This window comes from Lissotriton vulgaris, chromosome 7 (assembly GCF_964263255.1).
Source record: "Lissotriton vulgaris chromosome 7, aLisVul1.2, whole genome shotgun sequence".
Taxonomy (NCBI): Eukaryota; Metazoa; Chordata; class Amphibia; order Caudata; family Salamandridae; genus Lissotriton; species Lissotriton vulgaris.
This window is the reverse complement of record NC_141695.1, coordinates 1,154,984,362-1,155,128,540: the sequence shown is the minus strand read 5'-3', so window position 1 is coordinate 1,155,128,540 and position 144,179 is coordinate 1,154,984,362. Positions and strand designations below refer to the sequence as shown.

Genomic DNA, 144,179 nt, shown 5'->3' with positions numbered 1-144,179 from the left:
CGGTTCCCATTTATGCTAAAAAAAAATCCAGGCCCGGAAGCGAAACCACGAGCAATATTAATATTCTTCGTCAATTTTTTGCTGAGGCAAGCCATTTTTTAAAAGGCCCGCCCTGACGCTAAAAGATCTGTAGAGGGACACTCATTTTTTGTGCGACCCGATTATTGCCACACTACAGTGGAACGGAGGTGGCGACTCTGTTCGCGGAATACTCCCTTCCAAAAGAAGGGATGTGAGGTTTACCTGATGAACCCGGCACTATTAAAAGTTATCTATCCAGGCAAGACACGGGTATTCACTTCTGAAATACAAGCTGGGGACTACCTGAATGAACTTCCGGATGGTTAATGGACCTCAAGACTAAGGGATTTTGAATCAACCCTTTAATGGCTTCTATTTCTGAGTGGTTGTATATATCTGTCCTTTTAAATTCTTTCTGTTGATCCTTCAAAACTTTCATTTTTTCGCTCTCCTGGATGGATGTGTTGTGGACAGGGAGTGACCATGGGCATTTGGGAAGCGGGAGGCATCACACGGGTCCGAGGACCCATTTTGCCTGTTTTGTGGGTGGGGGTGAGAGGGCGGGGAGATGGGGGTCGCCGGAGAGGGGGGGACTGCTGCAGGGGAAGGGAAAGGTGGGTTCTAAAGAAAGCGACATTTGGTTTTATGCGATACAGTGTACTGGCAGGTTCAATCTTAGAAATTTTTCTTAGTGGCATGGCTAATATCCGAGTAGCATCTATTAATATCTGTGGGCTGAATGACCCAAATAAACATCGCAGAATCACAGAAGATCTTCGTTTCTTGCGGGCAGATATTATCGGCCTTCAAGAAAAACATATCGAAGCCAGTCGGCATACATTTTTGGGGTTTGAGGGGTTCCAGCTAGTATCCTGGACTAAATTGGAGGCAAAGACCAAAGGAGTTGCCATTTTGGCAAGACGGGGTGGGGTTAATATAATTCGATCAGCAGCGGATTCATATGGCCGTTGGGTCATTGTGCATGGCACATTTCTGAATAAAGAGCTCAGTATACAGAACGTTAGCTATGGTGGATTTTAATGTGAGAATAACCAAGTTTTTAATTTCTTCCTGAAGCTGATAAGCGTAGGGGTCGTTTTGATGTGAAGGGGAAGTGCGTTCCAAAGTCTAGCTGTGGAGATCGTGAAGCATCTGTCACCCCAGTTGGCTTTTTTTGTTCGTTGAACTTTGAGCAGACAAGCTGAGGAGGATCGTAGCGTTCTAGGATTTTCAAGAGGGCAGAGGGCGTTTTTAACAAACTGTGGGCCTAAGTTGTTAATGGCTTTATAGGCAATGCACAATGCCTTAAACTTTGTGCGGCTCCTTACTGGGAGCCAGTGCAGTTGTTTGATATACGGAGAGATGGAAGTGAACTTAGGAATGCCCAATAAGATTCTAGCTGAGGCATTCTGAACTAACTGTAACCTGTTGAGGACTTTATCCTGGGCGTTCAAAAGGAGGGCGTTACAATAGTCAGTTTTGGCAAAAACCAAAGTGCTAATTAGGGTTTTGCCGGCTGAAGTGGGAAGGTAGGGCAAAAGTTTTTTGATTTTTTTCAAGGTGAAAAAGAATGAGGAGACCACGGAGTTGACATGGTGATGGAAGGTCATTTTATTGTCAAACGTAACTCCAAGATTACGAACCTTGGTGACTGGTGGAGGTCCCATCTCAGTAGGCCACCATTGGAGGGACCACGTAGGTTCCAGTTTCCCGAATGTCATCACCTCTGTCTTGTCAGAGTTTAATTTGAGACAGTTTGATGACATCCAGGAACTGATTGCCAGCCTTCCTTTTTGAAAGTTTGCGGCAACTGTCGCTCCGTCATTGTGTACGGAAAGCACCAATTGGGTGTCATCGGCGTAGGTCGTAAGAGCAATGCCATATGACTTTATCACCCTCGCTAAGTCCGAAACATAAATGTTAAACAGTGTCGGACTTAGCGAGGAGCCCTGTGGTAGTCCGCAAGGGAGGGTGAAAGTATGGGAGGTGAAAGGGCCCATTTTTACTGTCTGTGAACGGTTAGCTAAGAAGGAGGTGAGAAGTTCTTTAGCCTTATTCTGAATGCCTCTAGCTGAGACACGGTCTATCAAGGTGGCACAATCGACCGTGTCAAAGGCTGCGGAGAGATCTAGCAGTATTAATACTGCCGCTCCTCCTTTGTCCAATGTCATCCTTATTTCATCTGCCGCTTTTATTAATTTATTTATTATTTTCGGTTCCATGCCCCTGTCTAAACCCAAATTGGGTTTCGTCCAATAAGTTATTATCTATGAATTTGGAAAGTTGAATATTCATAGTTTTTTCAAATATTTTAGCTGGGAAGGGGAGACATGCGATAGGTCGATAGCTAGCTGGGAGAAGGGGATCAAGAGTGTTTTTTTTCAGGAGTGGCTTAATGATGGTCTCTTTCCAGACTGATGGATAGAGTCCTGTGGTGAACATAGCATTGCAAATGTTCGTCAATGCGGGGGATATGGCTTCTGGAATGAGATTGAGAATGGCGGGAGGGCATGGATCTAAGGGTGATCCTGATTTTGTGCCGGAAATTAGGCGTCGGACTTGTTCCTCAGTGGTCGCCTCGAAGACCGAGAGAATAGGGGAATAGGTAGGCAGAGGTTGATTGGTAATAGTGGTGGGGGAAGATTTAAGGGTGAAAGCTGAGAAAATAGAAGTGACTTTATCTTCAAAGAAATTAGCAAGGGAGTTACAGAGGGCTTGAGATACGTCTGGCGAGGGGCAGGGGGATTAGAAAGATGAGTAACTACTTGAAACAGTTCTCTTGCAGAATATTTTGCCTGATTGATTTGGGAGGTGTAATACCTCGTTTTTTCAGCGGTGATGAGAAATTTATATTTGGAGAGGGCGCATTTGTATGAGATTTTAGCAGGGGGGTTGTAATAGCTGCGCCAATGTGGTTCCAAATTTCTGCAGTGTTGTTTCTGAAGACATAGGGATTCCATAAACCAAGGGGCGGAAAGGATCTTTCTGCTGCGTTGGGAAGTTTTTAAAGGTGCTAGTTTGTGACAAGCCATTTCTAGGCTGTTGAGGTAATTACTAGAGGCTAACGACTGGTCCGGTTCAGTAGTGCTGATGTTGTCGGACAGCATAGAGGTGAGATGAGAAGTATGGATATTTTTCCAGTCTCTAGAGGAGATAGGAGAGGATGAAGCGATGGAAGATGGAGGGGACTTAAGCTTGATGGAGAAGCAGACTGATGAATGATCCGTCCAGATAAGAGGGATCACATCTAAGATCAAGATATGCGGATTACTGGTGAATATCCCATCTAGGATATGGCCGGCCTTGTGCGTAGGCTGATTAACAGTTTGCTGAAGGCCTGCTGCTAATAGATCGTTAGTTAGCGCGATGTTATCAGGGTCACCAGTGGATTCCAGATGGAAATTGAAGTCTCCCAGTATGGTAAAATGTGGAGCTCCAGCAGTGATCTCTATTAAGTTGTTAAGGTTGTTTAGGAATTTAGATCTGGATCCAGGCGGGCGATAGAGTAAGATGCCTACGAGTGAGTGGTTGCCGGAGAGGCTGATGGAAAAGGAAAAGGCTTCACAGTCATTATATTTAAGATCGGTGATTTTAACTTTGAAGCAATTCCCTCCACCCTTCCTTTTGATTCTGTCTAGTCTGTGCACACAGTAATCTTCGGGGTGGCCGCTTTGAAATCCGGGCCTGAGGCGTCATCACCCCAGGTCTTGGTAACGAACAGTAGATCAAGGTAATATGACTCAATAAATTCCAGGATCTCGGTTTTGTGTTTAGGAACGGAGCGTACATTAATAAGTGCGGCCCGGATCTGAGGGGGGGAGTTGGCCGAAGGAGTAGGAGTAGTGCATGTAGGACATTTATTAGGGCCTACCATAGGGTCAGTATGCAGCAGGTGCGGTATAGAATGTAGGAGATTTGCCGTAGGTTTAAGATTTTGAAGTTGAGTGGAGGAATATTTGAACAAAGTTGGAGTTTGAGCGGGGCACGGCACAACAGGGTCAGGGGAAGTGGCCCTGGGCCCGGTCTCGGCGCGGACGAGCGCAGACTAGCTTGCCTTAAGCGCGCCTTCGGTGCGCAGTCGTCGCGCCCGCAGCGCTCGTCCGCTGCGCTTCCAGTGGGTGTACATATTTTATGGAAGTGGAGAGGATGATTGAAGAGGGGTGTGGCCAGCCCAAGTGGGCGTGTCCGGAGGGACCAGGAATGGCGGCAGAAATACAAACACTCACCCGTAACAGCGCTAAATCCGCTGTGCGGGGATGTCTGTGGATGTCTGTGGCTACAGAGATGAGTGCCCAAGAAGTAGGTGAGTTTAAAAATACAGAGTAATCACGATATAACATTAAAATTCTAGCTGACGTTGCTCCCGGCTTTTCGCCTCAGGAGGATTCTGTAAACACAGCACTCGCACTCAGCGTGCGTTTAAATGGCTTGGTAATGGGGGCGTGGCCAGCTCAAGTGGGCGTGTCCGGAGGGACCAGGAATGGCGGCAGAAATACAAACACTCACCCGTAACAGCGCTAAATCCGCTGTGGGGGGATGTCTGTTGATGTCCGTGGCTACAGAGATGAGTGCCCAAGAAGTAGGTGAGTTAAAAAATACAGAGTAATCACGATATAACATTAAAATTCTAGCTGACGTTGCTCCCGGCTTTTCGCCTCAGGAGGATTCTGTAAACTCCTGCAGCTTCCTGCAACTGGCTTTTCGCCTGAGGAGGATTCTGTGAGCTGGCTTTATGTTCAATATACGGCCCTGTACTTGATGATCCAGAAATATACAAATGGCTGAATCTTGAGCTGGTAGGGTGGCCTACCCCATTGATAGTGTGCGGGGACCTCAATATAAATATTGACTGTGGCTTGATGAATCAACCAGGGGCAACATATGGGGGTCGAAAACCAAAGGTGTACAGGGCTTTACGGCATATGATGGATCTACATGGTTTGATAGATGCTTGGGCATTCTTTAGACCTAGGGATCCTGGATTTACTTATTTCTCTGCACCTCATAAAATATGCTCTAGACTAGATTACTTTCATATTTCCTTAGTTTTGGTTTCAAAATCCAATATTACAAAGTATCCTAGAGTCAGATCATAATCCGCTTTTACTTGAAATTAATGTGCAATCAAGGGGGGATAAACCGGCCTTATGGACGTTTAATCAGGGCTTTCTTAGGGATAGGTTGTATATAGAATCTACGGCAGGCTGGATCATGAGGTTCTTAGAAGAAAATATGGGCAGCACTGGGATACAAAATGTCAGGGACACACTTAAGGCCGGGATAAGAGGGGAGACTACCCGCTTTGGATGGGAAAGCCAGAAAAAACAAAAAACTAAACTATTGGCGTTATGTGGAGATCTAGAGAAGGCAGAGCTGAACTTAGCTCGGGCTCTGTCTCGGACTGAGGACAGTGATTCTGCTCAAACACAAATTATTTTGGCCAAATCAGCTATTACAGAGATTTCACAAGCTAAGGCGGCAAGCAAATATGTAGCTTGGAGGTCCAGGATGTTTGAAAATAGTGAAAGAGCAGGACATCTACTCGCATCTAGAACCAGAGAGAGAGAGTCTGTAATGCATATTAAAAATATCCTAGATCCACATGTAGGTTTAGTCTCGGAGGAAAGTGCAATTGCGTTAGCTTTCCAAAAATTTTATCAAAAACTCTATAAAGAGGATATCAGGGAAAATGAGGCAATACTGTTAGAAATTCAAGAATATCTTTGGGATACTGAGGTCGACGCATTATCCTCTGAGGAGAGCGATTTGCTAGATGCAGACATTAGAATGGAGGAAATCTTGTTTGCTATAGACTCCCTCCCTGCTGGTAAGGCTGTGGGTCTGGATTTCCTGCCGGGGGAATTCTATAAATGCTTCCAATCTCAGCTTGCACCGGTGATGATGGAAATGTTTGGTAAGATCCAGAATGGGGATATGACTCCTGGAGAAGAGCCAGAATAGTCACATTCTTGAAGAAGGGTAAGGAACCTTCTGATACAGGGTCTTACCGCCCAATTACCCTGATAAACAGTGATATAAAAATATATGCCAAGATTTTGGCGAATCAGCTGTCGGGGTGTGTTAAATTAGTTTCCCCCCCAACAACATGGGTTTGTTCCCAGGCGCGAAACGATTGATCACATACGTCGCACAATTGCGCTCTTTGATTTTCCCAAGGTTTCAGGGGACCCTATGGCTTTAGTTTTGCTGGATGAGGAGAAAGCATTTGATTGGGTCTCCTGGCCTTTTTTATGGGCTACTCTGAAGCATTATGTGTTGGGGGAAAGATTTATTCATGCTATTCAGAGTATGTACAAGCAACCTATAGCCCAAATTTCTGTCATGGGAATTCAGACTGGCACAATTAATATTATGAGAGGTACAAGTCAGGGCTGTCCCTGTTCCCCCTTATTATTTGCAATTCATATCGATCCCTTAATTAAAAAACTTTTTTTTGATAGTCTGATACGTCCAATTCAGTCCAAGGGGGGGGGGGGGTTACTAAAGTCCTCGGCTACGCAGAAGACCTGGCTGTTTTGACAGATTCCCCTCAGGTGGCCTTACAAGAAATCCATATTCTCACAATGCAGTTTGGTCTGATTTCAGGGTATCATTTGAATGAGGCCAAAACTGAAATCATACATAATGATAAAATTGTTTTAGCACATTCACAGGTGGTGCATCACGCAAAATATCTGGGGATAGAAATTTGTGCTAATCCAGATGAGATCATTTCGATTAACTTATCCCCTTTGAAAGACAAAATTGATGCTGATGCCCATCGGATTAACAATCTTCAATTAACACTAATGGGTCGATGTAATGTGGTTAAAATGATATTCTTGCCCAAAATTTTGTATTTTTTAAGAGCCATTCCTTTATTGTTTGATCAAAGTTGGTTTAGAAAACTGAATTGGATTATCTCCTGGCTCTTATGGGCATGGAAACGGCCCAGGCGGGCTATCAAATTTATGACACTCCCCAAAGGGAGGGGGGGATGGTCTGTGCCCAATTTTCAGATATATTATTGGGCAATAACGCTGAGGCATATTGCCGAATTGTTAGATGTTCAGGATCTAGAATGCTCGGAGATCTCAATTTATCATTTAATTTATGGAGAAGAGGCTAAGGGACTTTTATTTAGACATATAGATTTTGCTTATTTTAAACGGGTTACGTTCAAGGTCTTGTGGGCGGCCTTTAAAGTTTGGTCCATGGTTCGGAAATTGTGTAATATTGGGAGGATTCATATATATTCTCCTTTTGCAGGGAACGCTCTGTTACCGGGAATTTTTCATGATGGATATTTTAGAGATTGGACATCACAGGGGGTCACTGTAATTGGAGATATAGTGTCGGAATCCGGGTTATTGACTTTTGAAGTAATAAAACAGAAGTTTGGAATTAGTAATAGACACTTTTTTAAATACCTACAGATACGAGATTTCTTCTCTAGAAAAACTGCTAGTTGGAATCGAACTCCGTTAATAGATGCAATTAAGGGGGGACAATCAACTATTTCTAAGATTTATATATTATTAAATGATGGGCGGAGTGATGATCTAAACAAACACTTTAGTCACTGGCAGACTGGATTAGATGTGGGACAGGAGATATGTGAAGAAGCTCTGGTCTATAGTCAAACTGCCACTATCTCAGCAAATCTTCAGGTCCAGTGTTTCAAGACATGGTGCAACTTGTATATAACTCCACATCGTATACAACAATGGCGAGGTACGGCAGGGGTAAATTGCCCCCGGTGTAGAAAATATGCGGCTGACAGTATTCATATGTTTGCAACTTGCCCTAGCCTGACACCATTTCTAAATAAGATTGAGCATTATCTGGAACAAATGTTTAAACACAGGATATTATTGACATCTCAGGCTATAATGCTGGGTATAGCGGATCAGAATATGACTGAACCAGAGCACAAACTATTTTTCATTGCCATGGCTATCTTGCGGCTATCAATCAAAAAAGAACGGTGATGGATTAAACCCAGATCTTTTGACTGGGTGTGAGTGTTTGATTGATTCAGATGCTCTGTCCATCACCACCCCCTTTTGTACCGCTTTTGGCCGCCATAAGTGTGGCAGGGTATGCTAAGACGTGAGTCCCTTGCTCACTTTGCCACTGGATTCAAGCAAGCCGGGCTGAAGACAGCTGGAATCCCAGAAACCATCACCGTCCATTACCACCCCCTTTTTTACCAAGATGGTGGCATGCTTTTTATGTCATTCTGGGTGGCTCCAGGCACATCTGGGCATGCAGAGTCTCAAGACAGCAAAACACTGCAAACAAGAAGAAAGTCAGAGGGCTCCATGGAGACACAGGCTTGTGGGACGTCAGCAAGATGACAATCGGTGAGTGTGTGCTAAATGTTGCTCGTGCCTCTGTTTTTTTCACACTGCAATAACAGCGGTTTAACAAACATTGAAAGAAGGAGCCTCAAACTTCAAGTAAAATAATTAACCCAAAAAAATGTCTCACCCAAATTACATAAACCGTGCGCCAACATCAGAGTAGAACCAAAAACGGGTCTAAACAATGATCCTGAAATTGTTGGATTAGGTTGCAAGTAAACATAAAGACAAACGGTGCAGACTGTATGAACAACTATCTTTACTTCCCACAGAAAACTCCAAATTCCAACGCTCTAAGCCATGGAAATGTTGATCTGCTCCTCTGTTCATATACTCACATGAAGAATTAAACAAACATCGTGCAGACCCCTTAATGGTCAGATCTGTGCCAGCACTAGTGAATTTCACGAGTCGGTTTGTGTGGAAGATAACATCTCTGTTCATGTGCCATTATGCAAACACTGCGCAGACCACTAGATGAGCCTATCCCTCACTGCCCTTGTGGATTTCACGGGGTCATGTAATACTACTAGGATGTGAAAAGATCCACAGGCACATTACTTCCGCAGTGTTCACTGACAATGGTAGAACAATGGTAGAACTTTCTATGTACCAACAAAACACCAATCTCTGAAGGACCACACAGCTCCAGTGTGGCACCTGTGGATTTCCTTCACTGAGTTAGTACATAACTCACATCTATGCAGCCACAATTCCTTTTTGCAGTAGATACATCTATATGGCAGATATAAAAGGAAGTGGTAGGGTAAAACAAAGTACAGACATGTCCTAAGGTACGGACCATACCTGTGGTCAAATCCATGGAGAAATATCAGGCTGGACATACACGGTTGTTGGGGTGGTCCGATGACATCGACACAGGTGGGACTGGCTTGCCTGTAACTCCATAATGCTTCATGTAGTTGCTTCCTTTTCTTGTACTTTCGCTGGTTACTGTGGTTTCTTTGTAGTCTCTTGGTTTCTTTACCATCCATAAGTACCCTTGAGTCCAGGTCTGCTCGTCACCAAATAAAATGTTGTGCCCTGCGTATTGAGACACTGGAAGCCTTGTAGTATTATTTAAAGTTTCTTTATTCGTTCCAGTTCAGGGTAGTATCAATCACAGCTCAGCCTTGTACCAGCTCCTACATCTCCTACACCAGCCCCACCAGGAGCAGCCTGCCTAGCTGCTCAGCCCATCACCAACTGTCACCACTCATCCACACAGGCACCCAGGCATTCCACGCGTCACAGTTACACCAACATTCCGTTACCATCTCTCACTCCGGCTGAGCAGCTAGAAGGACCTAGGCTGATTACATATAAATGTAAACCCTAGGATATAACATTTCTGTGGAGGGAAAAGCTCTTTGAGAGACTGAGGGTAAGATGAGGATAAGAAAATTGTTTTTGCGCACCTCACCACCTCAGTTTGGACCCATCCATATACAAATCAGTTGTAGCCCTGTTCCTCATGGGTACAGCCCAGCCTGGTTTCATGGGTGACATCTTGAAACCAGGAGATGAAATCTCAAAAAAGTCAGCAAAAATTTGAAAAACAGCAGTCAAAAAGTGCCTGAGGGGTAGCTCAATCTGGATCAGCGCTATCTGACACAGAAAAGGAAAGAGAGGTGGCAGCCATATAGGTACCGTGCATGCCACTTTGGCATGAACAATGCTGACAAGGGTGCTGAACGCCGACACCTAACGGCGCGCACAGGCACTGCTCAAAAATCGTCCAGATCCAGTCTGCCAACTGGGGATATTGAAAGGTAAAGAATCTGTGTCTAGAAGTCTCCATCAGATACAAAGTGTGGAGATGGTGGCTATATAGGAATCCATTATCATATCCTGGGCGGAACAGACAAAATGTGGAGCAGCACAACACCACCTTCCGTCAGGTGAGGGAATTGCTGAAGAAAATTCTCCAGTTTCACTGTGGTATCAGGAGATATTCACAAATGGAGTAATATGCAGTTAAAAGTATGCATCAGAAGCCCCCTTACTTTGCATGTAATTCAAGCAGCTTGGCAAGAATCTTATATCAATGGTGACACAGGGCAGAGGAAAGCACCTGATGACTGTTCCTCACACAGGATTTGTAGAGGTTATGTGGTAATTGTCAGTAAAACACTGTGCATGGCTTCAAGCTGGAGCAATGTGAGAGGCTACCAGAGCTGAAGAGGCAACCAGGTTCAATCAACACATTAGGCTGGAAAAAAGGAACTCGAGCAGGCACACATAAATGTTGGACAGTGGCATGCTTTTTATGATGCACAAGTCTGTAATTTAATGCACAAAATCTCTGAACTAATTGATTTTATTAGCAGTTTTTGATCTTCCACATTTGGTGTCAGAGTACCCAGAAAGCTAGAAGTGGTATAGAGCCATGATGAGAGAATGTTAGATTGTAGATTGTTCTGATTTAGCAAGTTACTGCCGAACATTGACCACTGAAGAACAGGTATGATTTTACTACTTCTCACAGATACTGACAAACAGTGGTGGTTAGATTTAAGTAGAGGTAGCAGCTGCCGGTCATGGCTACACTTTGGTGTTCACATCAGTGCTCTTGACCCCCACTCACCTGGTGTAAATGGTTATGGCAACATTGGCAATAACAACAAAGCGTTTCCAAAAGCAATAGGTCTGGATTTAATGTGCTAACTAATGGATCAAAGATTGAGGCAGAGCACAGACTTATTTGTTGATCAGACAGGGTGTGAAAACCCAGAACTCGCATTGGTGCACAAGTGCAGCTGCAGAGGGTATGTGTGTATGGAGTTAAGAAATTTAGTAGGATAAATACATTTCCAAATGGTGTCATCTTTGGAAAAGAAGTACAGGGGGAGGGGTCATGGGCCAGACGTTAACCATTTACTGTTCATTAAATACTAATCGCAATTTGTGACTAGTATTTATACAACCAGCAAATATTTACCAACCTAAGTAGTACCATTATGCCAGTTCTTCAAAAGCAGAATCTGACTGAATTGCTAATTAATATTTATTATTCATGTTGCAAACAGCAACAAAGGAGGGTCAGCAGGCCATCATTCCAGTAAGTGTTTTTAAATAACATAAAGGTTTCTTTTAACCCCAGCCATTTTCATTAAATGTGTTAGACCTGGCATCATTGGCGTGAGTCTCCCTTCCATTTTGTCGGATTGCCTACTCTGTTTTTCATCTGTTTTGCTGGCTAGATGCTTTGGGCACTGTGTCACTGCTATTCAGTGCCACAGTGCAAGTGCTCCCTATGTTAAATAGTTGTATTAATTAGTGACTCCATAATTGGATTATTTGATTTACTTGTCAGACCGTCAGACCCTAGTACAGTGCATCATTTGTGCCCTGGCTCGAAAATCAAACGCTGCTGGTGGGCTTGCAGCACTGGTTGTGCCTGTAGCCTTCATCAGTAGGAGGTTACTTCCACTAGAACAAAGCTGGAGTGCAATTGAGCATGAGGCATTTGCTGTGGTTTGGGCACTGAAGAAGTTGAGACCATACTTGTTGGGACTCTCTTCCTGGTTCAGACCGACCACAGGCCCCTCAGATGGTTAATGCCGATGAGGGGTAAGAACCCAAAGTTGTTGAGGTGGTCCATTTCCCTACAGGTTATGGATTTTACGGTGGAACACTGCCCTGGTACAGAACACGCTAATGCTGATGGTTTGTCCAGATTTTTCCGCCTTAGTGAAGAAAACTCCCAAGGAAAGGGTAGTTCTCCCCACATTTCAGCTGGAGGGGACACGTGTTAGACCTGGCATCATTGGCATGAGTCTCCCTACCATTTTGTCGGGTTGCCTCCTCTGTTTTTGAATTGTTTTGCTGGTTAGATGCTTGGGGCACTGTGTCACTGCTATTCAGTGCCACAGTGCAAGTGCTCCATATGTTAAATAGTTGTATTAATTAGTGACTCCATAATTGGATTATTTGATTTACTTGTTAGACCCTAGTACAGTGCACCATGTGTGCCCAGGGATTGTAAATCAAACGCTGCTGGTGGGCTTGCAGCAATGGTTGTGCAACCCAGAAAAGCAGCTTGTAAAGTGTGTCTCAGGCCTGCCATTGCAGAGCCTGTGTGCAGTCTGTGACTGCCATGTCGACTTGGCAAGTGCACCCACTTGCCAGTCCCTAAATGAATGAATGAATGAAGGGAGACTTATACCGCGCAACATAGCCCAAGGGCATCAAGGCGCCAATAAAGTCAAACAGTCTAAAATTCTCCTAGTGCGCGATTATGGGTAAGCCCCTACAACAAAACACGTTTTTAAAGCTTTACGGAAAAGCGCAAGGGAGGGTTGTCCTGCCAATTCAGGGGGAAGAGAATTCCAGAGCCTGGACACCAGGGTAGAGAAGGCTCTACCTCCCCACCTTCCCTTTCCTTCATATCAGACACCCCTATGGAAGGCCCAAGGGCAAGGTGCATTGTAAGGATATGGTAGGACATGCCCTGGTGTGTGTGTGTGGCATGTCCTAATAGTGAATTACAGCCATTTTCGTTTTTCACTATTGCAAGGCTACCTATTCTCTGTAGGCTAGAATGGGCAGTTTGATTATTACATCTTATAATCCTAACTGACTCAGGGAACATGGTAGAAATTCAAATTTAGTATGTCTGAACTCAGAATGATAAAACGTTGGTTTTAACATTCTGTGTTTGAAAATACCACTTTTAGAAAGTGGGTATTTTCTTGCCTAACTACCCAAGCCTGCCTCTGCTAGGTTGTGTATCTCTTGTCTGGTGTTTGAGTGTCAGGGGCTTGGGGATTCCAAGAGATAGGGTGAGTCACCACAGTGCTGAATAGAACGATCTGCATGCAGATGGGAAGGAGGAGTTGCACCTGGGACCTGAATAGGGCTGTGTCTTCCCTCCACAATGCTGGCTCCACCTCCTGTGGTGTGTCTGATGTCCCTGGCCTAAACTGTGAAAGGAAAGAATGAGTCTTGTCAACAAAGTGCTCCAGGACTGACCAGAACTGGTTTGGACTAGGCAGAGGCCTCTCTGCCTTCAGAGAACAAAGAGAAAAGTAGTATAAATATTGGGACCCAGACCCAAGAACTTTAGATCACTTCTGGATACGTCTTATAATCATAACTGACTCAGGGAACATGGTAGAAATTCGAATTTAGTATGCCTGAACTCAGAATGATACAATACATCTTTTAGTGAAGTTGGTTTTAACATTCTGTGTTTTGTTTGGAAATACCACTTTTAGAAAGTCGGTATTTTCTTGCCTAACTATCCAAGCTTGCCTCGGCTAGGTTGTGTATTCCTTGTCTGGAGTTTGAGTGACAGGGGCTGGGGGATTCCAGGAGACAGGGTGAGTCACCACAGTGCTGAATAGAAAGATCTGCATGCAGACGGGAAGGAGTTGCACCTGGGACCTGAATAGGGCTGTGCCTTCCCTCCACAATGCTGGCTCAACCTCCTGTGGTCTGTCTGATGTCCCCGGCCTACACTGTGAAAGGAAAGAATGAGTCTTGTCAACAAAGTGCTCCAGGACTGACCAGAACTGGTTTAGAATAGGCAGAGGTGTCTCTGCCTTCAGAGAACAAAGATAAAAGTAGTATAAATTTTGGGAGCCAGACACAAGAACTTTAGATCACTTCTGGATACAAGATGAACCTTTAGCCAAGGATAAGAACCAAGGAATCTGCAGGAGTTTGGACTGCCCCTCTGCCAGTGTGCTGTTTGCTTGGTTGGCCTGCAGTGGTCTCTTCATTTCCAAGGAAAGGAGAAGGAAGTTTTTAAGAAACTTTCATAATCTTGCAGAATATTACTCCAAGGGCTTGATTTGAGCTTGCCTCCTGACCGAAGTCTCAAGGATACCAGACTTCACCCCCTTCTGTTTGCCTGCATCTGGAACTTGCTGTTCTAATGCTACAGAGGGAATCTTCAACATAGACGCCGGCAAGCGATGCAGGAATCTGCAACGAAGTCATGAGCGCTGCTCCGACTTGCGACGTGGAGCTGCCGCCGGCCGCCGTGCCACATTGATGCCAGCGACGACTTTGTAAGCCTGTCATAGCCGTGAGCGCTGCTCTGACTTGCGACGCCAGCCCGACGCCTGCTGCTGCGCCGCCTCGAGTCTGAAGATGACATCATCGCGGAGCCGATCGTCGACGTGGGTAGTCAAGAATCCATCGACATCGTGACATCGTACAGAACCGTGGTTTCGACGTCATTGTGACATCACCTCCTCTCTGGTTGGGAACTGAGGCATCCCCTGCCTGCCCATGCATCCAGGGCCCGACGTCTCATCTACCCCGAAGCAAGGAACTAATGTCGCAACGCGCCAACGACGCCGCATCTCCCCGACGCCGTGAGCTGTCTTGGTTTTCGCTATTCCAAGGTACTGTTCTTGTGGGTCTGTTTTGACTCCGGGCCCGACATTGCACACCTCGTGGTTGGCGCCGTACTTTGGAATTTCTTTGATCTTGACATCGTGTTAACTCTAGTTGGGGTTATTTGTTGCTAAAGACTATTTTTAAGTGCATAACCTATTTTTGAACTATTTCTACCATCTTGAAGAATTCTTATTGATTACGCTATTGTGGATTTTTGTTGTTTGTGGTCTTGTGATAAGTCTATATAAAGAATACTTATTTTTATAAAACCTGGGTTTTGTCCATTTGTAGTGTTTTCACTGTATTACTGTATGTATTCACAAATGCTTAACATGCGGCCTCTGAGATAAGCCTGTCTGCTTGTGCTAAGCTACCAAGGGGGTGAGCAGGAGCTATCTAGGAGTGTAATCCCCTTATCCTGACTTAGAAGCAAGGGTCCTTATTTAGACAAAGGCGCAAGTAATTTCCAACTAGAGACCCCCAGTTCTAACATTCGTGGTCAGCGGTAGTATGTGCACCTCCATTTGTGACTCATACATTGATTGGTGTAGACTACTAGTGAGTGCAGACCAAACGCGACCACATACTTATTTTGGTAGATTTATTTTTTTCTTTAGACTTATCTTTCCTGAAAACCCCCAAATTCTTACTACCATGAGTAGACCAGCATCTGTTGCATCTATGGATTTTGAGGAAGAGAGGTTGGAAACCTACACTTTGAAACACCTCAAGCATCTCTGCAAGAAATGGAAAGTTCATACACCAGGCATTTCTAAAAAAGATGACTACCAAAAGGTGCTGAGGGCCTGGGTAGAAGCAAGAAATGCCCCCGAGTTGATGGTGGAGCCAGCTGGGGATGCAGATGGGCAACTGGATAGGCCAGTGTTTCCAGCCAGGGGAGGGGTACCATCCCACCAGGCAGTAGTATCTCTTCCAAAGACCTGTCCCCCAGAGAGTTGGAAGACAGGGAGAGAAATAGGGCACACAAGCTGGAGATGGATAAGCTTAAGATGGAGGGTCAGAGGGAAGTAGAGAATAACAGATTGTCCTTGGAGAGAGAGAATGAGAATGGAACATGAGAGGATGTTGAGGGAGTTAGAGATCAAGGCAAAGGGCTTAGAGATCAATCCCTCTGGTGGCAGCGCAACATCTGTGCCTTCAGAAGGCAGGGTTTATATCCCCAAGGATGTCATCAAAGATTTCCATAAGCATGAAGATATTAGGCAGTGGTTTGCAGCCTGTAAAATTGCAAATTTAGCCCACCGGGTCCCTGTGAAGGATTGGGGAGCGGGGTTGTGGGGCCGCTTTGTGAGTGAGGGGAGGGATACTTTGTTAGACCTACCCAGTGAGAATAGGATGTCTTATGCCCACATGAAGGAAGCACTGATGACAAGATATGGTTTGACCCTAGAACTCTATAGACAGAGGTTCAGGAAATGTAAGAAGGTAGAGGGAACCACTTGGGTAGAATATGTATCTTTCTTTTGCAGAGCTATGAATGGTTGGGTGAAGGGTTGCAAAGCGGATTCTTTTGAAGCGCTCTAGGACTTGATTGCAAGGGAGCACTTGTCTGCTGATTGTTTTCCAGAGCTACATCAGCACCTTATTGATAGCAAGCAGACTAACCCTAGGAAACTTGCTGAGGAGGTGGACCGCTGGGTCAGTACCAGGGTCCAAAATGGTCATGTGAGAGACTCGGCCAAAGGTGGGGAAGGGTCCCCAGCCAAAGAGTGGGGGGAACAAGGTTAAACAGAGGGAGTTCCAGAAAGGGCCCAAAGTAATTCCCAAGGGAATCGTTCCCAGCCTCCCCCTGAAAAGAAGTCAGAGCCCCAGACAGGTAAACCTTTTCACAGGGGGCCTGTTACCTGCTTTCAGTGTAAGCAGTTGGGACACAGTCGGTATGGTCCCCAGTGTCCCCAAAAGGGTCAATATGTGCCACCCCGTGCACCACCCCATCAGATGGCCAGTGTAGCCCTTGGTGGGGAGGAGATGGGTGCCCAAGGTGGGTGGGGTCCCGCAGAAATGTCCCTTGTCTCATTAGGAGACTTTGAGATGGTCCCTAAAACTCAGCTGCCTGATAACACTAAAAAGTACAGGCAGTGGGTGACCATCAATGGCCATAGAGTGGAGGCTCTTAGAGACACCTGAGCCAGTGTGACAGTTGTCAAGTGTCACTTGGTGTCTGAAGAGCAGGTTGTCCCCAATGCATTCTTCCCAGTGGTTGCCGCTGACAATAGAGAGCCATTGCAAGGTGGCTCAGGTCCCCTTTGAGTGGGGGGTGTCTCTGGTAATCTTCAAGTAGCTGTGAGGCCAGCCATGTCTGTTGATTGTCTATTAGGCAATGATGTGGAAAGCACCCCTTGGGATAAGGTGAAGAAGAAGGCTCCTTTAGAGATGCTGGGTCTGCCTGAGTGGGCTTGTGTGATCACTTGGTCTATGGCAGTCAAGGGTGTTCACGAGATCCTGGAACCTGAAAGTATGGCCAAGGAACCTGCCTTAAAGTGAAGAGGTAGGGGGCGGGAATCCAGCCCCCATTGTTCCCACGGTCCAGGAGGAGGGAGAACTTGAGGGGGATGCCCTGGAACCTACAGGGGAGGAGATTGCTGAACTGGGGGGCCTGCCTGAGCTGACCCATTGCCAGCAAGGAGGCCCCTCCAGGGAGGAATTTTGTGCAGAGCAGAGGAAGTTCCCTTCTCTTGAGGGTTTGTGGCAACAGGCCACAAACCAAGCAGCAGGTGATCAGCCTGAATCACATTGGATCTACTGGGAGAACAACCTCCTGTATAGTGAGCCTAAGGTTGATGAGCTTGGGTCAGCCTGTGTGCTGGTGGTACCCCAGCGCTTCAGAGCCTTCCTACTGGGTTTGGCTCATGATGTACCTTTAGCTGGACATCTGGGGCAGGACAAGACCTTTGAAAACCTTGTCACCCACTTTTATATGGCCCCGGATGCGGAAGAGTTCAGATACTCATTGTAGGACTTGTCAAACTTGCCAGGCAAGTGGGAAAAGTAGAAGGAAGCACAAGGCTTCTCTCCAACCTTTCCCTGTAGTCAGTACCCCCTTTGAATGGGTAGGCATTGACATTGTGGGGCCACTGGACCCCGAGACAGCCATGGGCAACAGGTTTATTCTGGTCTTGGTGGACCATGCTACCCGGTACCCGGAAGCCATCCCGCTCAGGACAGTGACAGCCCCCGTGGTGGGACGTGCACTGATGGGGATCTTCTCCCATGTGGGGTTCCCCAGAGAGGTGGTGTCTGACCGAGATACAAAGTTCATTTCCAGTTATATGAAGTCTCTGTGGAAGGAGTGTGGTGTTACCTATAAGTTCACCACTCCTTACCACCCACAAGGTAATGGGTTGGTTGAGAGATTCAACCAGACCCTTAAGGGCATGAATAGGGGTCTCGAGGAAACTATGAGGCATAAGTGGGACATCCTCTTGCCATGCCTTCTTTTTGCTTCCCCTAAGGTGCCACAAAAGTCCCTAGGGTTCAGCCCCTTTGAACTGTTGTATGGACACCCGATAAGAGGACCTTTGAGTCTGGTCAAAGAAGGCTAGGAGCAATCTCCCAGGAAACCTCCCCAGGATGTATACAGTTACATGCTGGCCTTCAGGAACCAGACTCAGCGATTCAGACAACTTGCTCAGGCGAATCTGGAAGCCAGCCAGGAGGCCATGAAGCGGTGGAACAATCAGAATGCCACTCTAATTGAGCTTCAACCTGGACAGAAAGTTTGGGTCATGGACATGGACCCTGTAGAGCCTTGTGCGCTCCATTACAGGTGGACCCGACCATTTTGTTGTATATGAATTTAGGACCCTAGTGTAATTTTCCTGATTCATGCCCATATATAGGTATAAATCACCCTATCCTTATATAGGCAGAGAAATCATAACCATAATTAGACTTAGCCCATGTCGTCCAAATACGGCATGGCTACTTCCACTAGTTCCAAAAATCCACAACGATTTCTTGTAAAAACCCGCCTTCAGCAGTCAGGGACTTCCCCTTGCTTGAATATTAATTTATCCAAGAAATCATGGAGTTTTCAAAGAACTGAGTCTTTGATGACGTTATTATGTCCAACCTTACGTCAATCTTGGTACCTTCATGGTATAAATATGCCCACACTTGCCCAGGCAAACACACAGTGGTTTGGAGCAGTTCGACTATCTACCTACACGACACAGCTCGCCAAAGCAAGTGCCGAAGGAAGCCAACCCCTCCAGCAGACGCACTGAGAGACGCTGTCTTTTCTCCTGCCGAGAAATCCAGCTCCAGTGTTTCCAGGCTGCCCTTGCGAGTTGCTGGGAAATCGAGTTCTGAGAGATACAAGACCGCCTTCATTCTAAAACCAAGGTACGGAGCTGATTAGACCCTTAGAGAATTTTTGGAGAGATTCTTGGCAAAGAATACTAAACTTAAGCTACATCTCACTTACTTCTTGCCTCGTACTAGACCTAGGTTAGGTACACCGGGGTAGGAATATTTTAGAAGCACCAGTTGAGTACTTTTAGTCATTATTTATTAATGTATGTATTCTATGTTATATTTTATGGCTTAGAAACCATATCATGCTTTTACATTATTATTTTATAATACTCTTCGTACTGTACGCATTGTACTTTGCAACCAGTATTACGATTGTAGCAGTTCATTTCTCCTGCAGGAGACAGAAGACTGTTCAATAAATACTTTTATTGAAAACGCCCGTCTCTCTATTTCTTTGCACCTCTGGTGAAACGAAGCATGCACGATTGACTGAGTGAAATATCTATATATTGTTTCCGCGACTCTAGAGATATGTTTCTTATTCTTGGGAAACAAAGTTGTCATGTTTATGCGGTTGTCAGAAACTAATTCCTTCTTGTGAATTCGAGAAAGTTTCTAGTGAAAACTAAGCTAGCTAGCACTCGCAATTAAGTCTAATATATTTGATAGAGACCTAGTCGACCTCAGTCCTACGTCTAAACTATAGTATATATTATTCCAATGCGCAGAGCCTATTGGAAATATAGGAACTACACTACAATTTGAGGTGGTGGACCGCAAGAGTGATGTCACCTATTTGGTGAATTTGGGGTCTCCTAGGAACCCTTTGTGCGTCCTGCATGTTAACCGCCTAAAGCACCACTTAGAAAGGTACGAAGTGGGCATGCTCCTAGGGACGGATGATGGAATGGAGGAGGAGACCGAGCCTCTTCCTGACCTCTTGTCTGCAACAGAGCAAGATGGGTCAGTGGATGGTGTAAGCCTCTCTGCCACACTGACCCCTGATCAGCAGCAACATTGTCGCTAACTGTTGGGAAAATTTTCTGATTTCTTTTCCTTGGTTCCTGGTGTCACAGAGTGGTGCGTCCATGATGTGGACACTGGGGACAGTCCTCCTGTGAAGCACAAGGCTTACAGAGTGACTGACAAGGTCGGAGCTTACAGTAAGGAGGAAGTCTCCAAGATGTTTGCCTTAGGGGTGATTGAGTCCTCTAGCAGTCCTTGGGCCAGCCCAGTAGTCTTGGTCCCAAAGGCTGCAGCGCCTGGTGCCACGCCCGAACTACGGTTCTGTGTGGCTACCGAGGACTCAATTCAGTCACCAGGACTGACGCGCACCCCATCCCCAGAGCTGATGAGCTCATTGATCGGTTAGGCACTGTATAGTACCTCAGCATGTTTGATTTGATGTCTGGGTACTGGCAGATCGCCTTGACTGATGGGGCCAAGAGAGCTCCGCATTCTCCACACCAGATGGGCACTACCAATTCTGGGTTATTCCCTTTGGGTTGAAGAATGCACCTGCCACCTTTCAGAGGTTGGTCAACCAGGTGTTGGCTGCACTGGAAGATTTCAGTGCCACCTACCTGGATGACATTGCAGTGTCAGCGCCAGTGGGAAAAACACCTGCGCCACCTCTGGGAAGTGTTGATGGCACTCCGAAAGGCAGGCCTCACGATCAAGGCGTGTAAGTGCTAGATCAGGCAGGGTTCCGTGGTGTACTTGGGACACCAGGTAGAGAGCGGCCAGGTGGCGCCCCTGCAACCCAAGATTTATACCATCCTGGCATGGGAACCCCCAAAGACTCAGGCACAGGTGAGAGCCTTTTTAAGACTCACAAGGTACTACAGGAGGTTTGTCAAGGGGTATGGCAACATTGTTGCACCCTTGACTGAGTTGACTTCCAGAAAGCAGCCCAAGAAAGTTAACTGGACTGACACCTGTTAGAAGGCTTTTGACGCCCTGAAGACTCCCACGTGCACAGCACCCATGCTTCAGGCGCCCACCTTCTCAAAGGAATTCATTGTTCAAACAGACGCTTCAGAGCATGGTGTGGGGGCTGTTCTATCACAGATTAGTGAAGAGGGCCTAGACCAACCTGTAGCCTTCATCAGTAGGAGGTTACCTCCACGGGAACAGAGGTGGAGTGCAATTGAGCGGGAGGCATTTGCTGTGGTTTGGGCACTGAAGAAGTTGAGACCATACTTGTTTGGGATTCACTTCCTGGTTCAGACCGACCACAGGCCCCTCAGATGGTTAATGCAGATGAGGGGTAAGAACCCAAAGTTGTTGAGGTGGTCCATTTCCCTACAGGGTATGGACTTTACGGTAGAACACTGCCCTGATACAGAACACGCCAACGCTCATGGTCTGTCCAGATTTTTCAGCCTTAGTGAAGAGAACTCCCAAGGAAAGGTTAGTTCTCCCCACATTTCAGCTGGAGGGGACACGTGTTAGACCTGGCATCATTGGCGTGAGTCTCCCTTCCATTTTGTCGGATTACCGCCTCTGTTTTTGATCTGTTTTGAAGGTTAGATGCTTTGGGCACTGTGCCACTGCTATTCAGTGCCCCAGTGCAAGTGCTCCCTATGTTAAATTTGTTGTATTAATTAGTGACTCCATAATTGGATTATTTGATTTACTTGTCGGACCCTAGTACAGTGCACCATGTGTGCCCAGGGCTTGTAAATCAAACGCTGCTGGTGGGCTTGCAGCACTGGTTGTGCCACCCACAAAAGCAGCTTGTAAAGTGTTTCTCAGGCCTGCCATTGCAGAGCCTGTGTGCAGTCTGTGACTGCCATGTCGACTGGGCAAGTGCACCCACTTGCCAGTCCCTAAACCTTCCCTTTCCTTCATATCAGACAACCCTATGGTAGGCCCAGGGGCAAGGTGCATTGTAAGGATAATGTAGGACATGCCCTGGTGTGTGTGGCATGACCTAATAGTGAATTACAGCCATTTTCGTTTTTCACTATTGCAAGTCTACCTGTTCTCCATAGGCCAGAATGGGCAGTTTGATAATTACGTCTTATAATCATAACTGACTCAGGGAACATGGTAGAAATTCGAATTTAGTATGCCTGAACTCAGAATGATAAAATACATCTTTTAGTAAAGTTGGTTATAACATTCTGTGTTTTGTTTGGAAATACCACTTTCAGAAAGTGGGTATTTTCTTGCCTAACTATCCAAGCCTGCCTCTGCTAGATTGTGTATTTCTTGTCTGAAGTTTGAGTGACAGGGGCTGGGGGAGTCCAGGAGACAGGGTGACTCACCGCAGGGCTGAATAGAAAGATCTGCATGCAGATGGGAAGGAGGAGTTGCACCTGGGACCTGAATAGGGCTGTGCCTTCCCTCCACAATGCTGGCTCCACCTCCTGTGGTGTGTCTGATGTCCCCGGCCTACACTGTGAAAGGAAAGAATGAGTCTCGTCAACAAAGTGCTCCAGGACTGACCAGAAAACAAAGAGAAAAGTAGTAAAAATATTGGGACCCAGAACCAAGAACTTTAGATCACTTCTGGATACAAGACAAACCTTTTGCCAAGGAGAAGAACCAAGGAAGCTGCAGGAGTTTGGACTGCCCCTCTGCCAGTGTGCTGCTTGTTTGGTTGGCCTGCAGTGGTCTCTTCATTTCCAAGAAAAGAAGGAACTTTTAGAGAAACTTTCATCATCTTGCAGAACATTACTCTAAGGGCTTGATTTGAGCTTGTCTCCTGACCGAAGTCTCAGGGATACCAGACTTCACCCCCTTCTGTTTTCTGCATCTGGAACTTGCTGTTCTAGTGATACAGAGGGAATCTGCAACATCGACGCCGACAAGCGACGCCGGAATCTGCAACGAAGTCGTGAGCGCTGCCCCGACTTGCGACGTAGACCCGACGTCGGCCACCGTGCCACATTAACGCCAGCAGCGACTTCGTAAGCCTGCCATAGCCATGAGTGCCGCTCTGACGTGCGACGCTGGTTCGACCCCTGCTGCTGTGCCGCCTCGACTCCAAAGACATCATCGCGGAGCCGATCGTCGACGTGGGTAGTCAAGAATCCATCGATATTGTATGGAACTGTGGTTTCGGCGACATCATGACATCACCTCCTCTCCAGTTCGGAACCGACGCATCCCCTGCCTGCGCAAGCATCCAGTACCCGACGCCTCATCTCCCCTGAAGCAAGGAACCAATGCCGCAACGCGCCAATGATGCCGCATCTCCCCGATGCTGTGAGCTATCTTTGTTTTCGCTATTCCAAGGTACTGTTCTTGTGAGTCTGTTTTGACTCCGGACCCGACGCCGCGCACCTCGTGGCGGCGCCGTACTTGGGGATTTGTTTGACCTTGACGTCCTGTTAACTCCAGTTGGGGTTATTTGTTGGTGAAGACAATTTTTAAGTGCATAACCTATTTTTTAACTATTTCTAACATCTTGAAGAATTCTTATTGATTACAGTATTGAAGATTTTTGTTGTTTGTGGTCTTGTGATAAGTCTATATAAAGAATACTTATGTTTATAAAACCTGTGCTGTGTCCATCTTTAGTGTTTTCACTGTATTACTGTATGTATTCACAAATGCTTAACACACTGCCTCTGAGATAAGCCTGTCTGCTCGTGCCAAACTACCAAGCAGGTGAGCAGGGGTTATCTAGGAGTGTAACCCCCTTATCCTGACTTAGAATAAAGGGTCCCTATTTGGACAAAGGCGCAAGCCATTGCCAACTAGAGACCCCCAGTTCTAATAAAATGAAACAAGTCTGCGTTTAAAAAGAAAACGCAACTTTTTTTTTTTATTTGAGAGTTGACACTAGTCTTGTGGTCCACAGCCTACTCCCCAACAACTGTATTTTTTTACATTCACTGCGGAGAAGGGTTCCCAAGGAGATCTCTTCCATTTTGCGAATGGGTTGCCACTCCCAAGTCAGGGGTCGGTACCTTATGAATGAGTGAATGAATGAAAGATTCATAGAGAGCAGAAACCACCCCCGGCGGGGATCTTCGCGCTTTTCTTCTAAAGGGTTACGACCTCTATTTTGGTCTTAAAAAGTAAACATATGCATAGGAATCCCTATTTGTAAGGGATGCCCACAACAATCCTTTTTCAAATAGATCCATCTCCAAACCATTTTAGAAGCCAGAAAATAGTTGCATGCTCCTAAAATGTGTTTAGTACATTTCAAAAAGCATTTTTACAGTCGCAAACTCCGAACTGAATCGTTTGTAACAAAACAATACACATGCTAGTGTATTGTATCCTCAATGAACCTTGTACAGTAAGTTCGCATTGGTGCAACAGAAAAAAAACACATTTGATCCCGGATGGGTAATTAAGGCGATTTGTTTCTGTCAGCTCAGGTGAAAACTGTTTAACTTCATTATTGTCCGGAGGGTCTAAAGGCTGTCAGAAGGGCTGCCATGTCCAAAACTGCCATGGTTCAAGGATTAACGAGGGCGGGGACAAACGAAAGAGACGTCATACAGTCGATCATGATGGTGAACTGCAGAAGGGGTGCGACGCTTCTGGCAATGCTAATGTTCTAACCTCAAAAATGTACCTAGAAGCCAGCAGGCTTGGCCCTGTGCAGGGGCGTAACACAGTCCCATGCGCTGCACTGTGCTGAGGGGGCCTCTGAGCTGCAGGGTGCTTCCTCAGCACAGTACTCAGGCCTGAGCGCTCCGTATTAAATCCAGAGCGGGGGCCCCTCCGAGTAACTTGCAGGGGGGCCCATTAACTTTCATTACGTCCCCCTGTGTTTATGGCAAATGTGTGCCCCCTCCCTTACTAAGTCACCTGGGAGTAAATAAGGCGAATCAATCTGCATTGCCTGTTTTTTTTTATGTGTAAATACTACCTGCCAGTGTTTTGTATTGCCTATTGTTGTACTCAGACAGACCTGCCTCCCAAATGAATGTATGATATCATTGTAAGACCACTTGGTAATATGTGGAACTGCCTGCTGCACAACTAGGACTGTCACTTTGACTGTATTTGTGGCTCCAAGCAAAGCACTGTGATGGAACAAGTACAAGATTCACACAGAAATCAAGAACTCAATACACCAAGAGTTTGTATTGTTTATTCCGACAGGTAATCTTATTACACCATAAGGCACTTCCCCCTATAAATATTCATCAGACAGTTACAAAAACACTCTAGCACCATAAAGAAGTATTTTTGAAATTAATCTGTTATTGCTTGGTCTCTGTAACCACAATTACTGCTGAAGAGCTGAATTTTGCAGCCAAGTCAACTTTATGTATGCCAAAGTGATCCAGGGATTTGGTTCCAGCTTATCTGCACTGAGGCATTAGAGTGTTTACAGTTTAGAACAATATGTTTAAACAAGACAAACATTATTAGAATGTTCCAGCATCAACAATGCAAAGGTGAGGCGTTCTGTTAGGTCAAGCATCTGGTCCGGAAAGATAATTATCCTGTATCCGGAAAGGCACCTGATCCAGTACGGCAATTTATTATGTACATGTCATAAAAGTGCATTTATAAAACAAACGAAAAAGCTCCTCGAAACTGTAAAAAAAATCTATGGCGAAACGAAGAATAAATTATCTCCAGTCACTGACCGAAGGCTTGTGCTAAGTAATTGGTGGAAGGCGTATGTTTGTGACACGCCAAACTCACATTCTCTAGATGGACAGTAGAAGGGCAAGGCTGAGCAGCACGTGGAAGGCGTGGATGGCACTCATTTGAAAGGAATATGGTGGGACGACCAAAACAACACACAGTAGCCCAAAAAGTCACAATCATTATTCCCCGGTAGACTGGGAGGTATCTATTTCCGTTGTTTCTAACATTAGAAGAATTCTTTAAGGCCCTGCATAGCAGGCATTTTTACTTAAAATATTAATAATACATGATAATGGAAAACAAATTCTGTAATGCTGACTCTGCCTAAAAGGGCTAAAGAAAACACATGGTATTTAATGGCACCCTAGACTGGAGGTCCAGGGGATGGTGCAGCCAACTGCTGGTCCAGAGTGAGACAGAGGGCTATTATAGAGATAATGTTATTTAAAAAAGCTGCCAAAGGGTGATAAAGCGTTAGTCAATAGGCTTTTACAGACCCGGATGTACTGCAGATACAAAGATAGATAGCTATACAAAGAAAGTGCCAAAAAAAGACGGTCCACTGGTTTTAGTTAAAGTATTTCTAAAAAAAACGTTATCAATAAAACTAGTCAATAAATCCTCCCCCCACAAATGAGTTTACATGCCATTGGCTCCTTCTTTAATATTTTTCACATTACAATGGGATCTGATGCATTTCCTGATCCATAAGTATATAAAAAAAATGTGTAAATATGGCCTACAGGAAATAAGTATTTCCTAGAGAACAATTGTTCCTTGGTGACATATTATCCCAAAAGTGCTATTTAGAAAGCTTGCTGCAAAGAATCAGTTACTTCAGGTCTCTAGGAATTTCTCATTTAGTAAGAGTACTAAACAAAGTAAGTGCTTTTCCGTGGAATCCTTCTGACTTATCAAGGCCCAATTCCTTCCCAGATTAGGGATGTGCACTTTTAAACAGGGTCAAACTGGCTGTAGTGAGCATTGGGTGTTTGCCCGGGGGGCTGGAAGGGCGAGGGCCAGTTTTGGAGCAGTAGGGACCGGTTTTGTTACTGGGGGCGGCTTTCCAGTGATGCTGCAATATCGGTTCCCAGTAACAAAAGCAGCAGCGCTGGGGGCTGGTTTTGCTAAGCAGTAGTGCTTCACGCTTGCCCAGACCCCCCCGCACCCCCCCAACATCCCACTCCCCTGAGGTGGGGGCCAGTCTGACAAAATTGCCAGGTCTGCTTTGGGTACCCAGTCTGGCCCTGCTTTTAAACTTCTACCGCTAAGTTAACAAAAGACAGGAATCTTTCCCTTCACTGAAGAAGGTGAAGTTTTGGGATTTCGTACAACTTCGCCCAAACTGAAGTTAAAGCTCCTTAGCTGCTAGAGGTGGTGCGTTCCTTCCGCATGACATCATGCAGAGGAGAATATACTGCCAAAGTCGGACAGGCATATAGGGCAATCTGGCAGTGTCAGAAGGGCTGGTCGGACAGGTCAGTGTGTGGGTCGTTTTCATTAGCTGTTTGTTGGCCTGTTTTATGGTCCGGTGGTAAGGTTTTTACTGTTGATTTCCCTGATATTACCACAAATATTGCCAGCAGCAAGCACAAATGCATGCAGTCTGTCATACTTTGCAAACCACCTAAACAGCGTGCCTTCAATAGGTAAAAATGGCCCCGATTTGTAGATGTGGAATACTTATAAGCTAACTGACTCGCTAATGAGACCACTTCTAGCTAAGCTAACTGACTCGCTAATGGGACCACTTCTAGTTTGGTGTCAGGGCCTATTTTCTGTTCCAGCCCGACACTGCCTCCTGCAGAAGGAAATTGTGGCTCACATGAGGTATGACGAGCCATGATGTGAGAGGCAGGGACTCTGACAGGGAGCATTGTGGGGAGTGGATACCACTGGGGCTCTTGGCAGGGTGCAGTGTAGGGGGGCAAGAACTTTGGTTGGGATATTGCATCAAAGGTGGAAGCTCAGAACACAGGAAAGAGAGCAACTACCAAGCGTTAGCTGCCCGCTTGCTTGCCAGAGCAGCAGACACAACAATTGCCCACTACTATATTAAAGCTAAATACTAAAAGAAACTTTTTTTGAATTACAATTTGTGCTACGGTATAATGAACCCTTACTGTCAATATGTAGAGTGCTTTAGGGTGCTGATCCAGACGTATGTATTTTAACGCATTACAGAAGAAGGAGACCTGCTGGCTTATCCAATCCTGCTACTACTTCTGGTATAAAACGATGAGTACGGACCAATGCTATACAGCTCATCTAGGCTCATACGCTACAGCATGCTAGGGTATATTACACTAGGCTACTGTCAGTGCTGCACCCAGACAGTACTGTCATTACCTGGTCTGTGCCTTAGTGCTGGCCTTGAGGGAAGGCAGAAGGACAGCTGCAGAGAGAGGGAAAAGGAAAGAAGTCAGAGTAGAGGGGCCTTCAATGCACACTGGCACTGTCATCCCTACTGAAAAGGCACAGGACAAGCATTCACTTTCCATCAATACTTATGGGACAAAAAGTAACCGTACCTAGCGAATGGACCAGAAGCACATGCTTCAGAGGGCCTGCGAGCACAACTCTAAAAAAGAAGCAATGACAAAGCCAACAGGTGTCATCTTTTATAACAAGGTACTCTGCCAACTCCTAATAGTAATTAAAAAACACGAAAGATGGATATCAGTGTGTAAGCATGTTATGCATGCATACACATGGGCACGCATTGGTGGGCATTGTGGAAATCTTTTTCATTAATACGGGGAACCATGCAAAGACGGACACCCATTGTGTGCACACTTGGCCTGCCATTGGTGATGGTTTTTAAGTGTTATGGTTTTTAAGTATATTAAGGTGTCACTCATGCACATGCATGAGAACTTATGCAACTGCATCCATTTAGGATTTTTTAAACTTCATCTAATTTGCCATTAAAAGATAGCTGTCAGCCATTTTGGAATGGTAAAGAATAAAGAATAAAATAAAGATTGTGTGGGAAGTCATATAAACTAAAAGAAGCAAGCAGCCTGGTAGCACTCTGCAGTGTGAAAAAATATGTTAAAATATATAGCAGGAGACATGAAAAGAAGGAGCGAGGGAACAACAGATGAGTGAGAAACTGAGTGGTCAGGTGGCAGTGTGCTGCTGCTGGGTGTTACAACAAATTCACTAAAAAAATTGAAGTGGGCCGGAAAAGGGGGGGAGGGGTCAATAGACTAGACTAAAAGTGGGGTCTTAAGATGTATCCTTTTAGGTTTCTGACCAAGTGCTATTTCATTCTAAATAAAAAATATATATTTTTCTACATATAAAAAATACAAAGTGCTGTGCTAACCAGAGTCAGTAAACATTGGATGGCAGCCATGCCCGGCTGTGTCATGGAGTTCATTGGGAACAGCCAAAAGTAGCAAATGTCAGTCATTTTTATACTTCAAAGCCCATGGCACCTCCCTCACTACAACTTTTCTGTAGGGTCAGGGTAACAGCAACAATCACTGGCAAAGCCCATAGGTCAGATTTTAATGTGCTAGTGTATGCATCGGATTCTTGTGGAATAAAAAACATGGCACGTGCATAAGAGGCACAGAAGGTCAAGTTGTGTGAATAAGTAAAAACAGTGCACAAATGTGAATCCCTTTCATTGCCTGCATTAGTAGATTAAAGTCAGACCTGCTGGGTTTGTTAATGCTTGGTAAAATCAACAGGTACCTAACATTAAGCATAGCCATGTTTTGCTTAACAACAAACATGAGACAAACCAATATTTAGCAGTCTCGTCAGGCCCTCTTCATGCTGAAATGGTAATGTGCAGTGCTATTTTTGGTGTCTGCTGCAATAACATGCACATCACTAAACAACAAAACAAGCAAATATTCACTAATCGCTGCAGCAATACAGCACATTGAACACAAAACGTATAAAAAAAGTGATGCACTGCTGAACCTTTACATAACAATAAATGTCTAGCAACTGTCATGTCACCTAAATATATGAAAGCAGTAAAGCGGACAGTGAGAGGCAATGTGATTAGGCTCCAAGGACACACAACAGCATTAGTCTCAGCCCAAACCCCAAACTGAGCAGTAAAACTCAAGATGGCCCTTCTTTGGATTCTAAGTGTGACAGCAACCTTAGAATGGTAAAACAATGATGAACTAAGCACAATACAGATCCAAGATGGCCACTGTGAATGGAATTAATTGGCAAGTGGTAAAGGAGCTGCATATTTGATGTGTTGACGAAAGCAAATCAAAATGGGTGCTATTGCTTTATGAATAAAATGCAAGTCTGACTTAACAAATTGAGTGTGGCAAAGAGTGTGCTGACTGAATGTATTTATCAGACAAAAATCAGTCCCTGAACATCCTAATGGAGGTGTACTGATACAATCAGTCAGTAGAAAGCCAAAAATGGCTTTGCTTACACTACACCTACAAAGTAATCAGGGCCGTTGGAATCATGTTTCATTCTGCAGTTTCCAATCCTTCACAATCCTTAACTCCTCCACAGGAAACAGGAGACTACTAAAGGGGGATGTTACAAAAGGTCAACTGTTGGTGATGTCACTTCCTTTACCACCGGGATTTTAGTTGGGGAGTATAAACACACGGATGCACTGACAAACTTCTATAATACAACAATAAAAAAGTGAGACAAACGCAATGACCTTTGCATTGACACCATAGTGTAAGAAATAAAAAGACATGTAACTTCATACTGCGTTGTTTTAGCAATAATTAAAAAATCTAAAAGAGTAAATATTTACGACTCAGTCTAAACTAAATATTCCCCTTCAGAAGTATTTTTCAGTTTGCCTGTTTCTAGTAGTGCGGAACAAGAACAGTTATTATATATTTTTGTTTCAATAATGAAGCTTTCTAAGAGACTTATGGACTTGCACAAACAAGCTCTGCCTTCAGTACGCTTCCTCTTGTGATGGCACCGCCAGCGCCCTCTTGGTGGCGCTCAACAACAGAGTTTTGCTGATGACAGCAGCCAGACCTGCAAAACTATTAGAAGGCGGCAGTGATGTTATTCTTACAGCTGCAAGGCACTAAATACAGGAGAAATATATATTAAAACCCATCATTAACATCAGTAACAAAGAACAAAAAGAAAGGTACACAATATGTTTAAAAGGAAACAATCAATGTTGCCACTGCAAAATAGGGAGATTGCAAAAACATAGGAGAGGGCATACTTTGTTTTGTGTAACTTGCATAAGAAATATGGGTTTTACGCGTATTGGGATAGATGTGCAACCGTTTTAAGGTCTCGCCTATGCAGCGCGCATGCGTTGCATAGTAGGAGACCTTTAGGAATCGATTTGCATTTTCTGCCAAAAATGTGCAGGCATTGCATTGCTTTCAATGGCAACGCATGCACATTTGGCGATTACCTTGCGGAAGCGAGCTTTGAAACCCTCTGTTTGTAATAAACTTTCAAACAGATGGTTCCCTCTGCTCGCTACCGCAAGGGAAACAGGCGCAGGCCCCCTCCATTCCCCCCTCCCCCCTTCCCCTCCTCCACTCCTCGTCTTGTTGGTTTCTGGCCGTCATGCTTATTTTGTTTACTTTTACTTAGTACTCGTTCATTTCAAACCGTTTGCCGAGCTTTACTACTGCTGAACATCTTTTATTATTCTCTATGGGGTAACACTGCCACATCCACAGCACTATTTCAAGTCTCTTGTTATTATGATTCATCGTATATTTACTCTTGCCTGACATTTCAAGTGCTTCATTTTGACTCTCATCAGAAGCTGCTTCTTCACTGGCAATAGACTGCTCAGCTCATTATATTATCACATTTGCTTTGCCTATAGTTTGGTTTTTACTGATCCACAGTCTGTCGCCTTTGTTCTGCATATATAGCGCGTTAATAGGCCTTCCGGCATTTGGCAGACCAAGCCCTCAAATTCACACGTAGCTGCTAATCCAGGAACCGCTGCCCCGGCCAGCTCCATAAACACCTGTACTCTGTGTCGTAAACAAAACGTGCACCTTTACAGTGCAGCATTTCTTCCTGGAACAATTTTACCCACTAAGTTTTAAACGGCATCTTGAAATGGGCCTAATGCTCGGTCTACGGGTGATAAATCCCAACAGATTAAACCTTCCTTGTCTCTGTCCTGTGCTGTCACCCGCCGTTCCCAGACCTATTGTCAAATGTGTGTTTCATTACAGCAATAAGATGATTCTTTTTTTTTTTTTAAATCATGCCTGTGGCTGTACGTGCGGGTCCAATGATGCTATTTCCGTACATTTCTCGGTGCCTGTGCCTCCTAATGCTCTGATAAGTGTCAGTGTGAACTCTTTTTTAGTACATAGATCTGCAATAATGTTACTCACAAGTATCAATTTGTAAATAAAATTAAATTAAAAACAATTAATATTTGTAACAATTGTAACAGGCGAAAGTTATTCTTGGAAGCCCACTGCTGACGAGGCCGAATACTTCAATTTAAACACCAAGGTTGTCTGGTCTTGCTTCCCGCTCATGCCTCGTTCTGAGAAAGAGACTTTCTCCCATTCCCTACGCTTCCTGTCTGTATTCCACTCTTACAGCTTTGTTTTTATTTCTGCTTTCTAATCCTTCTCTCAGTCTCTACTTTTCTCTTTCTTTCCCTTTCACTCGCTAGCTGTGAGTCAAAGTGTAATGTTGAAATATAAATTCTGATCTCTAACAGCGGTTGCCTGTGTCCACACTTGCAAACACAGGCACAAATTAAGTAGCAATAACTGCTACTTGGTAAAGCACTCCCTTCTTTCATTGCTGTTTCATTTATGTTTTATTTCCCGCTGAGTTCTGCCGTTCCACAACCTCCTTTTCTGTTCAACTTCACACAGAAACAAAGAGCTAGCCTAATTATTACGGTTTTTCTGTTGTCACCATACTATATAACTCTTTTGCCACCTGCCGTCATGGTGCTTCCTAAAAAAAAATAAGCATTAAAAATGCAATAGGTCTCGCCTCTGATTAAGTTAAAGCCATTTGCTTTGCTAATGGTATTGTATAGCAAAGCAAAAGGCTTTAACTTAATAAAAGGCGAGACCTATTGCATTTTTATTGCTTGTTTGCAGTTGCAAACGGGAAAGCGGCCGCAAAAAAGTGTGGTGGTATTTACAAACACTATATTGCAAGTCCGTGGCTCGCAAAATAGTGTTTGCAGGTCGCTATTAGGAAGGGGTGTGCCAAGGGTGTCCCTTCCTAATAGCGAATCAGACTGGATGGTACCATTGTTTTACCACCGCATTTGCAGACGCAAAACGTTTGCAGTTTACCACCTACTTCAAGTAAATGGTAAGCCACTCGCAAACAGGACCCCTTCCCCTTTGAGAATGGATGCAAAAATATTTTTTAAGAGCCTACTCTTAAAAATTGAAACAGAAACATTTAATTTTTCTTTTGAAATGCAGCCCATTTTCTTTTAAGGAAAATGGGCTTCATTTTTTTTCTTAAACCTGCTTTATTAAAAAATCAGTCACAGACATGGTGGTCTGCTGACCCGAGCAGGCCACCATCCCTGCAAATGCTGGCCATTCCTAATGGGTCGCAAATTACGACCTGCCTCTTGAATATTGATACGGTAGGTCATTTGCTCCCCCATTAGGAATTGCAAACCGTGTCAGAGACACTGCTGTACATTCCATTTTGTGAGTCACTAATTGTGAGTCACAATATGTCCTAATTTGCAGCTTGCAAAATGGAATGGTAATACATCTGGCCCATTACGCGTGAGCGGTTGTATGTGTGTCTGCTATTCTCTGTACATATTAATGGCTCTTAAAATACCAGCCCTAGTGCTATATCAATGAAGTTTCTACAGTCACAGTGTAAACGATGCAGGAACAATGCAAGCAAGATATATTCAGATCGAACCTAATCTCCCAAGAAAGAAAAATATGTGAAAAGCATACAAAACAGAGATTACGCATGGACAAAAAAATCAGGGTTTTTGCATAAATATGCTCCTCTTGTGGGCATTAAGCAAGGCCCTAAAAAAGCAATGGAGGCAAGTTAGTAAGTGAAGTAGAAATAGAAACGTGTAAAGGGCCAGGAAGTGGCTAAAAACGGAATTCATCATCCCCCCTGGCCAGCAGGGGGAGTCAAACTGTACATGTATAATACAAATAAGTGCTAGAAAGTACACAAAACATTAATACCCTCTAAATATTTGTATACACTTTTCTTCTTATGACAAACACATGAATTGCAATAACCGACCATCTGTGTTTCTGGAAATACCAAATCTGAGTTTGGTATTCATTGGCAGCCGGTGTATTTCAGTCCTGCCACTGGTGGACAGAGCTAGCATTCTTCTTGGTAAATGTGGTAATCACTCTTTTGATGCTCCTCAAGGGCAAAACTCACGGCCTGCCTTAAACTGTGGAAGGACCGATTGTCCTCCCCTTTGCTGAAATAATCTCCACGGCGTAGTGACTCCAAGACGGAAGCATTGCACTGAGCTAGAAGCACCCGGATGCCAATCTCCTTGTAGTCCTTGAACACTTCCTTCATCGTGTTGATGCCCCCAGTGTCTAAAAACTGAACAGCGCTGCAGTCAATGACTAGCGTGTGGAAGGACAGGGGTTCCTTGACCAGCTGCAGGGACACCTCAGCTTGCTTGCCGTTAAAGTGGGCGGAGCCTTCAACCTTCTCACGCTTCTGCCGTTGCTTTTCAGCCTTCTTTTCAGCAGCCTTCACTAAAACTGGGTTGACTCCGGTCAATTTGTAGAGGGTTGATTTAAAGGCCTGCTTGTTTACATAGTAGATGGGGGCTTCAAAACGGAACACATGTACCCCAGGTATGACATTCAAGTTCCTGTACACTGAGAGAGACTCAAAGATCTCAGACTGCTCCACGCGGCCGAGCAGCGAGGATGTGGGCAACTGGGAGCGCAAGATGACGCACAACATCGAAAAGCAGACCCCTATGAGAAGCCCCATTTCAGTGCTAACCAATGCAGATGCAGCCATGGTGACCAGCCAGATTGCTGTGTCCACTCTGCTTAGCCTCCACATCTTGGGTAGATCCAGGAACTTCCTGAGTGCCCCCCGCAGGTTGACAATGGTAATGACGCCCAAGACGCACTTCTGTAGGGAATAGAAGACAGGAGCAATGACAAGCAGGACCAGGAGGAGCACCAGCGCTGTTACGATAGCTGACACCTGTGTTTTGCAGCCAGTGGATTCCTTGACAAGGGTTTTGGCTAGAGCAGCACTGGTAGTGAAGCAATGGAAGAAGGATGGGATGATGTTGCAGAAGCCAATGGCGTACATTTCCTGGTTGGCACGTACCTCATAGCCATGCTTCTTAGCAAACATCTCTGAAAGGGAGACAGTGATAGCAAAACCAATTATTGCAATCGAGAAGGCACCCATGGCCACATTGGGAATCAAACTCCAGTCTGGAGCCCGAGGCATCAGAAACCCTGTTGGGATGCTCCCAGCCACACTAGAGCCAAATTTCTCATGAAGGTGACCAAAGTGAGAGACCAAGGTAGCCACAGCCACCACGAACAGCTCGATGGGAATAGGTGCTTTGAGTTTATTTTTGTAGTACTCATTGAGCTCTTTGGTTGGGACCAAGACAAGAAGGCACAGGATGCTTGTGACAAGGTCACAAATGTTGGTCAGGTGAATCCGCTGGAATATAGACACCCAGGTAAAGATTAGAGCACCGGCCCCATTGCTGCGTGGGATGCTGATGCCCAGGAGGTACTTTACTTGAGAAGTAAGGATGGTGAAGGAGGCCCCTGTGGCAAATCCACTCAGCAATGAATCAGAGAGGTACACGGAGATGAAGCCCACCTGGAGGAGACCCATAATGACCTGCAAGAATTTCACAGGGAAACAAAACAAATTGGTCAGTGCATATTCATCTTAAAACGTATGAGCAGAAAAGCAACCCTACATCGATCAAGAGCCAACAGCAAATTAACATTAGTCAGGACAAAAATTGCTTGCACAAAAGTATGAAGCAAGCGGAAAATACTACAATTTAACACAAAGCTATCCTAGGCCTGAACAGAAAGATCAAGAGCCACTAAAAGCTGTCAAAGACACAAAAGCATCATGAGCAACATAAAGGAATTAAGAGCTCACACAGAGTGGGAAAAGCCTGCACTAAAACCTCCACCAAAACTGAGAAGCATGCATAAAGGCTTACATATGCAACACAAAGCTACATGAAGAACATAAATGTGTCAGGGGAAAAACAAAGGAATCGAGAGTCAGCACTCAGGTTGTACAATCAGCACACAGCTATAAAGAGCAAAACGTGCTTAATTAGCAGCAAAACAGTTATCAAAAACCAGCATGATGACTAGCTTTTAGCAATGAAGAGAAGCACAAAACAATAGAAATTAGCAAAAAGCAGACGAAAAGAAGCACAAAGCGATTGAGAGCAGCAATAAAAGATGGACAGTGGCTCAATAACTTCAAAAGCATTACCGTGACCAAGAGCAGCACAAAGCTATCCCTATCAGCACATAGCTATCAGGAGCAAAACACTGGTGTTATCTTGAAAGACATTCATTCCGAGCTACTAATGTTAGAGTTTTAATACTGACCACATCATAGAAGATTATATTAGAAGCTCCCAAAAGCAAGATTATCAACAATGATCATCGCAGTGCATCAGGCACGGTTCCCCCCATTAACCCCTTCACTGCGGCGGCTATTCCGCCACAGTGCTAAGGGGGCGGCCGCGTGGCGGCCGCATGCTGGTGACGGAATCGCTCCGTCACCAGCCTCGGTTGAGCTGTGCTCATGACGGAGCGGTTCCGTCATGGCCCGCCCCGCTCAATGGAACGTCCAGCACAAACGCGGAGTTCGCGCCGTGCAGGCGTTCCGAGCGGGCCATGACGGAACCGCTCCGTCATCAGCACAGCGCACCCGCAGCTGATGACGGAGCGGTTCCGTCATCAGCATCCAAGGTGTTAATGTGAAAAATGCTTTGTCAATGTGGAATGCCTCTACATGGGCAATACATAAGAGCCAAAGCTGCAATGACCCTGGCACCAAGTAAATAATATTATTAGTCTCCCCAAACATCAGCTCCTGAGTTCTGAAAAGACACACAAATTTCCATCTCTAATAAAGTTTTCCATTTTATATACATATATTAATTCAAGTAAGCAAAGGCGTATAATTTATTAGACTGGGATGCACGCAGGAGAGCTACTGATGGGTAGCTGGAGAGCTACTAGCAGCTACCAGAAGCTCACAAGTTACTCGTTGGGGAAGCCTGGCTCGGGGTGTAGGTGCCACTACAAGAATGGGACATCTCCAAGGATACCAAATGTATCAATATCCACCTTGACGTTGCTTGCTCCTACATATTAAGGGATATAATTTAGGTTTGGTATTTTAGAGAAACACACACACAATATACATACATAGAGGGGCTTTTGGTCAGAAGATTTCTTCTGCCGGTCTTTTGAATTGTTATTCACATTTCTGCCCACTACAGCATAGAGCCGGAGCAGTGGGTAAGACCACTATGCCCATTGGTTCTCTTAACATCTAGGGACTGCACAAAGCTTGTGCGCATTGATCGTATCTGCTTAAAAGAAGTTCCCTTCTTTTTAGAGGAAAATGTTTATCAAATCATGCATTTTAAATGTTATTCTTGTATACTAGCATCAGAAAACGGCTATTGATTGTGGGTGAATTGCAGGTGCCCAGTTATGTGTTGATTTATTTCCTGTTTCTTTTTTAAAGTTGTTGTTATGAAGTGTTTAGGTGACACTGCTGCTGTCTGCAATTTGAGGTCTTCGTTGGATGGGGATTTCTTCTTGTCACCTTTATAAAAAAGTAATGGTAAAATGAATTGCACACAACTGAAATAGCATTACAAGTAAAACAGCCTAACATTTTTTAGATGTAAGTATATGGTGGGTACAATTATCCAGTTCCCTGTTTTCTTTTCTTTTTATTTTCTGTGTTAGATTTTTGCAATAAGAGATGCAAAAAAAAAACGTTATACTACTTTTAAATTGTAAGAAAGGTTGAGATGTTTAAATAATAAATATTTCAGTGCCCCATCCTCAAAGGAAAATTCAACCACGCGTCTACCTGTTATTAAGGTACATTTGACCGGCAAAGGCCCTAAGGTTTGGCTTTCAAACAATCTCATGGTCAAAGTTAGATGTTGAGTGGCCTACAGGACCTGGTCTGTCAAGTGCAAGGTGCGTCTCTAGCGCTGTGAGAGGGATCAGGCATGACGGGGTTAAAGGCGACCTACCAATCAGGGGTAGGTGCTGCGTAGATGAGGACCGAGATGCATCAGTACAGTTTTGTGGGGGTTTACGAAAGGAAATGAGTTTTCATTTGGAGGGTATGCATTACTGTTTATGATCTTACTGTAAATGTCACTAAGCTATTTCCTCTGGTACTGGTGGTGGCTAGTGGGCAGCGGGAAGGTGGTTGTGTGTCCTGCCCCCTTCTCCTTGGCTACTCAAGTTTTTATTTTATTTATTTATTTTATTTTATTTAATGCAATTTTATATAGCGCGAACATTACCCGAAGGTGTCAGAGCGCTTTACATAATGATCCCCAATGAAGTACTTACTTTCGAGCAGGCAGTACTAAAAGATCTGCACAGTACAACAACAACTGTCCCTTTCCACAACCTGTCTAAACAAGAAACAATTGCGATCAAATCGCTAGCAAATGATACCAGTATCACCATAAAACAGGCAGATAAAGGTGGCGCCACAGTGATCGTGTCCTCTTCGGACTACAACATGGAATGCCGGAGGCAACTTCGTGATAGGAAGTACTACACCCCTATTAAGGAAGACCCACCCCCAGACTGAAAAGGGTTATCTCCACCATGGTCTTTTTCGCTGAAGCGCGGGGTTGGATCACAAAGAAAGAGGCAGACTTTCTTGTGACTAAAGAACCTATCACTCCTTACTTCTACTGTCTCCCCAAAATTCACAAGAAGACCACATCAATACCAGGTCGACCGATCGTGTCTGGGATCGGATCCATTTTGGAACCACTGTCAAAATTTGTGGACCATTTCATTCAACCGTTAGTGAGGGCCACACCATCCTTTGTCAGAGACACCACTGATGTCACCCGCCTTCTTGAGGGTACTCAACATCCAGAAACAATAAACCTACTGGTCACTCTGGATGTTGAGGCCCTTTACACTAATATCCCTCAGAGAGCTACACTTGAGGTGATTGAAGACGCTTTATCCAGCAGTGAATGGACTTCTTCAACCCCGGTGGCCTTCGTACTGGAATACGCAACCATCGCACTAACTGAAAACTTCTTTCAATACGAAACCCAGCTCTACCACCAAACGCAGGGCACATCAATGGGCAGCACGTTCGCGCCGAGTCTGACGTGTATGTGTATGTCAACTTTTGAGGCAATAGAGATTCTCAACCCCAGAAATCCCTACATGGGAAATGTGATAATGTGGAAGAGATTTATTGATGATATTTTAATCCTGTGGAAAGGTGATCACGACAGATGCAATGAGTTTTGCACATGGATAAACACATTAAACCCGTTCCTGAAGTTTACTAACACAATTTCAGAGACAGAGATCCCCTTCCTTGATTTGCTAATCAGATTAGAGGATGAGAAAATCTCAACTACCCTCTACCGAAAAGCTACTGACAGGAACATCCTCCTACTCTTCAGTAGTCACCACCCCAGAGCCCTTGGACAGAATTTGCCCTTCGGCCAGTTCATTCGTATCAGAAGGAACTGCAGCACCATTGTGGATTACAAAAAAGAATCCAAGAAACTTAAGCAAGATCTTCTCCAGAGAGAATATCCAAGACAGGTGGTAGACACTGCGTGCAAGAGGGCTCAGAACAATAACCGTGAGAGTCTCCTGGAAGACAAAATCAACAATCCTGATCCTTCCATCACGTGTGTCACCACGTACACCCCAGATTCCAATCGGATAAGGAAAATAATCCACAAACACTGGCATATACTCAACACAGGAACCCTTAACTTACCAGTTCCAAGGTTCACATTCAAAAGAACGAATAACATCAAAGATATGCTGATCCATACGAAACCCAAGAAACAGCAAACTAAGGGGCAAACAACACTATGGGATCTTCCACCCTTTACAGGGCATTACCCCTGTGGATCATGCTCTGTCTGTCACCTGACAAAAGCAACAAAGGAACTCAGTTTCCAAAATGTAGTACATTGGAAAATGGCCACCCACACCAACTGTAACACCACTAACTGCATTTATCTTATGAAATGTAAATGTGGTCTACTTTACATTGGCATGACCACCAGACCGGTCAAAGTCCGCATAATGGAACATAGAAGTAACTTTAGATGCCAAAAAAGTAACACTAAAATGACCACCCATTTCAAAGATACACAACATACATCTGGCGCATTTGAGTGGGGTGTCCTGGAAGCACTGTTCCGCATGGAACAACGATGGGTTGTCAGGCTTGCAAATGACCGCACAGGATTGAATGAGAATATCCCCTGGAGTCTTCTGACGTAGCAATCCTCAATTCCCATAATCATAGTCCCCTGTCAAGTAATCTCCTCTGAGATACGTATTACATAATATAACCCGTGCCATACTGTCAACAATAGGCCCAGCCAACGGCACTCGTCACAGGTTTATGTTTTAATGTTTCTATGTTTGCACAACATTAGGGAACAATATTGAAACGTGTACATTCACAAAAAACATAGCTACAGCATCAAGTTTTTCTTTCCTGTTAACAAAATAGGGAGAGTCCCACCAATATTAATAGACTACTGACACTAGGCTGGGAAGGGAGAGGAACAGTTCCACTACAGTGTAAATTAGTTCCACTACAGCGGAAAAATAGGAATTGACAAAACCTCTGGTCTGTAGTCCACATCCAAAATACCTATGCGCACACTGACAGACAACCGCCAACTGAAGGATACTGGTTACTGTTCCCCTGTGACACCCGTATCGGATCCATGGTAGCTCCAACTAATGACCTGATTCCTGCACCAAACATACCCACTCCCTAATCGTGTTGCTAAAGATGCCGTGATATGACTATAACTTCCTCATCTGAGCAAGGTACACACGATATTATCAGAATGATTATTATTTGAGAGACCTTCAACATCGGATGGCCCCTCATTCGTAGCGGACTAAACCACAATAATACCGTCTGACAGTCCAGGCTTCTCAGCAGCTCCCCCGTGCTCCTTCATTGTCACACATTGGACAGCGGCATTTCCGGGTCCTCCAACATGGCGCCGGGACTGCTGTACGCGCACCAGTCTCCAACACCACGTAGCTCGGACCGGAAGGCCCGCCCCCCACGTCCAACCAACCAGAGGTACTTAGACAACCCACAGCACCTTTGCCAGTTCTACCTGGACCGGCGTTGTGGGGGTAGGATCACCGCGTTCCGACTTTGAAGCAACCGTGAATACTTTACCGCAGCGCCCTGTAGCACCATGTGTGCTCGGGTTTCTTACACTACGGACACCCTCCGATGGTAGCGGGGGAGTGTCGCATTGCTTGTGAGACGTTGTTCTCCTGACTTCCCACTCCGCATGTTCTGTAACCAAGGTGGACATAGCGGCCGTAGGGCTAGGCTTGGTTTTGACTGCTCACACCCAGTAACACACACCAAGCCCTACGAGTTGGTTAAGCTACCACTTTGCCTGGCCCCGGTATCTTCATTCCATGGGGGGATTTTAGAGAGCACGGATCATAACTCTACTGGTCCGTAGCGCTCTTAGATCACCCATGTGTTTGTCGGACTACTGGTCGGTTTAAGGGGGTGATCTTTACCTAATTGGTGTTTCTCTCTTCTTGAAGCTTGAGCGTGATCAAGGTAACACGCTATCATGGCAGCTTTCCTGGGGGCCTGTGATCTCCGTTCTGGCTCTGCGGTGCCGGTGAGAGATGCACACGGGTCCTGCTCTAATTTACCATTTTAAATACCTCACATTTATTTGTTTCCCTAACTACCAGGACACTACTTTTGAGTGTCTACAAGTGCCGGTACTGATGGCAGACAACCGTGACCCTAATAGGTGAGTTCACTGTGAAATATTGCTCTCAGTCTCCTATACACTATACCATTGAAAGTGACACGGTGTGCTCACGTCACGCATGCCACCAGTCACTTCACTTGATGTTACCATAGCATGTTTTAAGTGCATCTTCATTCATGATGTTTGGTGTGATGCACTTGGTCCCAGTTCTAGTCAGAACAGTGTGGAAAGTATATTTTAATGTAGTTGTTATTTCTCGTTTTATTGCAGGTTGTGTTTCTATGATCTATAAGGTACCACTTTTTAGGGTGCTATACTGGTGGTCACCCACACTCCTCTTTTCCTGGTTGACCACTACCAAAAAGTGTAGGTAGATCCTTATTGGTCCTGATGAATTGCCATCTAATAAGTTAAATAGGCAAGAAACATGTTGACCTTCATTTTCACGACAAGCGCATAGTCTCCATATCCTTGAATGTAGCTACGCGCCTTGTTCAATTTTTTACTTAGGGTAGGGGCCACGTTCATTAAAATTGTTTTAAGTGGACCTCCTTTTCTATTTTAGCCCACTTACTTACACTCATTCTTCACCTACACTGCTTTAGAGCCCTCACTCGCACCTCACCCACCGGCAAAAGCAAAAAAGATCTCCGCCAAGAAGGCCCCATCACGGGCGCCGATCAGGTATTGCACCGCCGACCCGATAAGGAGCAGACCCGATGATGAAGCAAGACAGCTAGCTGGCTGGGTGTGTGAGAGTCTTTTTCCGAATGGAGAGGTTCCCTCTCCACACTCTGATGGATTCATAGGATTTATGATGTGCACACATAGAACTCTGTAAATCCTGCATTTTTAAGATAGGAACTGCATACTTCTATTGCAACGCTTTACATAAGAATCAGTTGTGATACATAGGGGCTTAGGATTACATGCGTTACATAAAAGATACAAGCAGAAAAAAAATGCAAATGTACAAGTTATAAAGTCACACAGGGAAGAGATATAAACAGAAATAAATTGCAAATGTACAAGTAGTAAAGTCACTCAAGGAAGGGATACCAATGGATAAACTCTAAGAGTCACATAGGAATGGTAGAGAGTACTAAGGTCTACTGCATATGCTAGTGATTAGTTATCTCTATATACATATATACAAATAGTAGATTTTCTCAGGTCAAGACCCAAAAAAACAGGAGAGCAGAGTTCCATCAAGTGGGGTCGGAGGGAGGATGAAGTCACAGCACCAAGGGAGGGTGGGAGGGATACAAGGGTATGGAGAAAAGGCAAATCAGAAAAAGGAAGAAACACTTAAGGATCATAAAGGGGGAGCGAGGGAAAAGGGTAAAGGACGAGGGAATGGACAACTGGGGTGAAAATAATTGTTCAAATGAGGTCTGAAACGGAGGGGAAAGATGCAAGAATATCTTTGGTTCCGGGGCTCCAGAACAGACCATTGCAAAGCTTCAGAGGCTGACAACTCCCAACATCTCCATGAGTCTTCCACAGGGATAAGGAGTTCCGTTGAACCATCTGGTTCCTACACGCTGCCAACAGATGTCCTTAGCAATGGGAAGAATGAGACAGAAGGGAGCGCCATCTTGTTGTTCCACCCTCTCTGGTTGACAAACTGCAGCTAGCAGGAACTTATCCTGCTTATGAAAGAATACTTCACTGAGGGAGTTCAAATATAGTAGTGAGGTCCCCCCCACCCAAGTGAGATCCAAGAACCGTAATGGGTGGGAATTTAATCATGAAGACCAGCAATTCTGGTGAGCAACAAACTGACACCACGGACAACCTTCACACATTTTATGTTTGCTGTACTAATCTTTGCTTTATTATACAGCATGGGGGTACACATAATTGCAACTGCTCTTACAAGGCGACAAAGCTCGCTAATGCTTCTTCCCCCTCTTTAAACTGTAATATTTTGTGTGCTGTGTAAATAGCCCCTTGTTTGTTTTTTAACTAAAACAATAGTGTTCAACTTCATATAGGCGGAATTTGCTTTAATAGGTGTAGTCTAAGGCCTGGTAAATCATGGGTTGCATTGTGTTAAAAACACGATTACTATGGTTAGACAGATCTATATCTCTTTCCCCTGTACAAGTGAGGAGAACCAAATGCCTTGTTGAGCTGCCTACTGGAGGCTGTCAGTTAGAAGGCCTGCTATAGTCAAATTGAGAAGAGACTAAGATGATACTATTCGATTACAAGTCCAGATTGATGATGGCTCTGATTAGTGAATGCCTCGCTCCATACTCCAAAACCGCAGGGTCCCCTTGGCCTGCAGATTTTACATATTTAGCCTGCAGCACTTTGGTAATGTTCAAGTCTAGAACTTATGATCAAAAATCGTGCAATCAAGGGGTACAAGTTCCAATGTCTCAGACTAGGACTTGGAATCGCTGACCTTCATCTTTTATAAAACCTTCAGAAGCGCTCCTCGGGGAATGACCTCGAGTGATTGTTTAGTGGGTGTGACTGATGCGGAACAGTGTTGTTCGAAAAAAAGGGGATTCGATTGTTTTGGGCACTGCATGATGTTAATCGCAGCTCATTTCAAGACTGTAGTCCCTCACCCATGTTGCCTAACAACCTCATTTCCAATGTTATTAGGGTACATTAACAACGCAAATTAAATTATTCCTCATTGTGGAAGGTAAAATTCCACAAATTGAATAAAGCACTACTACAAAACACACAGTGTTATTCTTCAGCGTAGTACTTTGTGACTCCACCTTTTGGAATCCGCATCCTGGGTCTGCTTTCAGTGTTTCCCAAACTGTGGGTTCAGCAGGTTTTCGGTTGGTTGTGAAAGTCAGTGCAATAAATAAAGATGCCTTTAAATTCTGCTTAACTTATCACATTTGCCTGGTAATTCAAAGACAAAGGTCAATTTTCAGGATGGTTTAGTCTTTTGACATAGGGATTGGTGTTTATTTTTCTTTCTCTTACTGCAAAATGTGAGGAGTTTTCAAAGTGAATTATGTGACAGTGTAGCAATACACAACAAAATGTAAATACAAAAAAGTTAAGCACTTTTTTATGTTCGAAGTGTGCTGCAAACAGATTTTAATAGGATCAGAACAAATCAATGCACTTACTTCATGATGCAAAAATGATAATTATTCACATAAACCTGATTTGCACACACTATCATTTGTCTGCTGCATAGTTTTATCAGTAAAACTGTATGTCTGTGAAAATTTAGCGGCCATTTGGATGGAAAATGTGCTGTTTGTAAATGCGCGACCACACAATACTTTAGTAATATTTAAAAATCACCCGCCTCATGTCCATTAAAGGTGGGTGGGTTGCAAACGTTTGTTATACTAAAACGTTGGTTGGGTTCTAAAGGGTTTGGAAACCCCTGGCCTACATCTTTCTTTCTTTCACCCTATGAGGGGAGTGCCTGTGCTCAAGTTAGCTCCAGCTAATTTCTGGAATCAAATATAGTGTATCACTCATAATACTGAAATACAAATATGCACACCTTCTCTGGGGAAATATGCTCCTAAATGTACCTACATGATTAAGATTGGAAATTGGGTATTTTTGGAGTGCTCAGCAATATCTGAATTTATTTGAATGTTATCCCACTTTTAATCCATTATTTCACTAGTAAATGTAAATGTATAGGCATTTATATAGCGCACTACTTACCCGGAGGGTCCCAAGGCGCTTCGACTGCTGCGAAACCCTTCCTGGCTTCCCTGAGAGATGGTCCCTTAATGGGTATCTCCAGGGTGAGACCAGGCATCCCCGGCGGTCTGGTGGGGCCGTTAGTGAAGATGAGGCAAGCTAATGCCCAGAGTTGCCGAGTGTGATCGCTGATCAGAGTGGGCACCGAGGCGAGAGAATTATCGAGTCCGCTGACCCTGGTCCAGAAACCTGCCGCGCCGGGATTCGAACCCTGGTCCAGGGCCGTCCTCTGCTCTCGGGTCTGCTGCCTCTAACCAGTGAGCCACACTACTTCACTAGTGGCTTTCTTCTTATTTTACCCCATTCTGCAGCTCATTCAGTGGCACCAGATCACTTAATGTGAGGTCGCTTTAGAGCAGTGGTCTTCCAACTTTTTAATGCTATTAAACTGGCACTCTTTAAATATATAAACACATATTTCAACACTGCAGTTAAGTTCAGTTTCCCCTTTTAAAAATACTATACAAAACATGATTGCCTAACATATTATTCTGGTTAAAGCACTGTTATCAGCATAATGCTTCTCTTGGCCACAGGCTGGAGCACCCCCTGGGATCAAATAAAGAAACCCCAACTGGTTCGTGTCCCCCAGTTTGAAGAACTCTGCTTTAGAGAATATGCAAATGTTAATCTCTGTTTTAACCGCAGGGGACAAATATGACCCTAGCAGTCAAGATTTTCAGCTAAAACTGGTAACAGGAGAAATCAGCTGAAAAATATCAAAAGCGAATCTTTAAATTATTCCAAAACCTGTTACCAAACTTACTTGCACAATGATGACTTTCGTGTTGGAAATACACTACAACTGGCCGAGCCTAGACAGCGAAGCCCTTCTGATAATAGTTATCACTGTCTTCAGGTAATTTAGTTTACGAGACACACTAAACAAATATTAACTATTATCTTTAAGTGAACAGTAGCTACTGAGAGGCGACAGTAACCTGTGCTAACTGGAAGGGTGTTGTAACCTAATGCATCCTCCCCAGCGTTCCAAGTCGCAAACTTTTAAAGACTCATCTGTTCCCTGCTTAGTGCTCTGCTGTTTTGGTGTGTACTCTGGACGAGCGCTGGGATGCCCAAGGGTAACCACGCGCTATACAAGACTCAATAATAATAATAATAAGTCCCTGAAGCTCAGCCAGTGTGTGAGGTCATGTAGAACGTTGGGGGTGTTTGGGTTGGATTGAATTGAATGTCAGTTGAAGATATGGGCTGAGCAGCATGGATGCCACTCCTGGTGCGGCTATATGCTATATACTTACTAACTACTTACCTGCAACGTACCATTGTAAATAACTGTAGCTAAGTCTTAATAAACCTTATAATCTACATTACTGGGTATTGGACTTCCCATACAACACAATGATTCTGGTTGTCAGGTGAAAAAGTGCTGGCCAGTTCTAGAAGAATGTGTTCGAACTGGGAGGCACTTGATACAAATGTGTAATTGTGATGCCACATAGGATGGCGTTTGTGAGTGCAATACCCAATATGGAGGAAGCATACTTCAAATATCATGGTTCAAATGATGGTCAGTTCTTAAAAAAACAGTGTAGCTTTAATTTGATGAAAAGTGTCAATTGACAATCTAGCTCCCCCTGAACATACCAGAAGGGCATTCAATAACGTATTACACGGCTTGACCGTACCATCAGATGACACAATGTCCCCAGCTGTCCTTTGACGCCCCGCCGTAATCAGGAATTTTTGGTCAAATGCTTATGTTGAAGTAAGCAAAATTATAACTCCCAGAAGGGATTAGATTAGTAAATGGAAGTTTGTTAGTGCAAGTGGGATTCTTGTGATCTGGAACCACCTGATAAGCCTAATGTATTCCTGGTATCAATGCTTTATTGAGGAGAACTCCTCTTTCACGTAACATCTTTCACGTACCTGATAAACACCAGCCATAAAGGTGACAGTGGCACCAACAGTGATAGCATAGCAGCTTCTGTCACACACCGGTCCCACAGTCTCATTCTGCATCAGCGGACTATATGTGCTGTTCAGATCTCCTGCCTGGTGCAGAACAACATGTACCGTGTCCTGCAGGTCGTAACCAGCCTCCTGCAACTCTCGCTCCACCACTTCACCCACCATCAGGCACAGCACCCCAAAAATCCCAACCGAGATGTGCCTGGACGTTCCCATTAAGAAATAAATGAGGCAGGCAAAGAAGGAGGTGTAGAGGCCAAAGATGGGTTCTTGACCAGCCAGGAGAGAGTAGGCAATGGACTGAGGCACCAAAAGAATGCCCACAATTAGTCCTGACATGACATCTCCCAAAATGTAGTCCTTCAGCTTGTACTTTGGTAGCCATTCCAGCACAGGAAAAAGACCAAACACAAGGTCTTTGGCTTTGGCAGGTGAGCAGGCACAGTTTTTCTTCAGCTTCCGTGTAAGATATGCCTTAAAGTTGAAGCCAGCCTTCTCTCGTTCCTCCAGAAGGATCTTGTCTGAGTGATACGGGCATCGGCCATTGGGCAAACTACTGGTCCCTTCATGGGGTTCCGTGGTCATCCTGGTGGTGAAGTGAGACCCTGGTAGACACTGGTAAAACACAAACACAGCAAATCAGAAATTTTCAGCACAACACCCCTTGTCACAGAATGGTACCATTACTCTAATTGACAAGGCCAATACACATGCAGAACAAATAACTGTTAGCCAGTGCATATACAAAACTTGAAGAGTAATGCTGACAATCTCTCTCTGATATAGAGGTGTCATCGTTATTTTTTCCATGGAGCACACACAATTTAAAAAAACACCTTGAATAGAGACGCTTGTGGTTTACCTACACAAAAAAGTACATTGACTAAAAGGATCCGTAATCCATTAATATTCTTCGTACTTTATGCCTGATGTAGAGAATAGGCTACTTTACCCATTCCTCCAAACTCTGAAGAATTTCTTCCTTGAAAAACAATTGGCTCTGGGCTGCCACCAATGATGTGAAGAATTTAAAGGTCTACATTTTGACAGATATACACCGTCTTACAGTTAATACACTGCAGTAAAGACTAGGTGTAAACCGATAAAAGATGACATGGTAACAACTAATTTACACATTAGGAGATCAGTAATTCCGGCAAAGTGTAGGAACTGTGTTAAGACTTCGTTTAATGAAGTTACAAACAATATAGGGAGTTGATAATGGTTAAACAAATAACTCCTTTAAACAAAATGATAAATAAATAAATTATTAGCATTATTCACATCAATACAATTGTTCTCCACCGCTACTCTATGATAACATGTCTACCTGCATCGAACAAGGCTTTCTGAGTGTTCCAAAACTTTCTTTTGCCAAAATAAGTCACTTGAACAAAATATTGCATCTGTTAGGAAAAAAGAACTGCGTGAACACTGGGAAGGCTGGGACGGCTGTGCTAGTGGGGACTCTACCAGAGATTAACCTCGCCCTGTATCTATGGGCTTTGTCCCAAGGTGTTCTCCTCGCTGGCACAGCACCTTGTTGTCCTTTTGATCATCCAGAGACAGGCAGGGCCTGCGTTTCTTAGTGACAATCATGGCACTGCCTCTCCCAGTGGTGTGCACCACACAGCCCAGAGAGCAAAGAGGCCAGCGTCTTCACCACAACCTAGCTGAATGGTGAGCAAGTGGTTTCTGCGGTGCTGGCGCGGTGAATCATGGAAGGGGAGGCAGTGAAGTCACAGGGCTTGCGTCTCAGTGGATATTGCTGCTGGGGTTCTTCCTTGAGAAAATCACAAAACCCACTTTCCAAACAAACTAGATGCAAAACCCTAGCCGTAGCGGTGATTACACACTTCATGGTGCCAGCCTCTTCAGAGATGCAGCCTTTCTGCTGGCAATCCGAATCTTCTTCGGGGGTGGGGGACTGTGGATTGCATTTGGGCTACTAGCACTTTGGTACTCATTGGTATTTATCTTCACAAAATAATTGTGGTAGACTGAGCCGTAGCGATTCCTTTCCGCTTAAATATTTACATCCACCAGCCTAAAAAGTGGTGAGGCTAGTTATGAAGTGTGTTCAAGTGAATGACCCTGCAAAGGAATGGAAGTAGTTTTGTAAGTGCTTGAAGCCTCCTGAGGTAGACAATCTAGTGAAGAGAGAACAGGAGTGATATGGTGGAATTTTCTCCGGCCAGCAAGGAGTCAGGCAGCAGAGTGCAGTACGCCTTCAGGTGTGCAAGTCGCGATTTGGGTAGACAGGTTACCAGTTAGTTGTTAAATTCAGTTCTGGAGATGTCCAGGAGTTGTAGCAGGATTTTGAGGTCTAATTTTGAAAGAAATTCTCTGACCTTTCTCAAAGGTCTTTGTTGGTGGTTTGCACTTTTTACAGTTGTCTTGATGTGTGAGCCAACGTTGAGCTGACAGTCTGGTAAGACACCTAGGAAATTTGCCATGGTCATTGTTTTGGTGTTGATGCATTTGTCATCTAGGTTCTAATGCCAGTCTGTTTAAGTAGTTCATTGTTAGTTTTGGGTGGAGGGAAAGAACACGTTTGTTTGGCCTTTCAGTTTAAGATTTGTATTATTCATCCAACTCTGGATATCAGAGACAACTAATTTGTCTTGGGGGGCGTGGGATGTTGTAAGTACATATGTATTTTGAGGTGACTGGCATATTTACGGAAGAAGGCATCACATTTGTGTGGGAAGACCCGAGCGGCTCTACACAGATCAAAAAGGATGGGGGCGGGACAGAGCCTTGATGAACTCCAAATGTTGCTATGGTATGTTTTGAATTAGAGTTACCTATTCTGCTGGAATCGATTTGAAAGATAGGATTCAAACCAACTCAGTGCCATCAATGCCTATACGTTCTTGAAGAATGTTGACGAGAGTCTCATCGTCAATTGTATTAAATGCTGTAGAGGGGATCAACAAATGAGGAGACAATTTTTCCCTTGATTTTGAGAAGTGTAGCTTTAGCCTGACTGGTAGGTTCCTAGAAGCAGATTTTTGTTAAAGTGATCCTTTCGTTGTGAGTCTACATGTGTACTGCAAGAACAGCATTGCAGAGTCAGTGCATACAATTTACTGCATCAATCAGCAGTTAAGCAACACAGGGTGTGACTTAGTAAGCATGGAATAAACTCCTCCCCGCTAGCCCAAAACAAGAAGTGAAAGTTAAAGAGAAGGCGGGAGAGGGCAAACTATTGGAGCAGTAAACTGAGAGTTATGGAAAATTGCCACACTCCCAAACACAGAACACCAATAGCTGCAGTACAGAAGCGCTGAGGAAAGTGTTTTTGAAGCTGCTAAATGTAGGCCAAGTTATTGGTTATCTGATTTCAAGCCTCATCATCCAACTGTGTGGGTCAACACCTGATAGGAACATGCCGCTGTATTGATCACCTTTGCAACGCTTATCTGGTGGCGCAGGCCGAACACTATGCAAACAGTAGCTTTTTTAGTCAACAAAGCATAAAAGGTGGGTAAGGAGCTGATAAAATACCTGAAACAAAGCCAAGATCAGTCATCAACATCTTATGCAAAAGTCAGCATGATCCATCGCATGCTACAAACAGGAAACTTATAAGCATGCTTACTGCGTTCTGTGATCTGAGGGCAGACAACGCTTTCAGGGCTGTGGATGGATTTACTCACTATCATTTAGGTATTCGACTCAATACTCGTACACCCCACATTCATGTCACAGGAATAAGCTCCTGAGACACATCCTGTATTCTTATTGATCAGCTAACAACAGTCCAGATCACAGACCTCTAAAGTCAGAAAGTTTCCTTGTATGAAATTCCAATTATCTTTGAAAACAGGGTTGAGCTTCAATAGTCATAGCTTCACTTCTTTTGGATATACTGCTATCTACTGGCAGTCGAAAATGTCCTCTTAGTTTATATTGATGACCACAAACACTTGAGAGACATTAATCGTCCAAATAGGTGTTATTCATAATGTTAATAAAGATGTGCATATCCCAGAAAAGAACACAGTTGCAGCCTATTGGGGGGGATTCGACAGACGACCATGAGGGAAAATTAACCCATTCCGTGCTCCTGTTGGGAGCACTAACTCGCGGGTGCTGCCGTCAGCCAACGGAGCCCCGCCCAGTCAATAGAACGCCCGCACCGCGGCAGAAAAACCGCCGCGGTTAAGGCGTTAAAGAAATAATTAATTTCTTCACATCGTCTGTCGAATCCCCCCCGGCTGCCCGCCCCAAACCCGGCCCTACCGTTCGTACCTGCACAGGCCACAGCTGAAAGAACAGCACAAATGAAGGCATGTTAACAACAGCCTGCAAACCCTCACAAAGAGGTTTTTCGTATTTATAGTGAGAATGGGTTACTGTTATAATAAACCCTGTTCTCATTAGTAATTACTATGCACACTTGATCCTGGGTAAAGCCAGTGTATTGTACGCCCTTCCCACCAGTGATTTAAAACGGGCAGGTACTGTCTGGTACTGAGTATCTGCACTTTTGTAATCTGAAAGGTAGAGTACCTGCACTTCTCAGCACTGCTAGAATACATTTAATAGGGGAGTACCGGCACTTCTCAGAAGCAAACAGGTACCACCACGTCTACATTTTCATTTAAAGCACTTAAAAAAACATTTATTTGTCGGGTCAGTCAAGTCTTGTGTTTTTCTACTATTTGGCGGGCCTGAGACTGGCATGAGATTCCAGAACAGGCAAATGAGTTCTGTTGCAGGGAAGGAATGAATACAACTGTCCCCCGCTGAAGCCAATTGCGCTCACTTGCCAAAAATCTGGTTGCTGTGAGCGCAGAGAAGAAATCAGCTGTTGCGTTTGGTCCAACATTCACATCAGTAACAAAAGCCTATTAGTCTTATACTGGCAGGCATAACGCACTTTAAATTGAGCTCAGAACTACCTCCTTCCGTGCTTGACTGAACTGGATTACCTACCCAAGAGGGACTGATAATATCACTCTCCAGAACTCTCCCCGGAAAACACAAAATAACAATATCTGGGAGTCATTTGACAGCTGCTTTGCCACAAAAAAAACACATAACCCTCCAATGGGTTGTTGACTGTCCCCTTACTCGGGCTAGGGTTGGAGTTTGCACACAGACATGGACAGTAGGCCACACCCCAAATATGCGTTCCAATTCTGCGTGCCAAATATGTATGCTAAACTACGTTTGATTATGGATTCATCATGCTGCAGTGTCATCTGCAATTTGTGTTATACTGTCCCTGGCACAACAATCTCTCAGCTTGGCTGATATAGTAGCGTCCTGTTCTTGGACGGTAATGGGTCCCTTAGTGAACCACTCTTTAATTTCTTTCATTTTCTTTACTTTACCCTTTACAATGTCCTAGATGTTGTGTTCTGGGTATTGCTCTTTCATTCTTGTGAGTTATATTCTGTTTTTGTAGAGTCCACAGGTCATCACCTAATCCAGTGCATGGAACATGTTACTGTGTACCCTGCTATACTATCATATCATTGTCCCATTTCTTCAATTTTCTTAAACCCAATAAAACTCTTTGAAATCAAAAAGATCTGCGTCGAGAAGTGTACTCCCAGTCAAAGGCACCAATCGCAGACTGCTCTTAATACATTTTTTCACGGACTCACTGGGAAGAAGGCGCAGTTAATAGTGCACCATCAATTGTGATATGGTTATCCATCAAGTGCAATGGCTTCTCACCTTCATATGTTCTTTTTGCACTTCATAAACCACTAATATATATATTTTTTTAAATCAGTATCATGTCAAAAAAAAGGTTCATTCTTTCAGGCCTGACAAGGCAGTCCGACACCGGAACAGCATAATAATAATTACTACTGTGTGTGTCTAATGCAATCAATCGTTTTCCTACATAATAAAGTAACTATAATAAGCATTTACACACACCACCCCACAACATGATTTTTTCATGACGTTTGACAAACTGTGCCTTAAATTCACTGCAAAACATGAGAGAAAACTCGGCAACGTTCGCTTTTCAGTGACGTCGCGGAACATAAATACCTTCACACAGAGCATAATGCGAGAAGGAGGCGGGCACCCGCTAGCAGGCTCGGCGTGTGAAAATTCTGGAAACACGGCTCTTATGCCTAATCATAATGGGCCTTTGTGCACCTGTGGAAAAAACACCAAGGGGTGGTCGGGCCACAGCCGAGCCTCCATTGATCCAGCCAGGCGTGTAAACAAAGAACAGCCAAAGTACTTCTGAATCAGGTAATTTTACCAGCGGTGCTTGCAAAATCCTTTTTCCAAAAGTGAAAGAACTCTTCGTTCCTTGTAGAAAAAAAAACAACAGGCGAGGGAGATTAGACGCCCAGACCTTGGCTAACTGGCTGGTTCTGTGATTTCTCATAAAGCTGAGAAAGTCTAGCCAAAATATTAGGTTTCCATATAGTGCAGTCTGCCCATCAAAACGAGAAAAAACTTAAGAGGATGGTTGAAGATCACCATATTCATGAAAACATTTTAAAGGCATGATTTGATCTAGCCACTTCCATCAAGTTTACTCCAATATTTTTAAATCCTGTGTTTGCACTAGTGCAGCTCTTTCAGAGCACTTTCGTGTACATCAACAGCGCTTGGACTGAGTGGGGCCCTGGTGGATTAAGTATGTTATTAGCCCAGGACGAATTTGTATGGTTAAGAAACATAACTCATCAGATCACCGAGACTCGACAGCGCCCCGAAGCCTCCTGGGTGCAGGGGAGGCCGGGCTCCTGGCCCTTTGTGGTGCATCCTTTTTTGTGGGCTATCCTTAGACCCTCAGCCACCCCTTATCTTGGCCCTGAAAGTTTGTCTGGCTATGAGAGAGGGCCCTTCATGAGGGAAGGAGGGGGTTCAGCCTCAGGTTTTGGCTTTTGTTCTTCCCCACAAGCGGTAATGTGCTGATGTCCCTGACTGGACGGTAGTTTCACAATGATCCTAAAGCTCTGTAATGATGTCAGTGGGGGTGTGAATGATCTGACCAGAGAAGAGGACTGGGGTCCAACCTCATACTATACTGAAAAATCAATTTACTCTCCAAGGATCATCCAGCAATTTAGCCAATGCACTGAAAGCAAGCGAAGGTTGCGACCCTAGGCCCTCAGCGGATTCATCAGAAGACGGAAAATGGTGCAAAACCCACACAGACAGAGGAAGCAGGGGAATGCGTACACTGCAAAGGCACTGATCAAACTACACTGTCAGCCAGGATGGAGCTTCATGTGCTAACTGACTGCTGCATAAAACGAGACCACAGCTATGCTTCCAAAAGAGTGCCCTAGTCCATCTCCATACACTCACACACACACTGCCCAGATATACCAGACAATCAGCTGTCACTGTCCAAATAACACCTGTCACCAAGAACCACCGCTCTCTCTTTCTCGGTCTTTCAATGAACATGCCTACGTACAAACCAGATGACAATGCAATTGGCCAAGCCCTCCCACCACAAATCCAAGGACAAGGAACCATTGCATCCAGAGCATAATAAATAAGAAGTAGCAACCTAACCAGAATACCTGGGGTTGAGGAGTTTGACAGGATACTCACAGGCAATGTTTCCTTCTGTACTGCACATGACAATGTATTCCTTTTGATTCAAATGTTCACTAGCCTCAGCACCAAGACTGTTTGGTGTTAGCCGCCCCTTGAATTCCACTTCTCTCAAAGCAGGCTCGCACCATCATATGCACTGCCACAAATAGGGCAAAACACATCTGTAGTTGCTGATCTTTTTATAGAGGTTGGGCTACAGGGTTACAGCTAGTATGTTTACAATGGTTGTTTTTTGCTCATGAACTCCGAAAAAAGCCTGTAGAATTTGATCTGTAACCTCGCAGGCAAGTAAAGTTCAGGGATGGGTGAAATGACACACAGGCAAAGCCTTACAAAACGAGAGAGGGCACAAAAAACATGGTTCCCAGGAAACAAGAGGATCTGTGATAAACAACAAAAGGGCAATGTATTCAAGACTTTTTACAAGCTGACAGAGCAGCAAGACTTAGGAAATTGGAAAAAGACCAATGGTGCAGAATCCCAAGCAGACAGATTTATTGCCCTCTTCATGACAAAACAGAAAGCAATTGAAGCAGAAAGGGGCTGGTGCCTCATTGGGCGGGAGAAAATGACTATAACGTCCATGAGAGTAGTGACAAAGGAAATGCGGCAAATAGGCGCATCCTAGGAAATTGATATATACTTGGATGTTCTAATGTGCAGGAGAGCCAAGGCCCTCCTGATCAGCTGATCTATTCATGAAAGGATGACTGCCCCAGCTGTTGCGATTGGCTGCACACAGCCTATCAGAATGGCCAATAGAGGTCGGATTGAAGCCAATAAATTTATCTGAAAGAACCTGTTCTATTAGTTTACACAGTTCTGAACAACCTGACCTTACATGACTGTTCTGCAATCCACAGAGTTGTTGACAATTTGAACACATACGATTTTGCCCTGGAGCAGAATTTTACTACCCCAGGGGGAAAAAATACTACACAGGCGAGAACAAGACAGATGTTATTTTCGCATCTGGGCAGATGTTTTCAAAAATCTGTGTTAATATGGTTGATGTAACCTCAGTTGGAGAGAAAAAAGGGAGATGTCATGTAGAAAAGATGGAAGAGGGGGTACGCACTGGCCTGCACCTCAATATAAAGAGAGGTTCAAGGCAGCAGAGTGAACAACTCAGGGAAGAAATCAGAGGCTAAAAGGCAGTGCAGAAAGTGGTAAATCTAATAACGCTGCAGTGTGGCGCCTACTATTCACGTGACGCCTGTTACTTTTCATCACATAGTCAAACACTGCTCGGTTTTCGCATTTCACCCTGCTCTTACTCCCCACCGTGTTTTATCCCCTCCTTATGTTCACTCCGCATCTCGCTGTCCATCCCAGTCACTGGTGCCACCTACTGTAGCACTCTCATCACCTTCCACCTTCAATCCCACTTAATTATGGAATTGCCAAACATGGATATAATATTTAACATCTATTGCATAATTTGCATATTTCAGCCCAAAAAAATCCCAACTGAAACAGATCAAAGGTGCCTTAGAATGCTAAGGAGTCATGCAGGAGCCGACACTTTGAAAAAGTTGTGTCCGTCTATCACGTGTTGAATGATGCATTGAGTGATTAAGGAATGATTTTCTCAGATTGGGTAAAAATTCCCAAATGTAGTACTGAGGTAGCCCTAGCGTAGATTTTGTCCTCTGGAAAGTGGCATTTTGCGACTATTCTTTAGGTCACCTCTCACCTGTGGCACTACACCACCCTTTGTGACGGCGCTATTAGACTGACCTTAATAAATTACCTTACATGGGATATGGCTTTTGTATTCAGCAGGAAACAAGACTTTCCATATTTAACTGAATGAGTGTGGAAAGAACTATTCTTTCCTTGTCATATTAATGTGTTGCGACACTATTTATGCAAATCCGTATTTAAATAAAGGTTCTCAAAACAGAAGAAATTGCAAAAGGGTGGTTAGAATTTGAAAGAATCCAAAACATTGTACATCTCTTTTTAAAGTCTAATGTATTGCGTCTTAAATGCTTCCTAGTGATTTACACAATAAGAACGTAATACAAGCTACTGCTATAGAAGGCTCTGCCATGTCAGAAAATGTGGTTCTCTGTAATGTGAATAAAAAGTAAACCTGAATCCTAAGACAATTTTCAAACATAGTTGGAAAGAGCAAAATTAAAGAGGCACAAGTTTTATTGCAAATAGTGTGAACGTAGGCTTCTTTTTTCATTAAAAGTAACCAAAGATAAGAGCTTTCTTGAGGTTATCAGACCACCTGACCTCCAAGTGGCTAAAACTGTGACAGTGCTTGCATGTGACTGGCTTTTTTCTAGCACCGCAAGACTTTTGGGCAATCTGATGATTTCCATGTATGGCAGGGCACGAAAACACATCCTTGGACGTACTGTGCAGTGGAAAAAAATGAATTGAAATAAAGGACACTGGGCTGATTCAGCAGGGAAGGCCGGCTCCCGGCAATATTGCCTATTCATCACACAAGTGGCCAGAAATAGCATCACTGGCCCATTCATGAGCCATCAACTGGCATGTGTGTGCTGGGTGGAGAAGCACAAGCAGAGAGTTATTCCTCACCGGAAATCTGGAGTTACCTGCCCCCCCCCGTACTGGTGAACTAGCCACTGTAGGTTGTTAAACCTTTTAGTAATTTGTGAATTTGGCTACTTAATTTGCAATTCTCTAAATTCATAGTTCCTAAGATCCTTCTGTCAATTTCCAGTTGGCCATGCCATGGAACATCCTCCGTCTTTGAGAATCCCAGATCAGAGTGGTACTAACACAATTCATGATCACTGTGGACCTCGACGATGCATGCGCTGGACTTCCAAACCCATTGGCAGGTTAAAGAGAGCGCAAAATGAGGTTAGTCATCTCGGACTTAAATTAAGAAAAGACCTTGTGAGACCAGTTATGAAAGTATCCAATGGCGGAGACAAGAATTTGAGTTGAAATCTTGAGCACCATACTGGGGTGCTTAAAAACTGCGTCCTCAAAACAACTCAACCACAGCACTTCGATCATCCACTTCCAATCTGATTCAACAAAGAGCTGTCAAGTGGCACAAACATATAGGTGAGTCCTTGGGAGTTAAGGACTCAAGGTCAGTTAAGTTCCCTTCCAGGGGGCAGCCCTTGTGTCAGAAAACTACTATAAAACAGATCGTTTCAGGCAGGCATTTAAGAAAATTATTTAAAATGGGTAGTGTCTTAAGAACAGAGGCTATGAAAAACCCCAGTTCTACTAACTATGCTTTTCAAGGGCTTAGACGTCACCGCAATGTGTCCCTGTAGCACTTTACAAAAAGTCTGTACACAAAAACAAACCATCTGCCCTGCATCAATGAAGCACTACACCAAAAACTTGAGTGAGGCTTGACCAACAGGAAACACTTTAAACCAATTATCAGGTCTATGGTCCAGCCTCTTAAAAACAGACGCAAGACATTGAAACCTGCAAAGAACAATTGTTGAGAAGTGGGGCGCATTCTGAACAGAACTTTCAAAATTAAAATACAACAAAGCCCCAGACACACTTCACATCGAGGTGCAATTAATGATGGGAACAACCTCAGTAAGATGGTGCTGTAGCGCCAAGAGACGCTTTGTGATGACTGCGTGCTCTACATTTTTCTTTACGACATAAGCTACATCGGGGATCACCAGAGACACAATGTCGTCTCATTTGACAGTGTAGTCCGATTTGTTCATTTGTGTCAGGTGAGTTAAATGATATAACGCACATTCTCGAGGCGCTTTCGGTGTTCGGTGACTCTCCACGTCGTTTTACGGTTAACATCGCAAAACAAACTTTTGAGACATTCAGTTTCTTGCATTTGAAAGGCATCGACATTTCACTCCACAGACTCAAACATGGTAGCGGCAAGGTCAGAGCACCATGTCTGTTTTGTTCTGTGTGTTTGTTTTGATTATATCAACAAAGAAGGAGTGCCTCCTTGACATTGAGGAAAGAAGAGATTCGCTTTTCCCAAGGATATGTGTTAACAGAAGCACAATAGTGCTCCAACTCCGTTCGCAGGACAGTAATAGTCCTTTAAAAAGACCCCTCACTCACCAACCTAGTTGGTGACATGCTTCATCATCGGGGTCCCACCCCATAGGCCGAATGCCTACAGGGTGTGCTACGACACCTGATTACAGTGGAGCGGGATATTGTTTTTTTTATATGTGCTAACTATGCATGTGTGAGGGTATATTAAAAAGGGCCAGTACTACTCCGTTCAAGACTTTATTCTCGAGCGTCTGAACCCTACTAAAAACAAGTGTGGCACCTTTGCCCAACTAGGAGGGCTTTGGTGTCTAAAGAAGTGTTATGTTTAAAACCCGTTATAAAAATAGCCAAGTGTGCTATGTGACATGAAATAATAAAGTAAATAATAAAGTAAACTAGGTCTACATGTTTCAACCAATAAAAAAATTCTATGGTTTTCGTCAGGACCGTGTGTATTACAAGGGGCGGTACGCACACGCTAAGGTGCGGCCAACTCTCAAGTAATTTACAGACCGTAAATAATGGTCTGACTGTAAAAAGGTGTATTTAATCCTGAATTCAGGAAAAAACCTGTAGAAATGGAAAGAAAAGGAAACGGGGTTGGGATTACGTACTGGGGAGGATTACACAGGGGTACAAACAACATTAAAACGTTTGGTGATGTATCCCCATCAGAAGGGGTAGCTGACTATATTAGATATCATATAGGCAGTGAAAGTCTGGGTTAGACTTTGTTACATGGTTGCGCTATGTGCTAGTACTTGAATCTGCATGCAGCATATCAAGGTTACTAAACATGAGGAAATCGATAAGTCATATGGGTGATCATTGGTGGGGTGCTCGTACGTTCAGTGGCTACTACATAACATCTATACAGGGGTTGTCATTGCCCAGTTCTTAGTTGGTGGAGCTGTGCAAAATAGGTGAATTACTTATTTAAACAGGTGATATAAAATACCACATATTGCTCTACACATATTGCTTACACTCAAAGCGGTATATCTCGCTTCATTGCTTCGGTTGAACCAAGACGGCGATTCTCCGTCGTCTAAATGGTTAGAAAATGAAATTGCAAGTGAGTACACACGGGTCTTTTCAGACTGTGTGCGTGCGCGGCAAGGTTCAGAACCGCATTGCACCCTGAGGTCGCAGATCTCTACTTACTTCAGTGGAGCTTGTTCCAAGGCTGAAAACCTACTTGGTTCATGTACGCGAAGCCTCCGTGTGTGGTCGGCGTCTCCGTACTCTCGGTAAATGTAAAGTATTCCGTGCTTCCTGGTTAGGGCGGCGCTGCATACGTCATCCCCGCCTAAGCCAGTTAGAACAACGCGCGAGGGCGTGTGTTGTTAGTCACCAATAGGAACCCTGCTTCGGTAAGACTCTCCGCTATGGGTTGTTATGGTAACCTAAGCTTGCGTTCCAAGCGTGGCGTTACGTGTCGGCAAAGTGCCAGCTCACTCAATTAAAGCTTATTTTAACTGTGTGAAGTCGGGTCTCAGTCGCCATTGGCCCAAGTCAGTTTTAAAGTGACAATAGTAGTTTGATGCAATCACCACCCTGGGGCATAGAGCATTATATGGAAGCTCAGTGGACCTTATCTCATTTTGTATTTGTAACCCGGTCTAATGGTTCGTCTCAGGGTTAGGGTTGTTTTTACATTACCGTGTGCCATGGGATATTGTCATTCAGCCCAACCTTGTGGGTTGCCAATCTGTACACCCACCTCTGTTCCTTTTCAAAAAGGCGTTGATTAAGTTTTGCACCTGGTTTGACTTGTTCAATGATAGTCCATTGAATGTCATCTACCGTGTGTCCTTTTGACAGGTAGTGTTCAGTAAGTTTTGTGTTGGATTTTTTGCAACGGATGTTGCTCCTTGGTAAGCCCCAGGTATTGAGAACTGATTCTGGTTCCTTTACTGACACCTTGGGTCTTGTGTTGACTACAGCATCCTTGATACTTCGTGCTCTCCTATAAGAAAATAAGGGTTTTTCCCATTTTAGATTTCCTGTATTCAGTATGCCCCAATGATTATTTATTATCTTGCTAACATCGTTGGAAATCGGCTTACCAAGAGCCACAGGCCACTATAAATGTGGAAACTGTAGCGTTTGCCCTTTTACTAGCAACACTAAAACCCTACAACTGGAAGCCAACAAAACATGGACCATAAGAGGATTGACCAACTGCAACAGTGAAAATGTAGTGTATAGACTAACTTGCCCTTGCAACTTACACTACGTGGGTATGACAAGCAGAAAAGTCAAAATACGCATTGGTGAACACAGGAGCAACATCCGTTGCAAAAAATCCAACACAAAACTTACTGAACACTACCTGTCAAAAGGACACACGGTAGATGACATTCAATGGACTATCATTGAACAAGTCAAACCAGGTGCAAAACTTAATCAACGCCTTTTTGAAAAGGAACAGAGGTGGGTGTACAGATTGGCAACCCACAAGGTTGGGCTGAATGACAATATCCCATGGCACACGGTAATGTAAAAACAACCCTAACCCTGAGACGAACCATTAGACCGGGTTACAAATACAAAATGAGATAAGGTCCACTGAGCTTCCATATAATGCTCTATGCCCCAGGGTGGTGATTGCATCAAACTACTATTGTCACTTTAAAACTGACTTGGGCCAATGGCGACTGAGACCCGACTTCACACAGTTAAAATAAGCTTTAATTGAGTGAGCTGGCACTTTGCCGACACGTAACGCCACGCTTGGAACGCAAGCTTAGGTTACCATAACAACCCATAGCGGAGAGTCTTACCGAAGCAGGGTTCCTATTGGTGACTAACAACACACGCCCTCGCGCGTTGTTCTAACTGGCTTAGGCGGGGATGACGTATGCAGCGCCGCCCTAACCAGGAAGCACGGAATACTTTACATTTACCGAGAGTACGGAGACGCCGACCACACACGGAGGCTTCGCGTACATGAACCAAGTAGGTTTTCAGCCTTGGAACAAGCTCCACTGAAGTAAGTAGAGATCTGCGACCTCAGGGTGCAATGCGGTTCTGAACCTTGCCGCGCACGCACACAGTCTGAAAAGACCCGTGTGTACTCACTTGCAATTTCATTTTCTAACCATTTAGACGACGGAGAATCGCCGTCTTGGTTCAACCGAAGCAATGAAGCGAGATATACCGCTTTGAGTGTAAGCAATATGTGTAGAGCAATATGTGGTATTTTATATCACCTGTTTAAATAAGTAATTCACCTATTTTGCACAGCTCCACCAACTAAGAACTGGGCAATCACAACCCCTGTATAGATGTTATGTAGTAGCCACTGAACGTACGAGCACCCCACCAATGATCACCCATATGACTTATCGATTTCCTCATGTTTAGTAACCTTGATATGCTGCATGCAGATTCAAGTACTAGCACATAGCGCAACCATGTAACAAAGTCTAACCCAGACTTTCACTGCCTATATGATATCTAATATAGTCAGCTACCCCTTCTGATGGGGATACATCACCAAACGTTTTAATGTTGTTTGTACCCCTGTGTAATCCTCCCCAGTACGTAATCCCAACCCCGTTTCCTTTTCTTTCCATTTCTACAGGTTTTTTCCTGAATTCAGGATTAAATACACCTTTTTACAGTCAGACCATTATTTACGGTCTGTAAATTACTTGAGAGTTGGCCGCACCTTAGCGTGTGCGTACCGCCCCTTGTAATACACACGGTCCTGACGAAAACCATAGAATTTTTTTATTGGTTGAAACATGTAGACCTAGTTTACTTTATTATTTCATGTCACATAGCACACTTGGCTATTTTTATAACGGGTTTTAAACATAACACTTCTTTAGACACCAAAGCCCTCCTAGTTGGGCAAAGGTGCCACACTTGTTTTTAGTAGGGTTCAGACGCTCGAGAATAAAGTCTTGAACGGAGTAGTACTGGCCCTTTTTAATATACCCTCACACATGCATAGTTAGCACATATAAAAAAAACAATATCCCGCTCCACTGTAATCAGGTGTCGTAGCACACCCTGTAGGCATTCGGCCTATGGGGTGGGACCCCGATGATGAAGCATGTCACCAACTAGGTTGGTGAGTGAGGGGTCTTTTTAAAGGACTATTACTGTCCTGCGAACGGAGTTGGAGCACTATTGTGCTTCTGTTAACACATATCCTTGGGAAAAGCGAATCTCTTCTTTCCTCAATGTCAAGGAGGCACTCCTTCTTTGTTGATATAATTTAAGCACGGGGACCAGGAGTTCCTACCACACATAGTCTTATGTAAATTTCCCTCCCTCTCCCGTTGTTACAAACATGTTTGTTTTGATTGTCTGGTTATTGAAACCAAACTTACAAGACCCACCTAGTGCTTAATATTATTATTAGTAATATTGATGGTTTAACTAGAAAACACCAAACTGAATTGCTTTATAAATGTAAATGATTGTTTTTATTACCCAACTCAAAGGTGCTCCTTTCACCGACCTGGCGATGCAAGGAGAAGTCATTCCTGCTAGAATCCGAACTTGTTACCAGCAACTGATTCAAAGATCTCTACAGCTGCTTCTCACCTCACCTAAACAGTTTACCTAGATATGTCAATGCCACAACATACATGATATGCATGCATCAGTTGTAGAGTGCGAACCTAGACAATAGCAGCGGAACACTGTTCATGGTCAAACATTGAATGTGTTCATCTGTAACGAAACTGGTGCTCGTGTAAAGGGCTTTGATACCTGATATCTTCTGGTTTAGTTGGCGCTATATAAAACAAAACAAAAAATGTTTTTTTAAAAGCATAGTCAGCGAGTGATTGGACTGGTAGCTGGGTGTTGACAGCTGAAGTGGACGGTGATATGCCGTGCTGTAGTGTTCGTTAAAGAAGGGCGCCTTCAACTCTCCTACATTGGAGCAGAGTTGAGGCAGTTCTGATGGAGACAGGACGTTGTTCGAGAGCCTGGGGGCTGAGATGGAGAAGGCCTCTTGTTTGCCTCCAGTCTGATGGTGTCCTGGCTCTTGGTGTGGTTGGAGCCACAGGAGGTGGTGGGCTTCTCAGCCAGACATGCAAGGGTGCGGGTCGTGATAGCATTGTAAATGAGGCAGCTGCTTTGAAGATGGTAAGGGCCACTAAGAAGAGTCTCTCAAGCTCATTCATGATAGCAGTGATGTGATGATATTTATGATAACATTTACCATTTATCATATAATTAGACCAGGTGGACTCTGTTCCACAAATTGATTTCATTTGCTTGTTATAATTATGCTGGTTTCTTGTACAGTGGTTTATTTCATGCTACATCACCTCAAACCATAGGAGAGATGAACCGAAGAACAAGGAAAGAGGCATGAGGAATCAGTTTTGTGGACCAGATTACCATCCTCAAAACACTTCTATGTTAACAGGGGGATAGCTTGAAGAAGATCAGCTTCTACTACCTGCCTCCTCTTGTTCAACAGAGGCCATAGAACCCAGTCCTTCTCAAGATTGTTTTCCTAGAGCCACACCAAGTTCTTAGACAGCAAAACCAATACCTTTATGTTAGATGGCTGGTGGTGCAATTGTGGAAGAAACTAGTGCAAGCACGCATGATTGGGCACACACCCAGACACACACAACCCCCCTTCAACCTCTGGATGGGGAGCTCTGTAGCCACTTCCTCTTATCTATAAGCCTCCGTTCAGCTTGCAGCTCGTTGGAGGTCTAGTTCGTCAGGTCTTCTTCTTGACCCACTTTTAATTACTTGTGTCTTGATCTTTGAGCCATAATGAAACAAGTCTTGAGCCACCAAATGTTGGGACAGCACACATGTACAGACAGTTGGCTGAAGGGGAAACTTAAGTTTGGATCGACAGTTGGCTACCTTTATCCTGGCAAATTTATTTATCCTGGTAAATGGTAATCAAAACAGTTACAGGTAGGAATCATAATTGCTCACTTGCATTCTTTCTCAGGGGCATTGAAACTTGTTTTCTTGTACGAATTAAAATCAATTCTCCATTATCTGTCTACAATCTTACAACCCTTTACAAATAAGTACTATTACCTCCTTGGGTCTTAATCATCCGGTCATACAAAATTTACATAGGTATCCCTCATTTAAACACATCAAAACCTATTTGACTGAACTCATTTACCTCAATATTTACCTCGGACGCGACTTCCAGGAGGCTGACTACAAGCCCCAGTAAGCCCTGTGAGAGGAGGAGGAGGAGGAGGCGGGTGAGAAACGCAGCACAGAGAGAGCAGCATTTATACTCAAAACACAACATAAACATGGATAAATACCAATAAAATGGCCAAAAAATAAATATGGAGAAATAAAGATGGAAATGGGAAAAAAATACCATAAAAAGGGGAGCCCTAATCATTGTTGACTTAATGTCACCTAACTTGGTTGAATCATTGTTAAAGCATTTCTTTACCCAGCTTCGAAGTTCTGGCCCTATCCAGGTCTTACTATTGGGTTATTTCTTCAGAGTTGCTTCAATCCAGATTTGCACAAGAAAGCACTTTTCATCCTGGTGGTGTGAGCCAAATTTATAACATGGAAGTCCGGAAATCTTTTGAAGTCCTTACCTCCTTGGAGGACCTGGACTAAATTCACCCCAGTTCGGAGGAAGTTATTCAGCATGGATGTGAACAGGATATTAGAAGTTTGCAGGGCCTTGTGCCCGTGAGGGAGCAGGGGCCTGTGGAGATCAGTCTCTCAATGGCCTTCGAGGATACTGTGTGCAACCTTGGCAGCTCTGTGAAACTAGGAGAGGGTTAAGATTTTTGTCATGAACCACTGCTGGGCTTCAAAATAAGTTAAACCCTGACTGGCTCTCCATAAATGATAATACAGATATCATCCTACTGCAAGAAAATTGCATTTTAAAGGACTGTAGTGTAAATAGTTATCCTTCTTTTGCAGTGCAGTCACCCCATCTAGCTCAGAACAGGCTAACTGAGGTTTAGCCATTTTAAATTCTGTAAAATCAATAGGTCCCTCAACCAGAATAACCAGTTGTTCACCTTACTTTCAGATGATTTTAATGCAATTCCCTATTCATTTGATGCGATTTCGATTAATCTGTATAATAATGTATTTGACTCATGAGTGTTGGTTGTAATTGAGGGTCTGGAGAGCGATTTAGAAACCTTTATCTAGAGTTATAATAGGGAGAAACTAATAGTTTGAGCTGGGGATTTTAATATAAGGCAATGTGGTAATTAATAGTGGACCTCATACCCTGTGGAGTTAAGGATAACGACGGTGGGATGATTTTCGACACTTACAATACGCACCATTCATGGAGGCTTTGAATAGGATCATGGTCTCTAGACAATTGGCTTTTGCTAAAGAATTTTGAGCAGATGGGACTACTCTACCTCCTACCTAAACTGGGGCCACTAGGGGAAGTGAGATTGATTTTCTGTTGTATCTTTGGATCTAGAAGGTCAGTCCTTCCTGTATTAGTGAACATAATCCCCTGGTATTGGCCCTTGTTTTGCACCTAGTGCGTATTGCAGTCTTGAGACTATAGCACTAACCGGATTTCCGCCATAATGGCATAAGAATCAAATGGGAGAAGCTAAATAAGGGGCACTTCAAGTACAACCGGGTCTAGGAGAATTTTCATTCAATTTTAACATTTACATCGGTGGAGGAACCATCCCAGGTCTATTATAGATGCTTTTAGTGCCATCTGTTCCTTAGTAGATAAAGAACTTCAATTTGATAACGCACTAAAACTACCACTACCCCCATACCCCCCGCCCCCCAGGATAGTTCAATCAGGCATGCATTCAGGCACACAATAAGTTAAAATTGGCACTCTCTAATTTTCCCAGTTTTAGGGAAGAAATTTAGAGCCCAGGAGTTTCTGAAAAGATACTCTTGAGGCAAGTAGACCCGAGTTAAGAAAGGCTGTCTGGGAGGTTTTTGAAAAGGCTGCTAGATTAAAGGGCAGTGCAGCCTTTTGGAAGGCTGTAAGTCAACCATTCTTCACTCGATACGAAAAACCGACACCAGACACAGTTATACAAGTGGAGGTCTAAGTTGACGATTTACAAAATATTTATAATCACGGTAGCAAAGCTGACAACAGAGAAGCAGTAGTTCATAAGTCAGGGATTTATGATCCACTTAGTGCATCTATCGAAATAAAGGATGCTACTGCTGCTATTAATCGAAGAACTGGTGGAAAGGCACCTGGTCCAGATGGAGTTCCTCTGGATCTTTTTAAAGAATGTATTTTCCTCTACTCTTCCATTTTAACTAATCTTTTTAAGGCGTCTATAAAAGGGGATCTTATTCCTACATGGAGAAAAAGAATAGTTGTCCCTGTATTTAAAATGGGAACAGAAATTCACCACCCGGTTATCACCTTCTGGACAGCTCCCTCAAAATACTGGGAAGGATCCTCGCACTCAAACTGGAAGTATGGATACAGGAAAAACCAGTCGGTGACAAGAGTCCAGTAAGGGTTTTGCCCAGTGGTCCGAACTGTAGAGCAGTGACGAAACCTTCAGCTGATCATCTGTACATATGCAAAAGCGAAGAGAGGTACCATTCACATTGCTGTTTATGGACCTCTCTAGTGTCTTTGATTTGGTTAATAGAGTCAACCTATGGAACATTATGGCTAGGATGGGATTCGATCAGGGTTTAATAGGGCTAATACAAAGGATGCATTGGGATACTACAATAAGGTCAGATATGGTAAGGAGGGCGAACTGTACCCACATATTAATTCTCTGAGAGGGGTCAGACAAGGGTGTGTGTTGACACCGCTCTTGTTACTTACATATATTAATGATTTACATTCTCATCTTGCCAAAGTAGGAAAAGATCTGACTAAAATAAAGTTTAGAGTTCTCCCAGTCGTACTGTATGCAGATGACCGCCAGTGGATTGCAGCTTCTTTTAGATAAATTGTAATGTTTTAGGGGGGGTTTGGACCGTAAAACAAATCTTAAGAAATAATTTGCAATGGCACCAGATATTTGAAAACGAGGTCCCTGTAAGTTTTAAGAGTTAAGGCTTTTGCATATTTGGGTCTCTCTCTGGATCAAAATTTAACTTGGAAGAATGGCACAGTATTAGGGTTGCCCAATATCAAAGAGCTGTGGAGTCGATCATTGCCTTTCCTATGAAGTTTGGACACAAGCCGATTAGAGAAATGGTTAATATCTATAAGAGTAAATGTATCTCTGTGGTGTCTTATGGAGCAGGAGTGTGGGGATATAAGGGTGCTTGGCCTTTGCAGCAGGTGGAAAACAAGCGTTTGCGAAGATTGCTGGCTGTGCCTCAATCTAGCCCTGATTTTATGTGCTATTGAAAGACTGGACTGACTCCTTTGGGGCAATAAAATTAAGTGAGAACCACTTCCATTATGGCTTAGAATCTATAGGAATCTGGAAGCAGAATTACCAAGAGATGTACTGGAAGATTGGCTGGCTTTGGAAAATGTTTATGACATCCCTTGGCTTAGCTATATTAAGACGGGATTCTCAGAGTTAGGCTTGCCAGAATTGTTTGGGAATATTGCGGATATAAATACAATCAATGCTTCTCAGGTGAAGGAGGTTTTTCAGGTCAGGCAAGGCAGATATCACCAGGCGAATTTTGGTAAACTGTGAGCTAGCGCTAATTGCAACTTAATCAAATTATCACATGGGTGTGAGCCCTATCTCTCCTTGTTTTAAAATATGAATCCTAGGTTTCATTTAACAAGATTTCGGTTTACTTTGTTGCACTTTTAAGTTGCATTCCCCAGGAATGCAGCCTGGGGTTCACTGCTGCTGAGGTGTCCCTGAGACAATGTCGACCAACAAAGCACAATGCACTTTGTTTTATTCTGTCATTTATATTATTATGCAAGAAAGAGCTGTCTGTTTCCAATTTTATTCTGTACTAAGATTTGAACTCAAACGGAGGCTTACGCATTTTTGCAAAAGTTGGATAATATGGAGCTCTGTGTTGCTGTGATAAATTTTGTCCACCTTCCCTTGAGGATTAGAAACATTTATGGATCCGCGTAATGAACGCGAAGTTTGGAGCCATGGATACCCCCTATACTGAGGTCCTGAGGCTGAGATTGTAGATTTTCCACCATAGGATTTAAAGGATTGTTTTAAGGATTTTTAATGTTTATTGGGGCCATTTTTGGGTTGTTTTAGAAAGGTTGTATACTGCTGTTATATGTACAAACTTTGATGCAGGTTAGTTTTATGAATTGGTTTGCTGTTATATTTATGTATTGTTTCTAGTTGTGATACCAAAGTACATGGAGAAAATGAGATTAAAATGATTAAACAAACTGCTATCCCAGATTCAACTTTGATTTCATTATAATTAACAAGATCTGATGCAAAACCCAAAACTTGTCCTGGGGGTTAAATATCACAGCACTTAGTCATCCAAGTACTTGACAGATGAATACTGACCTTTTTAAAGGTGTATAAGAGATCTAACACATTAATTCAATATTGCCGAATAACAGCAAACGCTTGATTCGAACCTGAGCCTTTTTGGAACCAGGTATCTTGCTAACGTTTCTTTTTCCTTTTCGAAAAGAAGTTCAGAAGCATTGCTTTAATATCTGAAACCAACCTTTTTTACGCTACAGCTTGCTCAGTGGCTGAGGTCATGGTGTAGTCTATACAAAGCCCGTAATGACAAACAAAGCTGGAAAAAAAGCCGGCAATGGTAACCAGCCGTAACGATTGCACTGGCCCACTAAATGCAGCATTTTTTGTGGGGGGCAGACTACCCTATTTGTCTGCAGTTTGTGTCTGCATAAAGGTAGGCATACAGGCCTGGCATCAAAAACCTTTGAAAATACCTTTGCCTGTACACAGTATATTTTCCCACTTAAAGACCATGCCAGTTCCTAAAATGTCGGTGCACGAACATCTCGAGCCACTTAGAGCCTAAAGTGGCTACAGAATTTTTAATTGGAAGTCCAAACCACTAAAGGACTCAAAAACAATATACCTTTAGGATGAAACCACACTGCACATCCTAACCACTATGTTCTATTTTAAATAGGGTGGTCTGAAACCTCAAGTTGTGAGCTTAAAATGCTTCTGTTAGCATAGCCTACATCCCTGTCAGCCCTCCTTTCTGCTAGGTAGTTAATCCTATTTTATTATATGTAGGTGTTTGTTTATTTTTGTGCCGACAAGAACGTAAGCATTAGAGGGTGGACAATAAACAGAACATCTGCATCACCTCATAATCGTGAAGAACTGTACCACTTTTTCTTTCCAAGGTTTGTGCAAGTTCTTGTAATAATATTTCTCAGAATTATTGCATAACTACTATTGGCACAACTTTGCACAGAATGTTATGAAGCTGTGGGACATGGAATCACATCCATTTTCAGAGGGAATACATATGCATTTTTAACATTTTGTGCAAAAAATCTTTAGATTCCCCAGAGAACCTTCTTAGAACACTTGTTTCTTCATTTGTCTGCGAGTGATAGGAATTATATGCCAGAGAGGAACGCATCGCCAAGTTCTGCACTGAGTGGTGTGTGGTTTTTTGCCTGCCCTTGCACCAAATAAGACAATTTTAACTGGGTCAGAAAGAGCTCTGCAGCTTTTTGAGTTGGTTTTTCAAGATAGGCTTTCCTTTTTTTTCACTAGTTTTAACAGGCTATGCCACTCTGCCTTTTCCCGGACGGATTCTGTATTTAGTTGCACAACTGCCAATTTTGTCTGGGGACAGATGGCTGGCATGGGCTTTGGATAACTCGGGCAGAGGTGTGTTGGGCAATGCACATCTTATCAATGCTAGAGATTAGAATATGTGGTATTGACTTTTAAAGGTGTGTGAAGGTAGGTGATTCAAAGAAAGGGAACAGAAAGGCCAGGACGCAATGCTCATGTGCCGCGTCTTGTGCTCTTGGCATTGGATATTGACGCATGTACGTCAATCTGGGTTAAAAGTGCTAATACCAGCCTTGCCTTTTTGCCTCTACGTCACTGAACTTGCTAGCCATGGTCTAGGGGGCAAAGAACGCCGCTGTATGAAGAGAAGGTAAACAGGGATCTAACAGCCCTACATACTTTTGGTTGCTTCCAGTGGATAGCCTTTGCCTAGCCATTTACCAGCATGTAATAATAATAATACACATTTGTAAAGCGCACAATCACCCGTAAAGGTCTCTAGGCGCTGGGGGACATCGTGAAGATTAAGCAAGCAATTGCACAGAGTCACATGGTGCTGGGCTAATCTGCCGCCGGTGCTGGGAATCGAACGTGATCCCCAGATTCCGGAGTCAGTCACCCTAGCCGCGGCGCCACACCTCCCCCTTAAACGCCATTGGCTGGACAAGAGGTCAAGCGTATGCTGTCATCGGGTGTCAAAATGTGCATGACATCACTTCAAGTGCCACCGTCATTTTGTTAATTCAATGACTGTACCATTTTCACACATATAACCTTTGTGATCTGAGGATAAGTCACTCTTGTGTCTGAGTCACTGATACTGCACAAACATATTGAAGCAGTGTGTGTTCAAAGCTTGACGTACACACAAAATCATTTTTAAAAATGAACACGTGTAGGTTTAGAGTCCTTTTAAGTCAAGTCAAGTCAAGTCAAAAAGCTTTATTTCGAAAAAACAATTATCATAAAAGCAACACAATAAATCACATAGTACAATTAAGAGCAGATATAGGATTAAAAAAAAGAGTTTTTTGGTCTGTGTACGTAACAATAGAAAGGACAGTAGTTTCAGTATTAATTGTTTGCACAAATATAACTAGCCAATTAATTGATTGAGTTTTTACAGATTAGTGAATCAGGACAGAATGGCAATTCATTGAGTTAAGACATTTTTAAAATAGAATTAAACAGTTAATTTTAGCCTTTTGGCTCGAATGGACCAAGCCCATGATAAAAATTTAGCTAAGGCACAAGCATAGGGCACACGGCTATCGGATATAAGTATCCTAATTTCCGCCTCATGGCTCCTAGTACCCAACTGGCGACATAAGTTTTTAAGCCAGACCCTCCTTGGAGTTGCATACTCGCTGCACTCAAACATAAAATGTGCCAATGTCAATGTGCCATACTGGGCATAGCTCTGACATTTCCATATGAGATTTCCATCTTGCGGTGAAAGAGTTAAGAGGAAGGGTTCCTGCTCTAAATCTAAAATACAAGGCCCTATCAAAAGGTTTTCCAATAACATCAAGGTACAATTCCCGAACCTCAGGAAATCCTCCGTGAGCCTACCCAAGGTGGTACTAGTATTCCTTTGCAAGCGGATCCAGTCCCAGTAAAGCTTTTTAAGGACTAGCTTCGGGGGTGAAGTTCTGTTCAACCATGATTCAATTTGGCCCAGTTTTGTTAGCAAGATCTTCATGTCTCTCAGCCATTTGATTTTGTGCCAACTTGGCGATGACATGATTTCTGCTAGACCTTTGGCATATCCACTTAGTTCTTCCACCCGCCAGATGCGTGCCCATAACAATAATGGACGAAATTTTGCAACATCATCAATCTGGCAACAGCCTAGGTCCAGCATTAGAGGGAGTGTAGGGGTGCCCTGCGGGAGGGACATAATTGCTCTACAAAATTTGTTTTCAGATCTCGGCAAAGCATCAGCATTTTAAGCATTTTAAGTCTTCCTGGACTTGGCTATAAGCACTACGGTCAACAACAAAAAATAACCGTTCATAAACTCCCAGCGCAGCTCCCGTTTACAAACTTTTGGTCGGTGTTATTTCAAGATCAAATAGACCACGTCACAATGACCTCCAAATATCTCACGGCGATTCAGACAAAGCATTTGCAAAATGCTTACTATAATTGTTAAGGCGTTTTGTTGTGGCCATGAAGTGTACCAGTTTAGAACGTTACATTCCCGCTTTAAGTCTCTCCTGACTGGACAAAAACTTCTTCCGTAAGAAAACGCACTGAGAAATGTCCAAAGATGTATACTAATGGTGAGGCTACCAATAATTTGTTTTCTCTACTCTATGCATGATAGTTAACCCGTTTAGCGCGTCGAACATTCCGCCCCAGTGCGGACGTTCGATCGCGCTAACGGGATTCGGACGTCCAACGGTCGTGCGCAGCACTAGCGAGGTAGTGCACGCGACGACCGTTGGACGTTCGCAGCACTTAAAGGGTTATTGTATTCCATGTGCCAAAATGGTTCCCATAAATATTTTATACCACAAACCGTGATCTGCAACTCGAGTACACGAATACAGTAAGCAGGGACATCTTAAAGATTTGGGGGGCCATGTTCGGAACAGTTTCGAATTTATGACTCAGTTTCAGCTCTTTCATGTCTTCTTTGGTCAGGTCGCTGACAGTGCACAGGCACACTGGTCCAAAGTCTAAATGTGTTGACATATAATCAGGGATAGTGATGTGTGTATTCTTTTTTTTCATTGTTTTTTGTAGCGCGAACTAGACCCGAGACATTGGGTATCAGAGCGCTTTACATGAGCACCAGTTTCGTTATTCAATATTGTAACACTGCAGCGTCTCACTAATGTTACTGCAAATAATCTCTGTGAGTCCCTCCCATCTCTCATACGTGCAGCGCTGTTTTAGTCTAAAAGACTTTTTTATGGGTGTTGCATGAAACATAAACACGTTTGTCTGAAAAATGTCTACAACAGACACACATCACCAGTGTAAAAAATAAATTAAAGGAAAATGCAATTTAAAACAGTCTCTAAGATTGATTTAAGATCATCAGGGCAGGACTCTCTCCAGAACAGAGCTGGCTCTATCAGGGTGGGAGGGAGCGGGGCTAATAGGCTGGGGCCCAGGGCCAAAGGAAAGCCCACTTTGCACATGTCTTAAAATGTTTGACTGTAACTTCGTTTAGGTGAGGTTTATATCTCTCTACTATCCAAAGCCAATATTTTTTCTGCTCGCCCCGTTCACTCGCGCTGCCATCAGAGCAGACCCTAAAGGAAGAAACTGGCCATTATGGCGGTCGCACAGGCCCCCGGGGGCAGGAAGGAGGGGTCACGTGCCAGCTGATGACGCGACACTCCCACCTCCCCTGAATTACCAATGGGGAACGTCGTCGGAGCATGAACCGGAAGCACTTCAGTGCTTCCGGTTCACGCGCTCAGCCAACGTTGGGGCAGGCCAGTATAGACCAGCCTGCCCTGTGCCCCCCCTTTAAAAGGGGGTGTGGGGAGCAGAGCAGTCTCTTGTTCTTTTCGTCCCCCCCCCCCCCCCCCCCCCCCCACAGATAAGGCACCCGGGCCACCAGTGGCCCGTAACTTGTTTTTCCCCACCCACCATCCCCTAAGGCAGGTATTTTTTAATGTGTGTATCAGTAATGCATTTGTTTTCATTACATGTATCTCAAGAAATATGATTAATGCGAGATATGTGGTTGAAACTAACATGTAGTAAAAGTGTCAGTATTTAGTATTTTGTTGCACGTAATATTGTCGTATTTAGTTGTGTGTATCCGGTCAGGCGGTAAGGTCATGATTGGTAAGCATAGTCTTCGGTCTTTAGCGGTCAGCACCATGTAACTCCAGGGGCAGTGACAGCCAGTAAGTAGGCTGCTGTGGTGCGGGCCGGGGGAGTCATTCTTCCCAGTTGGCCTGTGGCCACCCTCCCACGTGCATGTGCATCAGGGCGCCAGTATGAATAATTCTGCAGCCTTCGTGATGGAGTTAACGGCTCAGGGTGTAGGGGGCGCCTGGGGAAAAGTATCCATCCAATTAGCTGTATCCTCTGCACAACCTCACTCCGGTGGAGTATTTGTAGTTTACTACAATCTGCCAGTCATTGACCGTGCCGTAGGCTCTTGACACGCAGAAAGTGAATATATGCATTGTTAGATGGTAGGAGTGTCTAGTGTATTAGAGTTTGTTAAAGTTAGCCATGTTACAGCATGTCTATCAATGTATCTGTACTCTCTGCGTAATTGTACATAAATGTTAATAACTAATCTTTTAAAAATGTTGTAATAAATATGGCCGGGGAGGTTACACCCCGCCAATCCAAAACTTAGTGTGGTCTTAATGCTTGACTAGAAGGGAGGGAGGTTGCATCCATCCCAAAGATTTGCTGTGTCAAAAAGAAAAGAGGACTTCGGTAGTACCAGGCCATATGGCCTGGGGTTGCGATGAGGGTCATGAAATGCTTAAAAAGCAATTATAACTCTAACTGCACCTGGACAGAGAAGAACGAGGGGCGCTATGTACCAAGCTCGGGGCACAAAGCGGTTACAGGTTTTTGGTTTGTTTAAACAGCAACTTCTTTGTAATTAGACCTTAATTTTGTTCTTCGATGTATAAATACGACATTGCGTACAATGGCCATTCAGAAGGGCTGCCAGAACTCTAATTGTAATAGTAATATTAATGAGGCCGAATTCAGTTTGCAAATCCTTCTGAATGGGCTGCAAATGCATGGATAAGAGCGGCCTTGATCACTGCATGCTTAATAACAAAATAGCTTTTATTTCCCAATGTAGAAGGTCTCTGGGCTGAGAGATTAAATGAAAAAAATAAATGAATGCAGAGGAAGGAACATGGAATTGTCCCCTCTACTGCTGTCAATGCCGACAGCCCACAAATACCAACAGTCAACATCCAGAAAGTAAATGTGTCACTTGGGGGAGGCTTCTATTTGCAAATGGATCTACCACACCCTTTAGAGAGTTAGTATCTGATCAATGGTTTGCACCAAAAGTAGTATTTGTTGCTTGTAACACATATCCGGAAACTCACCTATTAGATGTGCATTTGTATTTAGCAGAGCCACCTTTGTTTGTAATTTGTCACATTAATGGTTATTAATGGTTTGCTACTAATTGGGAACTCAAATGACACATAAAACCACTGATGTGTGGCACTCCACTTCGGAAGGGGGGTTGGTGTCTATTTCACAAACCCACCAACTTTTGATTCACAATGAGACGTAGAGTGTACGTTTCTGCTCCAGAAAGTACAGATGTTAATTTTCAACTTGCCATTTTGTAGTACCAAAGCTTGTGATTTAGCAATACGTACCCACTGCAAACATAAAACAATTAGCCCTGGATTATTGCATTGTGGCTGGATTGAGTTCAGGAATGAATGCCTGCAGAAAGGGCTGTGGAATGTAAGCAGCAGCCACAAATATTTAGCTTCACTTCTTATCGGCTAAAGAGACAAACAGCATAACTGTTCAAAAGTTTAATTTTCATAAAATAAATATATTAGAGTGGGTACAAACCATGCATTCAGTTGAAAGGAGATTAGGGTTAGCAAGTATATTATTTCATCGTGCCTGGAATATATAAATTTTTTTCTAATATCAGTGTTTCTAGCAGAATCTAATGTTTTTATTTATTTTAACAGGAGTTTAGCTTTGGGTGACTTTAGCTGGCCCAATAGCTCAGCATATTAAGTGCTGGGTGCTGACATCACGTATGATGAAGCGGGCGCTAACTTGAAACCCAGCAGGTGGACTTTACCTTTAATCCGTTAGAGGGTGATAAATGTAGGAACATTAAATGTAGTTAATGTTGTTATTTTCAATGTTTAGAAAGGGCAAAAACTGTGAAGCCCCATATAACCAAGCGATTAGTTGAAACTAGTTACTTGGCACTTTGCAGATCCCATTAGCTGTTAATTTAGCTGACTGGTTAAGCACCCACTGCAGACATCTGTTTGTATCTGGAAGGTCTCACGTTGAATCCTTATATGGACAATTCAGCCTATTATTTTCAGGAAAATAAAATAAGTACAGCAGAGCCTTGCAATAATATATGTTAATGTTCTAGCACCAAGAGCAAAATTGGTGTTGTGCTTGCTGATCAATATATATTTTTCGATATTAATTAACATTAGAAATTAACTATTTCAATGCGGTCACCTGTCCACGGACAGGTTTGTCCCCCTCCCTCTTGTAGACTGGGTAGAGAACAGAGCTAGACAACACCCCGAGAGATTCCATAAAGCGGTGCAAAATGCGACCCTTCCCCGACCTAACTAAGTTTAATAACGCAGGTGTCCTTTTGCTATTTCCTACATCACTATGTTGGCAGAACACGAACACCCTCAGCTGGCCTGGGGCTGGCAAAAAAAACTATGAGGAAGGCTTTTCCAGGGAAAGGGGATGTGATGAAGGGCTGGAAGACGTGACTGCTCTTAACCGGTCTACCTGCTGCCGCCGAGAAGCGGGCCTGTGACGCGTGATCACCATGACACCGCACGGACGGTAACAAGAGAGATTCCAGGGAGATTCGAAACTGGGTTAAATCGGTCGGTTGTAACCAGAGCTCACTCTTTATTTCGCTTGTATAATAGATCTGGTCGCAAACATGCCCCTGGCGAACTGGGGTTGATACTGCTGTCACAATGCAACACGTTTTATATGAGCACCACGACAGTTTACCTTACAAAGCATTTTCCAAAATAGAGTGTAGATCTTATAACCTTAAACATTTTACATTTCCCCCAAAATGTCAACAAGCTGCCGTTATTCACTACAGCATATATTCGTGTGGAGTGGGTTGGGGTACATTGGAGGGATGGGGTATACTTGAGTGGGGTATCGTGGGGTAAACTGGAGTGGAGTGCGGTAGATTGTAGTGGAGTGGGGTAGAATGAAGTACGGTAGATTGGAGTGGAGTAGATTGTGGTAGGCTGGATGGGGTAGCTTGGATGAGGTAGAGTAGGGTAGATTGGGATGGGGTGGAGTGGGTTAAATTGGAGTGGAGTGGGGCAGATTTGAATGGAGCGTGGTAAATAGGAGTGGGGTAGAGTGGAGTAGAGTAGATTCAGTAGGGTAGATTGTGTGGATTGGAGTAGGGTATAATGGGGTGGAGTGGTAGGATGCGGTGGAGTGCAGTAGGGTAGATTGTGGTTGATTGGAGTTGGGTAGATTGTGGTAGAGAGGAGCGGGTTGGGGTAGAGTGGAGTGGAATGGGGAAAGGAGTAGAAAGGGGTAGAATGAAGCTGAGTGGGGTAGACTGTGGTAGATTCGAGTGAAGCATAGTGGAATGGAGTGGGGTAGAGTGGAGTGGAATACATTAAGGTGGAGTGGGGTAGAGTTAGGTGGAGTCTGGTAGAATGGAGAGAGGTCGGGTACAATAAAGTGGAGTGGGGTAGTTAGGAGTGGAGCAAAGTGGGGTAGATTAGAGTGAGTTTTATTGGGGTGAACTGGAGTGGGGTAGATTGGGTGGGGTGGATTGTATTGGGGTGGAGTAGATTCGAGTGTGTTGGATTGGGATTGATTGGAATATGGTAGATTAAAGTGGAGTGGGGTAGGCTGGAGAGGAGTGGGGTAGATTTTAGTGGGGTAGATCGGAGTGGAGTGGGGTAGATTCGGGAGGAGGAGACTGGAGTGGATTTGGGTATATTGTAGTTGAGTGGGGAAGGCTGGAGTGGGGCTGGAGTGGAATAGAGTGGGTAAATTGTAGTGGAGGTGAGTGGGGTAGATTGGAGTGGGGTAGACTGGAGTGGGGTAGGTTAGAGGGGTGGGGTAGATTGGAGTGGGGTATAAAGGGGTAGATTGGAGTGCACTGTGGTAGATTGTAGTGGAGTGGGGTAGACTGGGTAATCGTGGAGTGGAGTGGGATGGACTGAGGTACACTGGAGTGGAGTGGTGTAGATTGGAGGGGTGGGGTAGATTGGAGTGGGGTAGAGTGGGTTAGATTGGAGTGGAGTAGGTTGGTGTAGACTGGGGTGGAGTAGGGTATACTGGGGTGGAGTGGGGGAATACTGGGGTAGATAGGAGTGGATTGTGGTAGATTCGGGTTGATTGGAGTGGGGTGGATTGGAGTGGGGTAGATTGAAGTGGGGAGGGGTAGGTTGGAGTGAGGGATTGGGGCAAATTGGGTTACATGGACTGGGTAGAATGTAGTGGAGTGTGGTAGACTGGAGTGGAGAGGGGTAGATTGTGGTAAATTTAAGTGAAGTGGACTGGGGTAGCGTGGAATGGAGGGGTAGAATAGGGTGGATAGAGGAAGACTGGATGAAGTGGGCTAGATGGGGTGGAATGGGGTAGACTGGAGTGGAGTATATTTGGGGTAGATTGTAGTGAAGTGGAGTGTGGAATGTGGAAGTGGAGTGGATTGGGGTAGAGTAGAGTGGGTAGATTTTAATGAAGTGGACTGGGGTAGATTGTTGTAGATTTGAGTGAAGTGGGTTGGAGTAGATTGGAGCTGAAATTGGAGTGGAGAGGGGTAGATTAGGATGAAGAGAGGATGACTTGAGTGAAGTGGGCTAGATTGGGGTAGGTGAGGTGGAGTGGGGTAGACTGGAGTGGAGTAGATTGGCGTAGACTGTTGTGAAGTGTAGTACATGAGAGTGGAGTGAATCAGGGTAGATTAGAGTGGAGTGGGGCAGATTTGAGTGAAGTTGAGTAGGGTAGATTGGGGTAGGCTGGAGTGCAGTAAGTGTTGAGGAGTGGAGGGGCAAAGAGTACAGTAGCGCAGAGTGGAGTGGCGGGGAGTGCCATAGAGTGGAATGCATGGCGTGTCATAGAGTGTCTTGGAGTTGAAGGGCGTAGAGTGGAGTGGCATGTTTAGAGTGGAGAGAAGTGTCTAAAAATGGAGTATTGTGGCATAGACTGGAAGGGCATAGAGTTGAGTTGAGTGTTCCAGAGTGGAGTGGTTTAAAGGGGGGTAGTGTAGGATGAATCATGCATGGTGTTGTAAGACACTGCCATTACATAAAACACATTTTCAATTTAAATGACTATTACATTTGCACAAACATACAGTTTTACTGTGCCCGAAGTAGAATGTGTGGAAATGTCACAAATATGTGTTTCCACCACACTTCAGAATTACAAAAAATGTGCTTCATTTGTTGTATTTCTATCTAGGACCCTAATTTGATATTTCAGAGTCATGCCCTTATGTGGTTATAACAAATAGTATCCTTATAAAGGCATAAGAATCATATCCATATTTAGTAATAGCCCATGCAGTCCAAAACACGGCAAGGCTACTCCCATAGACTCCTAGAAAGCACAACGCATTCTTTAAACAAACCAAGCCTCCAGCAGCCCGGGAATTCCCCCTGCTTTTGTTTTGATTTGCACAAGAACTCCAGGAGTCCAGAAAGAACGGTTAGTTTTTAGTGACATCTTAAGTCCAACCTTACGTCAAACCCGGCACCTTTCAGGTATAAATATACCAAACGTTGCCTTAAGCAAACACACAGTGGTGGGGAGCAGAGCGACGTTCTACTTGCCAGAGAGCCCAGCTGTTGCCAGAGCCAAAGGAAAACGCCCCTCCCTTCGACGCACGGAGAGAGACGCTGTCTTTTTCTCCAGCCGAGAAAATCCAGCTCCGGTGTTCCCAAGTCACTCTCGCGGGTTGCTGGGAATCGAGTCCTGAGAAGCGAGATAGAAGACCTCCTTCATTCTATAACCAAGGTACGGAGCTGAATAAAATCTTAGAGAGAATTTTTGATTCCGATACTTGGCAAAAACCTAACTTAACTTAAAACTGCAACTTACTTACTCCTTCCCACGTATTAGGCTTAGGTCAGGTACACCGGGGTAGGCGTATCTTAGACGCACCAGTTGAGTTTGTTAGTCAATGTTTTTATGTATGTATATATTTTATCCATTTTAAAGTATCATATGGCTAAGAAACCATATCAATGCTTTTACAGTATTATTTCATAATACCACTTTTACTGTACGCACTTTACTTTATGATAAGTATTGCAATTGTGGCAATTCATTTCTCTTGCATGAGAAAGAAGACTGCTCAATAAAATAACACCTTTTATTGAAAACGCCCGTCTCTCCATTTCTCTGCAATCTGGTGAAATTAAGTATGCACGATTGACTGAGTGAAATAGCTGTCTATTGTTTTCACACAACTCTAGAGATACACTCTTTATTCTGAGGGAGCAAAGTTGTCATGTTTATGCGGTTGTCAGAAACTAATCCCTTCTTGTCTAAATCAGGACGGTTTACCCTTTCCTGAACATTCGAGAAAGTTTCTAGTGACCTCTGAGCTAGCTGGCAAAACTAATTAAGTCTAACATAGTCAGTAGAGACCTAGATGACCTCAGTCCTACGTCTACACTGCTGTTTATGTTATTCCAATGCGCAGAGCCTACTGGGAATATAGGAACTACACTACACATTTGTACTTTTGATATATTCTGAAATATCAGCACAGTTAATTTTTGTTGTGTGCTAGAAAAATCACATCCTACGGCCTCTCCTCTCATAGGGTAATTAGCAGGATTGTCAAATAAATGTTCTCATTTTGAAATCAGAGAAAGAAACGTACACACCAACCTCCCAGAAGAAAGAGTCTGACATTTGATTGGGGTGGATTGGAGTTGGGTAGAATTGGTTGAGTAGTGTAAATCGCAGTGGTGTGAGGTAGACTGAGGTTGGCTGAAGTGCAGTAAGTGGTGCAGTAAGTGGTGAGGAGGGAAGGAGTTTAGAATTGAGGGGCAAAGACTAGAGTGGGGCAGAGTAGAGCTGAGTGGACTGGCATGGCGTGTCATAGAGTGTCTTAGTGTTGAGAGGCATAAAGTGGAGTAGCATGTTGTAGAGTGGAGTGAAGGGTTGTAGAATGTAGTGGCATAGGAAGGGCATAGAGTGGAGTAAAGTGCTCCAGAGTGGAGTGGTGTAAAGTTCTGTGGCGTAGGATGGCGTATGCATGGTGCAGTAGCACACGGCCAATACAAACCACACATTTTCAATTGAAATGACAATTCTATGGCAGGACCGGAGGCTTCGGATTATGCCTTCTTCCTTCACTTTATTTTTACAGCAGCAAGAAAACACAGACAAAACTACTTTTCCCATGAACACTTGGGAAACAGGAAACTTAAACATAAGACCTTTGTCAGTCTCTGCACTCCAGCAGCTCCCATCCTGCTCCTCTGCCTCTTCCTCTTCCTCTTTCTTCGCTGCTCAGCAGCAAGTTAAGTGTTTTTTTTTTCTCTCTCCTGGGTTTTGGAGGCTGTGGAGTTAGCGTTTTTGTATCTAAGGCTAGTGCTAACATATTTATTGATCTCAGAGTCCCCTGTCAATCGCGGGATGCTTTTCGCGCTCCTCACGCGATTTGGTGCCCAGTTGTAGCGCAGTGGGGTCCTCCCACCACTAGGGGCGATATTTTCACTCTGTGGCCAGCACGAAGGAAGGGCGCTTTTCAAAGCGTTTTTTTCTCGTGTTTGCCTCAGGTGCCTGTTTTTTTGCTCCCTGCCACCCGGATTGACATCCCTTTGGGGTCTAAAATTAGGTTTTAAATCTCTGTCACGCCCTGTGTGGGTTGTACTGTGATCTTTGACAGCCTGTGGGGTCGAAATTAGCACCAGCCAGTGTAAAATAGGTGCATTGGGACGCTTTTTTCAGGTGGTGCCCTATAAATATAAGGGCTGCAGCGTCCCCTGGGGCTGACCCCCCTTAAATTGTGTGCCTTTTGTGCCCCCACATTATCTGGGCTCCCTCCCAGTTGGAAAGTTGGTGACCGTTAGGGCCCTTGGTTAATTGCTGTGCCATACCCCTGGTACCTTGCAGAGCCTAATTTACCTCATCAGGCAAGGGGACCAAGGCCATTACCCTGAGGAAGACCCTCTGAACTACGCCCCCTGGGATGACGATTTTTACCAGTCAGTAGATGATAGCATTTACAGGGCAGTTGATCAAGCAATGATTCCCCTAGAACAGCGACTCACAGCGCGAATAGATGAGGCGTACGCAAAGCTTGCGGCCCTGATTCCCGCGCAGGCCCCAGCCCCGTCGCCCTCTCCCCCTCCTAATAAAAAACTATGTACTGAAGGGGTTTACTCTGAAGCTTTTGCCAGGGTTAAACGCGCCTTTACGGCGCATGAAGGGTCCCAGCCCATCCCTGTGCCCCCAGTTGAATTGCCTCCCCCTACCCCACGCACAATGTCCCCGGAGCCACAGGAGGATGTGATTCTCCGGACACTACCGAAGAGGCCTGTTCCTCTAGGTCGTGGCTTCCGTCACAAGCGACTTCATCTGCAGGTCCTTCAGACATGTTGGACCCGGACGATATTGTCCACCCCCGGTCTTCGGACTGGGTCCCTGGGGAGAAAGTGGCCCTGTATGTGGCAAACCGTTTGCGTAAGCCAGTGGATAAGGACGCCCGCAGTCGCCTTAGAGCAGAGTGTCCTCGCCCCACGTTAGAGGGTAAGGTGGCGATGACCCCGGATATAGACCCCAAGATGGAGACATTTTTGGCTAAATTTGTCAAGGACCCTAGGAAGGGTATAGACAGGTCCTGGCGTACCTGCCAAGACAAGCTGTTAGATGCGGTAGGTCCCATGACCAAGATTTTGGACATGTCCGAAGAAGCCAAGGTCTCAGGGGATCTTATATCGCCGGAGGTCCTTTCAAATTGGGCGCAGCGGGCCATTGTTTTTCTTGGCAATGCCAATTGCGCACTCTCTACTGTGAGACGGAGGTCACTTTTTATTAAGATTGACCCTAACCTGGGTGACCTCGCCTCTTCTGAGGATGGCGCTATGGCGCTAGGAGGTCTATTCGGGGACCCAATCAGAGCTTGGCAAATTTGTTGCCACGTTTACTTCTCTGGAGGGAGCACAGTCCAATATAAAGAAAGTTTTTGCCCCTCGGGCTTTTGAGAGGGCCTGACGTGGCAGGGGCCGCTCATTCGGTCGTGGCAACAGCTCCGATTGGGGGCAAGGCTCCGGCCGCGGTCAGTTTCAAACCAACGACCGTTTCAATAACTTCTATCCGACGAGGGGTCAGTGATTCCGTGGCCGAGGAGGCCAAAGAGGCCAGCAGCAGGGTGCTGGAAGAGGTGAGTGTGCTGCCCTCAGCGAGTTTGCGGGTAGGGGGGGCGCTAGGCGCAGTTTTTCCTAGTGTGGGTTGCCCTTACAAGCGATGCATGGGTGCTGCAGACGGTCCAGGGCTTTCAGATGGAGTTCTATGGTCATCCATGTCAGCTTCAGCGCCCCCCCCCATTACTTTCTCACAGCGAGATGCAGAATTAGTGCGCAAAGGAGTTTCCGAACTCCTCCTCAAATGGGTGATCTGTTGCACGCGAGAACATCCCTGGGGTTTCCTCAGCAACCTCTTTTTGGTCGACAAGGTCGATGGGGGCCGCCGTCCGGTCATCAATTTGAGGGACTTCAACAAGTGGCTGGTGTACCGCCATTTCAAATTGGAGGGGATTCACCTCTTGAGGGATGTTTTGCGTCCGTCCGATTGGATGGTCAGGCTCGACTTAAAAGACGACTATTTGGCAGTCCCGATATTTCTTCCCCACCGTCGTTTCCTTCAGTTTAATCAACTTCTTTTTGGTCGACAAGGTCGACGGGGGCCGCCGTCCGGTCATCAATTTGAGGGACTTCAACGAGTGGCTGGTGTACCGCCATTTCAAAATGGAGGGGATTCACCTCTTGAGGGATGTTTTGCGTCCGTCCGATTGGATGGTCAGGCTCGACTTAAAAGACGCCTATTTGGCAGTCCCGGTTTTTCTTCCCCACCGTCGTTTCCTCCAGTTCAAGTGGGAAGGTCAGGTCTACGAGTTCACCACACTGCCCTTTGGGCTCTCCTCTGCGCCCTGGTGCTTCACAAAGGCGCTGCGTCTGGCGGTGGAGGCCTTACGGGAGCGGGGTATCAGGATGATCGTTTACCTGGACGACATGCTGTTCATGGACCAGTGTCTGGAACGGTTGGTGTCCCAGCTGTAGATCGCAGTCAACCTCCTTCAGGGTCTGGGCTTTCTTATCAACGAGAAGAAGTCTCATCTGGTTCCCGTCCAGTGTGTCACCTTTTTGGGGTTCAACATAGACTCGGTGTCTGCCACTTTGAGTCTTCCCACCAGGAAAATGGCAAAGATCAGGCACGAGCTGCGACAGACCCTGGCGAGGCCGCTCATATCCCTGCGCCACTTGGCGCGTTTGGTGGGTCTCCTGTCATCCTCGACTCAGGTCATATTCCCGGGCCCCCTCCATTATCGAGCGATGCAGCGTCTGAAGACGTATCACCTTGGGAAAGGACTGACGTACTCTCAGCTAATTCCTCTATCGGAGGAAGTGAGAGGCGAGATGCAGTGGTGGCTGTCGCACATGGAGGCCTGGGTCGGCCGTGCGATTTTTGGATCAGCCCCGGATATAGTTATCGAGTCCGATGCCAGTCGGTCTGGTTGGGGGGCCAGGTGCGGAGATTTTTCCACGGGTGGCGCCTGGTCTGCCCACGAGCAGTCTTTACATATCAACTGTTTGGAGATGCTACTGGGGTCCTTTGCAGTCCAGTGTTGGACGAAGGACAGAGTGCAATCATGTGTCCTGCTACGGATAGACAACGTGTCGGCGGTCCGATATATCAATCATCTGGGGGGACCAGATCCAAGATGCTGGTGGACCTTGCACGAGACTTTTGGCACTTCTGCCTGGACCATCAGGTGTCGGCCACTGCGGAGTACCTGCCGGGCCGGCAAAACGAGGTGGCAGATTGGCACTCCCGACACCTGTTGGATGCCAGCGTGTGGGAGCTGGACCCTCAGGTCTTTGCTCTGTTGGCGGCCAAGTGGGACCCCTTCATGGTGGACCTGTTTGCATCTCGCCTGGATCATCAAGGGGTACGCGTTTCCCCCGCTCTCAATGATAACGAGAGTGGCGGCGATGCTGCGTCATCAGTTGGCGGAGGCGGTGCTGATCACGCCTTGGTGGAGATCTCAAGTTTGGTTTCCGGCTCTTCTGGAACTATCTTGGGATTTTCCAATCCTACTCCCCCTCTCTCCTCACATTCTGCTCAGTCCGGATGGGACTCCCCACCGGTTGGTCCAGGAGGGATCGCTGAGGCTGATGGCTTGGAGGATCTCCGGCGTCGCTTGACGCTCCCAGGCCTTTCGGGAAAAGCAGAGGATCTGCTCTCCACGGCATGGGCAGATAGCAAGACCAAGAGATACCGATCAGCATGGCATAGGTGGCGTCGCTGGTGTGTGCAACGGAGTTCCGATCCCGTGGGGGCAGATGTGGTGCATGTCCTTAACTTCCTTTCCGGCCTGGCGGAAGACGGTCTGGCCCACCGGTCAATCAATACTTTCCGTTCTGCAATCTCAGCTGGACATGACTTGGTGCAGGGTTCCCTGAGTGGGGAGCACCCTTTGGTGTGCAGGTTGTTGAGAGGGATCCGCCTCTCGCTGCCACCTGAACCGCGCTACTCCATCCTGTGGGACGTAAACAGAGTTCTGAATTTATTCCTTTTGTGGCAGCCGAATAGGTTTCTTTCTCGTAAAGAGCTTACGGCTAAATTAGCGATGTTGTTGTGCCTGATATCCTGCAGACGGGTCTCAGATGTACGAGCTCTCGACATCACGGCCAGAGTTTTTTCCCCGGAAGGGGTGTCTTTTACTGTGAGCAGGCGAACCAAGACCCTCACACTGGTTATTTCGTACCCGGCTTTTACAGATTCTCCTAAACTGTGTGTAGTGCAGTGCCTCCGTGCTTACGAAGATATGACCGATGACACTCGCTCTCCGGGCGAAAGACAACTTCTCATTGCCCTACGAAAACCGTACAAGGCTGTTTCTTCCCCAACAATCGCCAGGTGGATGCGTTGGGTGATGCAGGAGGTGGGGATTGATACCAAACAATTTGGAGCTCATTCGGCAAGAGGAGCTATGGCCTCCAAAGCTTTTGCCCTTGGGGCTCGACTAGAGGATCTGATGAGAGCGTTGATTGGTCCTCAGATTCCATGTTCAAGAGGTTCTATTTTAAGCCAGTGTTGGAAGTTGCTCGGCTGGTTGTCGACAAGCTCTGAACTGGTATAATCCGAAGCCTCCGGTCCTGCCATAGAATGAGAATTTGCCTAGCCTTAGTGCTGGTAAGTTCCAATTCTATTAAGGACTCGGAGGCGAGGATTATCCCCCCCAATGACTTTCATGAAGTGGACCCTCCCCGTATGGAATGTAAGTAAGTGATTCACGGAGTTTATGCTGTTATGACTGTTGTTGCTGCACTGTATACTGTGTCTATGTACCTTTTGATAGGATGAAGAGACGGTCAGTAACTGATTGTGCGATTTTTTACAGGGAATGATGGTCCTGATTTTTTACAGGGAATGATGGTCCCTAAACGGATGCGTGAGAATGCCGGATCATGGGCTTTGCGCGAAAAAAGAGGAAGAGGAAGCAGCAGAGGAGCATGATGGGAGCTGCTGGAGTGCAGAGACTGACAAAGGACTTATGTTTAAGTTTCCTGTTTCCCAAGTGTTCATGGGAAAAGTAGTTTTTTCTGTGTTTTCTTGCTGCTGTAAAAATAAAGTGAAGGAAGAAGGCATAATCCTCGCCTCCGAGTCCTTAATAGAATTGGAACTTACCAGCACTAAGGCTAGGCAAATTCTCATTACATTTGCATAGACATACAGTTTTACTGTGAACAAACTAGAATAGAATATCAGCACAGTTCATTTTTGTTGTGTGCTAGCAAAAAAAACCATATCAGAAAGAAAAGTAAACACCAACCTCTCAGAAGACAGAGCCTGACATTTGATTGGGGTAGATTGGAGTGTGATTGACTTGGGGTAGATTGGGGTGTGGTATTTTGGAGTAGACTGGAATGGAGTATGGTCAACTGAAGTGGATTGGGCTAGATTGGAGTAGATTAGGCAGACTGGAGTCGGGTAAATTCAGGTACGCTGGAGCGGAGTAGGGTAGATTGGGGTATATTGGAGTCTGTTGGATTGGATAGATTGGAGTGAGTGTGGTAGATTGTGGAGTAGATTGAGGACAAAGCCAGACATTTGTCCTCTGTCTTTGAATGCACAGCAAACGTGACGAGAACAAAATGTAAAGGCTGTTTAAAAAAAGAGAGTACTCGGAAGGATACAGTACACAAGGCATGCTCCACAGGAGGGACAAACTCAAGCTGAACAGCCAAAAGCAAATAAAGCCAGCAAATCGAAAGCAAGCAACTGTGAGTTACAAATCACAAAGCCAATAATAAGCAATGGGTGAAACGCATTTCTAAGCTTTCAGAATGCCAAGAAGAAGTCGTTAGCAAACTAGACCGGCTTCAACCTAAAAATGCCTGAATAATAGGCTGAATCAAAAACTTTAGAGATGTTACTGGAAGAGTTACTTACCTTCGGTAACAATATATTTGGTAGAGACACAGTCTAGCCGCAGATTCCTTAACTTAGAATATCTCCCCAGGCTGGATCCGGAAAATCTTTTTTTCCCAGCAATACCTCTACATGCAGGGAGGTGGCGCGGCTCGGCTCCGTCCTGACGTCGTCCACAGAAGTGATTCAATGGAGCCATATATGCCCCTCCCGGCGTGCTGACGTCAGTTTTCTACAGGAAACTTTTCCACGCCACAACACGGAGCCGTGCAAAAACCTGCGATAGCACAGGAACAGTATGTGTTAAAAAAGAATAAAATCTCTGCAAAAGCACCCAATCCATAGAGGGGCTGAAGGGAGCTCACAGAGTACTTGCTGCAAGCAAGGGCCCAACAGATTGCCAAGCCGTGCCCCACCTCTAGAGGGCAACAACAGCGCCACAAAAGATATGACAAGCGACGCACAGTTTGTCACCACAGAAGGGAAATGAAAAGAATCACAATATTGAAGCAACATGTTGCAAGACAAGGGGCTAGAAGTGAATGTCCACTAGAAGGTTCACCACACAAACACACTCCAGAGATAGAAGAACTGTATCAAGAGAACCCAACCCAACCAACTGCCAGAGAAAGGAAGAGGCATAGGTGTGGGCAGCGGGAGGGAATTAAAAACAGAATAACTCCACGTGTGAGTAGCACAAGAGGTAAAACACGAGAAGGTAGTAAAAAGTATAGACCTGAACCACCTTAAAACGTGGACGGAGTACAGAGCCAAAGGGCACAAAAGATGCCAAAGGAAAGTGCTAGAGCACGCCACCAATCAAATACTAGGACGGAAGGGAGTCCGGTGGGCCCCAAGTAGAACAACACACCCTACCCCAGAGTGAGGTGCAAGAGCACACCACTGGAAGACCAAGGCCAATAGAAAGAGGGAGGCTAGGTGAAAAGACACCATATGAAAAGGTCTTCGCAGAGTGGGGAGGATGGGCGGGCGTTAAGGAATCTGTGGCTAGACTGTGTCTCTACCAGATATATCCTTACCGAAGGTAAGTAACTCTTCCATCTGACAGAGACATCTAGACGCAGATTCCTTAACTTAGAATAGTTACCAAAGCCATACCCCATAGGAGGAGGGTCAGCGAAACAACCACCAAGGTCCAGGAGAACATATTCGTCATGAGGCTGATGGAAAAACGATGGAAACCGCAATGCCAGGACAACAGGCATCAGACCCACGAATTACCTTAAGGAGCATGAACAAGGGATGGTACAGACACCAAATCCGAAGAGGGATGGTGTGAGACCACTCTCGCCCAGACATAGACAAAAGGAAATCAGAACTAGAACGTTCTGTGCCAACGTAAGAAACAATGCAGCGAGACCTTCAGAGAAGGATCCAGGCATCGGTTCCTATAACCCAAGAGGAACGAAGTACCAAGGGTCAAAACAACATGACAACGGTAGAGCATACCGCCTGAACACACACCATAGTGGAAGCCACAAGAAACAGGACAGTCTGGAGACTGTCCGCCCAGAAACGGAGCCGCAGCAGGAGACCAGTGGGTGGACGAAAAAACACCTTAATGTGTACTGCCTAGGACAAGTGACAACAGTGGCAGGCCCGAGCCCAGAGCCTAGTGCCAATAGAGACAGAGGAACCAGCATTTGAGCAAAAGCTCGGGAGGTAGGCATGCATCTAAACGAATTCAAAGGTACCACCTGCAAGGCTCTTAACACACAGAGGACACTAGCCCGAAGGAAAGAGTAAGCAAGAATGTCTGGCACTAAGGTAAAAAATACTTAGTATGTGAGCACACCAGTGGCATGTAGAATCCATGATATACACACAAGATACAGGAATGTGGACACCATACGTGGAGTGACTAAATCCTAATAAGGGAGTAATGCAAGCAGCACAACGGCACCAGCATGCTGCATAACAGTTAAAAATTCAGAAAAAATAACAGGTCCCCGAGGGGGAAGAATCCTAGTCTCCCGTGAGACAGCGGAAACATAGACCACAAGACTGCCCATAAAGGATAGAAAGGAGGCACAGACAGAAGCCTGGACCAACACCACCTACCAAAATGGAGAACGTCGAGAAGAATACACACACAGTAATGCCACCTAAAGAAGCACCTGTGCCATAATAGGAGTAAGAACTCACACCCAGAAAAAACATCAGGGGTGGAGCACATATCAAGAGACAGAAAGGCAGAGACCAGAGCCACTCCTTAAGAACTAGGAATATGCACAGGGCAGGAAGGGACAAAGCAGCCCAGTGCCTTGCAAGAAGCAAGGAACTGGAGACCGTTCCAGGGAAGACCTGCCCCCCCACCCCCCGGGGCACATGCCCACCGATAGACAGGCAAGATGTGCACAGTGAGGTAGGAACACGCCAGGGTGACAAAACTCCCTACGGAGGTGGGGATGTATTACAGCCCAACCGTAGACAACCAATCGTACCCCTTGGAGAGAAACCAATCCTATGGAACTCACCAGAGGTTCGCCAAAGTTCCTGGGCAAAGAATAGTAGCAATATGATTGCCAACAAATACCCAACATAGGGTAAGGCACAACCCTACAAAAGAAGGGTCCCTCTTGAGACAAGCTCGTAGGCAGAGGCTCAAAGGAAAGGTAAACACAGCACAACCGGCTGTACCAGAATAAATAAACACCAAGGCTGAGCAGCTACATAACCCAGAGCATCTGCGGCCCATGACGGGTAACAGAAAAGAGATACATATACAGGAGGTACCTGACCGCCGAAGCAGCATGGGCTCAAAAAGAGTGAACCCATTGAATGGCCGCTCCTAAACATGCTCTGGGAAAACGTTCTCACGCAACCATGCATGGCGGCGTATGGCAACCTACCTGGCCAAAGTATGACACACAGGGTTCATGGTGTCCATGGCAGACCGAATTGAAAAGTGCGCCATATCATGGCTATCACTGAATAAGCAGCTCAGATCAACACGAGAGAACTCCAGGAAAGAGGTGAGGAGCCGGTCAACAGCGACCCAAAGGGCAAATGTAGCCCGAGCAAATACACATAATGTGCTGAGAGTCTGGAGTCTCAAGCTGGCGGATACAAACACATCGCGGCCTTATGACGCCAACCACCGAGACTCCAGAGTGGGAGGATGCAAAGGAACAGGAGGCACAGAGAGAGCTGCCTGAAGCACAAGTCCTCCAGCTCAAGGATGAAGGGTCAAACAGGCGGGGTCAGTGGGAACCAGCTGATGTGCCACAGCATGATCCACATTGTCCCCCAAGGAGAGCAGTGCCCACATTCAGAGAAGAATGTCAAACAATGACTCCGCAAAAGGTAACAATGGTGCCATGTTCCCGCGCCTTGGTGGAGAAAATAGAGCAAAGGCTCTGAAGGCCTAGAGACTGAGGGCGGCTCCATCCTTAAAATGTCTGCAGCCTAGTACAGCCCTGACGAACGTCCACTAGCCTCCCTGGCCCCGCAAGGCGGTGAAGGCAAGTCCTCAGTAAGTGATGGACGCAAGCTAAACCGGCCACTTAATAGAGGCTCAGCAGCAGGATGAGTAGGACAATGCTCCACTGGCGCCTGCTCCGGAGGGCAGTGAAATGACTCAGAGGGTGGCGAACCCACAGAGACCAAATCCTCCACCACAAAAGCTGGAGACATTATCGGCGTCGATTGGCGTCGAGGCGACGCCGAGCAGGCGTCGGAGACCTTTGAAAAGGCCCCGACTGGCGGAGTAGAGCAAGCGTCGGCGACCTCCGAAAAGGCCTCTACCGCCCGAGTCGAGCCGGCGATCTCCGAAAAGTCCTCGACCCCTCGAGTGGTGCCGGCCACGGCGACCTCCGAAGAGGCCTCGACTCCTCGAGTCGAGCCGGCCTCGACGACCTCCAAAGAGGCCCAGACTCCTTGAGTCGAGCCAGCGACCTCCGAAAAAGGCCTTGAGTCGTGCCGGCATCGGTGACCTCCGAAAAGGTCTGGACTCCTCGAGTCGAACCAGCGACCTCCGAAGAGGCCTCGATCCTTTGAGTGGAGATGGCGTGGCTCCAAAAAAGCCTCGCGTCGAGCCGGCGACCTCCGAAGGCCTCGACTCCCCGAGTCGAGCCGGCATCGGTGACATCCGAAAAAGGTCCCAAACGTCTGAGTCGAGCCGGTGTCGGCGACATCCGAAAAGGCCTCGACCTCTCGGAGTCGGACTGGCATAGACCCGCCGGCGGCGTCCAAACCTGTGTCCCTACCCCCCTATGGGGCCCGAAGGAGCGCCAGGGAGAGGGGGCAAATGCTTACCTGAGGCGACTCTAGTGTCAGAGTTAGGGCACTCAGTTGGAGCCGAGGGTAAACCCGCCGGCTGTGTCCTAACCCGAGTCCCTACCCCCCCGTGGGGCTCGGACGTGCTCCAGGGAGGCGGGGAAATGCTTACCAGAGGTAGGTGAATGATGGCGATGGCACCGGGACCGGCCCTTTCGCGTGGACGACTCCGCTGGAGAAGGAGACCTGCGTCGTGAAGGGTCCGTTTGGGACATCCTGGCAGACAGCAGCACCATCCGGCAAACGTCACACTCCACAGAGTTATGGTACTCTCCCAAGCACCATATACAGAGTTCCTGAGGGTATGTCGCTGGCATCTGTCGCGAGCAGGAGCGGCAGCTCACAAGGGCATCGAACATACTGTTCCTGGACGTGAAAGCGCCGAAAAGGCCTATAATAAATAATAACAAGCCTGAGGTATTACTTTCCCCGATCCGCGTTAGGATGCGGAAAAGAAGAAAACTGACGTCAGCACGCTGGTTGGGGCTTATACGGCTCCGTTGAAGTCACTTCCGTGGACAACGTCAGGATGGAGCCGGGACGCACCGCCTCCCGGTGTGCAGAGGTATTGCTGGGGAAAAAAGATTTTTCAGATCCAATCTGACGCCTGGGGAGATATTCTAAGTTAAGGAATCTGTGGCTAGATGTCTCTATCAGATACTGCCTTTGTTTTATTTACTGATTTGAGTGTTTTGTACACTTAAACACGTCACCATTGTCACTGTTGGGCGACAAAACATTTATAAATATCGAGTAACGAGGAGAATGATTCATTAGATTAGATTTTTTTTAAAGCACGATGTATGCCTGAAAGCGTCTTGGCGTTAGCCAAAATACATAATGGTTACCACGTGTAATATGGTCCCACATTGTCATCTTGGGGTTCTGATGAAATTAACAAGCCATTCAGTCTTTGGCCTCCTGGCTTACGATGTCACCACAACTTACAAACAACTGTGTAATATGGTCCAAAATTGCCATTGTGGTGTTGTGGTGACACTCAACTTCACTCTAGGGCACTAAACTCTACACTATGGTACTCTATCCTATTCCACCCTGCGCCACTTCAGTGTTTACCACTGCACTCTATGCTATTCCACTGAACACCACTCAATTGAACTGCAGTATACGCTACTCCATTCTACACAATCTACTGTATGCTATTACACTGTACAAGCCACTCCACGCTTCTACAGTCTACGCTATTCCATTGTTTGACACTGTACTTTACCTTTACCCTATTCCACTATTTACCATGCCACTGTACATCACTAGACTTAACGCCACTATACTCAACAATATTTCACTCAACACTACTTCACTATATGCTACTTCACTGTACACCACTCCACTCTACCACACTCCACTTTACGCTATTCAGCTGTACGCCACTCCACTGTACACCAGTCCACTCTGTGCTATTCAACTTTACACCACTACACTGTGCCTCACTCCACTCTATACAAGTCCACTCTATACCACTCCATTGTACACCACTTCATCCTATGCCACTCCACTCTACGCTATTCCACTGTACCCCACTCCACTGCACACCATTCCAGTATATGCTATTACACTATATGCAACTACACTGTACGACCGTCCAGTCTATGGCACTCCACTCTATTCTTTCCCACTCTATACCAATCCACTCTACGCCACTCTGATATACACTATACCTTTGCACGCCACTCCACTCTACTCTATGTCACTTCAGTCTACACCACTTCAGTAACTCTACCTTAATCCACTCTACTCCACTCCAAGATACTATACTGTACAACAGTACACTTTACATCACTATCCTCCACTGTACCACACTTGACTTAATGACACTCTACTCTACAACAGTAAATGGTAAAAATATTAAAAACATTTTATTCGAAATGTAAAAACCATTGTAATTCCATGAAAAAAAACAAAGGTTGGGATACGTTATAGTTAGGAAAACTTTATTTCTTCCTTGTATACAAACCCGACTTAAACTACAGAAATATTAGAAATTCTAAAATTATAGTTATAACTTAACCTATTATTGCGCACCACCTTCAAACTATTTCAAGTAGCGCACCTCCGTCTTGTCACCTCACTTGGCAAACTACATTAACCATAACTCGCCTCTTCTCCATGCACTAGTTATACCCTTGCATATAGGATAAGTTATAGCATTGATAACAACAATTATGACACCTGAAATCAAATGATTTCTCAGAACACAGTGCAGGGTAAAGAAATGTGTTTCCAGCTCAGTTGGTTCAAAAGTAACTAAAAAACGCAGCTATGCTTTTTGCTGGGGAGTGTAAGCTGTTTGCAAATTTGGCTGGTCACCTTTCTGTTGCTTATTCTTATATCTAGGTGTAAAACTAGTACAATCCAGAGAGTAAACATGTGTAGAAATTACAAAATAATTAAATAATACTGTCACTAAATGGGCTGCATTATGGCACATAATTTGCCCTTTCTTGACGCACAATTTAGTCAACCATGCCAGATAATTTGGCCCTCCTTTGCTGCATAATTTCAGTGGCACTGGATGCAGGTTACAAATTACCACCTACTGCAATTTTCTGCTATTGCATAGATGGGGACCTGATCGGTCCAGTAGACCCCCATGTTTGTCATCACTTTGCCAAGTTGCGCAGTGGGGAATGGCCTTCGGCAAGTCCCTGTGACAACCCTCTGTGGGGCAGTCAAGCCAAGCTGTGCGTGACCTTGGCCCAAACCCCTGCTGCGCACCGTCGAAGGCAGCTGCGCAAAACCTTTGACAGTGTGGGCAGCGGGGTTTGGAGCCCTGCCCTGAAGCCAAAACCCTGGGGGAGACTAGTCTATTCAGTGCATTGTCAAGTCAAGTCAAAATGTATATAGCGCACTACATACCCAGAGGGTCTCAAGGCGCTTGAGGAAGGGGGGGAGGTTTACTTATCGAATATCCAGGTTTTAAGCATTGTCAAACCCGGCCTGTGGCCAGGCCCTATGCCTGTCCTGCCACGGGGCGCTAAGCCGGGCTGTGTGTGATGCTTTGGCTCCCTCCCCTTTGCCATCCCTATTCTTTTATCTGGTTGCTTCATTATGCCAACTTTACCCCTTATCATTATGGCCTGTCTGCTAATAATGCAGGGGGGGCATCTTTGAACCATGATAAAGTAGAACAAAACCCATTCAAAGGGGCTTTCTTTGAATGGTTTTGCCTTAAGCGTTAGCAAAACCAGAAAAGCACTGGCAAGGTCAATAGCTCTACACCCAGGTATCACAGACAATACACCTACTGGGCTAGCCAATAATTGTTGTGCTTTGGTGTGAACCTGTTCAGTAGTTTTTTATATATTATTTTGTTTAATACTGGATCTTCAAAAATAAGTATACATCATTCAAACTTGAGAGCGGATTCCTTAACTTACATTTCAATCTCAAATAGAAATCTGATTGTTTAACATGCCACGCATTCCACAGTCCCACAGAGGGTCACTGCCCGATACTGAAAGAATCCGATCACCCAAGGCAGTGGCTTAAATATTCTGTATCGGCCTTTTCTAGTAAGTTCATGAATGAATGGCTAGCGTCAACAAATGCAGCCTGAAAAAATTGTAGGGGCAATTTGAACAGTCTGCGGATATGTGAGTCGCAGCAGGAATAAGGTCTCCCCTCCCAGAGCCGAAAAAGCCCTTCATGCCTCAAAAAAATATAGTCCTGGAAAGGTGCTTGTTCCACGAACTTGCCTTCAACAGGTTTATATACTGTGCAGGAAATATGGGAAAATAGCCAAATATCGTTAACATCACACTGGAACCATAGCACATCCTCGGTCACATTAGAACTAAGCATGACTGTGGCAAATTAGGGTGGAGTTGGTGATGATGGCCATAAATGGATGTCCAATTTCTGTTTTTTCTAAGATTGTATACCTCAACAAGAAAGTTTCTAAAATTGTGTGCCTTCGATACAAGAGTTATGCAAAATTGACAATTTCGATGTTCCAAAGCGCTGCTTTAAGAGATATTACTTTTACCCTACTCAGCGCTATCGTGTATTATTAACCTGGGAAAGATGAAAAATGATTAAAGCAAAGAAAATGTGAATCCGTGGCCTTCGGGTTACTCAAAGGAACCTTTATCAGGTGAATAAAACACTTAGCAACATAGCCTACCTGTTACAGGGTTTATACTGTGCTGAGAGTGGCGCGTCAGTGACCTTTTGACCAGCCATCCGAGCGTTTGAAGAGCGCAGCGTGGTTTTCCAATGGGACATAAAGGCCAGTATGCCTCAACAGATCTGTAATATCCGGTTGCTCCAATTAGGAAGCCAACATCTTTTAATTAAATATTCTCCAGGGTGCTACAGTGCCATCATTAAAGCTGATCTCTGCTGCTAAGCTTCAGGCTGAGTCGTTAGACACACCTATGTACAGCTACACACACCTGTGCAATACCTAGGGAGCACTTCTGGGCAATGATGTTTCAAATCGGTCTATGACGTTTCAGAACGTTCTCTGCTCATGTACCAGGCTTATAATAGTAGGGCAGTTTGTTGACTTACGCACCTGCTGTAAAGACATGCATCTACTAAGAACTTGCATGTCACAAAGTTGAGTGCTGGTGTAGTGTCAGGGTAGAGAACAGAAACTAGTGCCAGCTTTAGGGCGGTGCGACCGGTGCCGTCTCGCAGGGTGCCAAGCTTGAGAGGGCCCCTTTGCATAAGAGGTTGAGGCGCGATAAGAGAAGCCTGCAGAGATCTTTTTGGGCCCAGCATTTGTCTGGGTTAATAACAAGTGCACAGACATTTTGGTGGTTGATGCACTCAATGGAGAGATCCATGAGTTGTCTAGTCACAGTTGTGACTCATGATAAAGTAGCATGGAGGGTTAACAGTCCTGCTGCAAATCACAATGTGCAACATGCAGATCACAGATTTTTAGTTTACGTAGATAGTTGTTTATAAATTAAATCTTTCTAATCGAGCACACTGAGCAATAAACTGCCATCAAAGCGCTGCAAGCAATGTGCACAAAAATTCCTTTGCACACTCTATAACTGAATGAAAGTTATACCTGGCTGATGAGTCCTAACTAGGGCGACACTGGTCTTCGTTTGCTTGTGTTCTGGTTCTGGGAGGATCCGGTCTGACAGTTTAGGCTGGACTGTTCCATTAGAGCAAGGTCAAGACGGATTCGAAAATGACTGGGTCCAAACTGAGGTGACATGGTGTGCAAAATAACGATGGACATGTGTACAGCCCCGAGTAATCACCAGTGTCTGAGATTAATTCAAGCATTCAATCCATCACTTATTGTATAATTTAGCAAGCAAATTGCAAGCATAAGTTTTAGAACCTTAATGTTTTTTTCCTCCAACTTTTGTTATTTAAAGATTGCTAAAAAGGGTTCCTTTGGGTAGTACAATAATTTTATTAGTATGACACCTCCAGTGGCAGCTCTTCGTGGGAGTGCTGCGGGCGGTGAGCCGGGAGAGGGGCAGGGTGGGGGGTAGTAAACTCCGGCTGAACGGAGTTAAGTAAATAAGCTTATCCTCACAAATATAGGGGTTGGGCGTAAGTTATGCGAAAGAGGCGTTCCTTCTAGTTCTAAGATGCACTAAACCTCATTGTAGGTAATATGGGATCATAGAGTGTCTCTTCCCTGTTTCCCAATTTCTTTTCACTTTTCACTTCACCTCACGTCCTGACGAAGCGCACAGGGATCCATTAAGGACCCACATGATGTGCGAAACATGTTGACCTAGCTACACCCACTTCACTCACTTCCACGGCTTGAGAGCATCAGGAACATTTTTTTTCTCCGCAATATTTGCTTTATGGAGAGGCTCCCATCCTATAATGCTTTAACCTTACCTTCCGGGCCCCCGAATTCAAATTATTTCCGGGCACATTACATTAATTTCATTCACCACTTTTTTAGGTCCACACACCCACCGCACAACTGCTGCACCTCCTTAAAAAGATCTCTGACAAAGAGCCCTCTCGTGGGGCCCGTGGGGGACAGCAGCGCCACCCCCACAAGGAGCAAAGCCCAAAAGATGAAGCATGACACTTGCAAGGGTGTGTGAGGGCACTAATTTGAAAAGGAGGAATTCCCCCACCATCATTTAGACCTACCTATCATTACCTCAAGAGACCACAAATACTAAAATACTTGACTACCCAACAATAATAGGTTACCATATGGTACATGGTGTTACTATACACCCATCCATGGATTCGGCCACTAATCCTACTTACTTTGGTAGAAACAGATTTGCATCAAAAACAAATGCGTCCGAGGCAGATATTAAGTTCTAGAAAATATTTCTTTTCTCCGACCTTTTCTATCTTTGCATGTGTGCTGCACTGTACAGCCAGGCCACTGAAATTGTGCGATTATGCTGCCTTAGTATTTTTTGCATATTTATAGATTTGCCCCATTTGCCACATGATCCACCTTCTGACACATAATCTGCAGGTTTTAAGAGATAAAAATTGGTTTCTACCTCAAATGGTTCAAAAGATTCTAAAAATGTGTGTTACCCCACACTGTAAGGCCCTTTGCAAAGGTTGACAAGTCACCTGTCTGTTACTTATTGCTATATTTGGGTGTTAAACTTGTACTAATTATCTAATTAGGTGCACCCAGTAACTAGATAGCATTAGAGGTTTAAAAATGACCAGATAATGAAGTAATACTACGCTGCATAATTTGAATTTCTTGCTGCATATTTTACTCAACCCTGTCACATAATTCCAGTGGCACTACATACAGCACACATATAAAGTGGTGAAATGGTCAACTTTCTCATAGCATATAATTTTGTATCTGAACAGTTACAGATTACAGTATAAAACATATGCGTAAAATCTCACACACATTCTTGTTCTATGGTGCAAGGGTTTATGCATTGGCAAATGCAGCCAGAGGTATGCCAGCACTAGAAAAGAAGGTACTCTCTTCCTTTCACAAAACGCAGCACAGCAACCTTGATTACGACACTGCGAGAAAACTTAGATCTGCCCCGTCCTTGCTCCAGACCAAACTCTCTTAACATATAATGCTTATCAGTATGGATGGCGTGACTACTGCACCTCGTAGTTCTCATTGTCTTACCTAACATTTCCTATACATTGATTTACACACTTCAGGGGCGGCCTTAGGCATGTGCAAGCTGTGCACCTGCACAGGGCCACCACGCCAGGCGCGCAACACCCATTGAACTCACCGGGCTTCAGCCCCCCCGCCGTCGTGTGTGGCAGCCCGGGAAGAGACAGGTCCCGGGCACACACAGAGCCCCCGAACGTTACACAGGTCTTTAAAAGGCCATTTGAATGTTAATTAGGCCTTGCAGTTGTTTCCTCTTCTAAGAGCCCCTGCAGCTCCACTCTGCCTACTGATTGAAGGTTCAGCCCCCCCGAAATTTTTTCTTAGCCCCCCCCCCCCCGAAATTTGGCTCTAGTTGTGCCTCTGCACCACGCCAATATATATCCTTAATATAATAATCCTCTGAGGATGGATACATATTTGCGTGGCGGTCCCTGGCAGGGATTTGGCGGCCTCCGGCTCTGTTCCCCTTCCAAACACCCGCCCCTCTTCCAGGGCACCCTACCAAGCTCCCTGCCCAGGGCCGCCATGAGCCTAGTGCTGCCCCTGCACACTTGTATGACTCATTGTCTCTGTATAACGCGTTTGTGATGTGAGGCGTCTTGACGCTCTACATTGGGGTAAGTAGGGCTATAAAGAAGTAACTGTGAGAGCGGGAATAAGTAGTGAAGTGGGGCGCCGTTGGAGGGTGGTCATGAGGGAATCGGTGAAGGAGAAGGTAATTGGGGGAGGGAGGGGGGGAGACAAGCAAATTGTCGCACCGGGCGCCATTAACGCTAAAACTGGCCCTGACAAGAACTGGTTTGACTTCTGTAATATAACCATCTTTAAATTAAACACATAGCTCCGTCTGGGGATGGTCATTATTATATGCCCATAAATACTGCCCTTTGCCAGCAAATTCAGGGAGCAACTCATCTGAAAGTATCTCTAACCTGAAACAGTGTCGAAGCGGCCACCTTCTTTTAGAAGAAGCAAGCAAGCCCCTCCATGTCAGTGACGGCGCAGCCACGTTCAAGTACCAGCTCTAATGACTGAGCTTGGCTGACCTGCCCAGGGTCACACATGGCAGCAGCAGGGCTCCTCCCTCCCGACTCACGACGGGTGCACGCCGCGCTCACGTTCACGCCGTCAGCACCCTCGATAGCGAATATTGCAGATTACTGGGCACCATGGAAATAAATAATTCCCAGACTTTGGACCGCAGTGCTATCTAGTGGTTGTGTTAGCTCTTGTGACACGCAGAGTGTCGTGTTTGCGCAGCTGTCAGAACCTCACAGAACGTAAGATGCGAGGCCCGATAAGAACTGCCCCTTTGTGTGCCCAGCTCCGAGGCAGTAGGTGCATTTTGGTTTCCGTCTTATCCTGGGTTATTTTCCCCATTGCTCTTGTTGGTAAACTCAGTTTGTTAGCCAATAAAAGTTACTGCATTTTCAACAGAAAAGCAAAACTACATGTATCAAAGTGTAAATGTAGGCATGACAAAAGCCAGTCAGTCTGGCCCTGGCAAATGTGTAGGATTATTGCTTTCTTTTAAGAATAGAGCAACAAAAAAAAGAAAGAAACGCACAAAAAATAACCTTGCCCAAACTTCATAGCCATCTGCCTGCCTTACATTTTCATTAAAATAAGTACAAAAATAATAACCACTGTAAATGGTGTTGATGATACAGAAGTACACGTATGTTCTCCCAGCCATGTAAAACAGGTAATAGAAACCCTTTAATTTGAACGCACTTCACAGGAAAATATGATCCTTATTAGAACAATATTGGCGTTAAGTAACTGTAACTTGAAGACATATGCTAAACACATAAGGGGGACTCAAAATAGAGGTTAAAGAATAGAAATGAATATGGACTGGCAAAGTGTTGGGTCTACCGGCCTGCCACTGAGGCGCACTTCTTTTTTTAGGCGGAGGTGCACATGTGCTCAGTTCAAGTGCAATCCCTCACACTATGAGAGAGATAATGGCTAAGCGGGGGGACCCATTGCCCTATGCTGTATAACTGGGAGAAAGGAAACAAAGTGTTAAAGACAACCTAATAATCCATTGATTAGGATGGCTAATATTAATCACCTTTGTTTGTATGGGTGTATTTGTATGTATTTGCTTTGTATTACATGAAAATATGGAAACCACGAAAGCGGTCTCTAGGCCCAAACTAAAAAGTAAAGTCCAGGTGAAGGGGGAGCCACGAGGTCTCCTCTGTGGCGCGTGCCTGCTCACACTTGTAGAAGGTAGTACAGTGAGTAGGTCTCAAAGGCCGCCAGTGTGAATCGTTCATAGGAACAATTCACAGCCACTTACCCCGGCTGACAAGGCCCAACTCCCGCCCCTATATTAAAACCAATCGGTGCGGTCCGATCTCCAAAGTATACATATGAACACAGAAAATCACTTCAGTATATACACTGTGCGTCCCTCACAGGGGCTACCGAGAGGAGGGGCTCTCTTAAAGACATGCAGCAGAAGAATGGTGTGATGGGAGGCCGGGGCAGCAAGCGCGCGAGACCCGGCACTGTTAGGGAACAAGTACTGGAAACTTCACAGAACGAGCAACACCTGAAGCGCCCCTTAGCACAGAATTTGAAAAAAACGATGACTATTGAACAGGCCTAGTCTGGTGCAACATGCCATGCACCTTTAATGTTACCGGTTCCCCACTCTGGCAATGCCAATTCTTCTTAACGTCCACAAACATGGAGCGCCCCGCCATATCATGCAAGGTATTCAGCAATATCGATCTATTGGGAGGGCTAAAGATGGATAGGAACAGCGTGATTAATCGAATAACGACATGGCAGCCTGTAATAATACTCTCCAGGCCAGGCGAGGGTAGAAGAGGCGCTTATTGTCCAACTTACACCGGCTCCAAGTCACCTCACAGCGACGGAATATCTATCACCAACATTCTAAGGTGAGCTCCCGAACATTCCAAGAACATTGGAATGTAGGGGGTAGCGGTGAACCAAGGGAAGGAAAGAGGGAAATGCCAACAGGAGGTAAAAGGATGAAAGAAATACAAGGGATAATTATGTTATAGTAAAGCAGGTATAAAAGAAGTTACATTACAACACAACCTCAGCGGAGAGGCCAAGGAATGGAGGGGCAGCACTGACAGTGAACTCTCTTCTCGTTTTCTGCATTGATGGTTTGTGAGGAGATGGCAGTGGTGATCAGGAAGAAAAATATGCCTTGATGAGCACTGCGTAGGTGGTACACCTGACCCGCAACAGGGACAGCCGCTGGAGGGCCTAGAAAGAGTCTGGCATCGGAGGTCATAGTTAGCTGTCACTACAGCGAAGGGCTTCAGATACCACCTCTCTCAATTCAGTACCACTAACTACCAAGCGCCAGGAGCATCCTGTACATTCTCTCAACCACTTAGAGGTCACTCGGATACAGGCATGCGCTATAAGAACTCATGCCAAAAACCCAATATGTTTCCGAATAAATATATGGGAATATTATAAAACGCCATATTTAGTAAAACAAACATAAATTGGCTTTTTTTCATGCAGTCATTTAAAAGTAGAAAAGCTACTATGGCTAATGCGACCAACTTTTCTTTTCATTAAGAGTAATTTATAAGTGCATATCTTTTTACAGCCAAGTTACGTCCTTGCCTTGCGTCTGCGTCCTTGAGGCGTTATTAATAATAACTTTGTTTCTACAACTAAATTGCATTAACACTGTCAACCTCGAAAGGTCTTACTGCCTCAAGGGTTCACGAAAGTGCTTAGACACCTGCATCATGGTACGAAGCGCTATACAGATAAAGCTAATAAAGCGATAAATAGTGCAATACTGTAATTCTTTTGAGAACATGATATTCAAAGGACAGCGAAGTAGTGTGGCTCACTGGTTAGAGGCGGCAGACCCGAGAGCAGAGGACGGCCCGGGACCAGGGTTCGATTCCCGACGCGGCAGGTTTCTGGACCAGGGTCAGCGGACTCGATAATTCTCTCGCCTCGGTGCCCACTCTGATCAGCGATCACACTCGGCAACTCTGGGCATTAGCTTGCCTCATCTTCACTAACGGCCCCACCAGACCGCCGGGGATGCCTGGTCTCACCCTGGAGATACCCACTAAGGGACCATCTCTCAGGGAAGCCAGGAAGGGTTTCGCAGCGGTCGAAGCGCGGAGATACTCCTCCGGGAGTCGATCCTAGCGCTATATAAACCTGCAATTAATTAAACCTGCAATTAAAGGTGACACTAACTTTTCAGACACTCACCGTAGCGCTGGCGCTGAAGTGCCTTGACGCACACCCCGCCGCCGTTCCCCGCTGTCGCTTTCCAACCCCTGTGAAAGGCAGTGGCCTCGGCGGCCCGGCTAGGCCCTCCGAGGCTCGGTGGCCCCACCCACGGGCCTCCCCTTGAGGCAAAGACGCGGGGAGGGGACTGGCCTGTGAGAGACACGTGTACAGCACACTAGCTGCATTCATGTAAGTGTTCCAGGGTCCGGAATAAGCTCACCCCAGACTCAGCGTTTCCTCTTGCACTGGGACCCCAGCCTCAGAGTTGCCGGGGCAGGGAGGGTGGAGGGTGGTACCCGATATGTGTGCTCAGTGTCAAAATCAACATCCGTTTTAAAGCGACAGCGGACTTCGGAGTCACAGGCATCTCTTTCGACAGACTGCACGTCTTTGATAAGCAGGTACGGATGGAACAGAGTCAGGCTTCGTTCTGACACTTAATTAGCAGCGTAATTAACAGTCTCCCAGTCCTACCGGACTTTCAAGAAGCTCCCGTCTAAGACGCGCGTGCAACAGCAGGCCGACCTGATCTGGGACTATTTTTAAGCCCGTCCATAAGGCGGTCAGCCAGGCTGGGTAATCGGTTTCCCCGGAGTCCGGTTCTGTATTTGCTTTTGTGAATGAGGCTGGGTTCGGCCTGTTCGGCAGGGTTACCAGCGGGCACGGGCGGCCTGGCACGCGCCCGGTAGTTGTAATTGGTAACCTATTATGGGTACATTTGTTTTTTTACATTTCTTTTTTTACTTTATGTGCTTTGTTCCTCATTTGAAGCTCCGGAAACGAAATGGCAGAGAAAACATACTACATATGAAGGCCTCAAATAATCCACAATGTACTCCTGCCCCTCCCTCAATGCAACACAACACCTGTTAGGTATTCTATAGAAGAATGGCATAGTGGTGTTGCCCGACTCAAATATCGCAAAGCTGTGGCACTAAGATAACAACCAACCAATTATGCAGATTCTGGTCAGTAACAAAAAAATTCAAGAGAAATGGTCGAAATTCAGAGCAAAACTTCAGGACAAAAGGCCGTCTGAAGAGGTCACACAATTCTAAAATAGATAGCTGACACAAGTCAAAAAAGGTTTATGTTCTTTGGTTTGTATAATATATAGCAGTATTGATCACACAGTCATGTGTCCGCACTTACTTCAGGAATAAAGACTAGTACACCTACTCACTAAGCAGGATTTGATAGTTTACATCAGGCACAGTTCACAATACTGAGCTTATACCATGTGTGATAGTGTTAGAAGAAGCGGTCTTTCGCTGAATGTTGACTTAGAGCTCAGGACAAGCAGCATTACTAGTTTTCGATTTTTGAAGGTCTATTTTTAAATCAGAGATGGCAGAGTTAAGAAGTTCTTTATTCTCAAGACCCGATAAATAGAAGTTTCAGAAGGATAATTTCAAAGTAACTCATATCTTCTGTTCCACCTTAACAAGTGTGACATTACACCTGTTTCGTGTGTCAGTCCAGGTGAATTTCATTTAGAAAAACATCTCTAGGCTTTAGCATTGCTACCATTAATGGAAAGTATACCATAAATGAGGTTTATTTTGCATTGGTAACTAACCAGGCAGATATGAAAAAGCAGTTTGCTATTCCTGTGCTCTCCAAATGCGTACTAGGTCCCAGATGATACCACCACCACCAATACACCAACCAATACCACCACCACCAATATTACCACCACCACCAATACCAACACCACCAATACCACCACCACAATCACCAATAACAATACCATTACCATTAACACCACCACCAATGCCACCACCACCATTACCAATACCACCACCACCAATATCACCACCACTACCAATACCACCACCACCACCACCAATACCACCACCACTACTTCTTCCAATCCCAATACCACCACCACCAAAACCACCACGAATACCACCACCAATACCACCAATAAAACGGATTGAGAAATGATTAGCAAATTCTAGGTGGCACATAATCCTGTGCTAATAGGCTGAAGCTGACAACAGCACATCTGTGTTACATGTCATTTGCACTAAAGCCACCTGAGGGGTTGTTCTCAAAAGCCTGTTTTATTAACAACAACACCACCACCACCAATACCACCACCACCAATACCACCACCATCAATACCACCAAAACCACCACCACCAACACCACCACCACCACCAATACCACCACCAATACCACCAATACCACCACCTCCAGTACCATCGCCAATACCAATACCAATACCAATACCATCAATACCACCACCACCAATATCACCACCAATACCAGCACCACCAATACCACCAATATAAACAACACCATCGTCAATACCACCACCACCAATACCATCACCAATACCACCACCAATACCACAACCACCAATACCAATACCACCCCAATATCACCACCACCAATACCACTACCACCAATACCACAACCCATATCAACATCACTACCAATACCACCACCACCAATACCACCTCCAATCCAATACCACCACCACCACCAATACCACCAATCCAATACAACCACCACTGCCAAAACCACCATCAATACTACCACCAACTCCACCACCAATACCACCACAAATACCAACACCACCAATACCACCAATAAAATGGATTTAGAAATGATTACCAAATTAAGTCATGAGAATTCCAGGTAGCACATAATCCTGTGCTAATAGACTGAAGTTGACAACAGCACATCTGTCTTACATGTCATCGGCACTAAAGCCACCTGACTGGTTGTTTTCGAAAGCCTGTTTTATTAACAACAACACCACCACCAATACCACCACCACCACTACCAACACCGCCAATACCACCACCATCAATACCACCACCATCAAAACCACCACCACTAATACCACCACCACCAACAATACCACCAATACCACTACCACCAGTACCATCGCTAATACCAATACCACCACCAATACCATCAATACCACCACCAATACCACCACTAATACCACCACCAATGCCACCAATACCACCACCACTAATACCGCTACCAATACCACCATCATCTGCACTAAAGCCACCTGACTGGTTGTTTTCAAAAGCCTGTTTTATTAAAAACAACACCACCACCAATACCACCACCACCACCATCAATACTACCACCGCCAATACCACCACCACCACCAATACCACCACCACCAACAATACCACCACCTCAGTAGCATTGCCTATACCAATACCACCACCAATACCATCAATACCACCACCAATACCACCACCACCACCAATATCACCACCACCAATATCACCACCACCAATACCACCACCACCACCAATACCGCAACTAATACCACCATCGCTACCAATACCACCGCCAATAATAGCACCACCACCACTACCACCAAAACCACCACCAATACCAGTACCACCACACCACCAATACCACCACCACCACCACCAATACTGCCACCACCAATACCACCAATAGATCTCACTATGGGAAAGGTTGAGGACCCCTGCCTCACACCATCTAGCTACAGGCCAACTACTCTCTAGCATGCTGCCAGGAACATTTCTACAGAAGCACGTTTGATCATCTATGCCTATTCTTAGAAAATGGTTTAATTTTTGATGATACACAGACATGGATTCACCCTTGCCGTAGTACTGAACTGGATGAAGTTGCTGTCATTGATTATGTTTACATGGAAGCACATTTCAACTTGTCAATCCCGTTTTACTTGATTCATCAACAGCATTTGACACTGTTGATCTTAACCTTCTTATCCACCACAAGTGTGAAGTCACTATTGAAGGCCATGGTGCAGAGTGTGTTGCGTCCTTTCTAGTGTCCTAGAAGCAACCCCTTTCCTTGGACCACTTTACTTCTCTCTCTTAAACACCCCCTGCAGGAGTCCCTTAAATATCTGAATTGTCCACTTGAATGTTTCACATTCATGTTGAACTGCTGGCCCTTATCATCCGTCCTATGTGTGTGTGTGATACTCTGTATTTTTAAAACGATCTCCTTCATTTGCACTTTAGCAGTTTCACGAACAGCGAGCTCCTCGCTGCAACGCTTGTCACTTCCACCGCCATTCTCGAGGGCGAGGCGCGACTAGAGACACGCCCACCTCAGGCGGCCACGCCCCCTTGATTACTCCTCCCCTGACTATAAACCATGTGCCTCGCTAGGAAGCGCAGCGGACGAGCGCAGCGGGCGCGACGAATGCGCGCCGAAGGCGCGCCTAAGGTAAGCCCGGCTGCGCCCGTCCGCGCCAGACCGAGCCCAGAGCCTAGACCCCAGGCTAGTCACAACTGCCCTAGATTAATATATTCACTTGACACCCTGTACCAGCTCAGGGAATCAGTGACCACTAGATGTAAGGAAACTATCATGCCAGAAACCGACCCTTTGGGCTGCCCAAACTGCGAATACAGGTTATCCCCATCCCCCCAACCCGAACCGGCACATCTCGAAATGGCCCTGCTGAATTGTAGGTCACTCCCAAAGCACCAGACAGAAATCCACTTACTACTAGCAGAGCTTCGCTTAGACGCTCTGTTCTTAACAGAAACGTGGCTTTCCCCTAGCACAGATCCAGACATCACTCAAGCACTCCCCCCCGGATACCTTATCAAATCTCTAAATAGACCGAAGGGTATTGGTGGAGGGATTGCGATCATCTACCGGGATAATCTTTCATGCCAACTTAAAGATAGCCCCATTCTGGATAGTGAAAACGTTCTGTTTTCCCTTCACCTGCCACCATCTACGACACTCTCGGGTGCCCTAATCTACCGCCCTCCGGGACAGGTAGGGGGTTTCATAGACTCACTCACAGACGCCATCTCCTCTCGGGCTTGTGTAACCCCTAATTTTACAATCCTTGGAGACTTAAATCTCCACTTCAACGATCAAAGCAACAAACTTGCAACTGACCTAAAAGCCGATCTGGCTTCCCTTAATCTTCACCTCCTTAACAAAGAACCCACCCATACGAAAGGTCGACTACTGGACCCAATCTTTTCCAACCTCTCCACCCTTACTGTACAAACTCCTCTCCCCCTCCCCTGGTCAGACCACTTTCTGGTTCCTTTTAAACTGCTACTTCCAGGCAAATTGCCTGAAGTTCCCCTCCCCCGAGCCCCTTCTCGGCCCTGGAAAAAACTGGACACAACCTTGTGGGATCAAGCACTGACGGCTACGACCCCCTTAGTAGACCCTAACCCCTCGTCAGCTGAAATCCAACTTCATAACTGGATAAAAGACTCCCTCGACTCAGTCTTACCTCTTAAAACTCTCCCATCCAGTAGGAAATCGTCCAAACTGCCATGGTTCACAGAAGAACTTCGCGAATTAAGAAGAAAGGGAAAAAAGCTCGAACGCCGTTGGAGAAAAAACTGGAATACAAACGATAAAAGCGACTATAGAACCCATATTAGACTATACAAAAACGCATTAAAAACTGCACAGGCCAACTTCTTTGAGGAGAAAATAGCCTCAGCTGCTAACTCCGCGAGAGAGACCTATAGAATTGTGAAACTCCTCACCAAAATACAAGACCCTCCATCCCCCCCTGACGTGGACGGTGCAAATTGCAATAAAATGGCAGAGTTCTTCTCGGCAAAAATTACCAAAATCCTAACCTCCCTTCCAACCCCATTGACAATCCAAGCACTACCAGGCCCCTCCCCTCTCCAAGACACCCCGAGACTAACCTCTTTCTCCCAAATCTCCATCGAAACGTTCCTCAACGTTTTACAGAAAGTCAAAAGTGGCTCCCCATCAGACCCAGCCCCAATTAGTAAATTGAAGCTAGTTGCTGCTACTATTGCTCCCCTATTTACTAAACTGATCAATGCCTCCTTTGAAATCGGTATAGTCCCGGAGAACTGGAAAAAAGCCACGGTCAAGGCCCTCATAAAGAAACCACACTTGGATCCCTCAGACCCCTCCAATTTCAGACCAATCTCGTTGCTTCCAGCTATGAGTAAAATAGCCGAACGAGTAGCAAATCAGCAACTTTCGGATTTTTTAGAGACCAACCATCTTCTTCGCATGTCCCAGACAGGCTTTAGACCAGGACAGGGGACTGACACCGCTTTGTTAGCCGTTGTCGAGGAAGCCAGAGGCATACTGGACGCAGGAGGATCAGTGGCAGTGATCCTCCTCGACCTGAGTGCCGCCTTCGACACGGTGGACCATGCAACCCTTGTCCAGCGCCTTGGCCTGATGGGAGTGGCCGACTCCGCCCTGGCCTGGATATCATCTTTTCTCAAAAACAGGTCCTTCCAAGTAGCGGACGGGCTCTCCATCTCCTCTGCTCAGCCTCTTAGGTGTGGTGTGCCTCAGGGATCTTCCCTGAGCCCCACACTCTTTAACGCTTACATGGCTCCCCTTGAGGATGTTGTAAAGCCGTATGGCATTAAATCAATAATGTATGCTGATGACACCCAGCTGATCGTCTCCCTTAACCAGGCGGACAATGCCCTGTCCAACCTGAGCAGCTGTCTAGAGGGGGTGCATCAATGGATGTGCGAATCAAGGCTAAAATTAAACGGGGAAAAATCGGAAATTCTCCTTTTAGGGACCTCCAACAAAATTCCCACTTCCCTTCCTTGGCCTCCGTGCATGGGAACACCACCCATCCCCAAGTCCGAAGTCAAGAGCTTAGGGATTTGGCTTGATCAGGATCTAAGCTTCAAAACTCAGGCGAGAAAAACGGCGGGAACTTGCTTCGGCCTGATAAAGATGGCTCGGAAGATCTTACATTTACTGCCACTCCAGTCCAGGAAACTCTTGCTGCAGGGGCTTGTGAACTCTAGACTGGACTACGGAAACGTCCTGTATCTGGGAGCCCCTGCATCGGTGACCCATAGACTTCAATGCACTCAGAACGCAGCAGCGAGAATCCTCACAGGAACCTCAACGAGGAACTCAGCTAAACCAGCTCTCAGAAGTCTGCACTGGCTGCCAGTAAAGGAGAGGGTCAATTTTAAGACCCTGTGCATCACCCACAGAATTCTGCACAATGAGGGCCCTCCCATACTCAGGACACTGGTGACTCAACAACAGCCGAGTCGCCATCTGAGGTCCAACTCTCTTTCCCTCGCCAATGTCCCCAGAATCAGGAAGGCCAGATCAGGCGGTCGCCTGTTCTCCTACAATGCTCCTAGATTGTGGAACGCCCTCCCCCTTTCCCTGAGGCAAGAACACAACTACCTCAGGTTTAGGAAACGCCTAAAAACTTTACTGTTCCCCTGAGTTCACCTCCTGACCCTTCCTTCCCTCAGTTCCGTAGTCTTTTTTTCAGCGCCGGGATGCCCCAGGGTAGCTGCGCGCTCAAGAAAACATAAAATCAAATCAAATCAAATCAAATCAAATCCTATGGCATGCAATTCTATAGGTATGCTAACAGCACTAATCACACCTGTTATCTTAATGGCAGAGACTATAATGTCTCTTCCCTGAGGAAGCGTCTAGTACAGGTCAGGGTTTGGGTGGGGAGAATCAGCTTAATAGTAATCTGAATGTTACCTCAGTCTCAGCCACCAATGGTAGCTGTCATACATAGTCTACTCCATTACAGCCCACTGACCTCAACCATGCCTAGTCATTCAAGCCACGGCGAAGCGACTTCAGAGGATGAGAAACTTACGATGGACATTCAAGTCTTGCCTGGCAATTCATCCTGTGGGACATCCCATTTGCGCTTCCAGATGTAAGACAACACTCTCTGCAGTGACGTCTCATGTCTTGACTACTACAGTGCACTTTATTTAGTATTAGCAAAGGCCATTTACAGCACCTCCAATTCCCTACAAAATATGGAAGCTAGACTTGCCACTCTTTCTCCAGTTTTAGTTTACGATCCTTTGCATCATGTATAGATGTCTGCAAGGTACAGCTCAAGTCTCATCCCTGCCCAGACCTATAGGTATGCTGCAAACCAATTATATTCCTCTGCTTATGATTATCCTCTAACTAATCCTTGTTTACATCAATCCACGTATGGTGGGCACCTTTCTTCCCTGACTAGCTCTCTATCTCTCCTCTACCTATTTAGCTTAAAACCATCAGTTCCCATTGTGATTTTTGAAACCTCACCTCAGTCTTAGTTAAAAAGAATTTTAATTCCTAATCTTTTTCTTTTTCTGGTTTCTACAATTCCAGCGCCAAGAGATATTCGGATGAAAGAGCACTCTATAAAACTCCACTAATATTGACAATAACACAAATAGTGCCAACATTTTATTTATTATCTCTTTAAAACCTCTAATACTCACTTAGGCACGTTATTCCTCTAACCAACAATACCATTTGCTTGTAAGAATGCTGCCCACATCCAAAGCATCTAAATATGCCTGGTGGCAATAGTTTGTACACTGCAACTAATGGAAACCTAACATGATGCTCGGACCAGCTACTGAACTCGCACACCATTTACATCGAATATAAATTTACTCTGACTCAAAACATTACTAGCAGGAACTCACCTATGTTATGTTATGTTATGTTATCCGTATTTATAGAGCGCACAGATGCCCCAGCAAAGGGGCGTCCTGGCGCTTATAGAACAGAAAACCGGACAAAGCAATACCAAAGAAAAAAACACAACAGCATTAGAGATCCAGTGGAAAGAGGAAAGTTTTTACAGCTCTCCTAAAAGCCAAGAGACTGTCAATCGCACGGATATGAACAGGGAGAGAGTTCCACAGCCTGGCAGCAAGCACACGAAAGGAGCGGCCCCCGGATCTGGACCACTTGAAGCGTGGAACTATAGCCAAATGAAGGCTTGAGGACCTCAGAGAGCGAGTGGGGACATAAGAAGAGATAAGGTGCTCCAGGATCTGAGGAGAAGAATGTTTAAGGATTTTGAACGAGAGGCAGAGGCACTTAAACTTGATTCGCTGAGCCACAGGGAGCCAGTGGAGCTTCTGAATAGTTTTTTTGGCCGAGCAGAATCTGGGTAGACGTATCAGAGCCCTGGCAGCAGCGTTCTGAACGCGTTGGAGTCTTAAAAGTTCAGCCTGATTAGCTCCAAGCAAAAGAGAGCTTGCGTAGTCCAACCTGGACAAAATCGTAGCTTGTACAATAAGCTGTCTAGTGGGAGCATCAAAAAATCTAAAAGTAGATCTGAGGTTGCGGAGAGTACCAAAGCAGGTAGCGGCCACTTTTTTAGTGTGGGTGACAAAATTGAGTTGAGAATCAAGCAGACCCCTAGGTTTTTAACCTCGATGACAGGAGTAGGGGTCGGGCCGAGCTCAGATGGCCACCATTTATCACCCCAAAGATGACTCTGCTTTCCGACAATGAGCGCCTCGGTTTTTTTGGAGTTCAATTGAAGGTGGTTGTCTGTCATCCAGCGGGCTACTGAGAGAAATCCCTCACGGAACTTGGCAGCCTCAAGGTCAGAGGCCCCACTTATTGCAACCGCCAGCTGCGTGTCGTCAGCGTAGGATACCATGGTAAGGTTCCAACGCTTAGCGACAGCAGCCAGCGGCTGCACATCATGGTTGAATAAAGTGGGGCTGAGGGCAGAGCCCTGCGGAACTCCCTGGTCAATGGGATAAGGTCTATATTCATAAGGTGGAGTGGTAACCTTGAAGGTACGACCAGATAGAAAAGATCGAAACCATTCAAGTGCCACATTATCGACACCTGCCTCAACCAAACGCTGTAATAAAACAGCGTGGGAGACAGTGTCGAACGCGGCACTGAGATCAAGAAGCACCAGTGCCGCAGTGTGACCAGAGTCTACCAAAGCCCGGAGATGTTCGACCATAGAGAGCAGTGCAGTCTCGGTACTGTGGCCGGGCCGAAATCCATTCTGCGAAGGATCCAATATGTTCACAGAGTAGAGATGATTAGATAAGATGGTATTAACATGGGCCTCGGTCAGTTTAGCAGCCCAGGGAAGGAGGGAGATGGGGCGGTAGTTCTCCAATTTCAAAGGATCAAGGGCAGGTTTTTTTAAGATGGGAATTACCTGAGCCTGTTTCCAGATAGCCGGGACCATACCTGAAGATAATGATAGGTTAACAAGATCTCGTAGCGGAGGAAGACAGAAGGGAGCGGACTCTCTGAATTGAGTAGGTCGTAGGGGATCTGTGGGAGAGCCTGTTTTAACTTTCACTACAAATTTGTTAAATTCTTCCTTTGTACGTTCTGGAAAATGAGTCAGGAACGTTGTGGTTTTAGAAACAGATTCCTGATTCTCAGATGACATAGTAGTGCCAGAAAAGGAGCGATAGATGTCCTTCACCTTTTTTACAAAGAAAGCGGCCAGATCCTCACAGTGAGAAAGAGAACAGATCTCGGCAGCTGGGGCTCTACTAGCCGTAAGATCCTTGAGCACCTTGAATATAAGTTTAGTCGGGTTGGTACTGGTACTGAATTCAAGGGAAAAGTAGGCAGCGCGTGTCTTACAGATCGCTTTATGATAGTTCTTGATCCTAGTAAGATACAAAATTTTCTTTTCAAGCTGATAAGACTTGCGCCAAACTATTCACCTTTCCAAATGGATGTCAATGTGTCCATTCCCAGTATTCTTTCTTTTGGCGAGTTCCCGGGGTTTTGCAAACAAAATCTCTTTACATCACCTCACTATGTCACATAGGCAGGCGGTGCACTGTGACCTGTGATTGGTCAGGCATTTCCTTTCTCCTGGCTGCACTCATATTTCACTCTTTTCATGCTCCTCCATGGACAATAGGCCACAGTGGGCGACTACAGAGACAGCGCAATGTGCTTCTCTGCTCCTGCTTCCTGTGAATATACAAAGATTGCAGACATACTCATGCGGTCAGGCTCCTCTCCTGGCAGGTTGACTGACCAACTTCAGCGAACCATCAGATTATCAAATGCCCAAAGTATATTAAGCAGCCAGTCACACAGTCCGCGCACAGCAGTGGCTGGCTTTGGATTCACAATGTTCTCCCTATTACCAAAGCAGGGTCACTGTTCCACCAGTGTGCTTTCTTTGTTTGGCAGGCACCTTCCACTACATTTAAAACTAAACACACTTTCCCACTCAGTGCACTGAATAATTATAAAAAAAGGCCTTTGCAAGTGTATCTCAAAGGGCAATGAATTAAAGAAAAGTCAGGTGCAGCCAAGCGCCACATACTGGCAATTTAGTCTGGCTTGGGCTAAGCCCAGCTGCCGATATCAAACTGCTGTTCTCCACTCTTGGATCCTCTTGACGAACACTAAATGCTGAGGCCGCTTACCCGCAGATTTGAGGATGGGCACTCCATAGTCAGGGATCCCACCATTGCCTTTCCATGTCCATGCATATGACAGTCTCTTAGCTCCTTCAGATGCTTCACTCATGTTCAAATTTTTTTGAAGACCTAGGGGCCCATTAGGATCCCGTCGTGTAAATGGAACGCCCGCCATAAGGGCAGGGGTCCCGTGGGTGCTATTAGGATGCGCTCGCTACAGTGGTGGGCGCATCCTGCATCCCTAACATTGTTGCTGGCGGTGCACTCAGCACCGCCCGCCACAATGTTAGGGCGGCATGTTGTGCACTTCCATGCTCAACATGGCTGGCACCTCACAACAGTGCCTGCCATGTTGTGCATGGAACTGCTGGGGGTACACCCCATGTGCACCCCCCACCCCCGGAGTCGCTGGGGGCCCGCAACGGGCCCCCCTAGCAGATTCCACATGCCTTTCCGTGGCGAAAGGCATTCCTCAAAGCACATTGTAATATGGCTGGCGGTGTCAAAAAGACACCGCCACCATATTGCAGCCTTTTCTGCCCGGTCGCAAGTCGACCGGGGCGGAAATGCGGCGGACGGTCTTTCCATCCGCCGCGGACCCCCCAGCCATAATAATATGGTGGGGGGGGTCTTTCCTACAGGGATGGCGGGCGGATTGCCCCGCCGGGTCGCCGGTGACCACCGCCGGCCCGGCGGGGGCAATCGGCCCGCCATCCTAATGGGCCCCCTAGTGTCAAAAAGCTGTAGTGGACAGGAGGACTTCACAAGGATACGTAGGGAGACATTCTAGTTAGAAGCACTACCTTCTTTATTATATGTCCGGTACTTAAGTACAGTGTTATTTCCATTGCTCTAAGGACTTCATCAGGCTCCAACTCTGACTAACTTCCAGGCTACAAGCCAGCTAACTCTCCCCAACACTGCCTGCATCCCCATGTTCTCTCTGCCACCAATTACCATGCTACTGCATCTCAGAACAGTACATTCCACCAGTTTTGCATAAATATGTTACATATAGAAAAAATACTGGCTATAAAGGCAACAAAAATGACTTAAGTTGTTACACATGGCATGAGACCACTTGGCATCTAGGCCTTTTGCTGGCCTCCACCCTATGTTGGTAGGAAGTGTCTACTAAAGGTTCACAATACCGCTTATTCAGCATGGTCTTCTTCTTGGAGACTACTGGTGCACAATGCAACTCGTTGTTTGATAATACTCCATGTTGCTGAGCACTTGCTTGCTATGTGTTGCTAACCACTGCAAATATCCCAAGCAGCCATAAATAGAAGACCATATCAATAATATTGGGTCTAAACTAAAATGATGATTATTTTCAACTTTATTTTATCTGGCCTAAAGTAATCATCATTTCAATGCAAACAAATGTGCAACTCTCACAAGTAGCACTGTTATTAGTACTGCTCTGCCCCTTCCCATGCCCCCTCCATCTTGGTGCTCCCCTACTCCTCCCATATGGATTCTCCAACCCTCTCTTTGCACACCTCTCACCTCACCTCACCTGCATTTGGTTGGCATACTCTCAAATGAAGCTTTCTGCCTGAAATACATACAGAACCAACGATTCAAATAATCCTGAACTGAACAGGCCTGGGACAGTTAGGCAAAGATGGTCAGGAGAGCACAATCCTATAATGTAAGTATGTAGTAGACTAATGCAGTGTAAAGTCTAGGCTACAGTAAATCCAAGTAAGGTGGATTTACTGTAGCCTAGACTTTACACTGCATTAATCTAATACATACTTACATTATAGGATTGTGCTCTCCTGACCATCTTTGCCTATATGTTTATTTGTCAATCCTTTGGGTTGATAAGTTGTGTTCCTTCCTGGTAGTGGGGGATATTGGTCCATGTAGCCCTCCGTCTTTGACATTGGGAAAGATCCTATTGACTGTCCAGTACTGTTTCTTATCTTATTAATATTAGTGAATATGCGGTCTTCTCCAATCGTTTGGAAACACCACTACCAATCTGTGTATATAGGCCTGGGACAGTTACCTGCTACTCTACGGCTTTTGTGGGACAAGAAACCGCTAGACCCATCACCCTGAGGGATGCCAATTTAGCAGAAAGCCAGCGTGAGCAGTTTGTGCTCTTGTTCTTCCTTGCTCACAGAGGGATGTGGGATTTCTATCACTCGATGCCCAGGACATGCGGGTGAGAAGTTTAATGTCTTTTTTGAACGTCAGACAAGTAGGCATCAAATTAAGATAAGAATTTATTGCACCTTCACAACCTGGTACAGATAGCTAATCAGGATGGTTAAAATACATTCCATCAATATGGGAAACATGTGAAAGCCTCTGATTAGCCGGAAGAACCCCGAGTTCCCCCAAACCTAGAAAAACATTGCTTACTATTGGCGAACTCTGCCGGAGAATGGTCTCAGGGGCAGGGCCTTGTGCATAAAAAAGCTGTATGACTTTGCATTTCCCCAGAGCATGAAACACACAGGATCTCAAAGCCCTAGAGAAGCTGTACGGAATGGAGAAAGACAACATCTCTTCCCTGCAATGCACTTCCAGCATTCTTTTGTAAAATGCTGTTTTTTTGGGGGGGTGGAGGCTCCTCATTTTACACTGTGGAACCCTGTGTTTTACTCTCCCAGAGCCCCTTTTTCCACTCACTGGGGCCCTGTGCCCAGAACCTTCTGTTCCATCTGGCCCCCTGTGCAGACCTGTGCTGGTCATACAGGAAATGTTGCAAGCTCCTAGGTGGGCTAACGGCATGGAGGTCAGTTCAGTTTTTACAGGGTCTATTTACCCTGTCCCCGTCAGTGCTGCCAGCCAAATGGGGGCTGCAACATCCGGGCCGTGCTTTGTGTAGTTCCACAAACACTCCCAGTCTCTGAAGTACTAATATATCAGACACTGGGAAGAATATGGATAAATGCCAGGACAGAGGAACAATGGTTGTATTTATGTAGTGCTGTATGCCGAGTACTGACCTTTCAGCTCCATTAATTACTGATGCGTCATTTAAAACAAATGTGCAGTTTATTTATTTAGTTGATAGTTTTATAAAGCATGTATATGACCCGAGGGTACCAGAGCGCTGTACAGAATACACATGACAACCACTAATAGATATTGGTGGCTACTTAGTACATGGGGTTGCAGACAGTATTAATCATTGCAAATGTCCAGCAGCTTGCATGAGTTAAGACAGTAGTGAGAGGTAAGGAGATGACTTGCTCTGATGGGCTCTGCAGTTGTGCCTCCCTACTAGTCCTACAGTAAGACTATGTTAGATTGGAGCTTGAACTTCCACCTGGGGATCAGTGAAGAGAGAAAATGTATTTACTGGAAGAACATAGGTGTCTTTCGTGCAGTACTGATCTGACACGTCTCTTGAAGCTCGCTATAGATGGGTTCCTGCATATCAGCGGTGGAAGGGAGTTCCAGACTCTTGACGCGTTTTCAGTGACAGAGCGAGCGAATGATATTCCTTTCTTGAGCTGAGGACGTTCCAGTAGTAATGCATCATAACACGTTGGAGCTATGTGGCGTTCATTTACCCCCTGACCTGCTACGTTTTCGAGCCAGGTATCACGGAGTCTCAATGTTAAGCGCTTTGTGAGTAAAGCCGGCTAGCTTGAAATCACATTGTGCTTCATTCAGAAATTATTCGAGTCTAGTGAGTGTGGGGGTGATGTGATCGGATCATCAGTCGCACAAGAGAGTCTAGATGCTGCATTGAGCATGACCTTCATGGGAGCTTCGTGATTTTTCAAAGTTGTATTTCCATTGTCCAGTCTATACACGACTATGGTCTGAATCACATTTTTAGGTCCATCTCAGAGATAAAGGTTTTGGCCTTTTTGAGTAGCCTGAGGTTGTTCAAAGCATTTTTATGGAGTTGATGTGAGCAGCCATGCTCAGACTGTTATCTAGCATGACTCCAGAGATTTGGTGCCGGTAAAGATTGCAGGTTTGCAGTTAAGAGCATCAGGGTCAATGATTCAGTCTTGGAATGTTGGGGAGTTGCCTTGTGAAAAGTTTAGGAGGAATTCTGTCTCTTTCGAGTTGAGTTTTAGGTGACTGATTAGTAGCCAGTGTTGTACCTCTTTTAGGGTCTGGTTATAGTGGAGCATATTTCTGAGAGAGGAGATTTTTAGATAGAGTTGAGTGTTGTCTGCAGGTAGGTAATATGCAAAGTTAGTGTGTTACCGAATCACAGTCAAGGGCTCTAAGTAAAGGTTGAAAACAGTGGGTGCTAAAATTGAGCCTTATGCGAATCCTTGGATTTAATGGGGTTGTATTGGAGAGTGAATGTTTTTGTTTGATTAGTTGATAGCATTTGCTGAGGTATGAGGCGAACATGTTTGGTGCCACCAACACAAATGTGTCATTTTAGGGTGTTTAGAAGTATGTTGCGGTTGACCGTGCCGAACATAAAGGAGAGGTGTAGGTGTAGGAGTAGGCATGAGTCCCCTTTATCCAACATCCTAAAGATACCATCGGTGACATTCAGGATGGAGGTTTCTGTACTGATGTCCTCTCTGAAACCTGATTGAGAAATGCTGAGTATGTCATGGTGTTCGATAGGTTGATTGAGCTGGGACTGTACGTATTTTTTTAGGACCTTGGCCAGGAAGGACAGAAGTTGTTCAAATCTTCAGGATCTGATCCCGGTTTCTTAAGGAGCGGTGTGACCTGTCGTAGCCTCACACTGTCTGAGATTGCTCCTTGGAACAGTGGCGTGTTGATTATTTTGTCTCAAAGAGGTATGATGAGGTGTCTGAATTCCTTTATTAAGGACGAGGGGATGTGGTCAGCTATGTGGGTCATCGGATTCAGATTTTATAGGACTTTGATGAGTGTGTCTTCTGTGAGTACCTTGAATTATTGCCCTTCTGCAATGTTCTTTTGGGGTGGAGACGGAGGGGCAGGGCAGTTTCGCTGGGATTAGCCCTAGGTTTGAGTGAGTATGCAGTCACTGAAGAACCGTGTTATCGGGGGAGTTGCTCAGAGAGTGTTAAATCTTCACGCTCTTGTCAGTAAAGAAATCTGAAAATCCTCACAGTGCTCAACTGTGGCAGTTATGTTCAGGACGTGATGGGGGAAGTTTGTTGCCTGATTATGTTGACTGTACTCCTGTACAAGGACCATTCTGCCTGTTTCTACTTCACTTTGTCTTCCTTTCACCAGAAAGAACCAAAGCAAGCCGGACCTGTGCTGTGACCCTGGATCATTAAAACATTGGATTATTCTAGCCGAAAGGCTGGCCCGCAGTGGGATGGGAAGAGCCAATCGATGGTACATATAAGTGTGAGTAGAGCACATACCAATACGATAGTGCACCCTGTCACCGCACATGCAGAAGAAATCTCAAGCTATCTATTCATCCCGCCTGAGTCCTGCAGACGCATCTCTCAATGGAAAATTGTAGTACCTGGCACAACACATCTTTTATCCTGTTGTCCTTGTGTCTGTCTCATTGGACATCCACTACGATCCAATAATGTTGAACCTGAAGATCAAAGCGCCTACAGGAGTGGGAAAACAGAGCAAACGAGCAAGCAAAATAGCTCAGTGAATTCACCCACATGGTGAGCTCATAGCTGAAAGTACCTGGATCGCCCACACTCTAACATGGTGTCTTAACAATCCCAATGTATACTTTAAACCTATCTCAAGGTACATTTTGGTTGAAATTGGTCTTTAATTACAACCAAAGAACTCTGAAGATACACGGACCTACAGGGAGAGGCAATTAAAAGGCACAGGCTGCAAGTTATGAGGCAGCTTTGTGGGTGACTGTATAATAGGCATACATCTTTTGTAGAACTGTGGGGTCTTTACTCTGTGGCAAATATCTTCTCCTGGTGTAGAGCCTGCAGAGGCATCACTCGTATACTGGGAGTGAGAAACTGGTACATACTCGAACCCTATCGGCTTACCTCGTAGTGACCACCCGGTATCCCATTTCAACCAAACCACTCTAGCGACTTGAAATAATGTATTTCTGTTAAGCCGCTCTAGTGTCTTGAAATAATATATTTCCGTTAAAACACTCTAGTGTCTTCAAATAATATATTAGAGTTACAAAGACGCCTGTTCACCGTCACACCATATACCCTTAGGTTGGAATATTTTGTACAATGCTATTACACTTTATATAAAATGAACCCTTCTGATTGGAGGAGTTTATTCGCCCCTGGTTAAGAGTACAAAGGGTGGCGTGTGAGGGGAAGTGGGGTGCCTGGAGGAGGAGGAAGAGGGGTCATACTTCTCCAATCACTGGCACGAATTCCCTTGGAATCTGCACAACTGCTCAGTGGATAAAGGCGTTTACAGCAGCAATATCTGTCCAGCATGGTTATCAGAGTCAGCTGACTACGATCATCCTTCTTGGTCACTGTGGCAGCAGGACCTCTGAACCAGCCTCTTCCTTTGGCCAGAAATGGTTGTCATGTGCCCTGGTTGCGGAGGCTGCTGCAGCAGTGCGGCAAACGGCTCCCTCCCGCACTGCGCCTGGCAGCTCTTAATACTCAAATTACAATACATGTATCTGGTAACAAGCTACCCCCAAACCGCTAATGGCTAATGGCTGCACTGCTTGGCCTCGCATTTGCATGGCAATGAAGTGTGGGGCTTTTATTGAAGGGTCTTCATGGTTGGAACCATCGTTAGTAGGCGCTATATTGCTTGCTTCATGTTACCGTTGTGAATGGCAGTGTTTACTTTCTTTGTTGTCCGTGCACGGTAAGCATTTCAATTATATTTTAATAAAGTGGTAGGAAGGTTCGGGTTTGGAGGAGTTGTAGATGTATCTGTTTTAATTTCTAAAGCAAAAAATGCACTATACATTATAAGCCAGTGTGTATTTGAAGACCGTAAAACGGCCACCTCTTATGGCCGGGCAGGTGCATGACATGCGGTGTATACAGTTTATTGGTGCACACTCTACTTGCGAAGTTTATAGACAGCTTTCACTGCCGCCTCCTCCCCCCCCGCCCCCCTCCCAACACACATACACAGCCCCTCAAAGGAATAATCCTACAGGGGAGGCTGCAGCAGAGGGTAGATTCCAGTCCAAGATATAGAGGAAAACGAATAAAGGACCTGTGGGTACCTGTGCAGCTGCCCAGATAACACAGCATGTCTAATCCTGGTAACTGAAGCATACCCCTTCATTTGGCCTCTGATTATTCGAGAGCTTTGGAAAGTGTTGGAGCTCTCCAGCCAGTCATTCAGCTAGGTTGTCCGTGCTAGCTGTGACCCAAATAGGGAACGAAAATGAGCTACAGTTACTTTTTGCCCTCCATTGCACTACACCCAAGCTCTCCTCCCGGTATACACCCGTTACAACGCAACTTTTACTCCGCACTACCATTACAACGCAGGCATTACAACGCATGACATTACAACGCATTGCGCTGGGGGGCGCTCTAGGATAAGAGGTAAGTTTAATTTACTATCCAACACCTTCCCTAGGGTCCACGGGGACTGGAGTTAGAATAGTAAATTATACTTACCACTATCCAGCACCTCAAAGCGCTATGCGTTGTAATGGTATGCGTTGTAAAAACCGCGTTGTAATGGTATGCGGAGTAAAAGTATGCGTTGTAACGACATACATCCTCTCCTCCCCTGTGTTTGCTCTCTCTTCAACTTGACTTTCTTTCCTTGGTATGTACTATGCCTATTCTGTGTGAATGAAGCTTGCTGTATATGTGTGTCTGTGAGTGAGCGTTTCACTGCTCCTGCCTGTGCTACTAAAGTTTTATTCTGAGGCAAAGATGCATATCCACTGCATCTCTGTATGTCAGGGAAGCGGCCAGGGCTCGAGTCGGGGTACCACGGGGGTGGACGGCATCCCTCCACTTATTTTACCGGGGGACGCCGTCCTCCCTGCCAAACAGCTGGACTTCACTCGGACTTCACACTTAGGCCTCTGGGACGAGATCGGAGCGCACCTTCTGTGACGTCACTTCCTGTCGTGACATCACTTCTGGTGACAGCGTGCCCCCACGTCTCTTTTTAGGACTCGTGCCCTTAAGCCTACGCTGTTATAGTTACTATTTCTCTTCTCTGAGTGACAAAACCTTGTACTGCTGCTGCCTGTGCATGCATGTTCCCTGTGGGTGACAAGAATGTGTATATAGTGCAGCGGCAGCCGGTGCGGGTAAGCGCGGTGGGGCGCTGCGCTGGGGGGATGTTGACAGACGATGGAATAGGAGTTATTTATTTATTTAATGTTCCCTATTCCATCATCTGTCCACATCCCCCCAACCCCACCGCGCTTACCTGCACCGGCCGCTGCTATGTTGCCTTGTATACACCATAACAAAACCACGTCACACCTGTCCAGATGTGTAAAAGGGGAGAGCTTATGCGGATTCAAACTGGTTTCTTTGCTGAGACAGCAAAGTACTATCAGGGTTATTGATTTGAAAGTACAGCAGCCACACTAGGGGGTTCTGGAACTCTCCCTTTGAACTACACAAGATGTGGCTGCCACATTAAGGGTAGAGCAACTTGGTAAGACAAGCATTGGAAATGCAATGGGGCTCGCACTTGTTTGAGTTAGAGCTATTGCCATTGTAAATGGCAGTCTTTTACCTATGTGATACGGAGTGTTGTATGTGGTGTGTAGTGGAATTATGTGGATTGGGTTAGTTAGTTGTGTAATTCTGTGGTGTGGAATTCTGTGGTGTGGAGTAGATTTGTGCTGTGGAATTATGTGGCATGGTGTGTTGTAGAATTATGTGGATAGTAATTGTGTTATTTGGTGTACTGGAATTATGTGGAGAGGAACTGTGTGTTGTAGATTGGTATGTAGTGTAATTTAATTATGTGGTGTGCTATTGAATTGTGTAACACTGTGTGTAATTGTGTAGTGTGGACTGAATGTATTGGTGTGTTGTGTAATTGTGTTGTTGAGTTGTATTATGTGGTTTGGTGTCAAATTCCGGAGTCACACAAGCCAAACAATGACTTGCCCTTAACCACACATATGTGCGTGGTAAAGGCTAAGTCGGTCTAGTGTCCGGGATGGGTGGAGTTGAGCGTCGAGCATCAGACAGGGACAGGACAGGTAAGAGGGGTTCGAGGTAGGGGGGGGGGTTGTATTTGTTTTTTGGGGTGGGGGTTTGTGTTAGTTTTTAGGGGGTGGGGTTTATGTTAGTTTTTAGGGGAGGGGGCTTTTGTGTCCGTTTTTAGGGGGCGGGAGGGGTACATGTTAGTTTTTAGGGGGTGGAAGGGGTTTGTATAAGATGTTAGGGGATAGGAGGGGTTCATGTTCGTTTTTAGGGGGTGGGGGATCGTGTTAGTTTTTAGGGGGTTGGATGTTTGTGTTAGTTTTTAGGGAGTGTCGGGGGTTCAGGTTAGTTTTTAGGGTGTGGGAGGGGTTTGTGTTAGTTTTTAGGGGGTTGGGGGGGATTGGGGTAGTAGTAGGCATGCGTTTCTTTTTACCATGCATGCCTTTACCACAAAAATTTGCAGTAAAGGAATGCCTGGTAAAACAAATTGTGGTTAAGATGCGATCATTGCAGAGACCGAGTTTTTAGGGTAGTTGTTGTTGAGGAACTCGTTGTTCCAACATACAACCATTCTAGCCATGTGTTATGGAGTGGATTGGATTTATGTAGTGTGGATTCGACTTATGTTGGTTGGATTGGAATTGTTTGTTGTGTAATAGTGTGGTTTGGAACTGTGGGATGTTGAGGTAAGTGTAGTGGAATTATGTAGATAGAAATTATGATTCATCAAGTGTTTTGGAATTATATGAAGTGGGATTGTGTGTTATGGGGTGTAATTATGTGGAGTGGTATTGTGTGTCGTGGAGTGACATCTAGTGGAGTGGAATTTTGTGGTGTTTAATTTTTTTGCACGATGTGGAATTATGTGTTGTGAATTGGATATATGTGGTACGTAGTTTAATTATGTGGTTTGGTGCAGAATTATGTGGTGTGGAATGGAATTTTGTGGAGTTAAATTGTGTGGCATGGAGCTTTATGGTGTTAAGTGAAATTATGGTGAGTGTAATTATGAGGTATGGAGTGCTTTTATGTGGATTGTTATGTGGCGAGAGCCAGCAGCCTTTTCCGATGTCTGCCGCTCCATCAGAAGCACATGGGGGTCCGAGGATGGGGTCCAAGCCCGCTTTAACATAAATCCGCCCGGAGGCGCCTATTTCGCATACAAGATGGTGACAGTGTAACAAGCCCCACGACGGGGGGGTGTAAATGGTTTTTGAAGTGGTGCGTGGGAGGAGGGGAAAAGGGGTCGGGGTGGGGGAGCAACATGAGGGACGGGACACTGATCAGAACTCGAGAGTCCAAAGAACAAGTCCCCATGGAAGCAGTTTGATTTTCAAGTAAGATATGCCCTAAGAAACAGAGCTGCCGACTTTGAGCCTGGGGAACTGGATTTGAGTCTTGGGTCGGCTGGTAACACACAAAAAAGAAATGTAATCTCATAATGAATAGCATTAAGCAATATTTGAACAGTTACAGGATCTGGTGAACAAACAGAAGTAAAAGAAAACAAAGGGGAGGGAGGGGGCAGTGCATGGAACAGGCACCCTTCTAATGAGCAAGAAACATTGAAATGCATTCGCCGTGTTTGTTTGCTGGACAGCCAAAAGTCAACAAAAAAATAGTGCACAGGAGGAGAGTAGGAACACAAGTAATAAGGTCAGTACTAAAGCCCATATTCAGAATACAGCATGACTCGAAGAAACAGCGCAAGCGCTGCCTAGGCGGGACCTAAAAAATGGACACTGCCCCAGGCGGGACCTAAAAAATGGACACTGCCCCAGTTAAGCAAAGCACCTCAGCTAAGTGATTTTGCTGTTGATTAAGTGTTCAACAGCTCTGTGGAAAAGTGCAGTTACTGTCATCCAGTAATTTCTGCCAGAACATCAAATTGTAATCTTTTTTGCAGCAGCAAAGTTATGAGTTGTCCCTAGGATGGAGAACTCCCATTGGTGCAACATGGTATATAGGCTGCAACAGTCTGTGCAAAAGACACTGCATTAAAAAAACTGAGTATGAAGTCTGCCTCTAGGCACTATTTCTGAACATATACAAATCTGTCATTGGCAAACTGGCTGTTAAGCGAGTGCAGTGCAGAATGACACATCTGAAAATGTGCTGTATAAGTGGCCAGTACAACAGTTGCATGGAAGGCTGCATCAAAACGCAATGCATAATTGTGCTTGCATTTGGAGTAGAGTTCACAGTATGATGTACTGATTGGAGTACAGGTGTTCTCTGTGTTGACCTATCCAAGTGATTCGAGGAGTAGGTGAGGCAAGCAGAAATCGTTACAGGACAAATGGATTTCTATATCCTTTAGTAGCTCGGGCAAGTAGATATAGGATTGAGGAGAAGTTTATTGTGGATAGACCAAGCTATGAGAGACGAGAGAATGGACGTCAATAGTACTGTCTGAGGCCTACGGTAGAAAGATGGTGTCACAAGCAATTGGGGCTACGAAAGCTAAAGTGTAAAAGAAAAGAAATCAATATAGTCATACGGCTAGAATGTTAATGCAATTAAAAAATGTCAATGTCTCCATAGTCCTCTTTTACAAAAAAATTTAATTAAGTACTTTCGCAATATTGTAATATATATATATTACTGAAACAACACATTTGTACTGCCCTGCCCAAGGGGGAATCCATGTTTCATAAGGGTGCTGTCTAGCTTGAACCCACTACTTTTAACTAAGTATGAAGTCATAATCAATCAAAAAGACAGAACATTTTCATGTCAAATTGCCTCCAAACTGCAATATAAGGTGGCAAAGGCTTATTGTCACAGCCTTTTCTTCTCAATGGGCAGTAACTTTGCCTCCTGATTGACAATGTACAATGTTTCCGTTTACAAGGAAAGTTGGAAACTGGCATATGCGTTGGATCTATCAGCAACAACTATGTGCTATGAGGCAGGGCTGTTATTTATGCTTCTAGTTGTGCTTACAAACTTCTTGTAACTCTAAACATTTAGACTTTGAGATTACGTTTATTTTATTGTGCGTTTGTGGGAACATAGAAAGGAGGGCTGTTTCCAAATTTACGTGCAGTGCCACTGGAATTATAAGGCACGGGAGGACCACATTTTGTAGCAGGGTTGAGTAAATTATGCAGCTAGAAAAGGCAAGTTATGCAGCGTAAGTGGCACATTTTGTGATAGTATTACTTGATTATTTTGTCTTTTTTAAACTTGTAAACTGTGTCTGTGCACTGGTTGCACCTCATTAGTAACACTCAAATACTGCAATAAGCAACTGAAAGGTGGTCAGTCAGCATTTCCAAAGGGCCGTCCACTACGAGGCAACATGTCACTGCGTTTTGAGTAACTTTTGAATCGTATGAGCTGGAAACTTTATTTTTTGTTAAAATCTGCAGACTATGCGGTAGATGATGGATTGTGTGGCAAATCAATAAATATGAAAAACTCGCTGTGGCGCACAATTGCAAAACTCCAGTGGCCCTGCATATGTGACATTGTTTGTTTTCCTATTGTCAACATATTTGAAGCCAATATTCTACAAATATCAGACAAAAAAGCTGCTAGTCTATCAGGGTGCAACGAGCACAACACCTGCTATGGGATTTCCCTGAGTCAGGATTACAGATATTAAAAAATGTTATTCCGACTGGGGGTGTCTCATGCTTGGCACATACTCATTTAAAGTGTTACCATGTTCAGAAAGCACTTTCTGTGATAATGCATCTGTGCAGGTGGCTGTCATCAAAGGATTTCATATATTTTAATGGTACAATACACCAACTGCTTTTGCATATTAGAAGGGCTTTTTCAGGCACTAACTGGGTAAGAACGTCACATGCTTTATAGCTAGCTTGGGGCTTCTCAGCCCTAAAATTCACAAAATTCTCACACAATCCATTGGTGGTGTTCCCACTCCTGTTTCTTCACAAAATCCCCGTGTATTGGTCTTGACATCTTATCCTGTTCCATCCAATGTTACTGACCCATGTATCGAGGCCTGGGTGAAATCTTAATTACACCAGTGACATTTTGTCAATTTTGCTTAATGAAATTTACCCAAAATGACACCATTATGCCACATTGAGCATTTTCAGGGAGAAATTTTAACATAAAATGTTCCATTCTGATATTTTTATGTACACAAGTGGCATTTCAGGTATATTTTTTCCCCGTTCAGGTATTTTTTTATCTTTTGGCTACAAAGTCAAGCACGCATGGCAGTGTTTAGAAAGCAAGCAACCGGAAATATACTCAAAATTAAATTGTATTAACCCCCGGGCGTAGTGGGCGTAGCAGAGCTACGCGGAGGGCCACGGAGTTGAGATCAAACTCCCTGGAGCTCCTCTAAGCCACCCGCCTTCCAGCCCCCCCTATTAATAATTGCTTAAAACTGAAAAAAATTACTTTTAAAGTAAATAAAAAACACTTATCTTGGCTGCAGGGTCACCGGGCTGCTCTCCTCCTCTTCATTGCCGTCTCTAAGGAAACTGCGCATGCGCGCCTGAGCATGCGCATTTCTCATGAGAAATGCGCATATGCGCGTGCATGCGCAGTTTTCCCAGAGATGGCGATGAAGAGGAGGAGAGCAGCCCGGGATGCCGCAGCCAAGGTAAGGGGTTTTTATTTACTTTTAAAGTCGTTTTATTTCAGTTTTAAGCAATTGTTAATAGGGGGTTGGAAGTCGGGGGCTGGCCAACTCCGCTCCGCCGCGGAGTGTGTGAAGATATGCCTACTCCGCGTTCTTCGCGGAACGCGGAGTAGGCAAATCCCCACACAATCTGTGGGCGGAGCGGAGGTCTCCACACGGGGTTACATTTTATCCGAACGCCCAAGTAGATAATTTTTTGAGTGCAAGATGTATTTCACGTAATTGTGCATTAATTTTGTGTAATTCTGCTGTAATTTTGCTCAATTATGCTACAGAAAATTTAGATCGTTTCCCACATAATTGTACCTTACATTCATCATAACATTTCCAACAAAATCGCTGATGTAAATACAAAAGCTCTCTTACCAAACTCTGACTTTTGCGATTGGCACAATTCACAACAAAATGCACCAGATATCTCGATATATGCCATATTGTACTTGAGTGGCTCCCAGAGGCCTCCACAAAATAATTATTACACACTTTAAAAATGTTTTGACTAACGTTGCTGTCCCATGTACCTTCAGAGGCAACATTGATCAGAATCTTTAATAATAAAAAACTTTCAATATTAAACCCCTGCCCCATGTTATACAGGTTTTAAATTATATACACTTGAGTAAAACGCATTTGACTTTATGCTTCAGAATGTATGTACCACTGTTCAAAAACCACGGAATAATTATTATTCTACTTAAGGATCCACGAGCACAAATAGATCCTTCTCATTTTGCTCTTAAAAAGTTACCAGGTATTCGTCTGCGCTCACTGTCCAACGTTCATCTGCTTCTCTTTCACAGGCTAAACTTCTTCTTTCCCCGGGTGACAGCGGGACATTTGGGACCGGCGGCTGCTCGCCGGGGTAGGGGCGGAGCACCCGGAACAGTCCAGCCACGACAACAGCCACGCCCCCTAAGATTTTCACGATGAGACCACGCCCAACCGATTAGACCACGCCCCTTATCTGGATTTTTTTTCCCCCTCTAGTGAAAGAAACTACGTCATAGAGTCGTCACCTAGTCGCCATTCCTGGGCAAACTGACTCGACAACCGCTTTTGAAAGAAACGGATTTGTTTGGTACATCGTTGAGTGACATTTTAAAGTAATAGGTATCTTTTTAAATATATATTTTTATTTGGGTTCGCTTGTGTGAACGAAAGGCTTTCTTTTAATCTTTCCATACGCGTTTTCGTTATTTTTGCATCTTTTGTTTCACAACTTAAAGTTAGGTTTAATTAAGTTGCTTGATTAGGGTAAATCGCCCTTTAGTGTATAATGTAATACACCACACACACGGACAGATACTTTTCCAACATGGCAGTTTTTTTAACCCTATGGCCGTCATCCATTGGAACTAGGGTCTTCTCTGTCTACAGTCTATCGAATCTATTTGTCTGGCGGGAAAGAGATAATCTTCGAAGCTTTACCGTCTTGATCCCCCGTGGGCGATGTTGAGGAGGCGCACTTTTAGAATATTCAAGGAGAGCTGTTCGTAGAATACTGCTGGAGCGGCAGCATAGGTATTCTTGATTCGGACCTACAACTGTAGCAGCTACAGCCGTGATGGGGTTCTGTAAGGTCTCTTCTGTCCACAGCTGGCTAGACAAACCTTCATGAATAACACGATCAAGAAATACAGAAGAGCACGCAGAGGGGGGTTTAAACAAAAGATGTGTAACTAGGAAAGGCAATGAAGGAATGAATAGTGAATAGAAGGAGGGGTGGATGGATGAAAGAGTGGGTGAAAGGATGAGTGAATGGATAAGTGGGATGGCAGGTGAAAGTATGGCAGAATAAGTGGATGGATAGGTGGATGTTGAGGTGAAAGGGTGGGAGAGTAAATGGATGGATGGATATGTGGGGGACAGGTGAAAGGAGGACAGAGTAAAGGGATGAGTAGACAGGTGAAAGCTTTGCAGAGTAAAGATTGGATGAATAGGTGGAGGTGCAGGTGAAAGAATAGCAGAGTAAAGGAATGGCTAGCCAGGTGAAAGGGGGGAGCAGAATTTAGGGACACAATGGTAGGTGAAATTATGGCAGATAAAAGAGATGGATAGGTTGATGTGATAGAGCGCGCGGGTCACCCGGGTCACTAGATTACCAAATTTCCACGCACTGGGCCCTGGCGTGCATACGATGACAGTGTTTTGCATGAACCGGGTGAAACCTCTCCACGCTACTATGAGTAATCGAGTGGGTGACTCTTACACCACTTACTATTCATGTACCTGACTTACCACAGGCACATTACTCCTGACGGATCAGGAGCTAGCAGTGGACAGGAGATAAGGGTTTTCCTAACAGGGAGAAAATGCTTTACACATTTAGTACCTTTAATTCCACTTTAATGTATAATGACCACAGACACCTTGATAGTTTTAAGGATTTTATATAGTATAAGTTTAAAAAGAAAATCCCATTACAAGTAGGCAAATGCAAAGCAATACATCAATGATTAGAATCAGAACCAGGATGTAACTATGGATGAGTGTGAGTATCATAGAATAAAAGGGAACACTAAAGGGCATGAATCATATTAAACATATTAAGCTAATATAGTTTAATCTAGGGCAAGGACGTGAGGAGGACCTAATGTGAGGCCTAATATCTTAATACTAATTCCTAAACCTTATGCTATCTTTACTAACTTCACGGCAACCATACTAAGGGAAAAGGAATAAGTGGAACAATCTAGATAAACAGTTGGTTTAACAATGTCCTATAGGAAGGGTAAAAGTGGAACATTTACTAATAATCAATAGCATAAAATTACATTCAAAGGAGATATGGAGAGTATCATCGGCAAGATTGCTTTAATTGGAAAAAGGAAAAGTTAAGGATATAGTATAGACAGACACCTATGCCAATATTTACCTAGGTGAGAATGAGGACTAACCCTGGCCACGGGTCAGTTGGGAAAGAATGGGACAAGGACCCTCAAGGATTCAGGAATACCAGAAGGTGAGCAGGTACAGCTCATGGACAGTCAGGACAGGATACCCCTCAGGTCTGGGTCAGGACTGGGTTCACCAAGGCACGACCAACCCCTCACAGCTTCGGATGCAACGCCAGCGTTACCCCCTCTTCTGTACGGAATCCGGCAATAACCCCGATTGGGTTTTCGAATCTCCCAGCAAAGTGCTTTGCTTTAGCACTTAGGACTAATTTCCACCCCTTGGAGTTTGTGGAAAGTTTCAGGCAGAATGCTCCGCAGCACTCTGTATCAGGCACCTATAGAGTTCGTAGGGTCAGTGACAGGTCTGCTACTCGGACAAGTCGGACAATTTCTCTAAGCTTAGCTAGGCTATTTATACAGTTTTAAGTCCCCAAGACCACCCATAAATGTTGCAAAACGACAAAGCCCCATCTTCTGATTGGTCAAGGGAGGTGGTTTAAGACATTTGTCACCACCTATACTTCTATTACGTATTTCACGTGACATTACCCTCCCCCTAACATCTGGGTTCCCAGGCATATGTGTGGGAAAGTACAATAGTGAAGAAAAGGTTTGCAACATTGTTGCACATTCAGAGTAAAAATAGCATCTCTTCAAGGGCGAAGGTGCGTCTGGAAAGGATAGTCCCCTTTTCAATGGCCAACTGGCCAGGTTCCATTGCTGCACGTCCCAGATCTTAGGTCACGTGATGAGGGATACGTCAGCTTCAATATGGTTCTGGTCCCTAAGTCCAGGCCCTCATTTACGCGGTACATGAAAAGTAAGCGAAAACAAATTAATAACACAGAATAAAATGAATACACTGTACACCATGACCAACTACTCTTAATCCCTTATTTTATAATACTTATTGCATTAAGAGTTAGTGCAGAAAAGATGCATATACAAAAGCGGCTTAAGATAGCATGAAGCATGATTAGAGACAAGCGGCCATTTTAACACCACTGCGCATGAGCGAACTTTTCCCTCCAGATTGCGAGTGCGTCACATCACATGGGTATGACAGACGCATGCGCAGACTGGATTTCTGCAAAGCGGCCATTTTATTAATATGCAAGCGTGATTATGATGAAAAACACATAGGCAAGCCTCCTAGGGACACCCGTGTGTTGGGGAAATACAAATAAATGACAAACAATCGGAGTTAGTACAGTTATGATTCAGGCGAGGTTCATGAAAGAGAGCAAGTCGCGTTACGTGCGAATCCTTGCTCCATCAATCCCCTCTTTGATGATATTTACTATCATCACTACACATGAAAACAGATGCCAACTTCATTCATCCAATTCATCCTTCTCAATCTCAATAAACTTATTGTTGAGCTTTCTCTCCGCCTCTCTGTGTGTATGATTGCTCTTTATTTTCTTATATATCTGATTTCTTAATTCTTCTAATTCCAATTCTTCAGCCTTTCGTTTTCCTCTTTTATTCACTATATATTTTCTGCATTTCTGGCATTTGCAACAGATGAATATGATCAGAACAATCAAACCTATTCCAGCTATTGGCATCAGTATTTTCCATATAAGACTTTTACCTAAATTAGAGAACCAACTACCTACAGAGGAGAGACCATCAGTCAGTCTCTTCCAGGCACTGTCAACCTCTAATGGTTTGAGTTCTTTTTCCAAATTAGTAATGTTTCTTATATACTTCTTAATTTCGACGCTTTTATCAGGAATGTAAGTGCAACAATGTTGTGCCCTCAGCATCCTGCAGACTCCGCCCTCTTTTGCCAATAAGGTATCAAGAGCAAGGCGATTCTGTAAAACCATTGATCTGATCGCAACCATTTCGGTATTGATCATCAGAAATCCAGCAGCAGTGTCAGTTGATAACCGATCCACTACTGTAGATAATTTGCAGATTCTATGAGTATTCAGAACTACCCCCATTCCAGGTATCAGTGCACTAAAAATATCACCTATAATTTCTCCTACACTTTCACGTTTTCTACGCACTAAGCCATTAGTAATCTCATTGCTTCCAGCTGCATTGTTCACATGGTATATTTTCGGAAAGACAATGCCAAAGTAGCAGCTTCCATACCAGTGATCCGGCAATTTGAAATACGCCTTGTTTCCACATATATAATAAATTCCTGGAAACACAGGTTCTGACCCATTTTTGAAACCCCAACCTCCAATTATTTTGTAATTATGTTCACACTCGCTGGAACCAATGAATACATTGTTATAATAACTAGTCTTTTCTCTATGAAGACAGAGTTTCCCTTTCCGTTCAAAATCCAGCAACAGAGCAGGAGTAACTTCGCTTTGTGAGGTGTTATCCATGTTTTCTGCCCATCTAGGTGTTCTGTCCTTCTCGTCATTTGCCTTTTTCTGAAACTTTTCCCTTCTCTTCTCTGCCATCTTCAAGAACATTTTCTCTTGTGCATGTAAAGAACAAGTCAAGTTAGCCTTTCTAGCTTCATTTAAGTCTATGTCACCTATAGTCAGGAAATATTCTCCCATGTAGCGAGTTACTCCACCAAGGGTATGTACAAGGTTCAGATTCCCTCTAATAGGAAGTTCTGAAAAGATAACGTCAGTGTTCGAGTAATAATACTGTAAAGTGCTTCTATAGAATAAGCTTGCTAATATACTACAGGAAATTCCATAGGTCAGGGGTAAATGGTGGTATGTCACGCCTTCAGCTACAGAAGTAGGTAGCATCATGCAGACATAGCAATCTTCTATTTCCATAGCTTCTACATAGTGCACTAAAAGATTAGCGAAAACATTTAAGTGTGTCCTGTTCTTCATTTGGTGATAATGTAGTTCACCCTCATCTGATGCTTCTAAGTCAGGTCGTGTATGTCTCAGACTCATTGAATTGTCACGTCTTTCTACTCTTCATGGTGTTTCTTCGGTATGTACAACTTCTGCGTCTTGTGTCGTCAAGTCTGTAGGCTATATATTAGGGTTTTTGCTTATCATAAAAGGTATAAACACTGTTAATCCTATCCATATCATTACCACTAGTACTACACTACAGATGCATATTTTACAGCATGTTTTGCAACAGCTAAATCTGGACCTTCCAGTGACATTTGAATCAGACATTTTATCTTACAGGTGGCTTTTCAACCCCTCTTCGTTTCTTCTCAGCAGAGGTTTTATTTCGCTTCACCTCAAGGAGGGTCTTCGTCAGAACTCCGATTAGCAATTGACTCTTCGTCACTTTTGCCACTGGCTTCGGGCTCATCAATTTCTTCCAACACCAGATAGGTCCACTCAGGGCTCCGATACAGTCTGTTCTGTTTCTTTATTCTGTCGCCCTTTCGGATGGACTTCCCTCGGGATTCTTTTCTTTCACTTTCAGCCCTTTTTTGGTCTTTCAGTTTTTCTTCGACTGTTTTTATTCTTATTCTTAGTCTTTTTACATATCGAGGTTCATCCTTCTTTTCGATCCTTTTTGTAGTCGAGGAAACTTGCTCTTCCTCGTGAACTCTTTTGCTTTTTCTTCTTTGTCGCACTATTGCTTCAGCAGTGTCTTTTTCCCTTCCTGTCTGACTAGTTCCAGGTCTTTCATCTATTTCTTCTGCCTGGTCCTTAAGCTGACCTAGTTCAGGTTTAGACTGTATTTGATCTTCGGTTGTGAGTGATTCACTGGACTCTTCTTCCTGAACACGTTCATCTATTACTAACTGATCCTGTTCATGCTCTTCGATCTCTTGATTTTCTTCCGCATGAACTTCTGCTTTGACTACTATCTGTCCCTTTCCCGTCTCCTCTGTCTCGAAAGGAGTGTCGATGTCTTGATCTGTCCCTACTTGGCCTATTCCCTGATCAGATTTTATGATGGCTTTGATGATCTGACCTTCTTCTTCTTGTTCTGACTCACCTGCACTGTCCCACTCACTACCTAGGTAAGAGTATTTTCTGGTTCTTATTGGATCAAGAACTTGGTCGTCGGCAGGAAACCATTCAACGTCTTGACTTGTGCTCGGTAGTTCGCCATCAGCGAGATCCGGACCCTCTTCTGGAGTCTCCTCCGCTGGACTACCTTCGGCTTCAGTCGCGTTTTCTCCAGTCACCTTCTTCGTGTGACTTGCATGGATCCACTTTGGTACACCAGCACACTTCACAGCAGTTGTGGTGACAAGGATCACTTGTCGAGGCTTGCCCCATTCGGTCCAAGGCAACTCTTCCGGGTATGTTTCTTTAACACCACCCAATCACCTGGTCTCAGATTGTGTGCTGGAGTTGTAGGCCATTCGACAGCAGTCTCTCCAATCTGGTGAGAGATAGAACGCACTTGGTCACCCAACTGCCTGCAGTACTCTAGCACCATATCATCAGAAATACTTAGCAGTTTGTGTCCAGGTACCCATGCCTGTCGCATCACTCTTCCCATCAGAACTTCATGGGGGCTCAGGCCTGTCTTTTTGTTTGGAATACTCCTTAAGCTCATCAGCACCATGGGCAAAGCCTCTATCCAATTCATTTTTGTGGAGTCACACAGTTTTGCCAGCCTGGACTTGAGAGTGCCATTTATTTGCTCGACTATCCCAGAAGCCTCTGGATGATAGGCACAGTGCAGCCTTTGCTCCATTTTGAATGCTTTGCAGAGTTCTTTTAGGACCTCGTTTGAAAAATGTCCACCTTGGTCTGTTTCAATTGTCTCAGGAATTCCAAAGCGGGGTATCAGTTCCCTAAGTAATAATTTAGCTACAGTCAGGGCATCATTCTTCTTTGCTGGGTAAGCCTCCACCCACCGGGAAAACAAGCAAACTATGACCAGGACATATCTATATCCTTTGCACAGGGGCATGGTTATGAAGTCTGCCTGCATCCTAATGAAGGGACCTTCTGCTCTCCCAATGGTACTTTGTTCCACGACTGTCTTCTTTCCTGCATTGAACTGTTGACACACTAAACACCTCTGGCAAAGTTTGTCTGCGGTGCTCCTGAATCTTGGACTGTAGAACACCTTTTCAAACATTCGGCACATGGCATCCCTCCCAATATGTGTTGGTTCATGTATTATCCGTGCCATTGCAGTAACCAGTCGTTCAGGTAGTACAGGCATACCAGTCACGTGGACCACAACACCATCCTCTTTCCTTGGTCGACATTCATCCTGTCTCCACCTGTTCCTTTCTTCCCTGTCTGTTGTCTGTTGTAGTTCTCTCAATTCATCCCATGTTCCCAATCTTTCAAACAACATCAGTTGGCAGCTGCTTCCACCTCCCCATAATTTAATTAGGAGGGACATTTTGTGTCGGGCGCAGTACTGGGCAATTTGGTCAGCATATCTGTTTCCGGCTGTCACCTCGTCATTTCCAGATCGGTGAGCCGCACACTTGACCACAGCCAATTCTTTGGGCAATTGGATGGCTTCTAGTAAGTTTTGTACTGGTTTTCCATTTCGGATGGGAGAACCTGAGGAAGTCATGAATTCTCTTTGCAACCATAGCTGGCCGAAGTCATGAACAACCCCATAGCAATACTGACTGTCAGTATAAACAGTTACTCTTTTGTTTTTCCCAATTTTACAAGCTCTTGTTAGAGCGATGAGCTCCGCTACTTGAGCAGATTTAACTTCGCAAAGATAGGAAGCTTCCAGGGTCTTTTCCAAAGTGACTACAGCATAGGCAGCACTCAAACCTCCATTCTCATGTCTCAAGCATGAACCATCCACAAACATTTTGAGGTCTTCATCAACCAAGGCCACTTCTCTGATATCAGGACGGGGTTTTGTGCTAAATTCAGTTAAGTCTATGCAGCTATGTTCAATTTCATCTCCTGCCTCTACATCAATGGGAAGGGGCAATAGAGTTGCAGGGTTTAAAATGTTACATCGGGAAATTACTACATTTTCTGCACCAATGAGAATCCTCTCATACTTAGTCAGCCGACTAGGGGTGAGATACTGTGTCTTGGTTCGGGTAAGTAAGATCACAACTGAATGTGGAACAAATACAGTGACAGGATGTCCCATCACAATGTTCTCACTCTGCTCTAGACTTGTACAGGTAGCAGCTACTGCTTTCAGGCATCCCGGTAATCCAGCAGCCACTGGATCTAGGGCGGCCGAAAAGTAGGCCACGGGACGTCTAATCAGACCATGTTCCTGGGTCAAGACCGAGAGCGCACAATTGTCTCTCGTGTCACAGAACAGTTCAAAGTTCTTGGAATAGTCAGGCATTCCCAAGGCTGGAGCTGTGCACAGACAATTCCGCAATGTTATCCAAGCAGTCATGCATTCATCATTCCAACAAACTGGGTCTTCCGCTCCTTTCTTTGTCATGTTAATCAAGGGTTTAGCTATAGCCGCGAAACCCACGATCCACTGTCTGCAGTACCCAACAACTCCTAGGAACATTCTTACTTCTTTCTGGGTTACTGGTAGTGACATTTCTCGAATTATTTTAATTCTTTCGGTAGTGACTTTCCGGATCCCTTTCTCTATCTGGTGCCCCAGATATTTTACTGAGGTTTTGCAGAACTGTAGCTTGTCTGGTGAAACCTTATGTCCTCCTTTTCCTAGGTGATTCAGCAAGGCAATGGTATCAGTGACACAGTCGTCTTGACTTCTAGACGCTACCAGCAGGTCATCTATGTACTGTACCAGGACAGACTCTTTAGGCAGTATTAAAGATTCAAGGCATTTCTTTAGAATCTGGTTGAAAATCGATGGACTTTCAGTGTACCCCTGGGGGACACGATTCCAGACATAGACCTGGCTGTTGAATTCAAAACTGAAAAGGAATTTGCTTTCTGGATGCAATGGGATGGAAAAGAATGCATGGCACAGGTCAATGACAGTGAACCATTCCGCATTCCATGGAATCTGATACAGTATTACCGCGGGGTTAGGCACTATTGGACAGCAAGGTACTACAATTTGGTTTACCTTGCGCAGGTCCTGCACTACCCGATATTTTCCGCTAGGCTTCTTAATTCCAAGTATGGGTGAATTACAGGGACTGCTCATCACTTCCTGAATGATGTTTGCTTTGAGCAATCTGTTTAATTCCTTTGCAACTCCTTCTTTCACTTCTGCACTCATTTTATACTGTTTGGTATTTGGGTATACAGCATTTGCTTTTATGGCTATTTTTACTGGGTCTACATTTGCCATTAAGCCTACATATTTTCCAGTAAAATCCCAAACTTCAGGTATTACGCTCGATTGTAGTTCTTCAGGTAGACTTTCAATAGACATGGGCTTAATTTCTGTGTCGGGCCTCAGTAACATCAATTTATACAGGCCATCTTCATCTGGGGTCTGAATTTCAACACCATTTGGTGAGCAAAAGATGGTGCAACGCATTTTGCACAGCAAATCTCTTCCTAATAGGTTAACGGGACTGGAATCACAGACCACAAATCTGTGCATTTCCTTGAAATTTCCTATGGAAATTTCCATAGGCTCAGTTACCGGAGTACTGATTATCTGATTTGAAACTCCCACTACTTGGATAGCATCTCCCGAGAGGGGTAGGTTAGGAACGTCCACTGTTCTCACAGTGGAACGGGTAGCACCAGTGTCCAACAGAAAGGTGACATCTGTCCCTTCAACCTTTCCTTCAATGTATGGTCCAGTCTGGTCTACCGGTAAGGAGGCGCCAAGCACGCACTCCTTGTCCTCCCCCCTCAGGCCCCGTCAGTATTGATCATCACAGAGAAAAGTATCATTTAGCAGGTACTGTGGTATGGGTGCATTTCTTTCATTCTCTCTTTCCCACACTTCGACCCTTTCATTCTGTTGACCCTGGTTCCTATAATTTTGTCTAGGAGCACGAGGCAACGGAGGCTGATTTACCTGCTGTGGGTTCTTTCGGATCCCCTCTCTCTGCACCTGTGGATTTAAACCACTTACGGGGGCATTATCAGCCTGCAAGTGCGGACATTTATCTCTCCAATGCCCCATCTGACCACATCCGTGACAGGGGAATTTTTCCATAGCCTCTTCCCTACTCATTTTTACCCGGGGCCTGCCTCCACCCCCAGTATTCGGATTTGGAGCATTATTACTATTAGTCATTTTACTTAACTGTTTTTCTTGTTGTTCAGCTAATTTCACCTGAGCCCACATCACCTTCTCCTTTAGGGCTTTCTTTTTGTTCTCGATCTCATCTTCGCAGTATTTGGCATATTTGAGAACATCATCAATGGGTTTCCCTTGCCAACTGATTTTGTTATCTCTAATCCACTGGGATATTTCAGGTCTCAATCCTAACACGAATCGATAACTGAAATGGGTCATATCCTTCATGTCCACATTATCGATTCCACTGTAAGTTTTGAACACCTGTAGTAACCTTTCATAAAAGGAGTGGACTGATTCATCACGCTCTTGGGTAGTTCTATCTATACGGGTCCAATCAGTTTCTTTTGCAGGTACCTTTTTCTTTAGGTATTGTATGACTTGGTTATATTTTCTCATTACTTCAGTTGAAGGAGCTCCAGTTACAGAGTCTCTCTCGTACTCCTCATTGGGCCAATCGATTTCGATTTTGCACTCGGTCCATAGGTCCACAGGTACTACAATGTCGAAAAACCCATCCAGGTCTTTCAGGAGACATTTCTGAACCTTTATGAAGCGTTCAACCTGTCGGTACCACTCAACCGGCTTCTCCCTCAATTTAGGGAAGTCATTGGTAAATTACACTATATCTTGTCTGGACCAAGGGACATGGACATATTTTCCCCCTGGGACTTCTCTCATGGGACATAATTTTTCTGGTTTGTCAACTTCTTGTAGGACGTACTCAGCAGTCCGTGGTCGCTCCTTGCTATCCTCCTTTTTCTTGGCCCACCTGGCTTTCCACTTGTCTAGATCTCCCCATCTCTGTGCTAAGTTTATCAGTTCCTTAATCTGCGTCTTCTTCCCTGCGGTATTCAGGTTTTCTAGATCTTTGTCTGAAAATTCTACCCTGTAGGATTTCTGTAGTACCTTGGATCTGCTGATATCTATTCCCATACATATTGCCGTTTCCATTAATTTGTCATAGTATACTTTTGCGTTCCGAGTAAGATGTTTGCACATGAACAACAACTCATCTTCCTCTCGGACATTCAATCGGTCTAAACTCACATTCCCTGCGCTCAGTTCCTCTAGCTCTATTCTTAGTTTATAAATATCTAGTGGCTTCGGATGAGGGGTTCCCTTTTCTAATTCTCGGGTCCACCTTTCTATTTCCTCGGGAGTTACCACTGTCGCACTTTGAGTTCCTGATGAAGACTCTATTAGTACGTCTTTGTTCCTACTCTGAGGTCCAGTTCGAGACATACTAGGTCCCTGTTCCCTATTAGGTAGATCCATCAAGGAAACCATGGACTCACATTCACTGGCTTGGTCATCAATAATGAGTGGTTCTTTTCTGGGCTGGGGTATCATCGGGGTTATGACTGGAGTTTTAGGAGTATTCATTCTGTCCCCATATAGAGGAAAAACTGGACCAATGGTTACTGGAATCGTCAGGGCTTCAGGATTTGGATTAATCTGAGCTATGGCATGTATGAGATCATTCCGCTGTCCTCTCAGGGCATCTCTTTCCTGCTCGTGTAATACTCGATTCATGGGGGGATCCTGTATCATTTGGGGTACTAGAGAAGGATATATATTCGGAGCTGATGGAGTTGACAAAACTGATCTTTCCTCACCAAAAGGGTTGTAATTCGGGACCACGGGGTCTGGTCTACCAAATCCCTCTCCTCCCGCTCTTCTCTGTTCTATCCCTGTAGAATCGGCTTCACTAGTACTTCTTCTTCCTGAAGGTCTCAATGGAGTAGTTGAGCTCTGAGATCTGGCTTCTTCGTTATAAGGCGGGGGACCTTTCATAAATAAGTCCTCTAAAAATTCATCTTCTGATTCACCCAGGGGCATCATGTGTCGTGTTTTCTCAGTACATTTCTTCCCTCCCACCATTTCATTAGCTCCGAACATAGGAAATAACCCTTCTACCATCATATTTTGTCTCCACTGTTTTAATTTCTGCTCCTTGGTTTCCTTTGCCAATTTTGGATACCATCGGGTCACTCCCTTGTCCATTCGGGGTCTGTCTCGCTCTAGATCCTCAATCTCCCATTCCTCTAAAGCTTCATACTGAGTTAATCTAGGTCTGGGATGTAATTCATTCATTCGGGTCCTTAGGTTAAATAGGATTCTCCCGTTAAAAGTACCATCAATGGGAAAGGCTAAAACTCCATCCTCCGCAGTGTATTTTACCCAGTTCTCTAACCATACACAGGTATGATACCCTTTCTCCAACATCATGAAAGACGCTGGAGTATTTGGCGGAGGAATGATCACACCTTCCCTAGTTCGTACGGGTTTGTCAGTTTTGAAGAAATTCTTTATTTTGCTGGCAAATGACATTTTTCTCTTTCCTCCGTACATGTTGTGAGGTCTGCCTCTACTCATCAACTCCTTATGACACCCTAGATTTCTTGGATCAGGCAGAAAATCAGGGTAGCACATACACCGCTCGCAACAATCTATAAGCTCGGTGCGGAAAATTTTGACTACCTCGTTTGAGCTTCCAATGCTAGCGCGACTCCAATTTCGCAACAACCAATCAGTGCAGAGGTTGCAAAAGTTCTTGACCAATGGGTGTGCGGCCTTTTCGCGAGATGCGTTCTCACGCTCAGGCACTCACCCCTCCCTTTACAATTTCGGTTTCACTACACACCCGCTGGTTTAACCAATCCCAGCGCGGCACGGAGTGACGTCAGAGCAGCCCTTCGACTGACTCCCTCCTTTACAAGGTAACGGAAACTTTGTATTCTCTCTAAGGTGCTAATATTAATTTTAGTCAACAACGTGTAACATTCGCCATTGTGTAGGAGTGTTCTAAAGAGATAGAAAGTTCTTCTTTTACTGCAAGTAAACCACTTCTGTCTACTTTTCATACACTTCGGATAGACTTCTCTTGCCTACCCTCACGCAAGCATTAGAAAACCTGCTATTACCCAGTCTCATCCACTTCTTTCCGGGATATATACTAAGCCTGGGGTTCGTCAGCGTTTCCCTTTGCTATCATACAAGCTCCGATGACTCTATTACTCCCTTAGTGTGACCCTTACTAGGTGATATCAGACCAAGGTTTCTATCAGCAGTCCCGTCACTATCATTCATACAGTTTTCCGAAAAAGACCTAATTAGCGCTTCCAGTTCCACTCGAACCATGCACTAACCTTTCCTCCCTACAAATGACCTCAGAACGCGATGGATTCTACTCACCATCCGTTTATACAATTCCCCGGGGATTTCAGACAACACTCAACAGTCACACACAATTGGTTAATAAAACATATAATATTTAGCAGCAATACATATATATAAAATTTTCTCAAACATTTAAAATATTTTAAAAACAGTTGCGCAATAAAATTATTAAGTAACACAATCAATATTAAAAAAAAAATTTTAGCAGCACATTTATTTTTTCACGGTTTATTTTCTAACTATCTTATCTACCTATCTTACTAGTCCTAACCATTCCTCTGCTTACCAGAAATTACTGATAGAGCGCGCGGGTCACCCGGGTCACTAGATTACCAAATTTCCACGCACTGGGCCCTGGCGTGCATACGATGACAGTGTTTTGCATGAACCGGGTGAAACCTCTCCACGCTACTATGAGTAATCGAGTGGGTGACTCTTACACCACTTACTATTCATGTACCTGACTTACCACAGGCACATTACTCCTGACGGATCAGGAGCTAGCAGTGGACAGGAGATAAGGGTTTTCCTAACAGGGAGAAAATGCTTTACACATTTAGTACCTTTAATTCCACTTTAATGTATAATGACCACAGACACCTTGATAGTTTTAAGGATTTTATATAGTATAAGTTTAAAAAGAAAATGCCATTACAAGTAGGCAAATGCAAAGCAATACATCAATGATTAGAATCAGAACCAGGATGTAACTATGGATGAGTGTGAGTATCATAGAATAAAAGGGAACACTAAAGGGCATGAATCATATTAAACATATTAAGCTAATATAGTTTAATCTAGGGCAAGGACGTGAGGAGGACCTAATGTGAGGCCTAATATCTTAATACTAATTCCTAAACCTTATGCTATCTTTACTAACTTCACGGCAACCATACTAAGGGAAAAGGAATAAGTGGAACAATCTAGATAAACAGTTGGTTTAACAATGTCCTATAGGAAGGGTAAAAGTGGAACATTTACTAATAATCAATAGCATAAAATTACATTCAAAGGAGATATGGAGAGTATCATCGGCAAGATTGCTTTAATTGGAAAAAGGAAAAGTTAAGGATATAGTATAGACAGACACCTATGCCAATATTTACCTAGGTGAGAATGAGGACTAACCCTGGCCACGGGTCAGTTGGGAAAGAACGGGACAAGGACCCTCAAGGATTCAGGAATACCAGAAGGTGAGCAGGTACAGCTCATGGACAGTCGGGACAGGATACCCCTCAGGTCTGGGTCAGGACTGGGTTCACCAAGGCACGACCAACCCCTCACAGCTTCGGATGCAACGCCAGCGTTACCCCCTCTTCTGTACGGAATCCGCCAATAACCCCGATTGGGTTTTCGAATCTCCCAGCAAAGTGCTTTGCTTTAGCACTTAGGACTAATTTCCACCCCTTGGAGTTTGTGGAAAGTTTCAGGCAGAATGCTCCGCAGCACTCTGTATCAGGCACCTATAGAGTTCGTAGGGTCAGTGACAGGTCTGCTACTCGGACAAGTCGGACAATTTCTCTAAGCTTAGCTAGGCTATTTATACAGTTTTAAGTCCCCAAGACCACCCATAAATGTTGCAAAACGACAAAGCCCCATCTTCTGATTGGTCAAGGGAGGTGGTTTAAGACATTTGTCACCACCTATACTTCTATTACGTATTTCACGTGACATTACCCTCCCCCTAACATCTGGGTTCCCAGGCATATGTGTGGGAAAGTACAATAGTGAAGAAAAGGTTTGCAACATTGTTGCACATTCAGAGTAAAAATAGCATCTCTTCAAGGGCGAA

General features: G+C 44.9%; 1 protein-coding gene across 3 annotated transcripts; it reads right to left on the bottom strand.

Annotated features, from left to right (window-relative positions):
* Positions 1–33,034: 33,034 nt before the first annotated feature.
* Positions 33,035–129,148, bottom strand: SLC26A2 (solute carrier family 26 member 2). 3 transcript variants are annotated; one of them, XM_086931608.1, is made up of 3 exons: positions 128,998–129,148; positions 47,188–47,844; positions 33,035–35,420 (listed from the first exon to the last, which is right to left on the bottom strand). In XM_086931608.1, exons 2-3 carry the CDS (start codon positions 47,812–47,814, stop codon positions 33,897–33,899), a joined length of 2,151 nt encoding a protein of 716 aa, XP_086787734.1. In that variant the 5' UTR covers positions 47,815–47,844; positions 128,998–129,148; the 3' UTR covers positions 33,035–33,896. The 3 variants fall into 3 exon arrangements, with proteins under 3 accessions (XP_086787734.1, XP_086787733.1, XP_086787735.1); XM_086931607.1 differs by lacking the exon at positions 128,998–129,148 and adding an exon at positions 103,414–103,666; XM_086931609.1 differs by lacking the exon at positions 128,998–129,148 and adding an exon at positions 100,107–100,203.
* Positions 129,149–144,179: the final 15,031 nt, after the last annotated feature.

Coding starts and splice junctions, on each gene's coding strand:
- SLC26A2 (XM_086931607.1), bottom strand. CDS start 103,623: ATGAATGCAGCTAGTGTGCTGTACACGTGTCTCTCACAGGCCAGTCCC. Junction 47,845..103,413: donor ACTTCAGCGCCAGCGCTACG/GTGAGTGTCTGA, acceptor GTGTTTTACCAG/TGTCTACCAGGGTCTCACTT. Junction 35,421..47,187: donor TTATGGCTGGTGTTTATCAG/GTACGTGAAAGA, acceptor AAATTCTTGCAG/GTCATTATGGGTCTCCTCCA.